The following is a 122,567-nucleotide window of genomic DNA, read 5'->3' on the forward strand; positions in this document are numbered from 1 at the left end:
TGATGAAGAGCCTAACAAACAGGCCAAGAGATTGTGAGCTCAATATTGGTGCAGTAATAACTGAAGCCTGTGCTATCTGTGCCAATCAGTGAGGAGAGCCAACATTGAATCACATGCGGAAAAATACAGCAGTATGGTGTTTCTCATTATTTTGAGAAATGGTGCAGGTTCTAGCACACAGTGCAAACATATCTCCATCAACTTTACTGAACTTTCTTCTTTATTTTCTAGGTGACACAAGGGATTCTTTAGTTAAATCCATACACTGTACAGTACTCTCATGCATCTGATTTTTCTCTCCTTGACACCTTTCATAGATATTTATTTTAATAGTTATCAGTGTGTCATCATGCCTAACCATACATACTATGAATTCATATGTTAAAACTGCCACTTTTATGAGATTTCTTTCTGGTAAAATATTTTAAGGCATTTCCCCTCGCTGGGGAAAGTACCAAGGTTTTACCTATTTGATTTATGCACTTATTACACGCACATATTTTAAAATAAAATTAATATGAGCATTATTTAACCATGCCATTGGTGCCAGCATTAGAGCGTACTGTAGTGTGTACTTCATGTGGCAAGTTTATAGGATACGACGCTGCTCTCTCGTGAGTGTAGCGTGGTATGGCATATTTCTATTCATTTAATTTTAGAAAACTCCGTCTGTCACGATTCGGTTCCACAGTTTAGCATATGCCACCCTAAAAAAACGTTTGGGAAGGACTCAGTTCCAGCTGCTGTGCCGTTTTCCCTTCATATTCTTCACAGAACCTACTGCTGAAGGTCAACCATCAAAAAGCTAAAAATCTTTACTATGAAACCTGGAGGCCTTTGTGTGACAACCACTCAATGAAAGGTGACACAATGTATAAACATTTTATATGCGCAACAATCTTTATTAGTCCTTCCAGTTTTTGATGTGAAAAGAGGCAGAATTTTCTTTAATTAAATATATTTTTAATGAAGCAAAAACAACTATTTACACAATTAGCTAAACTGCAATCAATTACTATACTTGGATCTGATAATTACAAGCACCTTCGGCCAGCTGAGGAGAGAAATAAATAGAGAGGTAAACTTCCCCTTTGTTTTTAAAGAAAGGAAAAATATATTTGCATTCTCTGGGGGGGACAGGACAAAAAAAAACTATGATGTATATACAGAACATTCCTGAAAGCAGTTTCTACTCATGGAAGCAAAAAGGCCTACGGATTTGTCTCGTTGAATATTAAAAAAAAATATATATATATTTTCATAACGTGGAGTTTCAAATATGTAACTTTTCAAGTTTCAAAAACAGTATCATATTAAAATCCAAGCATGGTAGCTAGGCTTGGCCACGTCCTCATTCTTGCTCTCTTCAGGTTCAGGAAAAAGTAACACAGATCCAGCAGAGGGTGTAAGTTAAGTGGGGTGGCAACTGATCATTGCCCCCAGCAGCAAAATTGTCAATGTCAAATTGTCATAGTGACTCTCCTCAGTGACGCTGTCTTTGTGAAGTCTGCGTTTAGTCTTCAGAAGTCCACAACTGGTATGACTCATGTCTCAAATGTCCATCTTCATCTATATTTATCCTTTTATTATATATATATATAAAAAAAAAAACACACACACACTCCAATCATTCAATATCAAAAAATCAAAAAGCCAAGTATCTACATAGGCATGTAGATCAACCAAATGCAACATGTCACTGTTGCACAAAGGATGAAGTCATCAAAAATATATAGCCTCTTACATGTTTATATATTTAACAGCATAGTGTTGCTAAGATGAGGGAAAGCGGTTTCAAAATAAGATTCAAACTTCAAAGCAAACGGTCTTAAAAATACTGATGTGAAATGCTATGTAGCCCCCGCTTCGCCACCGTTTCACTACAGTGGTGCCTTGAGATACGAGTTTAATTTGTTCCGTGGCCATGCTCTTATCTCAAAACACCCATCTCAAAAATAATACTTTAAATGAGCCATCTTTCTCTCTCTCTCTCTCTCTCCCACACTCGCTTGACCCCCACCCTGTGTCTCTCTCAGTGTCATTCTCTTTGTTTAGTTAGCTTTCAAGTAAACTTCAACTGGTAGTGGCAATGTACAGCTTGAAGCCTCTGTTTTAAAGAATATTTACTAAATTTCTATCAGCTAAAATGCTGCTTGTTGTCAAGTTAGTGGAGCCTCCTGCCACACAGCACTCGTTTCTCAAGTTTGGGCTCGCAGGTCAAAGCAAAAACTCAGCCAATCGACGGCTCGTATCTAAAAAAAAAAAACTGGTAAGTCGGGTCACTCGTATCTCGAGGCACTACTATATCTGTATTCTCGCCACATAAATTCATTAGAATTAGGACATTCAATTGCACAGCATAAAAAAAAAAAAGAAAATGGCATGATCGAACGCTCGATCGATAATACAATCTCTCCAATTGAAGATTGTTTTATTGCTTTTTTTCTGTTTCAGCAGAAGGATTTTGTCGATTCAGGCTCATCTGAATCCTCCTCCTAACTAACGTCCCTTCTCCCGGAGGACCTCAATAAAAAATCCCACCAGTTTAACTGTCAGACCTCAGAGACCCTAACTGTTGTCAGATTCGTCGGCCTGGCGCAACCATGTGAAGAAGCCGGTGACCGACTTGAGAGCCACGCCCTTGCCCTGCTGCTCAGCGGGGTCCTTGCACGATTCCCACTTGAAGAAGGCGTCATCTTTGATTACGTCCTCATCGTAAAGAGTGTCAAAGAACATTCGCAGCAGATCTGATAGTGGGACAAGAGAAGAAGAAGAATCACCTTTATTGTCATTACATGAATTAATCACAGCACAGATATTCATGGCAGTTTAAAGCAGCAATCAAATACCTTGATGAACAACGGAGCAAATAATAACCTATGCAAATGTTCCATTAGTTTCTACTCAGTCACTCACTGGCTGGCTGCTCCATGTGCACCATCAGAGCCTGTAAGGCGTAGAGAGCTTGTAACTCCTTCTGCTCATCCTTGAGGAATTTCTGCAGCAACTTGGCCCTGTGATTGATCATCTCCTCATTCACCTTGTAGGGATTCTCACCTGCAAGTCATTTTCAAAAAACCTAAGCCAGCAGGACATTATGGCTCGTATATAGTGTTGATTGCATGCAGCAGTTTAACTGGAAGTCTTTTGAGTCTTTTACACAAAAGGACTTTAAGGACTTTACTGAGCTCAGGAAACAGGAATATATATTATTGTTTTTTTTTTCCAAATCAACCCTTTTTAAATAAGCAACAATAATAATTTTAGGTGGTAAATGTTATTTACTAGAGAGGGAAAGAATATAAAAACAGTTATGTACAGCAATTTAGGCTGTCAGATAACTGGAACAGGTTTAAAAGCAGGACAAAGTGGCCTAAATGACAGTACTCACCCTTTGTCAAAAACTAAAGTACAATACTTTAGCTTGCAGCTAGCCAGCTAATGAGCTAGCTGCAGGATGATTATTGGCACTTCAAACGTACCTCGCGGTGATATGCTTAATTTTGGTGCAGACCTGGGTGCTCCGGGCTGCACATAGACAGGCTTTCCCAGCCTGTAGCACTAGCTTTACCGATCAATTGCGAGGGCTCGTGAGTCGTAGCTACTCGGCTCCCCGCATGTGAAAGCTGGTGAGTCTCTCTGCTGAGACCAAAGTGAGCACTGGCACTACGCCGGAGTACTTTAAGCTAGGGGTGTCCCGATCTGATCTGAAAATCAATATTCATTATTTTTTAGAGATAAGTGCAGCAAATTCAATGTTCTCTCTCAAAATAATGAATATTGGTACACAAACGCTGTTTGTATAGGCAATATAAAAATACTCTTTGGCATATATTCATCAAACTCGCTGAAAAACGAGTCGTCATAACAATATTCGATCATGACTTCTACTTTGTTACTGCAGGTGTATATTTCATTGCGTGTATCACGCTGCCCCTCAGAGGCCAAGACGTGCACAGCAGGAACAACGATTGTCAATAAAACTAAACCCCAAGTTCAAGTGTATTGCCGTGTGGAGAAAGCAAATTATGTTTCCGGTATATACTGACAGTAAAAAGGAAACAAATACAAAAAAAGACTTGAACTTTAATAGTTATTTTGCACTTTAAAAGTATAACTTGTATTATTTATTGAGATTATTTTTCATGGTTTTCCAATTCATTTTTTATTTAATCTATTTAAATGGAGAATATTCTTATGTTTAAATTAGGCAGTGGCTCTGTTGCAATTTAAAAAAATGTTTTGTTCTTGGTTTTATTGAAGTTATTTTTCAGGATTTACTAATATAATTAAATACATAATTTATCTTATTCAATTGTAGTACATTCTTATTTTCAAAGTTACCTTATGTAACCCATTAGTTAATAATAAATGGGTCAGTTTTTCTCATACCTACTGTTGCTGATTATTGTTCTTTGAGTAAAATCAATTCATTAAGCCTTTCTAACATTCCACAGCACAAAATAAGTAAAGTATGTATGATTATTGCTGATATTGGATCGGACTGATATCGGTACTGGCCTGAATTCAAGGCTGCAATATCGGTATTGGATAGGAAGTGATCGGGACATCCCTACTTTAAGCCATGCACTATGGTAGCCATGACTACTGTCTACAGCTGCGCTTCAACTAGTGAGTGTGGATTAAACATGCTGGCTTCATGTGAACACACAAAACGTTTTTTTTTTTTTTTTTTTATATACCCCACACCAACCAATCCGCAGACCATGGTGTGCCGAACCGTGACGAGTAATCTGTACGGATCAAAAATTGCCACTAGTTTACAGGGTATGAACAGCTAATTATCCCAACATGCAAATTTGTTTGGAATATGGGCCGACGCTAGACTACCCGGAAAAATCCCACGCAAGCACAGGAAGAACATGCAAACTCCACACAGGAAGCCAAGATTTGAACACTGGACCTAAGAGCAATGACGCAGACATGCTAACCACTGGGTTACTGTGCTGCTTTAATTTATTCTAATACTGCCTTGTCCAATTTACCACTGCGAAGCATCCTATACATTTAATTTGGTAGGAATATTTTCTGTTCCAGTAAGACTGCCACAATGCACAAAGGTCAATAAATGCATGATAAGATAAGTTATGTGTGGAAGAAATTGACTGAACTGCACAATGCCTTGATAATAACCCCATCAAACACTTTTGGGATGAACTAGAATGGAGATCGTGAACCAGATCCAGATTTGTAACCTCATAAAACATTTGTCTTGATAAGTGGGCAAAAATTCCCTTAGACCCTCCAAGGTTTTGCAGGAAATCTTGTCATAAAAAGTGTAGATTCTGTTATGGCAGCACAATGGAGACCAGCTTGATATTTTCTTAAGTTTTCACTTCCTGTATTTGAAGGCCATGTGTCCCTACATGTTTGTCCAAATAGAGTATATTGCTTTTTTTCCATGTTACAAACCAAGACCCGTCTGTCTCATTGCCATATAATTCAATGTTCAATAATTATTTATAGTTTTGAATGGAGAAGGTGACGAAAGCAACTCACAGATGATTGCTGATTGGCAGACACAGGTCATCAGTACTCTGACAAACATGTTGGAGGTTATCTGCTGCTCATCCAGGTTGGCCTAAAAGACAAACATTGGTATGCTTACATGCTTAACACAAGTGCCATTTCGGCAGCATCAGTAACAAACCACGAAATGAAAACAATGTTAGACCTACCCGAGTAGTCGTCTAATCAAAGACAAGCATGACGACTACAACATTTCTCTCAAACAAATATTTTGCTTTGATGATCTTAGAATGTTAAAATAACAACCCTGGGTGCGAGCCACCTTCGCTAATAAAGAAGAATCTGCTTTTACTATAGATACATTAAAGATATGAAACATGTTGGTTAGTAACATTGCATTGCCGCATTGAGAGGAGCCAGCCTCATCTGGCTCCTCTCAATACGGAGGAGCAGCGGCTCTACTCTGAGATCCTCCCGGATGACCGAGCTTCTCACCCTATCTCTAAGGGAGAGCCCGGACACCCTGCGGAGGAAACTCATTTCGGCCGCTTGTATCCGGGATCGCGTTCTTTCGGTCACGACCCACGGCTCATGACCATAGGTGAGGGTAGGAACGAAGATCGACCGGTAAATTGAGAGCTTCGCCTTTCGGCTTAGCTCCTTCTTTACCACAACGGACCGATACAAAGTCCGCATCACTGCAGACGCTGCACCGATCCGCCTATCGATCTCCCGTTCCATTCTTCCCTCACTCGTGAACAAGACCCCAAGATACTTGAACTCCTCCACTTGGGGCAGGATCTCGTCCCCGACCTGGAGAGGGCATGCCACCCTTTTCCGACTGAGGACCATGGTCTCTGATTTGGAGGTGCTGATTCTCATCCCAGCCACTTCACACTGGGCTGCGAACTGCTCCAGTGAGAGTTGGAGCTCACGGCTTGATGAAGCCAACAGAACCACATCATCAGCAAAAAGCAGAGATGCAATACTGAGGCCACCAAACCGGACCCCCTCTATGCCTTGGCTGCGCCTAGAAATTCTTTCCATAAAAGTTATGAACAGAATCGGCGACAAAGGGCAGCCTTGGCAGAGTCCAACCCTCACCGGGAACGAGTCCGACTTACTGCCGGATATGCGGACCAAACTCTGACTCCTGTCGTACAGGGACTGAACAGCCCGTATCAGGGGGTTCGGCACCCCATACTCCCGAAGCACCCTCCACAGGACTCCCCGAGGGACACGGTCGAACGCCTTCTCCAAGTCCACAAAACACATGAAGACTGGTTGGGCGAACTCCCATGCACCCTTGAGGACCCTGCCGAGGGTGTAGAGCTGGTCCACTGTTCCACGGCCAGGACGAAAACCACACTGCTCCTCCTAAATCTGAGATTTGACTTCCCGACGGACCCTCCTCTCCAGCACCCCTGAATAGAGCTTACCAGGGAGGCTTAGGAGTGGGATCCCCCTGTAGTTGGAGCACACCCTCCGGTCCCCCTTCTTAAAAAGGGGGACCACCACCCCAGTCTGCCAATCCAGAGGCACTGTCCCCGATGTCCACGCGATGTTGCAGAGGCGTGTCAACCAGGACAGCCCCACAACATCCAGAGCCTTTTGGAACTCCGGACGAATCTCATTCACCCCCGGGGCCCTGCCACCGAGGAGCTTTTTAACTACCTCGGTGACCTCAAACCCAGAGATAGGAGAGCCCGTCTCAGAGAACCCACACTCTGCTTCCTCATGGGAAGGCGTGTCGGTGGAATTGAGGAGGTCTTCGAAGTATTCTCCCCACCGACTCACAACGTCCCGAGTCGAGGTCAGCAGCGCCCCATCCCCACTATACACAGTGTTGGTGGTGCACTGCGTCAGTTGGTGGACCAGAATTTCCTCGAAGACGTCCGGAAGTCTTTCTCCATGGCCTCACCGAACTCCTCCCATGCCCAAGTTTTTGCTTCAGCGACCACCAGACCTGCATTCCGCTTGGCCAGCCGGTACCCATCAGCTGCCTCAGGAGTCCCACAGGCCAAAAAGGCCCAATAGGACTCCTTCTTCAGCTTGACGGCATCCCTCACTGTTGATGTCCACCAACGGGTTCGGGGATTGCCGCCACGACAGGCACCGACCACCTTACGGCCACAGCTCCGGTCGGCCGCCTCAGCAATGGAGGCGTGGAACATGGTCCACTCGGACTCGATGTCCCCCGCCTCCCCCGGAACATGAGCAAAGTTCTGTCGGAGGTGGGAGTTGAAACTCCTTCTGACGGGATTCTGCCAGACGTTCCCAGCAGACCCTCACAATACGTTTGGGCCTGCCACGTCGGACCGGCATCTTCCCCCACCATCGGAGCCAACTCACCACCAGGTGGTGATCAGTTGACAGCTCCGCCCCTCTCTTCACCAGAGTCTCCCAAGACATGCGGCCGCAAGTCCGATGACATGACGACAAAGTCGATCATCGAACTGCGACCTAGGGTGTCCTGGTGCCAAGTGCACATGTGGACACCCTTATGCTTGAACATGGTGTTCGTTATGGACAATCCGTGACAAGCACAGAAGTCCAATAACAGAACACCGCTCGGTTTCTGATCGGGGGGGCCGTTCCTCCCAATCACGCCCTTACAGGTCTCACTGTCATTGCCCATGTGAGCATTGAAGTCCCCCAACAGAACAATGGAGTCCCCAGCGGGGGCGCTCTCCAGCACCCCCTCCAAGGACTCCAAAAAGGGTGGGTACTCTGAACTACTGTTTGGTGCATAGGCACAAACAACAGTCAGGACCCATCCCCCTCCCACCCGAAGGCGGAGGGAGGCTACCCTCTCGTCCACCGGGGTGAACCCCAACGTACAGGCGCCGAGCCGGGGGGCAATAAGTATACCCACACCTGCTCGGCGCCTCTCACCGTGGGCAACTCCAGAGTGGAAGAGAGTCCAACCACTCTCGAGAGGACTGGTACCAGAGCCCAAGCTGTGTGTGGAGGAGAGTTCGACTATATCTAGTCGGAACTTCTCGACCTCACACACCAGCTCGGGCTTCTTCCCTGCCAGAGAGGTGACATTCCACGTCCCTAGAGCCAGCTTCTGTAGCCGGGGATTGGATCGCCAAGGTCCCCGCCTTCGGCCACCGCCCAGATCACACTGCACCCGACCCCTATGGCCCCTCCCACAGGTGGTGAGCCCATGGGAAGGGGGACCCACGTTACCCTTTCGGGCTGTGCCCGGCCGGGCCCCATGGGTGCAGGCCCGGCCACCAGGCGCTCGCCTTCGAGCCCCACCACCAGGCCTGCCTCCAGTGGGGGGCCCCGGTGACCCGCGTCCGGGCAAGGGAAAACGAAGTCCATTGTTTGTCGTCATCATTAGGGGTCTTTGCCAGTAAACAACAACAGCCAATTCTGGAACAACAGACTTCCTCAATGGCATTTTAAGTGACAAAAATGGAAACTATTTTTGGATAGATTGTTCAGTCCGACGGTCCGTTTTATCCGATATCCATTATATCGGGGTCCATTTTATAGAGGTTCCACTGTATATTGTATATTGATTTGGGGAGTTAAATAAAGTGCTAGTTACATGGTCAACAATGACAACCAAAGAGTAGAAACACACCTGAGTACCAAACTAGACGATAGGATTTGTCATATAATTTCTCAGTACAAGCAGGGCATGATATCTTTAACATGTATTAAGTGGGGGGGAAAAAAAAAACATGAACTCCAAAAAGAATACGGTTCAAAGGCTGTCATTTCCAGAACCACGAATAAATGGACTTCAAATGTTAATAAAATCCCAATAAAAAAAGAATACAAACCTGAATCCAGTCAATGAGTCTTTTGTTATCAGCCTTGTCCTGGATCAGTCTCTCAAGCTGTCTGGTCAGCTCTGCAGAGCTCATCTTCTTGGTTTTGCTCTTTTCAGAATCTTCAGCCAGTGTGAACACTACATTCTTCAAGAAAATAGAAATGTTTGCCTGGTTTGGCACTAATTCATGAAGTCATTTCAACTGAACAGTAATACATTTCATTTTTAAACTAGGTCTCCATTGCAATAGATACTGTACTTCAAAGAGGCACAACAAAGTAGGTAGAAGATGAGGAGGTAGGTGTTTGTGGTCATGCCTTACCTTTTCCGTCACAAACTTGTTGACGTCTACATCTTCAGGGAGGAAGTCTTTCCACTGGAGTTCTGCCTCCCTCCACATTGTGCCCACCTTGTTATGGCTCTGGATGTGGGATATACACATTTACAATCATCATTTAAAAACACATCTTATCAATAACCGGTCTCTTAAAAGAAAAGGCACAAGAGTGCCATAAGCACCACCTCCTCATGAAATAAAGACACCCACAGTCAAAGTATGGTATTCTCACAATTTTAATACAAGTTTCACAATTGTGAGGCTTTGATTTGACCGAAGAGAACTGTCTCCAGAATCACTTACAAATGTGTGATGTGTGAACAGGAGACGTAAAGTATCTGCGTTTAAAAAAAAAAAAAAAATTAAAAAATAAATATAAATCACCATATTCATGTCCAAAGAATACCCACTTTTTATGTTTTATGTTCCATTCCTATGTTTTTGCTCTATACATAGACCCCCTTAAATTTTTCACTCTTTTGTTACATTGCAGCCATTTGCTAAAATCATTGTTCTTTTTTCCCCTCATTAATGTACACACAGCACCCCATATTGACAGAAAAAAATGGAATTGTTGAAATTTTTGTAGATTTAGTAAAAAAAAAAAAAAAAAAAAAAAACCATAACAAAAAAAAAAAATTAAATATCACACAGACATAAGTATTCAGACCCTTTGCTGAGTATTTATGGTAGTAGAAGCACCCTTTTGAGCTAATACAGCCATGAGTCTTTTTAGGAATGATGCAACAAGTTATTTTACACCTGGATTCGGGGATCATCTGCCATTATTCCTTGCAGATCTTGTCCAGGTCTGTCAGGTCGGATGATGAACGTTGGTGCACAGCCATTTTCAGGTCTCTCCAGAGATGCTCAATTGGGTTTAAGTCAGGGCTCTCTGTGGGCCATTCAAGGACACTCAAGGAGTTGTTCTGAAGCCACTCCTTCGTTATTTTAGCTGTGTGCTTAGTGTCATTGTCTTGTTGGAAGGTCAACCTTCGGCCCAGTCTGAGGTCCTGAGCACTCTGGATAAGGTTTTCATCCAGGATATCCCTGTACTTGGCCGCATTCATCTTTTCTTCGATTGCAACCACTCTCCCTTCCCTGCAGCTGAAAAACACCCCCACAGCATGATGCTGCCACCACAATGCTTCACTGCTGGGACTGTATTGGACAGGTAGGAGCAGTGTCTGGTTTTCTCCTCACATACCGCTCAGCATTAAGGCCAAAAAGTCTTGGTCTCATCAGACCAGAAAATCTTATTTCTCACCATCTTGGAGTCTTGCAGGTGTTTTTTTAGCAAACTCCATGCGGGCTTTCATGTGTCTTGTACTGAGGAGAGGCTTCCGTCTGGTGGAGGGCTGCAGTGATGGTTGACTTTGTAGAACTTTCTCCCGACTGCATCTCTGGAGCTCAGCCACAGTGATCTTTGGGGTTTTCTTTACCTCTGTCACCAAGGCTCTTCTCCCCCGATCGCTCAGTTTGGCCGGACGGCCAGCTCTCAGAAGGGATCTGGTCTTCTGAAACGTCTTCCATTTAAGGATTATGGAGGCCACTGCGCTCTTAGGAACCTTAAGTGCAGCAGAAAGTTTTTTGTAACTTTTGCCAGATCTGTGCCTTGCCACAATTCTGTCTTATATAGACAGGTGTGTGGCGTTCCTAATCAAGTCAAATCAGTATAATCAAACACAGCTGGACTCCAATGAAGGTGTAGAACCATCTCAAGGAGGATCAGAAGAAATGGACAGCACCCGAGTTAAATATATGAGTGTCACAGCAAAGGGTCTGAATACTTATGGCTGTGTGATTTCAGTTTTTCTTTTTTAATAAAGCTGCAAAAATGTCAACAATTCCGTTTTTTTTCTGTCAATATGGGGTGCTTTGTACATTTATGAGGAAAATAATTTATTTAAATGATTTTAATAAATGGCTGCAATATAACAAAGAGTGAAAATTTTAAGGGGGTCTGAATACTTTCCGTACCCACTGTATCTTCATATAACGAATATTCACACACAAAGGCTCTAGGAACACATAGATAATAATAATAATAATAATATGTTATATAATAATAACAATACTCACAGACACATATTCTTCAATCTAATATAGGAAAAACAAGTTATTCTCAAAAAGGTCAATCGCAACTTTCTCTTTCTACTCTTTTTATCGAAAGGCAAGTGTGTATCTCTATGCATGCACCACACTGTCCCTAAGAGGCTGTGCTTTGGCCTCTTAGGGACAGTATGGTGCATGCACGTTGCCCAGCAGTAATGGCATTTATTGTTTTTTATTGCTATTTTTAAAATGTATCATTATTTTACTTTTTATTTTGTGGTTGTTCTTTTAAGTTATATTTACAGTTGAGTTATGGTAACTAAATAAATACTAAGTTTTGAAATCAATGTTTATTAATCATGATTTCAATATCAATCAAAAATAATTGTGTTTATTATTTTTCCATAATCGCCCAGCCCTACCTTAAACCAAACTGTTAATTGACTCGTGAATAACAATATCAAGAAGAAAACAAAAATCAGTTTTGAAAAAACTGTATCCCTCAGGTTCACCGTGTTTGGTGCAATTGAGAGTGACATTAATATCCCAATCTCGACATGATGTGTGAAGTCAAACTTATGAGCTCACCATCTCTTTGCAGAGTAAACTGAGGATACGGACAAGCAGGTCTCCTGCTTTGCCCAGAGGGATCAAAGGCTTTGAAATCTCCCTATAAAATGCAACAGTTAACATTCATATTAGAAATAATTTTCCAATGTGTCTGAACATTCAAGAGGTACAGAAGTCTGACACTAACTTGAAAAGGTGTCCCATGGGGATGCCTCCCTCATGGAGCATGGGAGTGATCAGTTCCGACAGGTAGAGCCAGATGTGCGGGATGTCTATCGCCATTTCTTCAGCTATCTCCAGGATTTCATGAAGCCTATGTAAAATGAAGAGAATGCCCTGACTTAAATAGGGAGTTTACAATTTAATTTGGTCATTGAATACTTTGGTCATATTTGGTAAATCTCTCAGAATGATCTGACAGTTAGATGAGCTAAAATGATTTTTGGAAGAAAAACAAAAACTGCAATCACTGTCCCCATCTTGTACATCTAATTTGACTTTTTAAGTAGTAACTACGCCTGAGGAAAAAGAACCAATCAGAGACAGAAGGCGTGACTGACGTGCCATGCACTCGCAGGCACACACATAGCTGCTGAAACCCCCCCAGCCTCACGCTGACCTAATACCTTGTACCTTGCTGACACTAGGGCTCTATATCCCCATTCAACATGAACGTCTAGCGAATCAGATTTTAATTGTTAGCCTTTGTGCTATTAAAAAATAAACAGATGCATCATGTCATTGAATGAAAAATGCAAAGTGTGTCATGATCTGCGCCCTGAAATTCCTCTGCGGAGCGTGGGTGGCCCACAGTTAGCAATAATTGACGACGTCCCCTAATCTAAACGTTCATGTTAGCGAGAGGCATGGCTTTGGTCAGAGACTGGCAGAGTGGGGGAGCAGACGGTCAGTGAAATGAAACTACATAAACATTCTTAACATAAACATGTTTCTAGCAGTTTTAAAGCTGCAAACTCCCACTTGAAAAGCACACAAAAGGAAGGAACCAGTTTAACACAAAATGTTAGTTTAACATGCATGATAAGAACTTTTGTGGTTTCATACTGACCCTTTATAGTACTGTTCTGTTGGGAGGATGCTTGTCTTAATGAGCTGGTGCAGCAGCCGCCCGAGGTTCTCTCTGGCCTCGGTCCTGCGCTCCAGTGTCGACTCCAGCCCAAATTGTACAAACACAGACAATACCTGAGGGCAGTTTATCTCCTGCACACATTGCAGGGCCTCCTGTGGGGACAGAGAAAAATATCCTTCTGTCAGTGCATGCTGAAACATTTCTCTTTTTATTTCTTTTTATATGACTAAATTGTCCCGCAATTGAATAAACAACAACAAAAAAAGAATCAAAATGTTTAATGCACATGGTTGTCTTGAGAATTTGACTTTACTACTTTACTTTAAAGACATTTATATTTGAGCATATTTCTCCTGAATGCCAGTTACACCATATTCAAATTTAAATGTTAAAGTGCAAGGTAACCTGTCACAACTGCATTGTCCACATCCTAGACCTACAGCTTATCCATAAAGTATGCACAGCGCTTCACTTTTTCCACATTGTTATGCTATAGTCTGTCGATAAAATGGATTCAATTCATTTACGCAAGAATGTCTTTTTTTTTTTTTTTTTTTTTTAAATCATTTTTTCCTTTTCAACCATTCCTTTTGGAGGCGTGCTTTGGGTCTTTGTCTTGCTGGAGGACCCATGATCTTTGCATCAAACCAGGTTTTCTTACACTGGGGAAGACATTTCGCTCTAAAATTTCGATAATTTTCTGATTTCATGATGCGTGTGATACAGTCAAGGCCTCCAGTACCAGATGGAGCAAAACAGCCCACAGCATTATGAATCCTCCACCATACTTGACTGTTGGCAGTGTGTTTCATTGCGCCATCTCTCAACATGCTGTTTATGTGCATTTCCAAACAGCTCTATTGTTTCATCTGTTCATAAAATGTTATCACTTGCTCTTTTGTAACAAACGTTATTAATAGAAAAATGCTGTTTCATTCTATTCATTTTCTTCAGGAGACAGTCCACATTTAGTAAAACTTCATGGGTGCCAATAATACTGAGCAGGACTGCACATTGTAGCCCGCCTGGAGTTCGCTCAAACGCACCTCTTTGTCTCATTAGACAACGAGAAACTTTTACAAAAACATTTCTGACATATGTATATGTACAAAAACAGAAAGGATGTTCTTATTATTGCCCTGCAATTGGCAGGCAACAAATCCAGGGTGTACCTGCCTCTCGCCCCAAGTCACCTGGGATAGAAAACATCTTCTGCTTTATGGGCAAGTGAAATATACAAATTCAAGTAAAAAAAGGGGTGATTTGTTACCTCGATATTAAGAATATGGAGGTATTCTTCGATGATGGCTTTGGATTTTTTTGTTAGCTCTTCCACAGTCAAGGCCGGCTTGGTAGCAGTTTGGAGAGGTGGAGGAGTTGCAGCTGTTTCCCTCCTCACTGTTTATGTAAACAAAACAAGACCAAAATGTAATGACCCTGCGCAGACCTAAATTCGTACTGGCTCAAACGGTGATAGCGTGAAATGAGTATTAACACAGGAGTTAAAGTCTGGTCAGATAGATACCATTGTCTCGGCTCAGAGCTCTCTCTTTGCTGCCCCGATCCCTGTCATCTGCCATATTTGCAACTTTGCGGACTGGATCTGCTGATCCACGTTGCTCCCTCTCCCGACTCCGCTCCTCCTTTTCCCGACTGAAGCTGCGTGTAGCAGTAACATGTAGGCGATTTCGATCACGGTCATCACGGCGGTCAAATCCACGATCAGCGCGGACAGAATGGTCAAAGCGCTCGCCTCGCTCTCGACTTGAGCTGTTTCTGTACAGGTGAGATTGTTAGCAAACATTATTGGACTAGGTGGATGTGAAAAGCTTAAACCAGTTGTGAAGTGGTTATAATTAGGTTGCAGACCCAGCAATTGTGGGAAAATTAATCATCAATTAATGGCTGTGTGAAATTAAGGAAAAATAACTATTTTCTTGAAAATTAACGGAACATTAAAAAAAACAATTTTAAAAGAATGCAAGAAATTCATGAATACCTTTGCCGCCATGTCATAACATTACCTAAAAGTTGCCAAGATGTGCGCATGATTTCAGTATTGTGGTATTTATATTGATAAAAAAAAAATACAAAAAATAAATCCCAGGTCTGCAAGGACCACTACATTGCAACTTTGTTTTATCCACTATACAACTGTTCCTACCGCTGAGGAACCCGCCTGTCTGACTCTGCTGAAGATCCTGACAAGGCCTGTTGTAGAGGTGAAAACCTGTTTAGAGTGTTGGTAGCTGTACGGCAGCCAGATTCTGGGCCTGGGGAGAGAAATACACTCAAAGATTGTATCTTATCTTATCATAGCTCATAATTAAAGCTACAGGGATATTCAAAAGGTAGACCTACCAGAATCTGTAAGCTTGTTGACACTACCACCGCTGCTGCCCCTACCCCAGCTCAAAGCACCTTTGCCTCCTGGAGCAAGACACTGAGTGTGGATATCAAAAGCAGGTGTCTGAAAAGAAGAGTTTCTTGATTAAAACCAATCTTCAAGCTGAAAATAAGAAAGATGGATCAAAGGTGCTTCAGCATTTAGCTCAATCTTGAAATGACATGCGATTAGATGGCATGACTGGATGTGTACTAAGGGGTTTTTCATTTTCTGAATTCCACCATTTCAATTTTATATTTGTTTTTGTATTATTGAGGCACATTTTATTAGTGATATTGTGGATTTTAAAAAGTGAATGGGAAGATTGCAGTTTGAGTCCTGCTGTGGACAAAAATACATTTCAACTAGTTGTTGAAGAGATGCTAGCTTACATCCTGACTACTGCTCAGTGCCCCAGAGCAAGGCCTTAAAAATACTTTAAAATCAAGCTTTGAATTCAAGTTCATTTGGACTGTTGCATTCCATGATTGTGCTTAATTCATGGTGGAAAGCAAATACTGTATATGCATACAACAGACAAGAACTACCTTTGGGAATTTGAATTTTGCATCATAAGTTCGGTTCTTGGATATGGGAACTGTGTTCCAGCCATCATCTTGTGGGGAAACACCACGACTAGATGCGTGAGGTCCCCCACGAGTCCCTGATCCTGCTCCACCCATCCTGGTTCCCGGACCGCCAAAAGATTCTTTCTTGGAGATGAGGGCATGCTGCACTTTCATCTGCTCTCTGTGCTCCTCCAGCTCAGCTTCTTTGTGGATCTGGTCAATCGTCTTTGGGCCTTGGTCGCGTCGTCTGGACATCCAATTATTCTGAGATGGCACGAGAGAATTAATGTACAATAAATGTTAGGTCACCTAAACAGAGAAGTATAGTCAAAAACAGTTACACACAAAATTTGACAAACTGTAATTTATGTTTACCCGTCGAAGGTCCATCACATCTTGCAACATAAAGCGGATCCTGGAGCTGGTCTTCTTTTCCTTTATTACTTTCTCCATCTGATTGAAATACTGGTCCATGAAATGCTAAAGACCATTCCAAAACATTGGTCAGTGTTTTAGTGTAATTTTGTTTTGTACATTCCCATCTTTGCAAGTTGATGTATTGAACTACAAGTGTAGGCTATACCTTGGCCTTTTCAAAGTCTAGATCCTTTCCAATAGTGGATAATAGTCTGCACAGGCACTCCAGGGACTCCTCATCATGGTTTTTTAGTAGCTTTACAATGCAGTCATGCATGATGACTTCTGTGAGCATCTTAAGTTTGAATAGTTCACCGATGAATTTAATATTACCAAGTGAGCGCCTCCTAGCCTTGTTTTTAGACACTTCAAGATCCTCAATTAACCTTTGCTTCTCCTCATCCTGTTATGGGGAAAAAGTAGTTTAGTTGATGAAGATGTATTAATTAAAACAAGAAGGTTAGTTTATAGTGTACAGAATTACAATAAAAAATACACAAAAATACTTGGTATTATACCCCTTCAGCAGCCTCCAGCTCTCTCTGCTTCTTCTCAAAGATCTCATTGTCATTTTTATCCTTCTCAAACTCATTCTGGCATCGATTCAGTAGCAGCTTCCGGAAATTCACAGTGTCTCCTGGCTTATTTGTAGCTTGGACTTTTAGCTAAAAGGTTCAAAGATTTTATAGCCATTTATTGTAAAAATCATCCAGCATTAAATTGTCTACATAGGGAGCAAACATTAGTAAGCTATTGATACATACCCCCATAACGCAGCGGCACATGTTGGCATAGGCCACGGAAAAGTCTGGCTCAGAGATGGCCTTTTCAAAGGTGAGGTCTATGACACCTTTTAACCTCTCCTCCGTGTCAATAGTAAGTTCTGAAACTTGTTTCATTAGCTGTTGGAACTTTTGAGGGGTTAGTTTGTTGAGGATACTGCGGACCTTTTTAAACAATTCCTGTGTCTTGAGTTGATCTGGATCATTCTCCACAGCCTTTTCTCCTGCAAAACCATACACTGCTTTTTTCACTGAAGGCTTCCATGCTTTCTCTGCCTTGTTCAGCTTCACATCCTCATTGAGTGACATGCTGGTAATGATTTTCCTTGGTTCTTTCCTTTGCATCTGCTGAGAACGACGTGGGCCGCCTATGCCTACTCCCATAGCAGGAGGCTAAGAAAAGATGGGACAGAGGGAAAATTAGAAGACAAAATAACAGAGGACAACTACCGTATTTTCCGGAGTAAAAGTCGCTCCGGAGTAAAAGTCGCACTAGCCAAAAATGCATAATAAAGAAGGAAAAAAACATAAGTCACATTGGAGTATAAGTCGCATTTTTTGGGGGGAAATTTATTTGATAAAATCCAACACCAAGAACAGACATTTCATCTTGAAAGGCAATTTAAAATAAAAGGCTGAATAGGTGTACGGTATCCTAATGTAACATATTCAGCTAACGTTTCATGACGCATAAACAACGAACTGAGAATGTGCCTGGTATGTTAACGTAACAACAGTTATTCAGATAACTAAAGCATAAAGAACAGTGTCACTCCAAATCACTAAATCCAATGAAATCTTCATCCTCTGTGTCACTTCTAAACAATTCCGCCAACTCCGGAGGTAGACGACGCACCGCTTCCTCTTCTACGTCACTTTTGTCAGACTCATTGTCAGTTGCAGGTACAGATACACAGGCCTAGAGCGCCCTCTTGCGGTTGTCAGTGTGAAAATAACGTGAAATTATATAATAATGTGTTATTAATTTCACATATAAATCGCTCCGCAGTATAAGTCGCACCTCCGGCCAAATGAAAAAAACTGCAACTTAATAGTCCGAAAAATACAGAAAATTGCTGGTCCGTGACCTTCAAAAGTAAAAAATAAAAATAAAAATAAATTACTTACTGGTCCTCTACTTCCTCCTCCCATACCTGGCCTGCCAAGGTTGGCAAAGGAAGGTGTGAAGTCAGGACCACAGTTCATTCCAGGAAGCCGACTGGGGTCAAGTTGGCGAAGAGGAGTCTTGTTGGCCTAAACAGTGTGAAAAAAACAAAAAAAAAAAATGTAAAAAAAAAAAAAAATCTAAAAATGTGCGGATCATAAATAGCGTACTCACAAAGATTTTGCACTGGCATTTTTTTTTCTGTTTTCAGTTACAAGCCTCTAATACGTGATACTGTATAGGCCCCGTTCTTTATTTATTCTTTGTCTTTACCACTTAACTTTATAACGGGTCAATCTCAATTAAAAATGCCACTCACAGGAAATTTAGTCTTCACTTAACCTAACATGCATGTACTTGTAGATGAACACCAAAAGAACCAACACTAGCACAGTTAAAACAGGAAAAACTTTTAAAAAATAAAATTAAATTAAATTTAAAAAAAAAAGATTTGATCCCTCACCCCATTTGCTTCCTGTCGGAGACAGTAATACTCCCCATTCTTCCGCCAATGGTTCTCACAATTAGAGAAGTGATAACTGTTACATAAAAACTGGTGAATCCTGGCTAACATATTTCACGTGTTTTCTTATGCACATACCATGGGCTCCAATCTGTTAAGCAGTTCTTTTAGTTATACTGGTGGATATAAAAAGGCTACACACTATTGTTCAAATGCCAGGTTTTTGTGATTTAAAAAAAAATTTAATTAAAAAAAAAATAAAAATTTCATAACTTTTCCCAGCATTAACGTGACCTATAATTTAAGACTTAATTGAACAAAATATATATTTTAAAGGGGTAAGTAAAAATAAACAGATAATATGGCTGCACAAGAAAACACACCCTTCTTATAACTGGGGATGTGGCTTTGCTCAAAATTCTCCATTCAACGTCAAACCCGTGTTAAATGGGAGTCAGCACACCCCTACCACCACTTAAAGTGTTCATGATTAACCCCAAATAAAGTTCAGATGTTCTAGTAGTATTTTCCTGACATGTTTGCAGTCACATGTTATAGCACTAGCCATGGTCCTCAGATAGCTTCCACAGCATCAGAGGGATTTCATTGTTCAAAGGCATCAGTCAGGAAAAGGGTGCAAAAGAATTTCCAAGACAACAACTCAGTCTGTGAGGACATGGGCTTGGGAGTTGGATGACACGGGTTCAAGTCTGACTACAGACAAAAAAAATATAAAAATGTCAACTAGCTGTCGGAGAGATGGTAGTCTATTTGCTGCCTACTGTCGAGGTGCCCTTTAGCAAGGTATCATCCCCACGCTCCCAACACAAGTGGTGCGGCGCTCTTTGCCCACTTCTTTCACTCAATCTCTCCTTGCATGTCTGCATGAGTGCGATCTGGTTCCGTTTGTGGTGTGCAAAACAAAAGTATACATCAAAGTGAGTTGAATTTCCTCTGGAGGGACACAAATAAGTACAATAAATTTAAATAAAAAATGTAATACATCATGGAACACAGTGAAGACAATCACTAACAAGTGAAGAAAATACAGCACAACAGCGACATTACCAAAAACGGGACCTCCCCCCAAAATGAATAAAACAATAAGGAAAACTAGTCTGGGAGGGTGCTAAGAGGCCAACAGCAACACTGAAGGAGCTGTAATAATTTCTGGCAAGTACTGGCTATTTAGTACACGTAACAACAATCTCCCATCTTCTTCATATGTCAGGGCTGTGGGGTAGGGTGGCAAGACAGAAGTCTTATCTTACAAAGAAAAACATCCAAGCCCAGCAACATTTTGCAAAAACAAATCCACTAAATGTGTAAAAATGTGTCATGGTCCTATGAAACCAAGGTTGAACTTTTTGGCCATAATTCCAAGTTATGTTTGGCGCAAACGCAACAATGCTCATCACCAAAAGAACACCATATTAACAGTGAAGCATTGTGGTGGCAGCATCATGCTTTTGGGCTGTTTTCTAGAGCAAGAAGTGGGGCCTTACTCAAGGTGGAGGGAATTAGAAACAGTTCCCTTGAATATCTGTGGGGTAAACAATCTACCAACTCCACCATTGTGCTTCACATCTCATGACAAATTATGTACAGTATCTGCATGACAAATACAGTTCAAAACTCATATTCAAAGGGTGAAAAAGGAAGGCGAATATTTTTCAAATAATGAGGAAATATCTATTGCAAGAATGGTGTTTCATACTTCTATGGTAAGACCCATTCTGAAGTTTTATTTAAAGACACATGATCACCTCTTTAAAAAAAACTATCAGTACAAAGGTAGTAATGTGTAAGATTTTTGGTATGTTATTAGAGTCAGTGGGTATACCTTGTCGAGGACGACATCATTAATAGCAGGAAGACCCTCAGGCTTATTCATGCTGGCTGAGATAAATTGGAATCCCAGAAGAAAACCCCGGTCATACTTTTTCTTCTCCTCTGGATTGATTGGTTTCCATTGTTCTGAAAATAAAATACTTAATTGCATCCCTTTGCTGGAATTTTAAAAACATTTCATTTCAAATACAGTAAATTCTATTTTAAATAAACATCTTCAGACACTTAAGTTTAAGGATAACTTATGTTGTTATGTGTCATCCACCTAAGCACAAAATGAAACTGCAACCTTTTATTTAAAATTTCTTTAGTGAGGATAAGCAGTATAAAAAAAAATGGATGGATCGTGGTTTTGAGGCAGTTGACCGTTTATTATAATACTGCTAAACGTGGCACACAAGTGTGCTGTGAGAGCAGATCAAGGGTGTCGTGTAACTGATCCAATTTCACCTAATTTGCCTGAAAATTATTCTCAATTACAAATATGTTTTTGTTCATCTCTCCATGCCAGCGACATACAGTGACAGGCAGAACAATTAAAATGCTCTCCTATTAAATGCCAGAATGTAAATAAATCTGTGTATCCACCCGTTGCTATTGTAACAAATGTAAAATAGGTGCATTAGCTCAAGAAATGTTGGGAAACATAATTACACTATCATTAATTTCGGCCACCTAGGAACAATAGCTATACTGTAACAATACAACCATCCTTCCAGGAGCGAAGTACCTCTACATTATGAGTGAACACTTGCACACCTCCTCCAATTTAAATTGTGCTTTGAAATGACCTCTGCTTTCTATTAGTGTGCTAAAATTAAAATCACCACTTTTCCACTAAATTCATTTCAACCAATGGTTATATATACTATATCACACATCTTTATTTTTAGGAAAAATAAAAAAAAATTGTTTAAAATGTGCACGTAAGAGAGAGAGTTATTTGTCAAAACTGGACTGTCAGTAAAAGCCAGTGACTGGTGACTGGTGACTGGTATAATGGACCCACCCTCTTTATACCGATATTCCTTGTCAGTTGTGGTCTGCTCGGAAGGGTTTGGCTGAATGTTCTCAGCATCCAGCTTGTCTTCCTTGTCCTCCCAGGTTAAGTCTGTGTCCTCTAGTGCAGGAGACGGAGGAGGAAGTTGCGCTTCAGATGATGTTGCCGAGACAACTTTAGGTTCTGGTGGTACAACTACTTTTTCCTGAAACAGTGGGGGACAAACGTGAATGGTTCCACATTACAACATTACGTACCACTGAATTTCTTTGTATATTATGAGCAGGGACTTTAATTACACATCCTGGTTGTAACAGTTGAAGGATTGAAATCACATACACACACCTCTTTAAATGCATCCAGTAGATCTCCCACTGCCTCCTTTTTGTTCAAATCCTTCATTTTCCTCTTTTTCTTTGGCACAGATACAGCAGCTACAGAAAAACGGATAAAAGTCATTAAATAATAAAAAATACTGAGCACAGTTTTTGCCAAAATTTGCTGTAACACTGACAAAATATAATCATTTACAAAGTGAGAAAACTAGAGCTATAACTTGGAAATGTAATGCACATTATAAATAAGTGGTAAGTAACACACCTTGCATCGAAGTTTCCACAAGGGTATTGGGGACTATCTGGGGAGGACTTGTCACCGTTTCTAGGTCATGGTCATCTTTTGAGCCTGTCACCAGTAAAGATGTCATTGCTGCTGTGGCATTGGATTGAGGCATCGGGGAAACAGGAGGACCTGTTCCTTCAATCTCAGCCTGCGAGGATGCTGCCTGGGCAATTGTTTCAGCAGGAACCTTTGGACTGATGGCAGAAATGGACTCGGCAACAGGTACCGTGGTTGATTCAATAACTGATGGAGGCACTGCCTGAGTGACGGCTTTGGAGGATTTAAGGAGAGGCTGCCGACAAATGTCAGGCTCTGCAATGGGGCTGTCTTCACACTCTTCTGCGCTCGTAACAAGGGCCTCTGGATCTTGGGGGGATGGAAGTGGTAAACCATTAGAAAGGCAGAGCTCCTCAGGCTGAGCAATGGGAGACTCGAGAACAGACTCCTGGCGACTAGATGGGAACATGAGCGAGGGACTTTCTGACACAACCTCAACCACACCATTTGTGGAGGAGGAGAGTGTAAGAGAATTTTCCATAAAAGAAGCATCCTTTGATTGTACCTCCTCCTCTCTAATCACCACATCTACCGCATCACGATTTGTGGCTGTGCTTTCTGGGTTTTCCTGAAGTGCAGATGAAGGCATAGGATCAGGAAGGGGTGCAGGGTAGGCAGGCACCTCAGGTGCACATTGGGGCTCTGGGGGTAGTTCTCTGGGAGGTTTGGTGGTGTACATTATGTTTGTAATGGGAACAATTGGCGCAGGGGGAGAAATAGAAATGGTGCTCACAGGGGTTTCAAGTGCTTCTGATATTAGAGATAGTATTGTTGGCTTATTGTTCATGTCAGAGGAGGTAGCCTCTGCAGGGGTCGGGTCATCCTTAACAATATCAGGCGGCTGTGACAGAGGAGGCAGCAAAGGTTTTTCTCTATCATCTGGAATGTTAAAAAAAAAAATAAATGCAAGACCATGTTTTCATTTTATGTACAATAGGGTAAATTTTAGGCGCTGGTGATCTTGGACATTCAGACATCCCCCACCTACCAAAACTTAAAATTTATTCTGGTTTGGTTTTATTTATATTTTTTTGTATAATTTGAGTTCTTGACAAACTGAAAGGTTAACATCATCTTTTTGAAGGTTTGACAATACTGATAATTCCAACCACTGTCACTTTCCAAAGAATGATACTGCAGTCAGTCACTACACTTCACTATAGTTATGATGATTTGCAGTACTGTTAAAGTTCAACCTTGGTGTCAAACCACAACACATTTTCATTATGTGTTTGAAAACTTAGGTTAAATTGCCTCTGCAGATCTGCGTGCAAAAATACTGTTGCATTACAGGACTAGTGTCTCTCATTTTTTGGAACCGTATTTACATGTATTTTTAAGTTGCTCATATCAGACATCTACACACACACACACACACACACATCATACCAAATCGCACACATGCAGGCATGCAAGTAGCGAAAGTGGGGTGCAAGCAGTGCTGCACCTCTTGACCTTTGAGGTGGGCTTGTTGCTTTGTTCAAGAGCACCTCGACAGTAACCAGGAAGCAGACTAGCATCTCTACAAACACTAGTTGCCATTTTTACATTTTGTCTGTAGCAGGACTTGAAGTGACCCTCTATTCCAAAGCACAAGTCCTTACAGATGAGTTACTGCCATTATTTGTTTGCATCTAATTCTTTGACTTAATCAATGTATTTTGAAGTTACCAATATCCACTCAATGGTTTTTACCGAACAGCTGAAAAAATAAGAATTGTATTATTGAAGAAAAATGTTTGTACACATTATGGCCTGGCTCAGAAGTTTTATTTTGAATCAAAATTATTATTTTTTGGATGTGGTGGGTGTGTCTGCTAAGTACGTTGAAAACACACCCCACTCAGTTTTCCGCTCTCAATCAAATAGGATCGTACATGATGTGCTCAAATGTCTTTAGTTCGCTGTAAACTGAATAACCTGTGTTACTGTGTTTAATAAAAAGTTAACGTTCCCTGAAGTTTCTGTTATGTGCACCCACACAAAACAACTATTAGATGACCCCATCGCAAGTCTAGCGAGCTCGCAAACCAGCAGTGGAGCCGTCCAGCTCGCCATCACCTCACTCCATGCCCCCCCTCGCTTGGCATAACACTTCAGGGAAGATACTCTTTTTCGGGTTGTAGGCATAGCTTGATGGCTAACTGCACGCTGTAGTGGTAGAAATGTACCAAATTATTAATACTAAATAACTCCCAATTGCGGTGAATAGCCGCTGATGAAATGAGGCTCAGTATTTATAATAGTGCGAGAGGGCCAACTCATGCCAGAAAGCCCAAGTGCATACTTCGGCTTGGTTTTAGCCATGCCCAAAAAATACAGAAAACTGAAATTGTGAAAAAGAGTTTACTTAATGCTGTTTTCAGTCTTTGCATGTTTTTATCACTTCAAACATATTTAATTCAGTTAGAAACAAAACACAGAACATACTTTACAGGGTCTCTAATGTTGCTGTAAACGTTTTGGTACCCGCCATGACCAATTTTCCATTAAGCCTGGATTGTCAGTTTTAGAGGGATTGACAGTTTGTGGTAATGTCACGATTGTGAAAATGATCTTGACTGTGGACCATGGCATATTAAATCACTTGATGCTTCTTATGCTCTTAATGGACTATGATTTCTGCTGTGAGATACAGTTCAGTAAATCATAGTAAATCCTGCTAGATCATCTGAACTAAATTCGGGGGTTATTTTGAGTCTGATGTCGTTTCATGACACTCTCCTGAAAAGGTCTCTCTTCAGGTAGTAGCCAGTTTTCTTTAAAGTCTTTATATGCTTTTTAGTTTTGTATAGTACAAATTAGGATTTCAGCAGGGGTGCTAAATCAGTGCAATTTGAGGAGATTATTTGGATTTCAATCCTCCAGGGATTATAATACACCAAAGTGTCTTCATATGGAACTCACCTGCTCTAACCTGTAATGGAGCAATAGCAGCTGGGGTGCTCTCACCATTGGCTTGGACCACTCCTGTATCTGAGCCAGATATGTCAGTCTGTAAAAATATAGAAGTCACAATTTTGATGAATGTAAAGAATCTAAAGTAATCCAAACCATATCCCATACCTTAATCATCCTGGAGATGATTAAGGTATCATCCTGGAGATGATTAATGATTAAGGTATTAATGATTAAGGTATTAAGGTATGTATGTCTATTTAGAAAAAAATATGATGAGCTTTGAATAAAAGGCTAATTAATAAAATCAACTTTAAAAATAAAAAATAGTGAAGTCAAACTAAATCAACAAATTTACCTGTGGTGGGGTTGGGGTAGAGCCACTATGGCCCCCTGACATAATCTCCTCTGTGATGTCCCGACCACCTTGGTTTGGGTCTCTTATTCTGATCTATGGGAGTTATGGAGAGTCAACAGGAAGAAGTAAGGACATTTACATATGTTGTATACTTGAGTGGGGTTGTCAAGAAGAGTATAATAGATATTAGCCATATATACAATATTTTAGGGGTAGTACAATCGTAATTGAGACAAGAATCACTCATCATGCATGGCTATAAATGAACTTTTCCTGCCGAGAAGCGTATCCTATGACTCTTGCTTTTATCACTCTTGTAATGTTACAAATTCTAATTGCAGGACACCAAACCAACCACCATACAAATTCCTATCACTTTTAAGTGAAATATCAAACAAAAGTCCTTTGTAGCCTTGGGTGGCTGTGAAAATGTTTGTCGTTCAGGAAGAAGAGATGCAATCTGACTTGAAAATAGTTTTGCATGGAAACACTCTTGCTCTGCTGCTAGGAAGAGGAAAAACATGGAAGTTTAATCACTCTCACATTAAGTGCCACACGCACAGTAGTGAAACACTCCCTCTCTCTCACTCACACACTACATGCTTTTTCTAGCAAGTCAGCGCTGCCATGAAACTGGTATGAGGCCAGAATGGTACGAAATAAAGTGACACACAGTCATGGGACTAAAATGTCAAACTGAATCTTAAGCTAAAATAGGCACAACAAAGACTCTTCCCTCTCAATGTTTTACTCAAAAAAACAAAATGGTTGTTGACCATTACTAACCTTTGCCAGGCCCCGTCCATTGGTAGCTATTCCCAACAGAGTATTCTCAACCTGGAGTGGAGTGACCGCTTCAGGCAGTTGCAGGCGTGACATTAAACACCATAAAGCAGACGCGTGGTGGAACGTTTTAGCTAATCTTAACTGTCCCAGGCTGAGTACAGAACAGAGGTGGGCTGGGCTCTGTTGCAAGCTAGACTAGCTAGCAACTTCACTCCCTCTCTCCTTCACTCATTTGATGAACAGAACAGGGAGGAGAAAAAAGGATGGCCACTGGCCTTCTAAAGCTATGGCATTGGAATGTGCAACTCCCGCCCACAGGACTAACACAGTTAAAGGGGCCCACGAGGGAAGTAGGGGAGACAGCAGTATAAGGAATATGAACATTTAAAGGGAGGGAAGGTTAAAATCAAATGAGATCGTATTAGCAAAATAAACTTCTTTGCTCATTCTTCCACACTCTTGAGTCAACATGCTGCAAATTTGCTAGAGAACAGAGGAAACCAGCAGAAGAGGAAGCGGGAGTGCCACAGAACTCAGTAGGGGAGAGGGATAGTTGGCCACGTGGAACTGAGCAATGTGCTGACATGTCCCACAGCCCCTCCCCCTCTAGTTTTTCCACTTTGACATGAAGTGAGCGTAAGAGAGATGAACACTAGGTTAAGAAAACAATTAAAAAGCTAATGATTTTACTTGCAATCAGTGCACCTGACAACAAAATGGGGCAAGGGTTGTCATAAATCAAAAATACACTGTACAACACACACACTATTTACATTTAACGCAAAAATAATTTTGGTTCTTTGCACACACACACACTTGTAAATATTTTTACATCTCTTAAAGTGTCCATGGCACAGAATTTAAATCACCACACACTTTAAGACTGCAATGCACATAACCCTATGGCTGAAAGACAGTCACACACTCAAGCAAATGTGTGACGTTATTTCCCAAATGCCCCTTTCCCATGGTTGTCCCTTGAAAAAGTCAAAGTCCAATCACTGATAAGCAGCCAAAAGGAACCCAGTAAAAGTACCAAGGGAAAAGAACGAAGCTTAACGCAGATAATCAGGTACGACAGGCTGTCTGTAAAACTGATTCATCCAACATAGGTTAGGCATTTCAAAAATAGTTTTATTTTTATTTTGACCTAAACAAATCTAATATTTTCAAAACCTTTACTAAAAGAAAAATACACCACAGACTAGTCTTTTAAAACATTTATAAATGTTTTTTTTTTGTCACTGATAACTGCAACGTGTGACTTAAATTTGACCAGCGCTGACGAGACAAAAAAAAATGCATTTACATAAGATTAGGGTGTAGTAGTGTCGAGCAGCCATCTTCAGAGGAAAGTAAAACCTAGCGACTCTAGAAATGGGACACTTGCGGCATAATTTTACAGCAACACATTATAAAGGTTCACCACTATTTCAATGGCATATATAGATCCCGATGTCCGCCAAAAGCAGATTTAGAACATATGAGAGCTTGCATGATTCAACTGAAAAAAAGTTATCCCGTAGGCCTTTCACAATAAGAAATTCATGGTAATGAAAACCTTTCAAGAAAAATATTAATTCCTTAGTTCTGTCGGTCAGATTATAACAATGACGAAATAGAGAAAAATCTACAGTCACTTTATTGCTAACATTGGCAATGATCAATTGAATAGAAATGTCATTTTTATCCTAATATTGCCAGTTTTTTGCTGGGACATGTGGCACAAAAGACTAAGAAAGTTGAGGAAAGTTCATCAAACACCTGTTTGGAACACCACACAGGTGAACAGGCTAATTGGGAACAGGGGGTGCCATGATTGGGTATAAAATGAGCTTCCCTGAATTGCTCAGTCATTCACAAGCAAAGATGGGGCAAGGTTCACCTCTTTCTCAAGTGCGTGAGAAAATAGTCAAACAGTTTAATGACAATGTTCCTCAACATACAATTTCAAGGAATTTAAGGATTTCATCATCTACGGTCCATAATATCATCAAAAAGTTCAGAGAATCTGGAGAAATTTCTGCATGTAAGCGGCAAGGCCGAAAACCAACATTGAATGCCCGTGACCTTCGATCCTTCAGGTGGAACTGCATCAAAAACCGGCATCAGTGTGTAAAGGATATCACCACATGGGCACAGGAACACTTCAGAAAACCAATGTCAGTAAATACAGTTCGGCGCTACATCCGTAAATGCAACTTGAAACTCTACTATGCAAAGTGAAAGCCATTTATCAAAAACACCCAGAAACGCCGCCGGCTTCTCTGGGCCCGAGCTCATCTACGATGGACTGATGCAAAGTGGAAAAGTGTTCTGTGGTCTGATGAGTCCACATTTCAAATTGTTTTTGGAAATTGTGGAAGTCGTGTCCTCCAGGCCAAAGAGGAAAAGAACCATCCGGACTGTTATGGACGCAAAGTTCAAAAGCCAGCATCTGTGATGTACGGGGCTGTGTTCGTGCCAATGGCATGGGTAACTTACACACCTGTGAAGGCACCATTAATGCTGAAAGGTACATACAGGTTTTGGAGAAACATATGCTGCCATCCAAGCAACGTCTTTTTCATGGACGCCCCTGCTTATTTCAGCAAGACAATGCCAAACCACATTCTGCACGTGTTACAACAGTGTGTCTTCGTAGTAAAAGAGTGCGGGTATTAGACTGGCCTGCCTGCAGTCCAGACCCGTCTCCCATTGAAAATGAGCCGCGCATTATGAAGCATAAAATACGACAACGGGGACCCCGGCCTGTTGAACAGCTGAAGCTGTACATCAAGCAAGAATGGGAAAGAATTCCATCTACAAAGCTTCAACAATTAGTGTCCTCAGTTCCCAAACGTTTATTGAATGTTAAAAGAAAAAGTGATGTAACACAGTGATAAACATGACCCTGTCCCAGCTTTTTTGGAAGGTGTTGCAGTCATAAAATTCCAAGTTAATGATTATTTGCTAAAAACAATACAGTTTATCAGTTTGGACATTAAATATCTTGCCTTTGAAGTGTATTCAATTAAATATAGGTTGAACATGATTTGCAAATCATTGTATTCTGTTTTTATTTATGTTTAACACAACGTCCCAACTTCATTGGCATTGGGATTGTACATGGGCAGATCTGTAGATGAGATCGATCAATATCACCAGTAGAAAAAAGAAATTCTTTGCGAGTTCATTTTCTGAACCAAATAAAAAAACAAAAGCTGCTGACTATTTAGGGAAGACATTTCACAGTTAAATATTTACTTCATTTTTTAAAATCTTGTTTTATTGCATTGCACAGCATTTTGTGAATACAGTGGAACCTCGATAAAATGGACCCCGATATAACAGATATTGGGTAAAACCAACCGTTGGGACTGAACAATGTGTCCCAAAATAGTTTTCATCTGTCACTTAAAATGCCATAGACAAAGTGTGTTAGTTCCAGAATTGGCCGCTGTTGTTTGCTGGAGCTGTGGCGCAATGCAGGCAGACAATGAGAGTGACGTATTTCCAGGTCACAGCTATAAACTAATTACTAGATCTTCCCGTGCCTACGTGCCAGCCATGTCGAATGTGGGGCATTGACCTGGCGGCCATATGACAATGGTATATCTATTGTCTATTGTACATAGAGCAGAGAGAGAATGCCATGGCTGCAGCGTTAACTCTGAAGACTTCAAAAGTCTTTGGAGTCTGGAACATGCCATTTTTGGTACGGTAACAGTTTTTTGTCAAGCCATTCAACGCTGGTAAAAGATTTGGAACTAGGAAGCACACAGTTCCTCCCAGCTCATGAAAGTGACTCGCCTATGATGAGTACTGTACGTCAACAATGCCATCATGACCAAACACACCGGCGTGGTAAGTTTGAATAAAATGTGAAACTGTCAAACATTTTCAAGCTTTTTTTATATTTATTAACAATAACTATGTACTGTAATGGCCGTTTTTAGGCTGTTTTTGTACTGTACAGTAATAAGGGTGCATAAAGCCTCAAAAAAAGAAAAGTGCTTCAATTTAACAGACAATCGGCTATATCGGACGAGGCCCACCCACCCCTATTAATCCGTTCTATCGAGGTTCCAATGTTCATGGGTAAGCCACATTGTAGTGATGATTCCGATGCAACTTGCACTATTGTTGTCTGTTAAGACTTGCCCTGAGGTTTCTAGTTCAAATCCACTTGTCATCCAAAGATATAGAGACAAGGACTGGTTACAGTAAAAGTACCGGAACTCTTCCCAACTACTGCTGTAGTGTCTGTGAGTAAGGCACCAAATATTTCAAACCTGTTAGCATTGTGATGATAAAATACCAAGTTTAAGTGAATACCCAAAAAGGGGTCCATTTTTTAACAAAATATTTGAAATTGGTAGGACCTTACAAAACTGATTCTGTTAAAGTGTTCCTCATTACTAGAGGATTCATCCATCCATTTTCCGTACCGGTTATCCTTACTTTGGTCACGGGCGTGCTGGCGCTTCTCTCAGCTGACTCTGGGTGAGAGGCAGGGTACACCCTGAACTGGTCGCCAGCCAATCACAGGGCACACATAGACAAACAACTATTCGCACTCACATTCATACCAATGGACAATTGACACTGACCTGTTTACGTTCCCGTTTGGTGTGGACATGTTGGGGAGGCTGTGGTTGTGGTTGCTGCTGTTGAGGGGCAGGGTTCATGATAACAGGTGTTTGCTGCACTGGGGGTGGGAACTGAGGCTGGGCTGGATAGTAGGCTCCGGCTGTGGATCAGACAGAACAGTATTAATCAAAACATGCAAGCTTAATCCTACAATCGTGAAATGACACTAACATAAGCCTGACATTGAGGCACAAAAGAAGTACACAGAAACAGAGTCTACAGTATGCAGACAAAATCATTTATGTGAGGTGCAAAAACATTTTTGGGGAAGAGGACATTTGATCCTAATGATTAACAATACAACAGCGAAAGTTTATTATCCATTATTATTCACTTATCCACTGTAGATATATAATGCCATTACAGTGGAAAAGACAGCACTTTTTTTTTTTTTTTTAACTTAAGGTCTAAAGGCCCTTCATTGGCAGCCATGGTGAGTGTAACATTGCACTTTAGCTACAGAAATTCATCTGGAAATTACAAAAATAAAAAAATAAAAAAAAAATAACTTAATTTGGTGAAAACATTTGAATTTCACTTCAAGGATCCAACCGCAAGAGCTGGACGAATTGGCTGGGGAGAGGGAAGTCTGGTCTTCCCTGCTTGAGCTGCTGCCCCTGCGACCCGACCACGGATACGCGTTAGAAGATGGATTGGACAGGGGGAAATTTGGACTTTCCTATGCTGGCAATAAATATGTCAACAGAGGATCAAAAAATCTTAAAATTTCCAACTGGAAAAAAAACAATAGGAAGACAAAAGGGCAATTCCAGAATGCTGAGCAAAAAAACGACAATGGCCCATTTGTGCAGTGATTAATTTAAATCCACCTAGACTATTTTGAAAACACTTTTTCTGAGATCTCAGCAGGTAAAAAAAAAAAAAAATTCTCATATCATAACACCAGCAATAAACAGGCCCGCATCCCACATTTGTCATGGGAAATCCTCAAAATGATCAAAATCTGATACCATGCTCAGCACACAGATGCTTAGTAGGGGTTTGTCAAAGTACAAACCCGAGAAAAAAATTCCCACTGCCTGCTTCAAACCACAAAGGCCAACTTCTTGTTCAATTTCAGTCATGTGTTAATGAGACTTGTTTTGGCATCCTATTATGATAGACATGTCCAACCAATTTCATGTAGATCAATGAAACTGGTGTTGAGGGCTGTACTTTTAAACTTCCCAGAGCGCGCTATTGAATGCATTTTGTGAAGTTGTATTGGGAATCCATAAAATAGATGCATTTCCACCAGGATACACGCAGGCACAAAAATTGCTGAGTTTTGGAGAAGGTTGAGGCCCCCAAAAAGGAGGTACTTTCATTGCAAAAATATGTACAGCACTGATTAGTATGATCAGTGTTACTGGACTACTAAATTCTTAATATTGCCTAATGACTAACGTATTTTGTATATGTGTTTATGTCTGAAATGTATATTTAGTTTGGACACAAATTCCTTGTGTGTTTTAACATACTTGGCCAATAAAGATGATTCTGATTTTAAGTTGGGCTTTGCACCACCTGGTGCTCAGGTCGTAATAAACTGTATAGCCCAGCATATGAAAGTTAAGCGAACCAGTCCCAAATGTGCCATTTGCTGCTTTGGCTTTCACCAGAGAAACATAGTACACATCTTATTATAAACAACACATGCAATGATATGAAAGGTCTGCACACCCCTGTTCAAATACAAGGTTTTTGTGACAACAAAAAAAGACCAAGATAAATCATTTGTAAGTGCTCTGTCCTGGGTTGTTTAACACATCTAGATGTAAATACCATAAAATAAAAGCTGGAATTCTGAACTTTGGTCTCATATTCATCTTTTAAACTGAAACCCAAATGTCTTCAGTATACAAGAAAAACAAAGGTATTGACCTTGCTGTTCCAATAACTTTGGAAGGGACTGTACCATGGAACACAATAAAGACAGTCCTCATCAAGTGGAGAAAATATGATACAACAGTGACATTACCAAGACCTGGACATCTAAAACTAATCAGGGAGGCTACCTAGGGCTGAAAGCAACATTGAAGGAGCTGTGGGAATTTCTGGCCAAGTTTAGTATATTTGAATGTTAACAATCTCCCATCTTCTTCATACTGTATATCTGTGCTATGGGGTAGGGTGGCAAGATGGAAGCCTTATCTTACAAAGCAATGCATCCAAACCCAGCTACAATTTGCAAAAACACACCAAAAACCTCCCAAAAGCAAGTGGGAAAACGTGTTAATATTTGACGAAACCAAGGTTGTACTTTTTGGCCATAATTGAAGGTGTACGTGGCACATTCATAACACTGTAGATCACCAAAAGAACACCATACAAACTGTGAAGCATGGTTGTGGCAACATAATACTTTGTGGCTGTTTTTCTTTAGCTGAAATTGGGGCCATTGTCAAGGTGGGGGAATTCTGAACAGTTCCAAATACCAGGCAGTGTTAGCACAAAACATTTAGGCTGCTTCTATACCTTCCCATTTGTTATAGGTCACACCAATGGTGGAAAAAGAAAAAAGGAAAAATTATTAATCTTGGTTTTATTTATTTTTTAAATGCCATTTGAACAGGGGTGTACTGCCCTCTCAATGCTCTCTCAATTACTAATACAACCCCAATTCCAATGATGTTGGGACGTTGTGTTAAACATAAAAAAAAAAACAGAATACAATGACTTGAACGTCATGTTCAACCTATCTTTAATTGAATAGACCACAAAGACAAGATATGTAATGTTCAAACTAATCAACTTGATTGTTTTTAGCAAATAATCATAAACTTGGAAATTTATGGCTGCAACACGTTCCAAAAAAGATGGGATAGGTGGCAAGAAAGACTGAGAAAGTTGAGGAATGCTCATCAAACACCTGTTTGGAACAACCCACAGGTGAGCAGGCTAATTGGGAACAGGTGGGTGCCATGATTGAAAGAAGACGAGAAAGGCACCATTACGACACGTCATGCGCTGTTACAATTTAAATTTAGCAAAGGCGCTTATGTCCTACCGACATATCCTGCCACTATCGCATTAGTATTTTACCTGAAAACATCGCCAAATGTAATTGAACATTACCCACATATTACATCATCAAACAAAGATTATGCAATACTCACAGTCATTCCGTTTTGAAGGGACCACATAAACTGATGAAGACCAAGCACGCAGTCAACGTTCAAATTCTGTTAGTCTACTGTGCCACAGCTTTTATGCTTGCAACTTTCAAAGAGGCAACAATATAAAGACTGTTACAACACATGACACGTCAGTCACTTCAAAGGTGTCTCAACAATGATGGCAGAACAAGGGGAGGTGCAGACTTTTTATATCCCCTACAACCACAACTTATGTTTATCACTGACAAACTCCATAGCCAGTGTTCAATAATGCACACTTTGTTAATGCTAAATAGTATTCTTTTATTGTGTACACATGTACATAAGTGCACATTACTGCTACCTGCATCTTAAAATAAGCGCAACTGTTTTTTGAATCGCTGACATTAAAAATATTTCAGAACTTCAAATTTTAAGAGATACCTTTTAGAATAATATATCACAGTTTGTTATAACATTTGGGTCTGAAAACCAAAATGTGTTGTCCTTCCTCTTATAATTGCTAATTAGTGCTGTCTTAAGCATAATAAGAAGTAAAACTAAGCATGCTCATTTCATTGACAAGTTCTTAACTGTATCTGACTGCAATCTTGAAAAAGTCAGAGAGCAACCAGGAGGCCCATGGTAGGCTTCTAGACTATAACAACAGCCTCTTTCTCCACATAACCGTTTATTTCCACCAACTCTGCCGCCCTATTACTAGAGCGTGTGCATATTATGAATTAATTAAAGCATGAAGAAATGGAAAAGTTTTACTTTCATAAACCCATTCCAACATAAAAAACACACTATAAGTTCAAAGTACCTCTGTTGGCTCACTCGGTCAATAATGTCAACAAGACATTCTGTTCTTCATTGATCTTAGCTGGACTTGTAACTGTTCAGAGTCACCTCTTTGTCAAAGCAAAGGAAATAATGGTGTACAAAATGTTCGAATTCCAGCGGCGTCTCTTAGAGCTCAGCAGTAACTACAAACTGACTCTCCACCACTGTATTACAGTCCAACTCAGATTACTGAGAGTCTGCATTGTTGACCAAGAGCAACACAGCCTAAATATAGTCAAAACCCACATACGATAGTTTGCAAGAGGGAGGGAAGGACCAAGAGAGACAGAGAGCATGCTCACAACCAGAAAGCCAGAAGAAGGAATGTAACCTTTCTTGGACAGTTTCCCAATACTGTAAATAAGAGGAATGAGATATGAGTCACTAAGCACAGGCGTATGAGCAGCTAAGGGGTGGGGTGGGCTGCAAAGAGAGACCGTTAATCTCGACGACACCTACCATGAGAGTCGTCCCCCTCTTGAGACCCACGATTCCCCATGTTGAATGTCTACCCGAGTGCAAAATTGCGTATGCACAGCAAAATTGAGAGGGGGTGTTTTCAATGCCCCGTTTTACTTCTTCCTGCCCCCTCTACGGGTGTCCAGTCAAAATGATTTCTTTCAGTGTTGAATTTTTACTCCTCCCTCTGACCTGAGAAGCTCCTTCAGTGCCAGACTTTTACACCCGAAGTGAAGGAAGGAATGTGACTGAGGTCAATCCTGCCCATAGCAAAAAGACTGTTCCATTGCACTAAACTATACACCACACCTGCAAAATAAATAAATAAAACATCACAAATTTGACTACAATATTCTGTAGATTAAAAATACAAGGTGCAATAATGTTCACAATGTTGCTTTTATTTTACTTGATGTTTATAAATAACAGTTTTTTTCATCTCATATGGTTTATTTTGTTAATGGTTGTTCTTTTCCTTATATTATATATTAATGTTTGCTGATGTAACAAGTGGATTTCCCCTACAGTGGGATTTTCCCACCAACCTTTAATTTTTTTCGACCTCACTCTCTCCCACAAAAGTACATTGGCAGGAAAGGTGAACTGTTGGTGGGCATTACGACCACAGCAGCCCTATGGAAATGCAATGGCTTATATTCATGTGCATACAGTGGGAGAAAAAACAATTGTGCAAGTTCTCCTCCTTAAAAAGATGAGAGAGGCCTGTAATTTTCATCATAGGTATACCTCAGACATGCAAACAACAAAGGCGTGAAAAAAGGTGACCAAAAAAAAAAAAAACATTGTAGGGGGTGTCTGGAGGGATCCCCCGGGCTCCCGCAGAGAATGCTTTTGATTTTAACATAAATTAAGCAATCTAGAAGACTCTGAAGAGTACAATAAGGCAAAATAAATTTTCTTCACACAGAAAAACATTTACACCGCTCAAATACATATTGATGTACAAATTTAGGATTAAAATTAAATTTTCCTCATTTCATTGCTTTTTTGTTTTGTCCTCCAACTTGAGCCAGGCCCATATCCACCTGCACTTGATGCCAGCTTCAAGCTGTGCCACATGAATAGCATCCACCTCTTTAAGCGCTCTCATTCTGGAAAAGAAGACTACAATCAGTCTGTTTCACTTCATTTTTCACTATTACCAACTTCAAAGGCTAATCCCAAATGCATCCTCCAGGAAAATATTAAGTACAATATTTTTCTGTTTTTATTGGCCATTGCTAAATTTGAAGTTAGTTCATTCTGTGTTGTGACATAATCCCCAACATGGCTCCGTTGCTTAATACATTTAACTTTAACATCCGTAAACTAATTAGATAAATGAAGGCGCGTTTCCTAATTAAGACAAGTTGTACTAGCGGATCAACTCTTGTCGCCAATGTTACGTGTGCTTCACTGTTCCACTGGGACCACAACCAGGGTCACGACGCGCAGAACCTCAACACAAAAATACAAAAGACCAGTGCAACAAATACGACTGGCTGATCTGATGAGCAAAAATGTTGCTTAAACATAAGAGTAGCAATAGAGGATGTCCGCTCTCAGAGGTGGGTAGAGTAGCCAAATATTGTACTCAAGTAAGTACAATAACTTGACTTGACAATAATGTGAGTAAAAGTAAAAGTAAAAAGTAGTCCTCCAAAAAATTACTTTAGAGTAAAAAGTACAGAGTGAAATAGTTACTCAAATACTGAGTAAATAGTGACTAACTTTTGATTTTTTTTTAACCACAGCATGAACATCAAAAATTACAAAATAAAATGCAAATTCTGATGTTGCCGTGTGTGTATGCACAGTCAAAACTACAACAAAACATCTGCAATTTACTGCACGGCATTTTCCCAAGTTATAAGTGAGATGAAACATCCACATTTGGGCAGACAGTGCCAGACAAATACTACAATACATGAAAGCTGTCGTTTTTGTTCGGCTAAATGTAAACACGACGAGTTGCGGACCGTTGCCTTCATGGTAACGACGACCTTCCCAACATAGCAGTCACATAGGCACGACGATCAGCCGGCCTGGCTTATCTAGTTTTAATACTTATGCCCGGGAAGCCCAATAGAAGACGAAGCCCATGTGACTTTCTTGTGTCGTTTGATTGGTGAACGAGACTTAAACGTCACTAGCACTTAAACTGGATTGGAACAAACAGCGCCAATGCGGAAGTCTAAGTCGTAGTCTCGCTCACGAAATAGTTGATAAATAAGCAATAATTGATAAAAGTAGCGACCAACATTTAGATCATTGTAATGGAGTAAAAGTACCATTACTTCTTAACAGCAGAAGCGGTGGAAGTGTTTTTTCTGGTCTCGTCAACTCCTGTGATTTATCCAAAGCCAGTCCCGAGTGCACCGGCGGAACCTCAGGCCGATGCGCCAGCATATTAGTCCGCCAGAGAGTAATATTCACAATTACATCTGTGTGTGGATGGTGGATGTGTGGAATGCATGTAGCTGCCAGCGCTGAAGGAGTACAAAACAGTCTATGACGACAGCGACCCCACCCTCTCAGAAAAACTCATCGGATCTGTACGATTCACGGAAATGGCCTATTTTGAGTTCAAAACGGCGAATTTTGCCGAAAGGAGACCGATTTGCATGTACAACCCCAATTCCAATGAAGTTGGGACATTGGGTTCAACATAAATAAAAACAGAATACAATGATTTGCAAATCATGTTCAACCTATATTTCATTGAATACACTACAAAGACAAGATATTTCATATTCAAACTGATAAACTTTATTGTTTTTAGCAAATAATCATTAACTTTGAATTTTATGGCTGCAACATGCTCCAAAAAAGCTGGAACAATGTCATGATTACCACTGTGTTATATCACCTTTTATTTTAACAACATTCAATAAACGTTTGGGAACTGAGGACACTAATTGTTGAAGCTTTCCCATTCTTGCTTGATGTACAGCTTCAGCTGTTCAACATTCCGGGGTCTCCGTTGTCGTATTTTATGCTTCATAATGCGCCACACATTTTCAATGGGAGACAGGTCTGGACCACAGGCAGGCCAGTCTAGTATGTGCAACTCTTTTCCTACGAAGCCACGCTGTTGTAACACGTGCAGAATGTGGTTTGGCATTGTCTTGCTGAAATAAGCAGGGGCGTCCGTGAAAAAGACGTTGCTTGGATGGAATCATATTTTTCTCCATGTACCTTTTAGCATTAATGGTGCCTTCACAGATGTGTAAGTTACCCATGCCATTGGCACTAACACAACCCCATACCATCACAGATGCTGGCTTTTGAACTTTGCGTCCATAACAGTCCGGATGGTTCTTTTTCTCTTTGGCCCGGATGACACAACGTCCACAATTTCCAAAAACAATTTGAAATGTGGACTCATCAGACCACAGAACACTTTTCCACTTTGCATCAGTCCATCGTAGATGAGGTCAGGCCCAGAGAAGCCGGCAGCGTTTCTGGATGTTATTGATAAATACCTTTTGCTTTACATAGTAGAGTTTCAAGTTGCACTTACGTATGTCACGGGCATTCAATGGTGGTTTTCGGCCTTGCCGCTTACATGCAGTGATTTCTCCAGATTCTCTGAACTTTTTGATGGTATTATGGACCGTAGGTGATGAAATCCCCAAATTCCTTGCAATTCTACATTGAGGAACATTGTCCTTAAACTGTTCGACTATTTTCTCACGCACTTGTTCACAAAGAGGTGAACCTCGCCCCATCTTTGCTTGTGAATGACTGAGCAATTCAGGGAAGCTACTTTTATACCCAATCATGGCACCCACCTGTTCCCAATTAGCCTGTTCACCTGTGGGATGTTCCAAACAGGTGTTTGATGAGCATTCTTTCTCAGTCTTTTTTCCACATTGTCCCATCTTTTCTGGAACCTGTTGTAGCCATAAAATTCTAAGTTAATACGAATGTGTTAAAAACAAAGTGTATCAGTTTGAATGTCATATGGTCAGATGAAACCAAAATAGAACTTTTTGGTAAAAACACAACTTGCCGTGTTTGGAGGAGAGAGAATGCTGAGTTGCATCCAAAGAACACCATACCTTCTGTGCAGCATAGGGGTGGAAACATCATGCTTTGGGGCTGTTTTTCTGCAAAAGGGACCAAGACAACTGATCCATGTAAAGGAAAGAATGAATGGGGCCATGTATCGTGAGATTTTGAGTGAAAACCTCCTTCCATCAGCAAGGGCATTGAAGATGAAACGTGGCTGGGTCTTTCAGCATGACAATGATCCCAGACACACTGCCCGGGCAATGAAGGAGTGGCTTCTTAAGAAGCATTTCAAGGTCCTGGAGGGACATAGCCAGGCTTCAGATCACAATTCCATAGAAAATCTTTGGAGGGAGTTGAAATTCTGTGCTGCCCAGCGACATTCCCAAAACATCACTGCTCGAAAGGAGATCTGCACGGCGGAATGGGCCAAAATACCAGCAACAGTGTGTAAAAAAACTTGACTTAGAAAACGTTTGACCTCTGTCATTGCCAACAAAGGGTATAGAACAAAGAGATGAACTTTTGTTATTGAGAAAATACTTATTTCCCACCATAATTTGCTAATAAATTCTTTAAAAATCAGACAACGTGATTTTATGGATTTTTTCCCTTCATTTGCTCTCTCATAAGTGAGGTATACCTATGATGAAAATTACAGGCCTCTCTCATCTTTTTAAGTGGGAGGAGAAATAGGCCTGTTGTGTGACTTTAATGAGTGCTCCGCTTGACTGACTGGGAGCATTTCCTGCCGAGACGCTGCTTATATAGAGGAAAGGCGGACATGACTGAGGACAGCATGCGGACGTAAAGGGGAAGGGTGCGCGTGACAGAGGAAGCTAAAGACGCCCCCAGTAGGTATATAGTTCCGGTATGTGCATCGGTTTGGGTAAGGACCCCCGAAAATGGCACCTACGAAGAGACACGCTTATGAAGCACAGTTTAAACTGCAAGCTATTAGTTACACGGAGGAACATGGGAATCGAGCAGCCGCGAGAGAATTCAAGATCAACGAATCCATGGTTTGCAAGTGGAGGAAGCAGGAAAACGAGTTTCACCAAGTAAAGAAGAGATGAAGAAGAAGCTGAGTTTCCATGGAAACAAGACGAGGTGGACCGAGTTGGAAGACCAACTCGAGCAATGGATTAATGAGCAGAGAACAGCCGGGAGAAGCGGCTCTACAGTCACCATTCGACTGAGGGCAATAACGCTTGCAGAAGAAATTAAAATCGAACATTTTCAAGGAGGTCCGTCTTGGTGCTTTCGTTTTATGAAACGGCGCCATTTATCCATCAGGGAAAGGACTACTGTGGCGCAGCAAATTACGGCGGATTACAAGGAAAAACTGGCCATCTTCCGCACTAACTGCAGTAAAAAGATTGCCGACAAACACATCCAGCCCAACCACATCACCAACATGGACGAGGTGCCGCTCACTTTCAACATCCCGGTGAACCACACTGTAGAGAAGAACGGGACCACCACGGTAGCAATACGCACAACGGGGCACGAGAAGTTGGCTTTTACTGTTGTGCTTGGCTGCCATGGCAATGGACAGAAACTGCCTCCTATGGTGATTTTTAAGAGGAAGACCCTGCCTCAATAAAAGTTTCCAGCCGAAGTCATCGTTAAGGCCAATCAAAAGGGCTGAATGGACGAAGAGAAAATGAGACAGTGGCAGAGTGAGGTGTACTTAAACAGACCGGATGCTTTTTTCCACGCGTCACTGTCCCTGATGATATGTGACTCCATGCGCGCCCATCTCACAGCCACTGTGAAAAACCAAGTGCAACTAAGACTGGGAGGCAACGGTGGGCGAGTTACGCCACCATATGTGAATGGATTGTGGATGCCTGGGCTAAGGTATTTGCTTTGACTGTTGTCCGAGCTTTCGCGAAAGCCGGCGTCATTGCCGAACAGCCTCCCGGCAACGAGACTGACTCTGACAATGACGAGAGGGAACTCGGCGTGTTTGTTGGAGAACTTGCCCATCTGTTCATTTCGGATACAGAAGATGAGGACTTTGATTGATTTGTGGATGAAGATTGATCAAAACATAACGTGATTACATTGTTACCAATGTCACCAAAAAACATCAACAATATTGTTTTTTTTAACGTTTTGGGGAAAATACACTGTTCTAAAAAATTTGCTACTTTGGCAGGGCTAAACAATATTTTGAGATAGAGCTAGAGCAACGAATAACACAACAATATTCTACAAACAGTATAAAAGATGAAGATTAAAGAGTAACAACTGTAATGAAAATCTGGATTATAGCTCGACCATAAAGCAAGAACCGAGATCTAGCAGAGTATAAATGTATCTGTATTCCGTGATGATAAATTGCAGGGACTCATAGTTTTCATGACATGTGCAACCCAGGACTCGCATCGTCAAAAAGTGTAAAATTATCTATGCACAATGATGCTGGTTTTTAATGCAGTGCCACCTGTGGGGTCTAAAGTTACGGGCATTCAATGTTGGTTTTCAGGCTTGTCGCTTACATCAGAGGTTTCTCCTAATTCTCTGACTCGATATTATAGAAGGTAGATAATGAAGTCTTTGAATTCCTTGCAATTGTACGATAATAAATGTTCTCAAACCTTTGCTCACGCAGTTGTTCACAAAGTGGTGAATATCGCCCCATCCTTGCTTGTGAACAACTGAGGCCTTTCAGTGATGCTCCTTTTATACCCAATCATGGCACTCACCTGTTTCCAAGTAACCAGTTCACCTGTGGAACTTTCCAAACAGGTGTTTTTTGAGCATTCCTAAACTTTCCCAGTCCTTTGTTGGTCCTGTCCAATCTTTTTTGGAATGCGTTGCAAACATAAAATTCTAAATGACTGAATATTTGCCAAAAAACCAATAACGTTCATCAGTTTGAACATTACATTTCAATTGAATATGGGTTTAAAATGATTTGCAAATCATTGTGTTGTTTTTATTTATGTTTTACACAACGTCTGGGGGTGGAAACATTTATTTATTTTTTTATTTATTTTTAAAAACAGGCACGGTGGGCGACTGCTTAGCACATCCACCTCACAGTTCTGAGGTCCTGGGTTCAAATCTGGCCTTCCTGTGTGTTGAGTTTGCATGTTTTGTTCTCGGTCTGGACAAACCTATGCCTGCATGGGTTTGTTCCCACATTCCAAAATCATACATAGTAGGTTAATTTAAGACTAAATTGAGTGAACGTGAGTGCAAACGGTAGTTTTTTTTTTTATGTGTGCCCTGCGATTGGCTGGCGGATTTTCAGGGTGTATCCCGCCTCTCACCCAGAGTCAGTTGAGTTAGGTGCCAGCACACCCGTGACCCTTGTGAGGATAACCAGTTCAGAGAATGGATGGATGCACAATGTCTCAACTTCATTGGAACTGGGGTTTGTAATATTTGCTATGCACTGACACTCAATAACCTCTAGAGGCTGCCACCAAACCTAGCAGGAGGTGAGAGCAACTAAACAAACATTTAATATGCAATGTTTGATGCAGAACCTTAGCCATACGTTATTCAGTCTGTGAGTGGCTCGGATGAGGCTCTATCCACTTACCATAACTACCATATTCGGCTGGGCTTGTGGCTGGGTAGAAACTTGGGGTTCCAGCTAGTACTGGGTATTGGGGTGTGGCCACGTAGGTTGGTGAACGGTACTAAAACAAAAAACATGTATAACATAGGGTCAGGAGGAGAGTAATTGCAATTGGAAAGTGATAAAGCGATTTATGATTATATGCATCGATACCAGTATTGTATCGGCACTGATACTATACAGCTGTACTCATACTCGTAAAAATGGCCTTATACCACGACACCAGTACCACTTTGCCAGCCTGACATCCACCTTCCGGGCAGGTGGAGTAAGAGCCTTGCCAGCCTTGTGAAGATACTTTAAGGTACAACAATAATACACCAAAACAGTCACTCCTCTATCACGGGCCGTCCGGCAAACACCAAGTTTCTTGAGCCCCGTCACCTGCTCCGCTATGCGCTGCTTGGCCATGGTCGAGCTAGCCGCACTCCCGTCACGAAGCTGCAGCAGAGGAGGGCCGGGCGGGCAAGCGAGCACAGTGGAGGAGGACATGCCATGAGATGTTAAAATGTCAGTCATGTCAAAATAATTTGTCTCAAAAAGTGTTATATTTTAGTGTAAATTATGTCATTTTCAGGAAAAGTTTGGGTTTTTGAACAATATTTGATGAAAATTAAACATTCCCATCACAATTGCAAGACATTGTGGCATTATCAAGTAGCGATACTTGGGATCGGCGTGTACTCGTAAAATGTAAGTACCTGTATTTGTTCTCGGTCTGGACAAAAAAAAAAGTATCGGTGCAACCCGAGTGCTATTCAGCAGTGAGGAAATATCAATTGAAAAAGGAAACGCGGCGAGAGCTGACACAAGGGTGGCCCTAATTTTTGAACTTTTAAATGTTCATGCTTTTACCTCACCAATATGTTTGAATAAATAAAAAATAATTGGGACAAAATTGTACCAATATTAAAGGTTACTCAAGACTGTTGAAGTTTTACACATATACTATGATATGCATAGTACATAGCATAATTTCTCGTGTATAATGCTAATCCCCACCCCCCGCAAAAAAAAAATTCTAGTCAATGGTGTGCATTATACATAGGTATAAGGAAAATCTTTTTTTTTTTTTTTTTTTTTTAAAATAAAAAATCTTTCACATTGTATAAATGTATACTGCCACCAAGGGGTTGTCTAAAAGGTGCACACCAGGGGTCCCCAAACTTTTTCCTGTGAAGGCCACATAACTTCTCCCTTCTCTGAAGGGGGGCCGGGGTCAGTTTGTAACAGAAAAAGTGTGACGATCGCAGGGGTGCCTAAACATAAACATGTATTGCTTTCCAGAAAGCAACTCACAACCAAATATTAATAACCCTTTCCGGGATTTTCACAGAAAAAAAAAAGTCAGGCTATACGTACAAATGTATTCTGCTGAGCTAACAGTCCACCTTTTAGCTTTGAGAGTTTGTCTGCTCGCATTTGGCCTTGCAAGCTATCCTACTTGTCTTTGTGACGGGATTTATAGTGTCGCGCAGATTGTATTCTTTGAATACCGCCACCGCCTCTCGACAGATGAGACAAACAGCCTTTTCTTTGTATTGAACAAATAATAATAATTGTTTGTCCATTGCAGGTTAAATACCCTGCATTCTGAATCAATTTTTCTCTTTCCTAACGTTTTCGCCTTCGCCTTTTTGGGGGGGGGGGGTTCAGATAGGGGCACAGACTGCAGAAGGGTGGAATAGAATGTCACGTTCTATTCGTGTATTAGCCTCAATCGCGTGGCCAGACTGAAAAAAAATAATCAATGCGTCTCTGGTATTGTTCAGGGGACCGGGCCGAATGTGGAGGCGGGCCATATCCGGCCCACGGGCCGGGACCACTGGTGTACACTATGATTGACAGAGTGTATTACAGTAAATGGCCACTGCTCACCAGAGCATATTGCATATCGCCATATTGCTATTATTATCTGTTGCTACTGCACTAGACGGCATAAATGCTCCCTCCTGAGTTTGTTATACCGTCAACCTAAGGTAGGAAATGTCTATGAATAGGGCTAGTTACTCAGCTGCCTTTAAACAAAAACTAATCAATGTTGCTGAAGATGTAGGAAACCATTGAGTAGCACGGCAGTTCAATGTCCATCCATCCATTCACAACACGGCTTATCCTTCTCAGGGTCGCTGGAGCCTATCCCAGCTGACTTCGGGCGAAAGGCAGACTACATCCTAAACTGGTCGCCAGTCAGTTGCAGGGCACATATAGACACGGACTACCACTCACACTCACATTCACACAGTTACTAATTGTGAACTGAACCCACCTCTCACTTTGTTTGGAGAAATAGCCAAGATTTAGAACTGTGAAGAAACTCCCTAAATGTCTAAAACTTGGTGGAAAACTAACTGTTTGCCTTTCAAAACAGCCACAATAGCCATTGTCTAATGCCAATAAACTAGGTTATTAAATACTTATGCAGAGCAAAACATATTTGAAGATGGGCTGACAAATTTGACTTAAAACAAACAAAACAAAAAAACTTCAAATGTTTGAACTGTGTGCACACGTGTATTAATCATCTTTTGCCGAATAGCAATTACAATCAATAGTTTTTGTTTTATTAGCAATTTAGAGGTAAGAAATTTGATGTATTCATCATAAATCTTTCAGGGATTGTGATCTTCTCAATGTGGCCAAAGCAGCTGCTGTCAAAAAGTCTAAATAAGATGGTGTTTCTTTTTAGAGTTCAAAAAGTCACGATTTTCAACCCATCTATAGTCAAACAGTAAAATTCTATTGTGAACAGCCAGCACAACTACTTCAACACCCCAACTCCCCGGAGTTTTGACTCTACCTGTCCTGGTATAAAAAAGGCTGCCCCCTGTGGAGAGCTCGGAAAGGGCAATTGTTGTCCTGGGATCATCATCATTTGGGAACCAGGGGCCGGCTGGTAGACATGAGTGGGAGTTACAGGCCGAGGTGCACTGCTGGGTGGAACACCTCGAGGCCCACTGCTGAAAGGCAAACTTGTTCTGTTGGTATAGTAGGGCTAGAGGGTAGACAGGAGAAAATCCAAAAAGGAGGACCAGATGGGAAGGACAGAGGGAGAGAAAGCAAAGTGAGGCCACAGACCAACGAGACACTACAAAGCCATATTACGGGAGGCAGAGAAACATGGATAGAAATATGAGATGGTAAACCGAGACAAAAGAGAGATGTTTATTATAATTGGTCAACTTTCTGGAAAGCGAAAATAAAAATGTCCCATTCAATTGACTGTTACTTATTTGATATTAGCCCTAGGCCAAGCGGAGTGGCCTGACTAAGCCTGATGGCTGCATAGTTGGCTCATGAATCCATGGCTTAACTGCCTGAAGATAAAAAGATGCCTCACTGATATTCTGCTGCTGACCTGGGAAATGACTGCTCTAACCAGCAAAATGAAATCAAGCCAGAAAAGTCAAAAAATGACAGTCAAGGCACACCCCTCAAGACAGTGACAATGGGGAAAGAAAAAGGCAGAATAAATAGTTACCTGTAGAGATCTGAAGCTTCCCTTTAGCAGCACAAACAAAGATCACAGAGATGCATTAACTGGACGCAATAAGGTGGGACAGTTTGAGAGAAAAGCCCACCACAGTCAGTCAAAGCAAAGCAGCCAGAAACATTCTCCATTGTGATCAAGCTGTGACATAACAACCCTCATACAGCGAATGATTGACTGTAGTAGTACAGGTACCCAGTATAAAACTCAGAGGGAAGAAAAGTGATTTTTTTTTTATCTTCAAGTTAATTTTACACACATTTATTTTTGCTGTTTTATAGTTTGAGGTGTCACAAAAGAAAAAACAAATAAATATGCTAGCGTAAAAGTCACTGTACTGCTTTCACAAAAAGATTGTTTTCTCCTCTTTCTGCTGCTCTGTTTGTGGTGGAACCAACCCATATTCTAGTGCTGATTACTGAAGAATGAAAAAGGTAGAAAAACTTTTTTTACTGGTGAAGGAGGAGAGTCTACTCTTTTGGTAGGTTCGGTGCTTATATTGAATACAGTATTCTGTGGGTCTTGAAAGATCAGTCAAAATGCTCTAGCATGGCTGGCAATACGGGGAACTTTGTTTGGAAAATGGCTGGCAGTGAATTGGTTAACTAACTGGCTACGACCATGGCAATATTTTGTGTTGTGTTCATTAAAATGTTTACTGTTATCGGTCACTGGCAAAATATTAGTCAGCTACAATGGATATAAAAACTCCACACACCAGTGTGCAAATGCCAGGTTTCTGTGGAATTTCAAAAATGAGACCAAGATAAATAATTTCAAAACATTTTCCACCATTAATGTGACCCATAACATGTACATATCAAGTAATAAAAAAATTCAATGGGGGGAAAAAAATATAAAAACATAAAATAACCTGGTTACATAAACATGCTCAACCTCAAACTAATACTTTGTTGCAGCACCTTCGGCTTTTAATACAACACTCAGTCTTTTGGGGTAAGAGTCTATCAGTGTGGCACATCTATGATAATATGATGTACCCTCTTCTTTGCAAAAACACTCCCTCTCTCTAAGATTACGAGGTCATCTCCTATCCACAACGCTCTTCAACTCACAAATCAACTCACAAATGTTCGATCGGATTCGCGTGTGGAGGGAGTCGAGCTGAGGCATTCCAAACCCCTAATCTTCTTCTGGTGATAGCTGCAGATGTGTGCTTTGGGTCATTGTCATGCAGGAAGATGAAGTTCCTCTTCATCTTCAGCTTTCTAGCAGAAACCTCAAGGTTTTGTGCAAACATGTGATTTGGAACTGTTAATAATTCCCTCCACCTTGACTAAGGCGCCAGTTCCAGCTGAAGAAAAACAGCTTGAAATCATGATGCTGCCACCAACATGCATCACTAAGTATGGTCTTCTTTTGGTGATAAGGAGCGTTGTTTCTGCACCAAACGTATAATTTGGAATTACACAAGTACAACCTTGGTTTCACCTAACTATAACACATTTTCCCAATTGCGTTTGAGAGATTTTAAGTATGTTTTTGCAAAATGATTGGATGTTTTCTTTTGTAAGATAATGCTTCAGTCTTGGAATCGTACTCAATAGCCAAGAACAATAAAAAAGATGGGAGATTTCCATCACATGTACTAAACAGCTAGTACTTGCCAGAAATTCCTGCAACTCCTTCAGTGTTTTAATTTTCACCTCTTGGCAGTCTCCCTGACCAATTTTCATTTCATTTTTTCATCTATTATAGAGGGGTGTCCTGTTCTTGGTATTGTCACTGTTGTGCCATATGTTTTCCACTTGATGATTACTGTCTTCTCTGTGTTCCATGGCATATTTAATGCCTTGGAAAGTCTTTTGTACTGTTCTCCTGACTGAAACCTTTGAACAATGAGATTGCTCTGATGGCATGGAAGATCTCTGTGGAATGCTGTAAGATGTTACTACAAACATGTCAGGAAAATGAAATATCTGAACAATATTTGGGGTTAAGAGGCACTTTAAATGGTGGCCGGTGTGTGTTGACTTTTAACAAGACTAATCTGAATGCAGCCACATCCCCAGTTATAAGGTGTGCACACTTGAGAGACCACAGTTGTTTACTTTTCCTCCGCTTCTGGAAAATAGTTTTTCAAATAATTTGTACAGGTTATAGGTCGTATAAATGGTGGGAAAAGTTTTAAACTATGTATCTTGGGTTATGTTAACACTGCAGGTTAATTCCCTTTTCATTTTGCTCATGTATCTGATTTTTTCATGTCAATCTGTCCAGTAAAATTCAGATTTTTTTCCATTTCCCCATGCCTCTTTTGTATGGGGATATAAATTGGATATGTGTCTGATGCGGGTGCAGTCTGGATGTCCATGTCACACTAACCTATGTGTCAGCAAAATGCAACAAATGTCACAATTGTTCGAGAAAACAGACACACCACAAAAGCAATGCCGGACGAAGGAGCAGAAAACATCAATCCATCCATCCATTTTCTGAGCCGCTTATCCTCACAAGGGGCGCGGGAGTGCTGGAGCCTATCCCAGCAATCATCAGGCAGGAGGCGGGGTACACCCTGAACTGGTAGCCAGCCAATCGCAGGGCACATAGAAACAAACAACCATTCACACTCACATTCACACCTAAGGGGAATTTAGAGTCTTCAATTAACCTACCATGCATGTTTTTGGGATGTGGGAGGAAACCGGAAAACCCACGCAGGCACGGGGAGAACATGGAAACTCCACACAGGCGGGGCCGGGGATTGAGCACCGGTCCTCAGAACTGGGAGGCAGACACTCTAACCAGTCGTCCACCGTGTCGCCAAGCAGAAAACAGTCAGTGGCAAAAAGAAGAAGCTTTAGAACTGATAAGTATAAGAACATGTTGGCTACGGTTGCACAAAATTATTGAATTTGCCAAAAAATGCATCAGGACTGAGACGTACGCCCTGGGCCATATTTACTTCCATAAACTGACAGCGCCTGATGTTTGTGACATCCTGTTTTGTGCCCATTCGTGTCACTTTACAAATACATTCCTGTTCACATTAGAGGTCTCATTTGTTTTTGTCATGTGAACAACTATACAAAAAGATGAGATTTAACAACAAATCAGAATTGGGCATCATGCCCTGCAGTGGCCTCTGTCTAAACCTGCCATTTCACCAGGTGTGTGTAGACTTAATATCCACTGTATTTGAAATTCATATATTGTAAGTTTCCTTTCATTTAATGCATTTATATTTTCATCCAATCAAAGTTCAATCAATAAGAAGCATTACATTGAAAACATTTATCCTTTTTATCCTATATTGTCCAGATTACAATTATTGTACCTACGGTGAGATCATAATGCAAAACTTTCATTCATGTTAATGTATTTCTGGAACGTTTTCCTTTATCTCTATGAGGTTTTGAGAACTGTTGGAAAACGTTTTTTTCTTCCATCCCGTTAGGTTGGTCATTGTGTTCTCCTTTAAACGATGTAAATTTTTTTGCCATGGGCCTGGTTTGCACACGCCATACGGGTAGCTCTTAAATTAATCCACAAAATTTGAGCAATAGTGACACAATGAAGAAAACCATCTACCCCAGTTAGTGAGTCAGTGGTGCTGTTAGTACCTGTTGACGTAATGGCCTGGGACCTGATGCAAACTAGAGGAGGAGAGGCAGACAGGACAGACATTAAAGACTAAAGTACAAGACACATGCTTCACTCAAGCTGACAAAGCACATTACAGCTCTGAACTAAAAGTTGAACACGAAGGCCATCTGAGGTCTCGGAGCATACAGTTTTGAAAACAGCAAAATCTTGAATCATAGCGCAATGATTCCAAACCAGGGTGCTGTGGCACACTAAGTGTCCCGTGAGAGATGAAATGACACGAGAGGAACATAATTTTGGTACTCATACTTTTTGTTTGATGGTGTGCCGTGACATTTTTCGAATGTAAACTGGGAGTCTTGGTGCAATAAATATTGGTAATCACTGTCAGCTATTCACAAAGAGGTTTTGTATGACCTTGTAATGTCTTTTCGTGTATTACCCTGCCCACTTCCATTTTGACAGCATTTGCATCTATATTTGTGACAGTGATACAAATTTCCTAATTTTGCCTGGGCTCTATGCAATGACTTATTTTAAAAGGAAATCAGTAGGGATTTCAGGGATGAGCTTTAATTCAGATACATAAATATATTACCTTATTAACTATTTAAGAAATCAAAACATTTACAAGTTATACGGTACGTCTCCATTTTTGAAGGGTGAAAAGTGACTGGAAAATTTACTGAACAACCTGTTATAGATATGCCATGTCCCCTTGCTACAGTAAATAAATGAAATGTCTTTTGTTGGTTTCAAATAGGTGTGTCCCAAGCCGATCTTTGAGATCAGAAATCGGTCTGTAAGCAAAAAAATTTGTATCGGATCGGACTCGGATCTAAAATCTCAGATTTTACCACTCTTATACAAGCACCCCATTCCATGTTCGGCTCCAGCACTTCTACCCAGCAGGCGCCCGGACGCCATGTAGATCCAATGTGATCACAACAACAGGTTACTAAGGTGCTACCATATTAGCAGACCATTGAAAATGTATGGCGCATTATGAAGCGTAAAATACGACAACGGAGACTCCGGACTGTTGAACAGCTGAAGCTGTACATAAAGCAAGAATGGGAAAGAATTCCACCTACAAAGCTTCAACAATTAGTGTCCTCAGTTCCCAAATGTTTATTGAATGTTGTTAAAAGAAAAGTTGATGTAACACAGTAGAAAACATTACCCTTTCCCAGCTTTTTTGGAATGTGTTGCAGCCATAAAATTCGAAGTTAATGATTATTTGCGAAAAACAAAGTTTATCAGTTTGAACATTAAATATCTTGTCTTTGTAGTGTATTCAATTTAATACAGGTTGAAGATGATTTCCAAATCATCGTATCCTGTTTTTATTTATGTTTTACACAACGTCTCAACTTCATTGGAATTGGGGTTGTACATCTAGAACAATGACACATTAGATGTGAGGGTTGTATGGGGCAGTATTGCTACACCCTGTGAGTGAAGGACAGGACAAGGGTCGTGAACCCGGCTGTACAACTGACGTGTGGTGGGAGTGGCTATGTAAATTATCAACGTCTGTAGGAGCAGAGCGTGAGTGAGGGGATACCCAAGCAATTTGCACATTCATGAGTTATTTGACGCAATAAGTGAGTGGCCCCACACCCAGTGGAAAAAGTCCCAGGGGTGTGTGCCTGCGGACACATCCAAGTGAATTGACACCATTTTGTATGCACAATGATTGACAGAAATGTCCTGTAATTGCTGTGCCTGCACCGCGGTGGCTGAGGACCCCACCCAATCAACCAAGATGCGGGATCGGGACCAGGACTCCACCCGAGAGCAGCCCGGCGGACAGGACACGTCCCATACATGAGGGACCCAGGGTGGTCCCCCCACGCGCCACCCTACCCCCAGGAGGGTAAGACAACCCCCCAAACCGGCCCAGGATCCTGGGAGGCATTCAGGGCGGAGGGCGGAGGGGCAGGGCGCCTGGACGGGGAAACAGCATTGACGTAGCGAAACCCGGTCCGACACCCGCACTCTCCCAACCCCACACCAGTCCCCCAGGAAACCCTGGATATGTGTGTGTGCCCAGATATGACTAGTGAGAAAAATATTTACAGTGAATAGTGTGAGTGTGTGCTCGGTGAGTGATTAAGAGGCATTGCTCCTGCAGGTCGGGCCCATCAGGCAGGACAACTACGGACCAAGAGGGCCGCCTCACCCAGCCCCGCAGCACTGACCCCGGGATTCCCCCCACTACCCACCCCCGCGTGTGGGAGGTGGCCCCCCCAAACCAGGCAGGGACGAAAACCCCCAAAGCAGGCCCCAGAGCCCGCAGGGGACCACCCAGCCCCCCCACGAGAAGAGAAGGAGGCGACCGCAGCGGGACGCAAGGAACGGAGAGAAGAGGAGGAAGCACGCCCGAGGAGCGACAGGGGTGCCCCACCGCCCCCACAAGCAGCTAGAGCGGGGGACCCAGGCGGGTGCCAGCTGGCACCACCCCAGCACCCAAGGAACATGGGCGAGTCCACCATCACACCATCAATGCTCTCCGGGAGGTCAATCCAGTTGAGTATTAAGCGTCACAAAACACACTTTAAATCCACACATAATTTTTGTTGCGAATGAGAGTAAACCACTCATATTGTTGAGACTAGATTTAGTACTATATCTGTATGTGTTCTTTCATGTGATATTTAAGATACTCTGAAATACAGCTGAAGCCATCTATGTCGGTTTATGTCTGTGAGTTTGGCGGCACATGAACTACAGGGAAAAGAAAACATGAGTTTTCCTACCTGTCTGGGCTGTGGTGTTGGATTCATTTGTGGGGGCAGTGCGGTGGCAAACACAACAGAAGGGGGCTGCCCAGCTCGGAAAGAGGGCTGCAAATTTCAGGAGGCGATATCAATAGGAGCAAAGTGGAACACATTACAGGTGAAATAGGAAGTGTAAAAGGGGAGTATAGTTCGAAGAGGAGAAATCAACTCACACTAAATTGAAGCAAGGTGCAAGGACATGAACAACACAAGAGCGTCACTACACTGTCTTCCTATTTTGTGATTGCACGAGAGTACAACTTTTCAATATCACTCTTGTGAATGTCTATCACATCCCAACCTTTTTGAAGATTATTGCATGCTCATCTTCCTCAACAAGAAACAGTAAACTGGGTATTTTATTTTTTGTGGCTTATATGTTGAATGTGGGCGGCAAACAAACAACCATTTGTTGGGCGACTGGTTAGAGCATCTGCCTCACAGTTCTGAGGATTGGGGTTCAATCCCCGGCCCCGCCTGTGTGGAGTTTGCATGTTCTCCCCGTGCCTACGTGGGTTTTCTCAGGGCACTCCGGTTTCGTCCCACATCCCAAAAACATGCACGGTAGGTTAATTGAACACTCTAAATTGCCCGTAGGTGTGAATGTGAGTGTGAATGGTTGTTTGTTTCTATGTGCCCTGCGATTGGCTGGCTACCAGTTCAGGGTGTACCCCGCCTCCTGCCTGATGATTGCTGGGATAGGCTCCAGCACTCCTGCGCCCCTTGTGAGGATAAGCGGCTCAGAAAATGGATGGATGGATGTTTAATGTGAAGAGGATTAGTTGGGAGCCTCGGTCTCAAATGTCTTTCTCCCGATGTCCTTAGTGCTTTTTTCTCTTTTTTTTTCAACAGCATTCAATGTCAAATGATCAAGATGATAGGGTGAAACATTTTTCAAAGAGCTTTGTGAAAAAAATTTTTGTGTCATCTAATATAACAAACCATTTTAAAATGAAGATTAATCGATTAAATTTCAATTTTTCTTCCGTAGTTGATCAAGGAAATTCAGTCAAATGCCCTTCACCAATACATAGACAATTATCAACAGTTCCTTACCTGTGAAAGGCCACAGGACGGGGCGGGGTGGGGAGCGGAGGGGGGTCCTGTTATAGGCTGTGGTGCTTTATTCATTTCATGGAGTTCTGCATGGGGAGGGTTGTGTGCACCTTTGTACAAATCTTAAGGAATGAACAAAACAGACTCTCAAGGGTTGTTATGCATAACTGATGTTGCCTGGTCCAGCTCTGAATACTTACATATATGAATGTGTAAGGAGCTGTGATTTCAAGAATTTCTCCTAAAGACAGATAATGGCCTTGTTAGCTACGTCAATTGATTCACCTATAAATTGAGCATAATACAGATAGGCACTGATTATGAACATATTTTCTGTAAATTAATATTTGATGGTAAATACTGTAGTAGAGCATCCTTGCTTGCTAAGCATTTCTGTTTGTGAATGTAGTACCTTGATGGAATATAAATATAAAATAATAGAAATTGAATTTTGTTGTTTATGTTCACCTAGAGTGAATATAAAATGTCTGCAGAGCCCTGTTCACGTCAGGTTTTTGTGATTTAAAAAAAAATGAGACCACGATAAATTATCTAAAAAACGTTTTCCTCCATTAACGTGACCCAAGTATAACTTGTACAAAGAAATTCATTTTTTGTTGTCTTTTCAAGAGAGGAAGTAAAAATAACTAAGATAATTTGGTTGCACGTGTGCACACCCTCTTATACTGGGGATGTGTGTGTTGAGAATTAACTGATTACATTCAAACACATGGTAATGGGAGTCAGCACTCACCTGTCGCCATTTAAAGTGCCTCAGATTAACCCCAAATGAAGTTCAGATGTTCTAATAGGCTTTTTCCTGACATTTTGTTTTGCTTTCCAGCTGAAGCCTGAAGGTTTTGTGCTAACACTGACTGCTATTCGGAACTGTTCATAATTCCCTCCATGATGACGGAGGCTCCAGTTACAGATGAAGAAAAACAGAACTAAAGCATGATGCTGCCACCACCATTCTTCACTGTGGGTATGCTGTTCTTTTGGCGATGAGCAGTGTCGTGTTTACATCAAACATACCTTCTGGAATTATGGCCAAAACGTTCACTCTTGGTTTTATCAGACCATTAGACATTTACCCACGTGTTTGGGAGATGTATTTTTTTTAGTTTTATATGATTGAATGAAAGAAAAGTGGCACGGTGGGCGACTGGTGAAAACCCACACAGGCACAGGGAGAACATGCAAACTCCACAGGCGGGGTCGGGGAATGAACCCCGGACCTCAGAACTGTGAGGCAGACGCTCTAACCAGTCGTCCACCATGCCGCCTAATTATGTAATATGTATGTAATTATTTTTAGATTTAAATTTAACTTTAGATTTTACTTAAGTTTGTCAATCCTGTCCTTGTGCATGATTGAATAATTGATCTGTCATCCTGTTGCATCAACCTCAGTGGGGAGCCACCGGGCGGGCGTAGCCCTGACCCAGTCCCAACCAATTGCTTGTTCCTGTATGAGCTCTTCCGTGAGTTAGTAACCGAAAGTAATGGATTTAACGGTGAATACATAGGTATGTTTTATGCGCTTCATATGCAAGTTGATAACAGACATTCTAGACCTAGCAGAAAATGTAGATGCAGAAACAGGAGACCCTGAGCATATGGCTTGCGAAGCTGAGACTTATTGAAGTTGTTGGAGAGTTATATCCGCTCTCTCTGGCCAAGATATTAACTGTTTGCAAACCAGCGCTTCGCTCATACTAGACCACAACACATACACTGACCAGGGCACTTGGCTTTTGACAATACCCACAGTTGCGCTCATGTTTGATTACCCAGGCAGAATTTGTAAGATGGGTACAATTCTTTAAAGAAAACATGAAGGGCCAGGTGAAACCCATTTAATTTTATTTTAATGGGATTAAAATTCAACAGCCAAGCCTTTCAAAAAAGCATTATTAAACAAAACATAACCATAAAGAAATTAATGATAGTTTTTGTTCAGTCATATTTAAAAAAACAAAACAAAATTTCACAAATGTTGCCTTGGTATGTAAACTGATGAGCACAACTGTACATATATGCAGTCATATGTACCCCTGTCATATTAGAATGAAAGTTTCGGCTACACATTTTTCATAACCGCGAGGTGGCGGTTGCATACTAGAATGGAAGTGTACACCTTTTTCATAACATCTAGGGGGCGGTGGCATATTAGAATCAAAGTGTACAGCCTTTACATCACCTCTAGATAGCGGCATACATTTATAAAATGTGAAAGTTTTTTTTCATTTTCCACTATACCTTTGGGGGGGGGGGGGGGGTGCGTATTATACACAATAAATTACAGTATTTCTTCTTAGTTTTTGTTAAGTTACGTTTGATCATGGAAGATTTCTGTCTTGGAAAACTGGATTCTAGATCAGTGGTGGAACAGAATCTTGTGGTATTCTGTGTTGAGATTATCAGAGCACACCACAGAGTACAACCAAAACTGTCAAATGAGTTTTTCTTTTTTTATTGTTACTTTTGTGTGGGGTCTGGAATAGATATATATTTTAAAATTTGAAAAATCCTTGTGTAGCAAAAGTGAGTTTTTAGTGAAGCAACTCACCTCCCAACACAATCATAATTCCATAATTCCATTCGAAAAGTTAAACTTTCATAGATTATAGATTCAAAGCCCACAATTTCAAGTATTTGCTTATTTTTACATAACTTGGGCTTCCAGCTAATAAAACCCACGAGATCAGGAATTCAAAACATTTGAATACAGCGAAGAAATCACAATTTACTTAACGGTTTTTGTAGGGAAAAAAAAAAAAAAAAAGAAATTAGGGTCACATTGAATCAATCAAAATATAGTACTTTCAAAACGATGTTAATCTTCAATACTTGGTTGGAATCCCTTTGCTTTAATCATTGCCTTGATGCGCCGTGGCATTGAGGCAATCAGCCTGTGGCATTGCCTGGGAGTTATGTAAGCCCAGATTTCCTTGATGTTTGCTGTCAGTTCTACTTTGTTTTTGGGTCTGGTGCCCCTCATTTTCCTCTTGAAAATACCCCATGGGTATTTAAATCAAATAAATTTAAATTAATGGGGTTTAAATCTGGCGAGTTGGCTGGCCAGTCAAGTACTGTGATGGCGTGGGTATCAAACCAGGTTTTGGTGTTTCTGGCGGTATGGGCAGGGGGCCAGATCCTGCTGGAAGATGAAATCTGCATCTCCATACAGATCCTTAGCAGAAGGAATTATGAAGTCCTCTAACACATTCTGGTAGACTGCTGCGGTGACCTTGGATTTAAGAAAGAGTTTACCAACACCTGCACTGGACATTGCACCCCAAATCATGACTGACTGGATATTTCACACTGGACCTCAAGCAGCTTGGGTTCTGTTCTTCAGCCATCTTCCTCCAAACCCTTGGACCTTGATTCCCAAATGAAAGGCACACTTTACTTTCATCGGAAAAGAGGACCTCGGACCACTGGCCAAGAGTGCAGTCCTTCTCCTTGGCACAGTTGAGACGCTTCCAACGTTGGCTCAGGCTCAGAAGTGGCTTGGCCCAAGGAACCTGACAGTTGTAGCCCATCTCCCAGATGCGTCTGGATGTGGTGGTTTATGAAGCTGTGACTCCCGCCTCATTCCACTCTTTCTGGATCTCTGCTAGATTCTTGAATCTTCTCTGTTTGATAATTCACTGAAGCTCACGGTCATCTCTTTTGCTGGTCCATGTTCTCTTGCCATATTTTGTCCTTCCACTAGACTTTCCATTGATATGCTTGGACACAGCACTCTGTGAACATGCCAGGTTCATTAGCTATGAACTTTTGTGGCTTAACCCATCCTATGGAGGGTATCAATGATGGGCTTCTGGCCAGTTGTCAAGTCTGCAGTCTTCCCCATATTTAACACAACTGAGATAATTGAACCAAACTGAAGCAATTGAATGACATCTGGGAAAAACTGTGCAGGTGCTTTGAGTTTAGTGAATGATTATTGTGTTGTCACACAATCATAAGTTTAAAACATTTATGGCATGCAAAATTTGGTCTGATTTCTTCACAGTATTCAAATTTTTTGAATTCCTGATTTCATGGGTTTTATGAGCTGGAAGCCCAAATTATGTCCAAATAAACAAATAAATACTTGAAATTGTTTAAATTATGGACCCTGAATCTATAATTAACTTTTTGAATGCAATTTTGGAAATAAAAAAACCTTTCCATGATATTAACATTTTTGGGAAATCTAATAAATACCTTATGTATTTTTGAGCGATGGCGTGCCAACGACTGTATTTCTTGCTGAAAGGCAACTCTGCGGCATGACGTGCATTAACCACGTGCTTTTCCATTCGCTGTGCATGCCTGCTGTCGGCCGCTTGCTAGCACCACCTCGTTCTATTATTACTGGTACTTCTCACAAGAGCCAATATCGAACGAAACCACAACTTTAGCAGGTAGGATAATAGCAGCAATAAGAAAGCCATGCTGGCTCGGCGAAATGACAAGTTTATTTGGCTAGCTAGCAACCCATTGGATGTGATTGAGTAACCTGCTTGACAGCCTCTCGTTGGAACACCAACCGGTAAATGCTTATCTTGACGACCAAGAAGCTCTCTTACATTTCGTAGAAACACAACAAGACGACAACGTCACCATCGCGAAAGTCCATCTTGATATTTGTACATAAAGACGACTCTTTAGTCGACAGTTGTCTGGACATTATGTATTAGTACAACCCCCCCCCCCTCAAGGCACCAGACGTCATGAAATGGCAAAAAAAATGTCATTACAGACCCACTTGTTGGACGGGTCAACAAGTGTTTACTTTGTTACGTTTAACAGAAATGTATTCCCAAGTGATGAAAATGTGGCTCAAAGCGAAAGTCAACACCACGATGTGTTTATAAAGCTTACAAAAACTGTTCAACAACTATCTGCAGCGAGGCAAAATAAGACAGGCTCACAACAACGGTGACTTGCCATTCTGCTACAAAACCAACCTAACGTTCAGATTTCAAGCACGATTGAGCAGTAAACCACGTTAGAACACAACACCAGAAAGCAATTTTGCGTCACAATTTTGAAATATCCCAAAAGGATTCATTGTAATACTACGTCACATGAAATTAGGATATGTCTTTTTTTCTTCTTCTTCTTCAAGGCCACACTAAAGAGAGAACACCCACGTCGTTTTAGCATGGGATTCTAGCTGTGAGCTGCTAGCTATCCCTGACACACAGCAGCATTACTCATAATAAGCAATTAGAACACCCTCTAAACCTTGGAATATTTAAAGTATGCCCACGGGCATCTTTACGAATGACCTCGCTGTGTATCTGTCACAGTCACTGAATATGTTTGGTACAATGAGCATATAAATAAGAATTATTCGTAAAAGCGTTTTATTACCTCTCTCTCTTTGAGTCCGCAGAGCCGGACGGACGGAAAGTGTTCCCGGAAGCCGGTACCGTGGTAATTCCGGCCCAATCCCGTCACGTGCGTTCTCGGTCGGAAAAGGGCAAGTGGAACTGGAACGCCCCCCAAACTCCGATCACGGACAACACTGATCGTCTGAGGAACATCACAACAAACCTATTTTCTGTCCTAATTTCTGCACTATAACAGGGAACAGAGGTTGGAAATGCTTGTTTATTAAACTAAATGTGAGACATTAAATGAATCATGTCTACTAATGTAACTACCAGCTATATCAGTGGGCGCAACCGTGACATTTGTAACGTTTGTCGTCTGCGTGTTCTTACGTGAACCCTGTATTCATATTACAGTGTAGGTGTTATTGCCATTTACTGCTTATTTTAATCATATATTTGAAGTCTTTAACACGTGTTTTATGTACTCTTTAATTTTTCTTATTATAATGTAATCATTTTTGTGTCATGTTGCTTCTTTATGTAAACCACATTGGAATACCTGTGTATGAAATGGGCTATTGTCATATAAAGAGCTAGTAACAGAGAGATTTGAACTACCATCTAATTAATAAAGCTGTAAACTAACCACAATGCCAATGAGCTTGTTGGTTGTCATGGCAGCAGCAATAGTCACAGCTGGCCGGCCCACTCTGTGGCAATGCCTCACCCAATGTTTCCCATTGACTTTACTGCATTGACCATCTCTTGAGCTACACAGGGGTCCCATAAACATCCCAGAGGTGCCCTAATCTGGGAAGCCTCTCATGGGCAGGACATCGATTTTTGTTTGTAAACAAATCTGTATTGCATAAATATTGTCACTTCTTAATTGTTAAGATATGATAGATAACCAGACAGAATCGGTAATCACAATACCGAGCCTGGTTTCATCAAGTCTTTGGGGGGATTTAAATACAAAACATCTATTAGTCAAAGTCAATAACCCGGAAACGATTAAAAATAGACCACAACATATAAGAATATCCATCCATCCATTTTCTATATTGCTTATCCTCACTTTGATCACAGGTGAGCTGGAACCCAACTGACCCTTGATTGGTCACCAGCCGATTGCAGGAGAACATTTAAGAATAATTATTTTACAAGTCTGAACTATCAGTAATTGGCTGGCAACCAGTTCAGGGTGTACCCTGAGAAGTATAGAGAACAAAGAAAAATATTTTCACACATCTTTTGTTTCAACTATTGTTTGAAAAAGACTAAACAACACATTCAACCATTTTGACCAAAAAAAAAAAAGTCATAGCAAATTGATTCAATTTCACTTGGCACATCACTGCATCCTGCCAAAAGATATACGCTATACTGTGGTACAAGTCCTGTATGTAACTTGGAATCAATGCAGCACATGGAAATTAGTACATAAAAAATCTCCCATATCACCTGCCAACCTGTACCTCAAACAATATTAAATATGGCTATTTTTCTAAGGAAGTCATCGAAATAGTTTTTCATTAGCAGACAGACATGTTAGAGGTGGTATTTGAAAGAAAGGAATCACTAGCCTACTTCTGCTTCTTTATTAGAGCAGTTTTAGTACAGGTTCCCACTTATATGGGCAAACTTGCAGCAGTTCGTCATAAAATGTTTTCATGCGCAGACCTTCAACATCCTCTGCAAACTGTACATGACACTCCAGCAAGATGCCGGCACGATTGCAAAGTCTGTAAAACCCATCATTAGAAAATGATTTTTGTAGGTTGGAAGCCATTAATAGAGATGTTAAAGAATAAATACAATTGGTTGACATTAGAACTACTACAGTTCTAATGCCCAACACAGCTCATCTGTCAGCATTCCTGACAAATGCAACATCAAAAAATAATATTCATTTCACAATGTGGATCCACATTTTATTTTTGAACAAACCTTTTACAGTCGTGTAACAAAACTAAAAAAAGAACAACAAAAACGTTGGCAAAAAATAACTGTTTAATGGTTTATTTAGCCTAAAAATTGGATGTAAATAGTGGGGACAAAAACATCTGTTGCACTTAAAAGGCTGAGTGAATGTTCTGATAAACATTTACAGGAGGGCTGTGAATGGGTGTTGGATTGAAGATGTTTGAATTGTCAATAGCTGGTCCAGGGAAAACCTATGTTGAGTGGATTAGGTCAGAGTGAACCTCCACCTATGTCACTGCAATCCAATTATCCACAGCCCCAAAAATCCATCCATTTTTAAAGACAGCTCAGGCTGGCCACAGGCATCACACCATTGCTCTTTCCAGCAATGTAGTAAAACAAGTTATAACAATAGCAAAGAGCCATGGAGGGTCAACCTTGAAAATACAAGGAGAGCTGGAGGGCGGGGGAAGGGGGCTGAGAACAGTCTAGGTTTCATAGTTGGGGTTCTTGCGAAGGATAACAAAGCCCTCCAGGATGGGGGTAACAGGCAAGTACTCCTCTGTGGCCAACTCCGCTCTCTCACCATGCGCCAGCAAAACTGGTGTGGTGTGGGTCTGGAAACCTGTAATGGCCTTGGGTTTGCCTGCTTGGCCCACAACGTCCACGGCCTGTGGAGATATCAAAAACTAGACTTTACACCGATCTTATCGTCCTGGTCTGTAACGGTAATTCGCATTTTAGGCTGATCGGCTTTAATGTCATAATTCGCCATTGATCGGGTCCGCAAAAGACATTTACTCCGCGTCGCAATCATGTACGGTATATTTGAATCCAAAAGCTAGTTTATTTTTAGCCATGTCGCGTGTCTTTTGAAATAGTACTGTAAATATCTGACCGCAAATAAAGTTATTTTAAAAAAAAAACAAAAAAAAAAACAGCGGTGTGGGACAGACAACACGTGATGCGTGGATCAGACTACAAGACAAATTTGGCCTTTCACGATTGCACTGTCAAACTACTGCAATAAAATCTTGTATTCAGATAACACCGCATCCCGTTTTTTTACGATCACTGGGCTTTATCTTGTCAACAAAAAAGGCGACTCCATACACTCGTTACCATGGCCACGACAACAACAATGGATCACGTCGTGTGCAAAAGAACTAAATGGGGAAAAATGTGTGTTGGTGGTCACCGGTGCTTGGGAGAGGACTTTAATTCAAGGCTTGCTTGAGGTATGGTCACGTACTTTTCATACGATACAGCTCGCAAGCAGGTAACAAAACGTTATGGAGCCTAGCAAGCTAGTGCTAGCACTAACGATTGTGCGTAAACATGCTGCCGTTCTGTTGAATCATTCTCTAAAGTCCGGCGGGTGTAAAGTAATGTAATTACAATAAAGTAATTTAATTACAGTAAGTTAGCACCCATTATTTCTGTCATGTTGTAATGTTGGTTTGACCTGACTGATAAGAATACATGACCTGACTAGAGCAGTGATTTCCAGCCAAGGCACATATTTTACAACGGAAAAATCTCATGGCACACCAACAAACAAAAATGTCACAAAAAGTGGATACATTAATTACTGTATGTACTTCCTGCCATCTAATAGAAGAGCATTTATTTGTTCTCTCTGTCACTATGCCTCACTGGCATAAATAGACGAACAAATATATTATTTATTGTAAAAAAAAAAAATTTGAGCAGTTAAGTAAATAGACAAGTCATTTAAATAGACACATTGCTCCATCTTGTGATTGGATCAGTGATCGTTTTTTTAAACTCGCTGATCGGTCCCAAACATCCTGATCGTGTTAACTCCTAATAACTCCTGGTAACTTAATACATAATAATGTTGAACCAGAGAAATACCCTGGATCATTCAGTCTTGACATTTGTCATACACTCTAGGCTACATAAGACTTTACCTGACCAACTCTGACAGACACGGGCAGTGGTCGAAGTTCCTCATCAAAGGTGACGAGCATACGCGGCTGCATGGCTGCTACCAGGCCGTAAAGAATGTAGTGAGATTTCCCCAGGATTACTGCAATTCACACAGTCATACCCAGAATAAATTTTAATGCAAAGAAATCACTGAAGAATGATTATGAATGGTAAAGCGTCTGTGGGAGCAAAGGCAATAAGAACTCACTGTTCTTGACATCAAGGAAGGAGACAAGCACAGTGAGCAGCCCAGCCACAGCAACCTGACTCATTAGCTGCCTGTCGCTATGGTAGGGACAGAGTGTCAGTGTGCCTTTGCCCAGGTGAGTCAGACCCTGTAGAGACGCAAACAGCACAAAGTCAATACTTCTCTGTACACAAGCACACAACCCTCTTTGTGATGCCGCCACACACCTGAGCCAGTCGAACCATGAAGAGATTGTTGGGGTCTTTGGCATGATACTGTGCCAGTTGCCGCAGCATTGCAGCCAGGCGGGCATTATTTGTTCCTGAGAAAGAGGGGTCGGGGAAAATAAGTGTTATAAATGGGATAGGTACAGTGTATGAGAAGGATGGAAATTATTAATCGCTATAAAATATTTAGTTTGAAAACCTTGAGCACTGTTAAACACCTTAAGCACTGTCAAACATGAATATTTTAAAATCAATGTGTATGTAATGTTTGTGGACAAGAAACAGGAAGTTGAACATTTTATAAAGTAAGTTCCACATAGTTATAACTTAATATATTTAGTACATCCAGACTCACCACTGCCCACCATGCCCATGGCAAAGATTGAGTTGTGTGAGACCTCGGGGTCAGCATCATGGGAAAACTTGCTGAGGGTGTCCAAGATGTTCAAACGAGGGTTGGACACAGAGATGAGAGCCAGAGCAAGAGGCACCGCTCGTCTCAGAGTGGGCTCACCGTAACGCAGCTGATGTTAAGAAATAGCACAAAAAGGAAGCAGCAGTTAGATCAAATAGAGCTCCCACTGCAGGGGCAAATCTAGTGGTGCTTAGCCCCTAATAAGAATGTCAAGTATAAAATACAATTAGCATTTACTGTAAATAAAACTCTTAAAACAATATTTTTTAACAAAATGGTGGAATATGCTGCTTGCAATCCTCAGAAAACATTTGAGTCAGTTTTAAATTAAACCTTAGAGTTTTTTGTCATATTTGTTGTAATGTGCAAAATTAATTGAAAAACAAAAACAGCACACCTCATTAGAGTCCTTCAGTAAATAATAGGAGGTAGCGTTGGGCAATACGGCCTTCAAATAAAATAAAGATTTTTTTCATAAAAGTCAGATTTCTGTGTTCAATCAATATTTTGAAGAATTATGCCATCACATCGCATAATTTGAAGAATCATGCCATCACATCGATAAATATGATAACATAGAGTCCATAAAACTAAATAAATAAAATCCAATAATTAAAAGTAAAAAGCAAAGCGGAGACATCTGGGTGCCCAAATCAAGCACTCCTTTCTATTGAATACAACCAATCATAAACGTGCAAAAAGCTGAGTGGGAGTCGCAGTAAACGTGATCAAGCGTGTGGGATAGGAGGACATTTTGCTCGCTATCTGCAGCCAATGTTGTGCAAACATTCCGCGAGGAGGGAAACAATTAACAAGCTTCAACATCAAATCTTATCTGCCACTTAAAATGTTGTCATTGCTACGACGGTGTTTTGAAAGCCTACGAACATGCCTGCAATGCTACTGCCTCAAAGCCAGCCACGAAAAAAGTGCAAAAAAAAAAAAAATTAATTGCCAAAGATGGCTAAAACGATATGTGAGTTCATCATGGAAATGTTGGGACTTGCGACCAACTCTTTACCATCGTTGACGAAACTGGATTTTGTCGACTAATAAATGACTTGGAGCCATGGTTTGTATTTCCGAGCAGCCACTATCTTTCAGATGTATGTTTGCCAGCAAAATATGACGTGATTGCCACACTCTTGCGTACACTGACAGATGGAAATAAAGACATAAGCTTCACTAGTGATTTACAGACGTGAAGGTAGCCCTGTTAGCTTGCTAGGTCTGACCGCGCAGTGGCACATCTAGAAGGTGATCAATGCTATTGTCAATTTCACACACCTGTCTGTTCAGTCATAGGTCTATGTCTATTGTGTTCTCATTTGTATGGATGGACATGCCATGCAACATTCTTGTTCTATTATGCACTTAACTATGGCTGGTTTACATTTGAAAAGCCAATAAAAACAAAGTATTTTCTTAAAAAAAAAATAAACGTGCAATTCTTGAACCAGATGTGTTTTTGAAATTTGTTTTATAAGTAATTTCATATTTGGTTGGGTCAAATCTTTTGGGTATTTCTTTCCTCCAGGTGTGCACAAACTACAGTTAACTCTAAATAAAAAATATGAATAAGTTATTGTATTGGTATGGGTCTTGAGAACAAGGAAGTTATCTGTATCATCTTAAAAAATATATTGTGCATCCCGAATGAATGTAAACATATTTAAATTGTTTCCTCAATTGTTACAGGGTCAGAAAAATCCTGAAATATGTCAACCAATTTGCTAAATTGTCAACACTGACTGCAGCCATGTTGTACCAGACACGCTCAAATCTATTGACAAAATCTTATAATCGCCCAACCCTATTAGGATGCAAAGACTCATCGTCAGTATTACACATACCACACTGACTAACAGAACCTGTTACTGAGCACTCAAGAGGTTCGCCCGTCTTTGGAACTTTCCATTAGCTCACTACACAGCGGCTTCGCTCAGGCCACCTGGGTACCTCAACTGTCCAATCGAATAGCCATCGTTGCCCTGTTCTTTTCAATTTGTTGCACAATTAACTGTGTAGCTCATTAAACTATACAGCCAATTTTTTTGCAGGAAGCAACTGTATGTCTAATCTTCCAAATTTTAGGTATGCAAATGAGACTTCCTTAGTGCTGGTGAGCAGGAAATATTTTGACTTCACATCTGCACTTTAATGTCATCCGTTGCCCATGTACCACAATAACATTTGTGAGAGCAAGAGACAACGGTGGAAGCCAAAAGTGACAAGCAGTACTTACCAGATGTCCAAACGTCCGTAGTGCCATTTCAGAACCGATCTCCTCCCCCATCGCGATGAGGGCTATACCAAGAACAGCTACCCCCTAGGAAGAAAGTGATTACAATGAATATTGCTGATATTAGTGATCAACAATGAAATTGTTAATAATTTACCTGGTGTGAGCCCATGTCAGCTGTGTCCTTCTTATCTTTGTCCTTTTTATCTTTCTTGTCCTTGTCCTCCTCTTTTTCCTTCTCCTTGGCCTCATAGTGCTCACTGCAGATGTGGAGAAGCTGCTGCACCTTAAGCACATTGCCAGAACCTGCAACAGGCGACGCCATAAGAGATGATTCGCTTGACAAAACATAGGTATCTGCTTGTGCAAACAGCTAAAATAACTTAGTAGTTGCAGACTAACCTGCATAAGCACAGATATCGACTAGCGTGTTGGCAAAGCTGCGGAAAGGTTCAGGAACAACTTGGAGAGCTGCCAGAGTGGTCTCAATGGCCTCTCCTTTACCTATGATGGAAAATGAGTGTGAAAATAAGACGAAAGTAAGTAATTATTTAAAGGTCCACTTACATCACAGTTTTTCGATGTAATTTTGGTGATTGATGTCCTTTTATCTGGTTTGAAATATAATTTTGGTTGGAAATTTTACTCAAGCTATTCTAAGGTGGTCTTTCCTACCTGGCATTTGAGACGGTCAGATTTCTCATTATTATACGCCATGTAAATGAGCTTCGTTCTGATCGGATCACTCATCTTACCTAATTTTAATATGGAAAACAGCTGGGATCTGACTGGACCATATCACTCTCTCTGCTCAATAGATGTCACGTCTTTCGATGCCTCGTTTATTTATACACACGGAACGCACATTCAAATACAGTCTATAAGTATACATATTTTGTGTTTTAAAATACTTAACTATATTTGTCATTTTTAATTCAACCTTGGTGGATGAAATAGCGACGCTTGCATTCATTGTCGCCAGCAATAGTCGTTATTGCCAGTTCAATACACATGAATAGGAGAGGACGATAAGCTCAAAAGAGGAACACCACACCACCGGGCGCGGGACATGCCTCCACCACCTCGGTCCTCCCCAGTGGGCCGCTGGTGTCTGTGCGAGAGCGCTCCGAGTGGCCATGGCGACGCCTGTCCCCCACGGCTTCTCAGCACGGCTAGTGGTGGAGCACTCTCTCGAGCACTAACCGCCGCCGACCCACTGAAGATGACTACAGTCTCTTCATTTGCGGCAAACAGACTGTGTATAAATCATTGTGAAGCTCAATTCACCAAGCGTTGGATTGTTGGCTAACATAGAATGTGAGCTGGCTGAGATTGGGCTTGTCATCTGTTCCCATTCATGTATATTGAACTGACCATGATGACCATCGCTAGGACAATGAATGCAAGCTTCGCTATTACAGCCACCGTTACATTAAAAATTACAACTATAGTTACACACGGGCAAAATTGTCAGTATCCCTGTTAACGAAAGACAAACACACAAAGGTCACAGAAATAACTTGAATCTGACATAATACTAAATACAAATTAAACGATAACAGGTGAAAAGCAGACACTCCTTTTGAATTGTGGTTCAACAGAATAATTTTTAAAAATGAACTCATGAAACAGGTCTGGACAAAAAATGACGGCACCGCTAGAAAAGATTGAAAATAATTTGACTATAGGGACGCGTTCAAAGTCTGGAATGTCTTTTAATTAATCACAAGTGCCTTCAAACTTGTAATCAGTCAGTTGGCCCATTTAAAGGGGAACAATTAATCATTCTGCAGTTTGGTGACATGGTGTATACCACACTAAACTTGGACCAGAAGAAGGAGAGCGTTGTCTCAGGAGATTAGAAAAATCTTGGGGGTGAGGGGGAACCACTGGGGCGACCTCCTGGGGAGTACTGGTGGTGTGATGGTGACTCGTCCATGTTCCGTGGGTGCTGGGGCACTGCCAGCTGGCGCCCGCCTGGGTCCCCCGGTCTGGCGGCTGGTGGGGGCGTTGGGGCCCCCGTCGCTCCTCGGGCCTGCTACCTCCTCTTCTCTCCGTTCCTTGCGTCCCACTGCGGTCGCCTCTTCCTCTTCCCGTGGGGCGGTGGGTAGGGTGGGGATGTTGGCTGGGGGGGTGGTATTGGGTCCCTGCGGCACAACTGGGTGGCCAGTTGTCGGGGCGCCTCGGTGGGGCTGGCAGACTGCCCTGGGTCCCTCGCTGTGGGACGTGTCCCGTCCGCCAGGCTGCTCTCGGGTGGCCCCTTGATCCCGCCTCTCGATTGATTGGGTGGGGTCCTCAGCCTCCGCGGTGCAGCCACAGCAATTACAGGACACTTCTGTCAGTCTTTGGCATGTAAAACGGTGTCAATTCACTTGCATGTATCCGCAGGCACACCCCTTAGGACACTTTCACTGGGTGTGGGGTCACGCACTTCTGCGACAAATAACTCATGAATATACAAATCGCTTGTGTATCCCCTCACTTATACCCTCGTCCTGTAGACTTTTATAATTTACATAATTAATGCAACCACACTTCAGTTGTACAGCTGGGTTCACGACCCTTGTCCTGCATGCTTCTTCTCCTGTCCTTGTCGTGTTCCATCTTGTCATGTCCTTCCCTCACAGGGTGTAGCACTACAGCATCACTCATATTTAATGTTTCATTGTTGTAGATAATGTAATGATTTACTTCTCTCACCCTGTTAACAATTAGTGCTTTGTCTTTGCTTCTCTCTCCCCTCTAGAAACTTCGTTCTGTTCGACTGATCAAGTCTGATTCTCAATAAACCTCAATTATAATACTAAGAAACCACAGCGGAAGCTTAAAAACTCCACTGTGACACAGTAAAACTGTTCCGGCATTAAAGGAATACAGATTTTCCATTCTGCTTGACCTAACAGCCGAACAGGACAAAAAAAAAAAAAAAAAAAAAAAAGATTAGGAAGAAAATTAGACAAGCACATTAAATGTAAAGGCTATAAACCCATCTCCAAGTAGCTTGATGTTCCTGTGACTCCAGTTGCACATATTATTCAGAAATTTAAGTTCCGTGGGACTGTAGTCTAACTTCCTGCACATCTCCGCAGGTGGAAAATTGATGACAAATTGAAAAGACAGATAATACAAATCATAACAAATAGGGCTTCACAATTATGGCCAAAATAATAATCTGAATTACTTTGATCAATATTGTAATGACGATTATTCATCATCATTATTCCTCATTTTAGGGAAAAATATTTTTATCGCACTACTTTTCAACAAACATTATGTAACAGTTTTCAGTGCAAATTTAATCTTTAAATGAGAATAAATGAAAGATAAAAAATAAATAAATGTACCCCAAAAACATCTACTTTACCAAGGGCTAACTGAATAAATATGCAATTACAAAGTGCAATCACGAATTGCAACTTAATGGAAGCAAATACAGTTAATGCATAAAACATTAGGCTGTAAGCGCCGACTTCTCATTTGAAAATCCCAGGCAATATAGTGAATTTTCAAGGACAGGTCTGTTGTTCTGCTTGACCATAGGTCAGTCGTGCACGGTCACAAACTGCAAAGAACTTGACAGTTGTGATTTCCCTCTCTATTTACTTCCAGCGTTTTTTCATCACGGTTAGGCCAGCCAAAAAGTTGAAGTCTAGGCAGCCGCTAAAACGATTGTTAATCGTGTCTTACCATGACACGCCACCTCTCCGCCAAAGTGCTAAAACAAAGTTTTTTTTTAAATCACCGACAATCAGCCAAAAGTGTGATCACGATTAGAATTTGATTGTGTAGCCCTATAAACAAAAGAGTCCAGAACAACCTCCAAATAAATTAAAGCTGAACTCCAAGGTCAAGGCCAAGGTGTTAGATCACACCATCTGTCGTGGTTTGAGACAAAGTGGACTTCACGGGAGACAACCAAGGAGGACACCACTTAAAAATCATAAAAGCAACACTGGAATTTGCAAAACTGCCATGTTGACATGCCACAAAGCTTCTGTGAAAATGTCCTATGGGCAGATGAGACAAAATTGGAACCTTTTTGTAAAGCACATCAGCTCTGTGTTTACAGACACAAAAATGAAGCATACTAAGAACAGAACACTGTCCCTACTGTGAAACATGGAGGAGGCTCTGTTGTGTTCTGGGGCTGCTTTGCCACATCTGGCACAGGGTGTCTTGACTATGTGAAGGGTACAATCAAATTTCAAGACTATCAAGGTATTCTAGAGAGAAATGTGCTGTTCAATGTCAGAAAGCTTGGTCTCAGTCGCAGGTCATGGGTCTTGTGACAGGCTAATGACCCAAAACACCCAAGAATGGCTAAGAGCAAAATATTTGACTATTCTGAAGTGGCCTTCTATGAGCCCTGATCTAAATCCCATTGAACCTTTGTGGAAGGAGCTGAAACATACCATCTGGAGAAATCACCCTTCAAACTTGAGACAACTGGAACAGTTTGTTCATGAAGAGTGAGCCAAAATACCTGCTGAGAGGCACAAAACAACCCTACCTTTGGAGAGGGATCCTCATTAAAGTAAGCCATTTTAAACTAAAAAGAAAAACCTTTCCGGAGTGAGAAGCGGAAGCCAAAACATGCCAGCATAGGTTCCAGTTGAAAAGATAGTTTTCAAATCATCAAATTGGATTCTTCCTTTGTTGGGACTATTATTCCGGAATAGTACAAGGAGTAACAATTCAATTCTGATTCGGAAGTCATTCGCACCTGTCAAAACGAATACCAAATAGGGATGTAGATGGCGAGTCCGTGCCCTATTTGTGTGTGGTAAGAATGTGATGATCCTGGGGGGAATAATCATCACTATAAGCTTAATTAAAAACACTTATGTTTTTGCTGATAATTTAAATATACAAGTAATAGGGGTAGAACGATTCACAGTCGTGTCCATAAATATTGGGACATGGACACAATTCTCATCTTTCTGGCACTTTTGCTCAACTCGATACATTAGCAAGTTTTCACACCCTACCCCCAAAAATATTACCAGCTATCATTGAGTGTAATTTCAAAAATAGTTGCTAATTATTGTTACCCAAGTGGTTGAGTCCTAAACCAAGAGGGAGCCAGCGGGCATATGTGTCTTTCAGCTCCTGTTCGTTCTTCTCCATGATGGTCTGCACTATGGTGGAGGTCACGTCACCGTTACACGACCCCACAGCGATCATACCACATGCCAATGCAGTCACGCCAACCACCTGGGTGGAAAGTTAACCCAGAAGATTGTATAAACATTCTGCAGATTTAATCATGTGAAAAAATATCAACACATAAACCAATCATGCCCATAAAACATACCTCCATGCTGGATTTTGAGTCTCCCATGACTGGAAGAAGCAGAGACAGGACATCTTCTCTATTGGAGCCAGCATAAGCTAAACCCAATCTGTAAAGAAGATGATGGATAACAATTACAATGTATAGCTTTGTGTTCACAAAATCATCTAAAAAAAAAACATCTAAAAAATGATTAAACATTTACAGCAGTACAAGAAGGTGGCCCAAACTATAGGTAACAATGCATACACATACAAACGTTCAACGTTATAAAACACTTTTGTCGTCATCACCCAAAAATGGCGCCTATCCTCATGGTATTACTGTTGTGCAGGACATAGTCTGAGAGCAGGGCGAGGGCTGGGTCACATTCATTTCTCACACCTGAGTTTACGATGCCACAGGCAAGGAGAGCACCAGACTGCAAAAAAAGGATGACGTAAGGTGAAGAAGAATGAAGCAAGCTGACCTCATGTGCTGTGACCAATAGGACAGAAAATACATTATATTGTCTGTTGATTGTAAATTCATAGCTAGGGGTGTCCCGATCCGATCTTGGACATCAGAAATCGGTCCGATGTCAGCAAAAAAACGAGTATTGGATTGAATCAGCCTGGTTCTAAAATGTCCAATTTTACCACTCTTATACAAGCAGTCCATTCCTGCTCCCCTCCAGCACTTCTGTCTAGCAACGCCTGGACAGTATGCACAGCCCACGTGGTCACAACAACAGGTTGCTAAGCTGCTAACATAGTAGCAAAGAGTAACAGTGACTGTAGCTTGCTTCAAGTCATTTACTGACACTCCAGTTGAAATTCACTGTAAAACTAAACACATAAAGGAATTACACCTGTTGAATCTTTAAAAACATCAGACTTTGTGTCTGAGTTTTTTTTCAGAAAAATTGCTAGAGCAAACCTAATAAACAATGAATGAAAAACACCATTGACGAGCTTGCTAGATCAAACCTAATAAACAATGAATGAAAAACACCATTGACGAGCTAACGAAAATTAGCATTGAGCTCGCTGCACATATCTCTCAGAAGAATTAATATTGGTACACAAATGCTGTAAAAACACATACAAAAGGGGAATATAACACTCTCAGGTATATATTCTTCAAACTCGGTGAAAAACGAGTTATATTGATAATATTCAATCGTGACTTCTCCTTTCTTTGTTACTACAAGTGTGTCTCATTGCGTGCACCATACTGCTCCTCAGAGGTCAAGACAATGGACAGCAGGAGCAGTGAATAAAATTAGAACCAGACGCATTGCGTATATGTGGAGAGACCAAACACTGTACCCACCATTCACCAACAGTAAAAAAAAAAATAATAATAATAATAATAACTGAATTTAACTTTGTTATTTTGCACTTTAAAAGGGTAATTTATATTTATTATTCATTGAGGTCGTTTTTCATGGTTTTTAAATTTATTCAATCTATTCAAATGTAGAATATGTTTATGTTTAAGTTAAGCAGTGGTTATGTTGCAATTTAAATAAAGATTTTTGTTATTAATGGTTTTAAGTTATTTTCATGATTTTGTAATTTATTCTATTCAACTGTAGTGCAATCCCCTGTTTAAAAGTTACTTGATGTAAGCCATTGGTTAATAATAAATCCATCCATCCATCCATCCATTTTCTGAGCCGCTTCTCCTCACTAGGGTCGCGGGCGTGCTGGAGCCTATCCCAGCTGTCATCGGGCAGGAGGCGGGGTACACACTGAACTGGTTGCCAGCCAATCGCAGGGCACATACAAACAAACAACCATTTGCACTCACATTCACACCTACGGGCAATTTAGTCTCTCCAATTTAATTAATGCATGTTTTTTGGGATGTGGGAGGAAACCGGAGTGCCCGGAGAAAACCCACGAAGGCACGGGGAGAACATGCAAACTCCACACAGGTGGGGCCAGGGATTGAACCCGGGTCCTCAGAACTGTGAGGCTGACGCTCTAACCAGTCGGCGACCGTGCCGCCCTTCAGTTTTTTATTCTGTCCTATTGTCTTTCAGTCTTCTTAACAGTTTAAGTTTAAATCCAGTGTCTCCTCATGGGAGCCTCCATACTATAACATGTGTTCGGTCTCCCCAAGGGGATGTCATTTTGCAGTTTGGATTTTGCACAATGTGGGGAGTCCATCCCAGTCTTGCCGGGTCATGGTGGTCTTTGCAGCCGCATCCTCTGTGGCTGCGGGCGGTGGCACAGGTGTGGCTGACGCCCACTGGTTTGTCTTTCCTCACCTGGATCCTCAGTGCCTTACCATGTCTCCACACTATTAATCAATATGCGCTGTGTGCATGTGTATGTGCAGATTTGAGTGTTCATGTGGGTGTGTTTTGCATTTAAACATGGGATGGGAGGGGTGGGTATACTTATTGTATTGCGTACTTGTCATTTTTTGTCAGTTTTAATTTCTGTAAAGGACTTAGTGTTGCATTTTAATGTATGAGAAGTGCTATATAAATAAATTTGATTTGAAAAAAAAAATGTTGCAATGTCTAATTTACCTTTATGTAGTCCTCAGATGAGTAAAGATATTTATCAATCTGGGTGAGGCCGCCATCCACATCCCACAGCAAGATCATTCCGAGAGAGGCTGCAGCGCTCAACATACCTAAGTAGTTTCAAATTACACACACAGAAATTATCAATAATACAGCAATGTAAAAAAACAAAAAACGTTATTGTTATCATTATATATTTTGCAATCTGTACCATGGTCCTTGTTTTTGTACAACCATTTATTGCCATCATCTGTTAACAGCTTGTCCTGTCCAAATGCTGCATTAACAAAGCCATTCACAAAGGAAGAGGCCAGGTTCATGCGGGCTGAGTCCACTTGGGAACCGCTACCTCCAAACCCTTTAACATAGAAAAGAAACATTCAGTTGACACTGACAGCCATAGTACAAAAAAAAAAAAAAAAATCGTCATTGTGTAAAATGTAAACAAAACTAATCATTCAATTTGAAGCACATTACAGTATCTTGACTGGATATGTACAATTAATAAGCCAATTGTCACAAACCACTGTCTGACCACGAGGGCTAAACGATTTGGGAAAATAATCTAATTGGGAAGGGCAGCACGGTGGATGACTGGTTAGCACAACTGCCTCAGAATTCTGATGGCCTGTGTGGAGTTTGCATGTTCTCCCCGTGCTTGCATGGGTTTTCTCCGGGTACTCTGGTTTCCTTTCACATCCCAAAAATATGCATGGTAGGTTAATTGAAGACTAAATTTGCCCGTAAGTGTGAATGTGAGCGCGAATGGTTGTTTGTTTATATGTGCCCGGCGATTGGCTGGCGACCAGTTCAGGGTGTACCCCGCTTCTCGCCCGACGGTAACTGGGATAGACTCCAGCACGCCCGCAACCTGGGTGCGTACTGGTACGGAAAATGGATGGATGGCTCTAATTGGGATTTTTTTTTCCCCCAACCAATATTGCAACTGCTGTGATTGGCTGGCAACGAATTCAGGGTGTACCCCGCCTCCTGCCCGTGAATAGCTGGGATAGGCTCTAGCACTCCCGTGACCCTTGTGAGGATAAGCGGCTCAGAAAATGGATGGATGGATATTGCAACTGTGATGTCATCATCAGCTTTATTCACTAAACAGGAAATAAATCATTCGATAAAATGACCAACACGACATTGGCTACATTTAACATATAAACAACTATTTGCTTTAGGTCAGGCCTAAATAACATATCTTTATTCGAACATTGAATTGTAAAAAGAATAAAAACAATCATACTGGAATATTGACTGATTGACTTAACTTCAAGCCTTGTAAACGTAATGTGATGCATTTGCCAGTAGCAGTAGCACTGCTGGAAGGGTAAGCCAAAGTTGAAGTGGAGAGTGACACGAGTGATGCTTTTCATCACAAAGATGTGAGAATTAAAGCAGTCCAAATGTTAAACTACATTAAATGTTTATCAGTTACAGTAAAAGTGTCGCGATGACTCACTTGTTAGATAACTCTCAAAAACGACTATCAAACCCAAGAAATAGGAGAATGTTCTAAAATTTATAATTTTTAGTTAATAATAAACATGAATATTACAAATTTTGAGTGGTAAATATTATTCACTGGACAGGGGGGAGGATATAAAAAAGATTATGTACATTAACTAGTAACTTAAGCTGTCAGATCATTGTAACAAGATGTCAAACGCAGGACAAAGCGGCCTAAATGACGTAAAGTACTCACCCCTTAGTGCAAATTAAATTTAAGTACAATACTTGAGTTCACATGGATTAGGAGTGCGTGTGGGACTAGCTACGCCACTGTGCCCAGCCAGAGACCGCCTGCCCACATAACCAAACTGTGAGAGCGTAGCAGTGGATCAACTCTGCTTGTGAGTTGATGAAGAAGGGTGGATGCAGGATGGACGGTCATGATTCAAACGTACCTCGCGGTTCTACGCTTCAATTCGCCGCAGAGCAGGAGCTGCACATCGACAGACTCCCCCAGACTGCGGGCTTCTCTTTACCAATCGATTGCAAAGGACTCGTGGCTGCTCAGCTTCCCGCACGTGAAAGCCGGTGAGCCTGTTTGCCGAGCCCGCAGCAAGCAGCGGCACCTCCCGCTAAGAAGGATAACTCAATACCCCTCAGTAGCGGTGAGAGGAAAATTTAACCATACAATTTCAAAACATATGGTAGACGTTTTTACAGCATGTCACGTCAGCTTTTTTCTTTTTTAAATTACAGCCTTTGCGATTGATAATTGCATTCCATTACATACTGCACTGTCGGTATGAATTCGATTAATCGTTCAGCCCTACCAACTACCCTTTTCACATGCAGGTGCACATGCGCACACTTTCCCAGACTTACTATTATTTTCCAGGTGTGTTTTGTAGATGTCATCTGGTACTTTGGGTTCCATGATATCCAACTGTGGAAGTCGGGATGTGTGCGTTAGAAGAAGATTTTGATTAATGTTGAATGTTGATAGAACCAGTGGAGCAAGACTATCCGATGACGGTCTGACTTTACAATATGACCATAATGTAAACAATACATGCACTGAAGAATAAAAGCTTTAAAAACCTTAAAGGCAAGATGGAGAAATATATACTTCACAGAACTCTCCAGCAAAAAAGACTACACATAATTTGGTGTTTGTAGTTTTTCTTAGATAGTTCTTGTGACATAGCAGTACTGTGCTAATTACATGTCTATTAGTTAGTAATACCCAGGTCATGCTTTAATTACAGAAGTGCACGTCAGAGTTATACTGCATTCATTTCAAAAATGTATAATGTCAAGTGGTGCACATATAATCACTCAAAATGATTTATCACAATTAGAAGACTTTGACTCCAACATTCACTGTCCATTTGTATATGACATAATTCCTTATTACTCCCCTTCACTCATTTTCCTACCTCCCTGGCCAGGGCCAGGAAATTGCTGTTGAGCTGCACATTGGACATAATCTCTGTCAGGTCCTCATAATCTTCTACATCCTCATTAAGCTCCAAGAACATGCCATGGCGACCAAGCATGTAGGACATCTGCTTCTGAATAACTCTGCAAGGTAAATGCAATGGAGTTAGTTTTTACATTTATGTTTTTAAACATAAAATAGCTATATATATCGATAGAAACAATTACTAATGCAACGCAACCGAGCAATGCTATTAATCAAAAGCTATATAGTACTCACATGTCTTTGCAGGATGTGAAGATGTTTTCTACCAGCTCCACATCATTGAGCATTAGAGCCAATCGAAGAGCCTCGGGATACCGATTGAACTTCCTGAAGATTTTCAAGGCACATCGCAGCAGTGCAGAATTTTCTGGCTCCGGAACATAGCTTACACAACTGGGACAGTGCAGAACAAAAGTGTCAAATACTTTAGGAGGACCACATTAAAGAGACCAAAGTAGGTGAATATAGCAAGTTAAAAGCTGTACATACCTTGTGAGGTAGAGGCAAACCTTGCCGTAGGCATTCTCATCAATGTATTCTTCTACCATGTCCAGCCTCTCAATTTCCATCAATAGGTCACAAGCCTCGTGTTCAGCATTGTGTGCCATGTTGTAAGGTACGATTTCCTTCACCAGCTTCAGCAATGTCTCCTGCTGGGTCTTATCGTTCTCCTCTACCTCCTGCCACTCTTTAGCCACCTCACCAGCCAGGTGCCTGTGAAATAATGACAGCAGGGGGTTGACTTAATTGTTTTCCATTTTCTTCATGTAATTGTCTTTTGAAAGCCAACTTTCACTGCCAGCCATTTTCAAAGCAGAGTTCATCCATTAACAGCCGTTTTAGAGCACTTTGAACTGATCTTTCACCAGAAAAAAACTTTTGTTTGTACCCCTTTCCGTTATGTTGTAAACAACAGGAGAACAAGGTATAACCAAAAACACCGGTACAGCATGCATGCTAGCATATGTTTTAGCGTGCGTGCATGCATGCTACCGTATGTTTTAAGCTATCATATGTTTTACCATGCCTGCACCCAATAATACGGTGTGCCTTATGTATGTGTTAAATACAGAAATAGAGCCCTTAACTTAGACTGGGCCTTTTAATACGGTGCGCCTTATGGTCGCGAAAATACGGTAAATGTCCACAGCAGTGAATGAGTTAACAATGACTTATTTGAAATATATTTTGCTACAAAAAGTAATTATCAACATGAATTACCGAACATATTCATGTCCCCAGGAAGCCAGCTCTTCCTGGGAGCCCAGCAGGCGATACTTGAGACACTCCCTCTCCCCACTCATAGTCATGGCCAGCACCGATACCACATCGGCACAAAAATGCTGCAAATACAATAGTACGAACAAGTTAACATCAATTCCATTGGGCCAGTTAAGTATACTTTAAAGTCCTGCCCTGCCCCCACCAGAAATGTGTCTGAGCATTGGGGCAAAACAGTGGGGCAAAAAAGTATTTAGTCAGTCACCAATTGTGCAAGTTCTCCCACTTAAAAAGATGAGAGGCCTGTAATTTAAAGAATTTATTAGCAAATTATGGTGGAAAATAATTATTTGGTCACCTACAAACAAGCAAGATTTCTGGCTCTCAGACCTGTAACTTCTTCTTTGAGAGGCTCCTCTGTCCGCCACTCATTACCTGTATTAATGGCACCTGTTTGAACTCGTTATCAGTATAAAAGACAACTGTCCACAACCTCAACAGTCACACTCCAAACTCCACTATGGGCAAGACCAAAGAGCTGTCAAAGGACACCAGAAACAAAATTGTAGAACTGCACCAGGCTGGGAATACTGAATCTGCAGTAGGTATGCAGCTTGGTGAGAAGAAATCAACTGTGGGTGCAATTGTTAGAAAATCGAAGACATGCAAGACCACCGATAATTTCCCTTGATCTGGGGCTCCAACGCAAGATCTCACCCCGTGGGGTCAAAATGATCACAGGAACAGTGAGCAAAAATCCCAGAACCACACGGGAGGACCTAGTGAATGACCTGCAGAGAGCTGGGACCAAAGTCACACAGCACCACCAGGCACTCAAATCCTGCAGTGCCAGACGTGTCCCCCTGCTTAAGGCAGTACATGTCCAGGCCCGTCTGAAGTTTGCTCGAGAGCATTTGAATGATCCAGAAGAGGATTGGGAGAATGTCATATGGTCAGGTGAAACCAAAATCGAGCTTTTTGGTAAAAACTCAACTTGTCTTCTTTGGAGGAGAAAGAATGCTGAGTTGCATTCAAAGAACACCATATCTACTGTGAAGCATAGGGGTGGAAACATCATCTTTTGGGACTGTTTTTCTGCAAAGGGACCACGACGACTGATCCATGTAAAGGAAAAAAATTAATAGGGCCATGTATTGTGAGATTTTGAGTGAAAACCTCCTTCCATCAGCAAGGGCATTGAAGATGAAACGTGGCTGGGTCTTTCGGAATGACAATGATCCCAAAGACGAAGAAGTGGCTTCGTAAGAAGCATTTCAAGGTCCTGGAGTGTCTTTGCCAGTCTCCAGAATTCAGCCCCATAAAAAATCTTTGGAGGGAGTTGAAAGTCCGTGTTGCCAAGCCACAGCCCCAAAACATCACTGCTCAAGAGGAGCTCTGCATGGAGGAATGGGCCAAAACACCAGCAACAGTGTGTGAAAACCTTGTGAAGATGTTTGATTTTTGACCTCTGTCATTGCCAACAAAGGGTATATAACAAAGTTTTGAGATAAACTTTAGCTATTGACCAATTACTCATTTTCCACCATAATTTCCTAATAAATTCTTTAAAAATCCGACTGTGATTTTCTGTATTTTTTTTTCCATTTTGTCTCTCAATGGTGAGGTATACTTTTGATGAAAATTTTAGGCCTCTGTCATCTTTTTAAGTGGAAGAACTTGCACAATTGGTGGCTGACGAAATACTTTTTTGCTCCACTGTATCCAGCAGGTTTTAATCTGTATTTATCTCTTGTGTTTACTATCATACATTCATGCCATACCTTGTTTTCCCCTGCGGCCATGCCTTCATAGATCTCTTTAAGTTTGCCATAATGTGGGCGCAAAAATTTTAGAGGTTTGGGTACTGATGTCATGGAGGTGGTTGAAGAGCGAATTAGCCTGCGCAGCTCTTCCAATGCAGGACGGTACAAAGCTGTGTCCTTTTCCTGCAAATGCGTGAGTAAAGGTGAGATTAGTCAAGTTTTTTTCTCAAATGTACTGTATATAACGAGTATTCAAATAAGCAATACTCACGCCTAATCTCTCCACCATCATTTCCAAGTCCTCTTGTAACTGCTTATCTTCCTCAGACTAAAAAATAAATTAAGAACAGAATTTAAAAGTTATGTAATGTTAATGAAAATACTGCAAGTCAATAAATATGTTTTTGCGTTTTTAATCATGACACAAACATTGTGAAACAATATTACTCAAATACATTCGTAAAAAGGGTTTCAACTTGGTTCCGTTACCATACAAGGAGTACATTCACACACATTTACAAGATATAAGCTACCCGACAACTGCACAACTGTAAACATAAATGTATGTCTGCTAAATTATTTACACATAACATACAATAAAGAAAATAACATTTGTTATAGTAAAGTCCATACTAATTTGGTCTCTTATTTTTAATATTCCACCCCAAATGACTGGAGCACCCTTCAACAAATCATTCCCGTCTCATATTCATCCCAATATTATCGTTTAAAAAGTTAGTGAGCGATACGTAACAATCGCTGCACTTTTTTTTTGGCCCGTTATGTGCCTTTCACTCATCATATGCTATGATGTACTATGGAAATATGTAACTATATCACATAGTACTGTTTGTTATATATCTATTTATTTGTTTCTATTGTGTTTATTTGTGTTTGCTTTTATTTTGCGTCGCTTTACTCTGCTGTCAGCAGACAGGTCATCATTACAAATGAGAATCTTAAAGAACTAGCCATACTAATCATAACTATCCATCCCAACCCTCATCTCCTGACTTTGCTAAGTGCTAAACCGTCCACAACTACACTGAGCTGCTACCGATGAACTAACCAACTGAAAATGTTCCGACAACGCTCAGCACAGACAATATGACCCTAATACGGTATATTTACATTAATTGTATTTGTCTCCTGGCTCATATAGCACACAACCTACAACTGCTGTACCAAGCAAGATGACCGTTAGCATGATTTGCTCAAATTAGCTTGCCGGCTAGCTACGGTCGGAAGGGCAGTTAAATCGTTGATTTTTTTTTCTGCAAAACAATAAAGCGCCCAAACTAAACGTTACTGTGAGACTTTAACCTCTGACGACAAATGATAACAAATAACTATTTATAATGGTGGATTTAGAATGACAGTCACTCTGGCCTGCTGAGCCATGCCGTAAAAGTGGCAGTGACAAGGCAAAATAACCACGCAGGTTCCAGTATCTTTAATCAACAAGCACTGAGCAATATTCACCAATTCTTGCTCCTCTTTTTTCTCTTTATCCTTCCCCGGAGGCTGCGAGTCCTTTTCCTTGTTCTTTTCATTCCCATCGGATTTTTCAGCCGGCTTCTTCTCTTTGCTTTTTGAGTCCTCCATGACAAGCTCCGACAACGTACTACAAAACAGCAAAATGAAACAGGGGAAACCGGAAACGTTTCTTCTTCTTCTTTTGTAGTTTAACGGTGGTTTGCAAACTTAACTAGTGTATTACCGCCACCTATTGATTTGTTATGATGGTTGCATTGGTTTACAGGCTAAATTATTTAGCTATACTAATAGTAAGATATAGCCATGGGTGTCAAACTGATTTTTGTGACGGGCCACATTGTAGTTACGGTTTCCCTCAGAGGGCCGTCATGATTGTGGAAGCATATAAATGCGTAATCGCCTCATCATATCATTACATATACAGTGGAACCTAGGTTTTCATATGCTCTAGTTTTCATATGACTCCGTTTTTTACATTTTCTTCCATGAAAATTTGTCCAAGTTTTTTTTTTTTTTACACAACATTTCTCAATGTTATTAAAAGTGAAGACAATTTTGAAATTTGGTACAGAGTACACTCATATATATATATATATATATATATATATATCGATCCATCAATTTTCTACCGCTTATTCGAGGTCAGGTTGCGGGGGCAGTAATTTTAGTAGGGAAGCCCAGACTTGCCTTTCCCCAGCCACTTCATTCAGCTCTTCCAGGGGGATCCCAAGGTGTTCCCAGGCCAGCCGGGAGACAGCCTTTCCAGCGTGTCCTGTGTCGTCCCTGGGGTTTCCTCCCGGTGGGACGTGCCCGGAACACCTCACCAGGGAGGCGTCCAGTAGGCATTCTAATCAGAGGTCGGAGCCACCTCATCTGGCTCCTCACAATGTGGACGAGCAGCAATTGAGAGCTTCGCCTTTCGGCTTAGCTTCTTCTTCACCACAACGGACCAATACAAAGTGCACATCACTGGAGATGCTGCGCCGAGCCGCCTGTCGATCTCCCATTCCATTCTTCCCTCACTCATGAACAAGACTGCAAGATACTTGAACTCCTCCACTTGGGGCAGGATCTCATTCCCAACCTGCAGAGAGCACTCCACCCTTTTCCAACTGAGGACCATGGTCTCAGATTTGGAGGTGCTAATTTTAATCCTAGCCGCTTCACACTCGGCTGAGAACCGCTCCATTGAGAGTTGGAAATCACGGCTTGAAGCCAACAGAACCACATCATCTAGAAAAAGCAGAGATGCAATACTGAGGCCACCTAACCGGACCCCCTTTACGCCACAGCTGCAGCTAGAAATTCTGTACATAAAAGTTATGAAGAGAATCGGTGACAAAGGGCAGCCTTGGGGGAGTCCAACCCTCACCGGAAACGAGTCCGACTTACTGCCAAACTCTGACACCGGTTGTACAGGGACCGAACAGCCCATATCAGTTGGTACCCCATATTCCCGAAGCACTCCCCACAGGACTCCCCGAGGGACACGGTCGAACACCTTCTCCAAGTCCACAAAATACATGTAGACTGGTTGGGCAAACTCCCATGCACCCTTGAGGACCTTGCCGAGGGTATAGATTTGGTCCACTGTTCCACGGCCATGACGAAAACCACACTGCTCCTCCTGAATCTGAGATTCGACTTCCTGACGGACCCTCCTCTCCAGCTGAGGAGTGTGATCCCCCTGTATTTGGAACACGGTCCTCCTTCTGGTGGACCCTTTCTTAAAAAGGGGGACCACCACCCCAGTCTGCCAATCCAGAGGCACTGTCCCCGATGTCCATGTGATATTGCAGAGGCGTGTCAACCAGGACAGCCCAACAACATCCAGAGCCTTTTGGAACTAATCTCATCCACCCCCGGGGCCTTGCCATCAAGGAGCTTTTTAACCACATCGGTGACCTCAACCCCAGCGATAGGAGAGCCCGCCTCAGAGACCCCAGACTCTGCTTCCTCATGGGAAGGCGTGTCGGTGGAATTGAGGAGGTCATTGAAGTATTCTCCCCACCGACTTACAACGTCCTGAGTCGAGGTCAGCAACGCCCCATCCCCACTATACACAGTGTTCAGTGACCACTAAAGCCGCATTCCGCTTGGCCAGCCGGGACCCATCAGCTGCCTCAGGAGTCTCACAGGTCAAAAAGGCCCAATAGGACTCCTTCAGCTTGACAGCATCCCTCACCGCTGATGTCCACCAACGGGTTCGGGGATTGCCGCCACGACAGGCGCCGACCACCTTACGGCCACAGCTCTGTTCGGCCGCCTCAGCAATGGAGGCACGGAACATGGTCCACTCGGACTCAATGTAGCCCGCCTCCTCCGTGACGTGGGTGAAGTTCTGCTGGAGGTGGGAGTTGAAACTCCTTCTGACAGGGGATTCTGACAGACATTCCCAGCAGGCCCTCACGATACGTTTGGGCCTGCCAGGTCGGACCAGGATCTTCCCCCACCATCGGAGCCAACTCACCACCGGGTGGTGATCAGTTGACAGCTCCGCCCCTCTCTTCACCAGAGTGTCCAAGACATGCGGCCGCAAGTCCGATTACACGACCACAAAGTCGATCATCGAACTGCGACCTAGGGTGTCCTGGTGCCAAGCGCACGTATGGACACCCTTATGCTTGAACATGGTGTTCGTTATGGACAATCCGTGATGAGCACAGAAGTCCGATAACAGAACACCAATCGGATTCTTATCTGGGGGACCGTTCCTACCAATCACACCCTTCCATATCTCACTGTCATTGCCCACATGAGCATTGAAGTCCCCCAGCAGAACGATGGAGTCCCCAGCGGGAACGCTCTCTAGCAACCCTCCAAGGACTCCAAAAAGGGTCGGTACTCTGAACTGCTGTTTGGTGCATATGCACAAACAACAGTCAGGATCCGTCCCCCCACCCGAAGGTGGAGGGAGGCTACCCTCTCGTCCACCGGGCTGAACCCCAACGTACAGGCACCAAGCCGGGGCGCAATACGTATACCCACACCTGCTCGGCGCCTCTCACCGTGGGCAACTCCAGAGTGGAAGAGAGTCCAACCCCTCTCAAGGGGACAGGTACCAGAGCCAAAGTCATGTGTGGAGGCGAGCCCGACTATATCTAGTCGGAACTTCTCGACGTCACACACCAGCTCGGGTTCCTTCCCTGCCAGAGAGTTGGTCATTCCACGTCCTTAGAGATAGCTTTTGTAGCTGGGGATTGGATCGCCAAGGTCCCCGTCTCCGGCCATTGCCCAGCTCATATTGCACCCGACCACTATGGCCCCTCCCACAGGTGGTGAGCCCATGGGAAGGGGGACCCACGTTACCCTTTCGGGCTGTGCCGGGCCTCATGGGTGCAAGCCCGGCCACTAGGCACTCGCCTTCGAGTCCCACCTCCAGGCCTGGCTCCAGAAGGGGGCTCTGGTGACGTGCGTCCGGGCAAGGGAAAATGTTTTCCTGTATTTTTTGTATTTTCAATCTTCATAGGGGTCTTTTGGAGCTGTGCTTTGTCTGGTCCCTCACCCATGACCTGTTTCCCATGGGTGACCCTGCCAGGGGCATAAAGCCCCAGACAACTTTGCTCCGAGGATCATTGGGACACACAAACCCCTCCACCATGATAAGGTGACAGCTCAAGGAGTGTGTGTGTGTGTTTGTGTGTGTGTATATAGCTCTGGGGGAAAAGTAAGAGACCACTGCAAAATTATCAGCTTTTCCAATTTGTAGAAGAAAATAACATGATTTATTTATTTATTTAAATACACTCAAGTGTAAAATGATCTATGCACATGCGCCAAATATAACGCACAGAGTACCATATTGAGCTTTGAGATGGTATTTTTAAATTGCTGTGCTTCGATGAAAAGAGAGTTCAGCGCTCCACTATATGGAAATTACCTTTACAGTTTTTTCAATCGTTCCATCGGGATGACTTTTGAAGCAAAATATGCCGCAAAGCACACTAGTCGGAGTCTCTTCTTTTTGGTAACCAATTTTCGATTTCAATTTCTACACATTCTCTTCTCATTTCCTCTTACATTTGTTTCCCAGTTATCCATTTAATGCCAAGATGCCGTTCCGCACCTTTCACCTCTATAATCATTTTATCTGCTTTGTGGGTTACTTGACTTGTACAATTTATCATGTCAGCAATAAAATATAAACAATTTTCCTTCATTATCATGATCTTATCTTGTGCTTTATATTTTTATTCCACCTTCCTGCACTTGCAAGCAGCTTTACCTTCTACCTTGAACTAGCCAGAAGTAGCCTGTGCATTTGCAATTTTACTTCCAATTTTGACTTGTATTTCAACTACGTTTTCCCTTACCTCACAAACTAACTTTATACCATCCTTCAACTTTTTGACCCATGCAATTTTCACCTGACTGCCATTGCATATGATGAACATATATTTTGGGTATTTAACCGCGATTGAATTTACTCACGAATCACAAATGATTAACGTTTTCTTAAATTCCTCAGCGTTCTTTCTTCTTTATTTACAGCACTACAGAAATTCTTGAAGTTGTTTCTTGACCGCCCCTACTGGTGGATAATATTGCTACTGCTTTGCCGTGTTTACTTCAAGAACTGAAAAATGCGGGAACAACGGCAACCTTCAAATCTTGGAAGTTTTACGTTCGTAGAAATACAAGTATGTACCTGACAGAACACAGTACAAAATACATTTGATTCCCCTCGTATTTCCTACTTTTAGGTTTTGAGATTTTGTTGTAAAGCACCTAACCTTTACATATAAATGTTAGTTTAGTGTGCATCGTGGTTTTGTCGTAAAACGTTCTCAAATTGTGCGATTTTATCGAGTGCATGTTGCTATTTTTACGTTTTTATTAAAGTAAGACTAAGAATATGTATGAGTAATAGCACCACTTTTAAAATAATCGTCTGTGCCTTGTGTTGGTTTGAGAATGATTTAGTCCTACGTTAGTCGAATATCTTGAAGTAGCAAAAGAGGTCATATGACCATATAGGTCACATGCTCGGTTTTCCCGTTTACGTCAACATGGCTTTACAGACCTGTATATTTGTTGTTTTTAAATTCATTTTTCTCTGCGCCATCTTTGTGGTTGGAGAGGGACGACTCAAGGGTTTTGGTAGGTTTTATGAATTGCAGAGACATGCGTCCGACGAGCAATGGTTCATACAGAAACTAGATCACTTCAATGGAGCAGACGGCAGAGAGTGGAAGCAGGTATGTTCGAATGCTTTCCCTGTACTTCTCCCTACTTGTATTTAAATATATTTAGAAAAGGTGATCCCACCAGCTAATCGTTCCCCATAGATTGTACAGGTGTAGAATGAAATGATCGATAATTATTGATTGTGAAGTCTACCTATGCAAACTAGAAGAACAGTTCTACTACATTAGTCTAAGAAAGATGGATGTTTTCATGACCCTATCTCCCTTTCCTTCCGTCAGAGGTACTTTGTGAATGATGCCTTCTACAAGCCGGGTGGGCCGGTGTTTCTTATGATCGGTGGAGAGGGTCCAGCCAATCCAGCATGGATGCAACATGGAACCTGGCTCACATATGCAGAGAAACTGGGAGCCATTTGCTTCATGCTCGAGCATCGCTTCTATGGAAAGAGTCACCCAACAGTGTATGTTTGATTATTATTATTGTTATCTTTTATAAACTACGCACGCACAATGATTAGCAAATCCTGAGGGGGGGGGGCTTTATAATAATTTAATTTAAAAAATTTGGGGTTGTGGGGTGGGCCAGGTTGCAGTTACACCAATCGTGTACTCTATACAAAATGATACTGTCATGGTTTCATATTCTGCTTGTTTGTCACTTATCATTGTTAAATTATTGTCACTTTTGCTATTTCACATTGCTTATGTTGAATTTAAGCGCAGCACGGTGAAGTAATGGTTAATATGTGTGTCTCACAGTTCTGAGGTTTGGGCTTTGAATTTTGGCTGGGGCCTTTCTGTGTGGAGTTTGTGTATTTTCCCTGTGCTTGTATTCTCTGGGAAGCCCAGCTACCGCCAACGTTCCCCAAACATGCATCTTATCTTAAGTGAAGACAAAATTATCCATAGGTGTCAATATGAGTCTGAATCTCATTTGTTTATACGTGTCCAGCGGTTGGCTGGCGACCAGTACATGGTGTTCCCTGCATACCGCCCAAAGTCATAGGCTCCAGCTCGCCCACGACTCTATATGAGGACAAGTGGTGTAGCTAATGGATAGATGGATATCAATTAAATGAGCTATAACTGTAACACAGATTCCTGGCCTGTAAACTATTCTGATTCATCTGTCTGTACCTGTCATGCCACTAGATGGTAGCAATGCACTCAAATTAGGACAGCCTTTGTCTCCCTTGTTTACTTTTGTCTTAGAGATGCATATTGAAAACAATTGTGTTCTCTTCATTTAGTGACCTGAGCACGGAGAACCTACGGTTCCTCAGTAGCCGTCAGGCTTTGGCCGACCTGGCCCACTTTCACACAGTGATGGCTGAGAGCCAAGGACTGGTCAACAGGAAGTGGGTGGCATTCGGGGGTTCGTACCCGGGTTCTTTAGCAGCGTGGTTCAGGCTGAAGTATCCTCATCTGGTGCATGCTTCTGTGGCCACCAGCGCACCAATTCATGCTTCAGTCAACTTTCCAGGTAGAATGCATCATAGTAGTATATTAGAGCACACAGAAATATACACAATCAAAAACAATAAGCTGGCGCCCATAGAAGCGCGACCCATGCCAAGAACTTTGAGTTTTAAAGTTTTATTCATAGAGTAATGTTTTTTAAAATCTAGAATATTACAGCCCGTAAGGTCATAGACATGGGAGCTTTGAAATGTTCATGCAATCTTGAAGAGTCTTTCACCTTAGACTCAAGGGGCTCATTACTAACAGTGCATATAAATGTCTGCTTAAATCGAGCGTATACACGTTTGATGAACAAATGAGCGATTCATACTTGTTTTTGTTCGTACACTGAAAACAAATTTAGAACTTCCTCAGACCATGCAAGCTTTCCGATGGTGCAAATCTTTTGAAAATAGGATAAAGTTTTAAGAATCTTACTAAAGTTTTGGGGCCATCTCTTGTGACTTTATACCTCTGTGCATTGGCTGAGATGTGTCAAACAGATGCCCTTTTCAAGAGAAATAGCGACGCAGTTAATGCAGATAGCGGGCACAACTATTTAGTATGAATTCTGATTCACTAACATACGCACGGTGGTGTGAAGAATATTGGCGGGTATGCATGTGTCATGAATCAGACGGTGATTTCGCATATACAGTAAACTTGTGCGCAGAGGACGAACAATTCTACACATTTATTAGTGAATGAGGCCCCTTGAATGGGACAGTTTAAAACGTGTAACGTAAAAAAGGTTCACATTGCTTAATGTCCGAAAACTGCGATCAATGGTCACCAAAATTTATGTGGACATTTCTACTTATGTCCACTTCAACGTCTGAAAATATCAGAACGATGGGCCCAATATTTTGGATTTGACGGATGTTAAGCGTTTTCCTCTTCATATGCGCGCACTATAGCGAAAAAGCTTGATGTATCTTAATCTCCCAAAACTATCATCAGTCATCACCAAAATGTATTTGGACATATGTATGCCCACTTCAACCTCTGAAATTATCAGAACGATCGCCCCGATATTTGGGATTTTGTGGACGTTAAGTGTTTTCCTCCCAATAGAAAAAGCATTATGTAGCTTAATACCCCAAAACTGTCATCAATCATCACCAAAAGTTCTGCGGACATCTTTCCTTATGCCCACTTTAAAATCTGGAAATATTAGAATGATTGGGCCAATATTTTGGATTTTATGGATGTTAAGCATTTTCTTCTCCATAGATGCTCCCAGAAAAAACTTAAAGGGGACATATTTTCCCAATCCAACTTTTTCTCATATTTGGGATGTAATCCTGTCTCGATGGTGCCTGAGTAAACGTGAAATATGAATTAAAATCATCCACACATTCCTGAGTGCCAGATGTTTTTCTGCTGAGAGGCCTGAAATCAGGGAATTCGAATTTCTCAAGCTTATCAACCTCACGAGCAAAGATCTCCCCCTTTCCTTTCCACTCCCAAGCCAGAGCTGTAATCATAACAAACAAAAGTGTGCTCTAACAAGAGGGGCTTCTACACAGAGGCAACCAATCAGAGGAAAGGGTCCGGTCTTAGCCAAATATGGACAAAGCAGATACAATACAGGGTCAAACAGAAGTACCTTAATTTCTCGTGTATAATGTGCTTCCATGTGTAATACGCTCCCCCAAAGTTGACCTCAAAATTCTTGAAAATCCTTCTACCCATGTATATTGCATTTTTACAATGCATGATTTTGCTTCTACCCATATGATTAAAACATGAATTATTATCTGTATTTTGTTAGTTTTTTTCCAACAATTATTCTAAGCACTTTATTTGAACATGTAATTCTTTTTATTTACCTATTTTGAAATTCACAGCTTTTATTTAGTAAATGAGTAAACACAGTGGTCCTCATGTTTGATTACCCAGGCAGAATTTGTAAGATGGGTACAATTCTTTAAAGAAAACATGAAAGGCCAGGCAAAACACTTTTTTTTATTATTGTTTTTTTATTTGTTTAATGGGATTCAAATTAAACTCTCAAGCATTTCAGAAAAAAACATTATCATCAAACAAAACATAACCATAAAGAAATTAATGATGTCATGAGTCATCAGCCCTAGTTGTAAAAAAAAAAAAAAATTCTGCCAGGGTATGTAAACCTATGAGCACAACTGTACATATATGCAGTCATACATACCTCTGTCATATTGGAATGAAAGTGTCTGCTGCACCTTTTTCATAACCTCTAGGTGGCAGTGGTATATTAGAAGGAAAGTTTTGTTTTCATTTTCCCCTATACCTATATATAATGTGCACCATTGACTTTTGACATTTTTTGGGGGGTACAAATGAGCATTATACATGAAATTACGGTAGCTTTCAGAGGGACCTTTTCTGGACACTCGTATGACAAAACCAAGTTGTTGTTGTTGTTTTTTTTAAATAAAATTGACACTTTTATACAAAGTTTGTGTTAGAGAGTCACTTTCTGGAGGTTTAAATAGCCAAAATATGGGACCTTTAACATCGCTTAATGTGGAAAATGCTTAACATCCAGGTTGAATGGACTAATAGAGGTAAGGGGGTGGGCGTCGTCCGATGTAACCGCTTGTTTGCTACATTGAAGCATTTTTTTTAGGCCATATGCACCCATATTACTGTACAGTACAAAGTTATGTTTTTGTAGTTTTGTTTGTGGCCTAAAAGGCCCAGTACAGTATAAAGTTATTGTAAATAAATATACAAAAAGCTTGTATATATTTCAATGTATCACAAACTTACCAGGCCGGTGTGCTTGGTCATGGTGACATTGTTGATGTGGGAGGGGGAAAAAAGCCGCGAAGAGTTCGTGTGCTTCCTATTTCCAAAATCTGTTGCCAAAGGCAAAGGGCTTGATAGGAAAAAAACAGTTACTGTACTAATATAGCATATGCCAGACTCTTTGTATTTGTATTCCTGAGCGTTAACAATGCCTGAATGCCACGCTCTGTCTGTGCTGCAAGTTTATGTACAATATACAATACATATTTCCATCATGACCTGGCCGCCATGTCAATGCCTCACATCCAACATGGCCACCATGTAGGCACGGGGCGTTATTAGGATTCTCACATAGTTTCCAGGCAGGACACACCCTGTTCCAATATTACTGGCTCCATGAACTCGTGCCATTGCACAGTGATTGGCTGCTGTATCCTGGCAGAACACGCCCTACTGCTTCCAGAAGAGAAAAAAAGTATGTGACATAAGTGTGATGGTGTTAATGTTTCCCCACTAACCTTAACCCACCCTAATCCTAACCGTAACCAATCCTAAACCGCCTAAAGCCCCAACCCTTTTCCTAAACCTAACAATAACAAACTTCATTGTTTTTATTTCATACAAATGTGATACATTTTGAATGGTTATGTAATTCTATCTGCGTACCCTGCCCTTCCCGCGACACAGGAGGAAATCATGTTGAAGGAGTGCATGTCCTGCCTGGAAACTATGTGGGAATCCTAATAATGCAGGCACGGACAGCGCGTCTTTTAAAATCGTATCTTTTTTACATTTTTATTTTATTTTTTTTTATATCTGTGACCCGTAAATACGTCAGTCCCATTCTCTGCCCGCATTGCGCCACAGCACCAGTAAACAACAATGCCTAATTCTAGAACTAACAGACTTTGTAAATGTCAGTTTAAGTGACAAATGGAAACTATTTTTGTACACATTGTTCAGTCCCGACTGTCCGTTTTATCCAATAACTGTTATATCGAGGTCCGTTGTATTGAAGGTCCACTGTAAACATTATGGTGACGATTGAGTTGAGCTTTTTTTACACTTGCGTTAAACACTAATGTCAGTGAACTTGCATTAATGTCAGTGAACTTGCGTTAACTTGCGTTAAACACTTTAGACCAGACATGCCCAAAGTCCAGCCCCCGGGCCAAATACGGCCCGTGTTCATATTTCCACTGGCCCGAAGCCTCTGTCATAAAACCAATAATATGTGGCCCGGCAGTACAAAATACACGCGCAATTTTATATGTCACCACAGGATGGCAGTAAACTTGTGGCTGAACTCTCGCGGGGCCGTTTTGCACATGATCTGTTTTTTGCCCATTTCTAAAATGGCAACTGGAAGTAAGAAAAGGAAAGTTGATAGCGAGGGCCGACGTTTCCAGGACAAATGGAAGTCTGAATATTTTTTCACTGAGTTTAGAAACAACTGCGTCTGCCTAATTTGCTGTGTTCAAGGAGTTCAATATAAAGAGGCACTACCAGACGGAACATGCTAACTGGGAACGAACGCAGTGAAAAATTGAAGCAACTGGAAGCTGGTTTAACGGCACAGCAACACTTTTTCACAAGAGCCAGTGAGTCAAAGGAAAATACAACAAAGGCAAGCTATGAGGTGGCAACGCTGATTGCCAAGCACTGCAAACCTTTTACTGAGGGTGAATTTATTAAAGACTGTGTGATGAAAATGGTGGAGAACATTTGTCCTGAGAAAAAGCAACAGTTCGCCAATGTTTTCCTGGCTCGTAGCACTGTGTCACGAAGGATCGAAGAAGTTTCTTCTGATATTAAGAGACAGTTGGACGCAAAAGGAGTGGAGTTTGAATTTTCTTCGTTAGCCTGTGACGAAAGCACGGATGCATCCGACAGCGCTCAGTTACAGATTTTTTTTTTTTTTAGAGGAGTGGACAGTGAAATGAACGTGCGTGAAGAGCTACTTGACCTCCAGAGCCTTAAGGACCAAACAAGAGGAAAAGATTTATTTGCTTCTGTTGGTTCCGCCGTAGATGACATACAATTACAGTGGAATAAAATCACGGGGATTATTACGGATGGCGCACCTGCCATGGTTGGCGAGCACAGTGGATTATCAACTCTAGTGTGTAACAAAGTAAGCGAAGAAGGAGGTAACGCTATAAAACTCCATTGTATTATTCACCAACAAGTTCTATGTGCCAAACATCTGAAATATGATCACGTTATGAAACCGGTCATAAAGGCTATTAATTATATTGATAAGCCAACTGTATTCACATATTGAAGCCTTTCGGACCAAGCTGCTACTTTTCATAACCCACCTGTCACAAACGCTGCCCAATACCACACATTTCCAATCTCTGCAAGAAATAATGACCTGTTTTCCAGCGCACAATATCAGTGCGCAAATGAGGTGGTATGCCAGCAAACATCTCATCTCAGACTGAGGAGTTTCAACAGCGTTTCAGGGATTTTGCAACTATTGAAAAGGAGATCACGCTTTTTTCTTCTCCCGTTTCCGTGGATCTCAGTGACGTTCCAGCCCACCTGCAGTTGGAGCTCATTGAGCTGCAGTGTGACACGGAGTGTCGCAGCCGGTACCAACAACTCCCTCTTGTCAACTTTTACCAGCAGCTGGATAAAGACAGGTTCCAAGAGATTCGTACATTTGCTAAGAAAATGTTGAGCTTGTTTGGCTCGATATACTTGTGTGAGAAGACATTCTCAGTCATGAACATGAATAAGAACCGCGTGAGGACAAGACTAAGTGACTCCCACCTGCGTGACATCTTGCGCATTAAAACTACCGCTTTTGAGCCAGACCTTCCCCATTTACTGCAGTAGAGATCTGTGTCACCCTTCACATTAATGCAACCATGTTGTTTGTTGATTCTGATGAATAAAGGTTGAGTCAAATTTCATAAAAATACTTTATTTTGCATTTAATTTATTTTTATTTTAACCTTCATTTATCCAGGTCAGGCAGTTATCAGATCTACCTAGCAGCAGACAGCATAGTAAAACAAAGTAAAATAAAAATAAATATAAAAAAGCATTCCCCTCGTAGGTAGCATGTAAAATTAATGCTGGCCCGCATGACAATTTTTTTACGTCAATGTGGCCCCTGAGCCAAAAAATTTGGGCACCCCTGCTTTAGACTGTCCCCTCTGACCTCAAGAAAATATTAGAGACAAAACACAGAGAGTGTGCATTGTAAACAGGTCTTATCTCTTTTCCACCTATGTCAACAGCACCAAAATGTTTTGTTTGCTAAAACAACACTGAAGTTAGGCAGTATTATTTACAAAGATACAACTTACCAAATATTAGAACATTTGAGGGTTTCTTCTCTGAGTCTCAGCTTTTTGTGAGAGAGAAAAAGTCTAATTTTTTTTTATCCTTAAAAAAAATATTTAGCATACAATATATTGAAAAACTGAAATCATACTTCATGTGTGTATCTGTGGATTAATGTGTGGTTTTGTTGTTTGACTTCAATCGTACAGTTATCCTTTGCATTTCACTTCAGTTTTTTTTTTAGCACCCCTGCTTTGTTTTATTTCCACCTGTTTTCCCCCAGAGTACTTGGAGGTTGTGGGGCGTTCCCTGGCTTCAGAGAACACAGAGTGTCCTCTAGTGGTAAAAAAGGCTTCAGATACCCTAATAGAGCGACTCAGCGACCCAGCAACCTATGACAACATCACCAAAGATTTCAAGTATAGCGTCTACACTTTTTGCAATACTTTCTTTCTGGTAATGTCAGCAGCTTTTTTATATTGGACAGTTTGAATTATGTGAATCATCTTTCATAAAAGCATTACTAGATTTATCTATTCAAGGAAACTGATTTAAGTCCATAAATACAGTCAATTTCACACATATATTTCTGTGTACTTTTATCACATGCAAACATGCCATTGTTATTAGGTCCAACTCTACAAATGAATTTAAAAACATATGACCTATGTTTAAAAATGTGTTTTCTAAGGTAATAATGCTAAATTTTAAATGACATGGTTAATTTAAAAATAGCATATACAGCTAAACAATAAAATTGTCTTAGCTGATTGCAGCAAAGTACTGTAGTGAAATACAATATTTTGCCTCAGTTGCTTCAAGACGGGCGGCACGGTGGATGACTGGTTAGAGCGTCTACCTCACATTTCTGAGGACCGGGGTTCAATCCCCAGCCCCGCCTGTGTGGAGTTTGCATGTTCTCCCTGTGCCTGCGTGGGTTTTCTCCGGGCACTCCGGTTTCCTCCCACATCCCAAAAACATGCATGCTAGGTTAATTGAAGACTAAATTGCCCATAGGCGTCAATGTGAGTGCAAATGGTTGTTTGTTTGTGTGTGCCCTGCGAAAACATGTTATTGTTTTGAGCAATGATGAGTCACATAAATGACTGTCAATGTCAAAGGTCGGTCGAACCGAAATAATACTGGAGCCTTGTCTTTGTTTTAGTGCTGTCATGAACACAGTGAGTATCTTGGATTTTATTTTAGCCTTTTGTTGATTCTGTAGATGGTCAAAGGAGACATGTTCTCATGCAGACACACGTGTCCAGCTTCCAAACTATAACACAGCCGAAAAAGCAGTATGCTGCTGTTCAGTATAATGAAAGTGCATACATGTGTTGTTGTCATTCCAAAGTGTATTATTCTTTTGTCTAGTTGACTGGTTATTGTGGAACGCCAAACATTTGTAGTTACTCTAACCTTGTCCTTGTTTTTGGTATCCTTCCTTCCTTTTTCCATATAGCTTGTGTTCCAAACTGCAGATTCAGACAGAGACAGACTCTGCCTACTTCTTGGAAATGCTTGCTGGTAACTTCATGGATGTGGTCCAGTATAATGAAGACAACAGGGAGTTTGAGGTAGGCAATAATTGACACCTTTGATTGTAGGCCAAAATAGTGTCCATATAAAAAGTATTGTGTTCTCATAAACTTAAGTGAGCTTTCAAAGTATAAATATATGGAGTAAAAAATAAAATAAAAAAAAAACTATTCAAAATGTATGCTGCAGAATGCAAAAACCCTTTTACAGTTACTCCAAGCAACTTTTGTCCAGAGAATGAGTCTAATATGACTCCTTTAACTCAAGACCCAAATTACAAATGTCTTTTGTCCCTGGAAGCCAAACTTACAAAAATGTGTTGTAATATAGTTGACAATACATACACATGTACGTGAGTGATAAAACACAACAGACATGAATTTATTACAAATAACATGAATCAAATAATAAAATACATAAAATTGTTTACACTCATTTTAAATACAAACATACCTGTGATTACTGGTTATGTTAGCATTTAAGAAAGTGTTGAAATAGTAATGTTCATGGTCGTGCAAAATAATATAGGTATGGCACAGAAGTCTCCTGGTAATCGGTGCAGACAGGAAGTCAGCATCATAGATATCTTATGTGAAACCAGATGGAGCTTGGACTTTGAGAGTGAATTGGCGTAAGGTGCAGAGTGGCCTCCATTTTGAACCAAGAGTCCTACGATGATTCTTCCCCTCCACTCCATTCTGTCATGAACGGAACAGAGGATAGGACCCAAAAATGCACGACTCCAAAACAAATGGACAGTTTCCGAAAAGAGAGGTTTAATAGACGGGCATAGGTCGGTACACAGGCAGGCAATCCAAGAAAGGCAACAGTATCCAAAAACATGAAGCAAAGAGGCGAGGTCGATAATCGGAATAGGGTCAAGTCTTACTGTGAGTCTGTGACGTGGAAACAAGGAATGCTGGAACGCGACGACAAGGTACAACGAACTGGCAACGAGAGGGAATGAGACACGAGGTTAAATACAATAGGTAATTAGGGTGAACGAGGCACAGGTGGTGAAGATGCTCACAGGAGCAGGTGTGTGTGAAACAGGGGGGGAAGACAAAACACGGAACACACACCCATGACACCATTCATTTCTATTGAGACTTTGGGCATACCCACACAAAAGAAAATCATAACTCGTTGAAATTTTAAGCGATTTTCAGGTGGTTGTATTGTTCCAAACATCAGACATGTGGCTCCAAAAAAAAAAAATCAGTGTGCATTGAAAAGTTTTTTTTCCACTGAAACATTGGTACTTTTAAGGAGATAGTAAATTGACAAACAGTTCAGATAGATGTATGAGATCTACTTGTATCCAATATGGTTTTACTATAAATAAGAGTACAATATGGCACAGTATAGCATATTATTGAAAAGAAACTATTGGATTTATTTTACGTTTTCAAACATTGTTGCATTTCATAGTAATATGGCACTGAGCTCCATGAAATAGCATGGTTTTACTCAACTTTTGACGAGTGCTGCCACTTTAATTGTAGTGATGTTAGTTTTGAAATGATATTGCAACACCAGTTACATACTGGAGGACACTACACCACCCCAGGTCTCCATCAAAAGAGGTCCCATCCAAATCTGGTGTTGCGTTTCAAAATAAAAAGTCCCCTGAAATATGCATATTTCGCTATCATTGCCCCTGATTTAAAAACAATCATAATTTTTTTTATTTTTTTATTTTTATTTTTATTTTGTAAAATCTTTTCAGTATCACAACACCAGTCCAGTCCTGGAGGACCTTAGATTACCCCAGGTCTCCACCAAAAGAAGGTTTGAAAGGCAACTCCAGATTTAGATGGGACCGCTTTTGCTGGAGACCTGGGGTGGTCCAGTGTCCCCCAGAACTGGACTGTTGTTGCGATACCGATGAGATTTTATGTATTTATTATAAATCAGGAGTAATGCAGCCCTATGGATAAATGCAGAGGGTTGCGGATAAATGGATAAATGCAGAGGGTTGCGTCAGGAAGGGCATCCGGCTTAAAACCTTGCCAAACAAATATGAGCGTTCATCCAAAGAATTCCATACCGGATCGGTCGTGGCCCGGGTTAACAACGTCCGCCACCGGCGCCGTCAACCTGCGGGGCGCCGTTGGAAATTCAGCTACTGTGGGTCGAAGTCAAAGAAGAAGAGGAGGTGGAAAGCGGGTTCTTCGGCAGAAAGAGAAGAGGAAAACACAGAGCCTAGAACTGAATGTGGGGACTTTGAATGTTGGGACTATGACAGGAAAATCTCGGGAGTTGGTTGACATGATGATTAGGAGAAAGGTTGATATATTGTGAGACCAGGTGGAAAGGCAGTAAGGCTAGAAGTTTAGGGGCAGGGTTTAAATTATTTTACCATGGTGTAGATGGGAAGAGAAATGGAGTCGGGTTATTTTAAAAGAAGAGTTGGCTAAGAATGTCTTGGAGGTGAAAAGAGTATCAGATCGAGTGATGAGGCTGAAATTTGAAATTGAGGGTGTTATGTGTAATGTGATTAGTGGCTATGCCCCACAGGTAGGATGTGACCTAGAGGTGAAAGAGAAATTCTGGAAGGAGCTAGATGATGTAGTTCTGAGGATCCCAGACAGAGAGAGAGTCGTAATTGGTGCAGATTGTAATGGACATGTTGGTGAAGGTAATAGGGGTGATGAAGAAGTGATGGGTAAGTACGGCATCCAGGAAAGGAACTTGGAGGGACAGATGGTGGTAGACTTTGCAACAAGGATGCAAATGGCTGTAGTGAACACTTTTTTTCAGAAGAGGCACGAACATAGGGTGACCAACAAGAGCGGAGGTAGAAGCACACAGGTGGATTACATCTTGTGCAGACGATGTAATCTGAAGGAGGTTACCAACTGTAAGGTAGTGGTAGGGGAGAGTGTGGCTAGACAGCATAGGATGGTGGTGTGTAAGATGACTCTGGTGGTGGGGAGGACAATTAGGAAGACAAAGGCAGAGAAGAGAACCATGTGGTGGAAGCTGAGACAGGACGAGTGTTGTGCAGCTTTTCGGGAAGAGGTGATACAGGCTCTCGGTGGACGGCAGGAGCTTCCAGAAGACTGGACCACTGCAGCCAAGGTGATCAGAGAAGCAGGCAGGAGAGTACTTGGTGTATCTTCTGGCAGGAAAGGAGAGAAGGAGACTTGGTCGTGGAACCTCACAGTACAGGAAATCATACAAGGAAAAAGGTTAGCTAAGAAGAAGTGGGACACTGAGAGGACCGAGGAGAGGCGAAAGGAATACATTGAGATGCGACACAGGGCAAAGGTAGAGGTGGCAAAGGCGAAACAAGAGGCATATGATGACATGTATGGCAGGTTGGACACTAAAGAAGGAGAAAATGATCTATACAGGCTGGCCAGACAGAGGGATAGAGATGGGAAGGATGTGCAGCAGGTTAGGGTGATTAAGGATAGAGATGGAAATACGTTGACTGGTGCCAGCAGTGTGCTTGCTAGATGGAAAGAATACTTAGAGGAGTTGATGAATGAGGAAAATGATAGAGAAGGGAGAGTAGAAGAGGTAAGTGTGGTGGACCAGGAAGTGGCAATGATTAGTAAGGGGGAAGTTAGAAAGGCATTAAAGAGAATGGAAAATGGAAAGGCAGTTGGTCCTGATGACATTCCTGTGGAGGTATGGAAGCATCTAGGAGATGTGGCTGTGAAGTTTTTGACCAGCTTGTTCAATAGAATTCTAGTGCGTGAGAAGATGCCTGAGGAATGGAGGAAAAGTGTACTGGTGCCCATTTTTAAGAACAAAGGTGATGTGCAGAGCTGTGGCAACTATAGAGGAACAAAGTTGATGAGCCACACAATGAAGTTATGGGAAAGAGTAGTGGAGGCTAGACTCAGGACAGAAGTGAGTATTTGCGAGCAACAGTATGGTTTCATGCCTAGAACGAGTACCACAGATGCATTATTTGCCTTGGGGATGTTGATGGAAAAGTACAGAGAAGGTCAGAAGGAGCTACATTGTGTCTTTGTAGATCTAGAGAAAGCCTATGACAGAGTACCCAGAGAGGAACTGTGGCACTGCATGCGGACGTCTGGAGTGGCAGAGAAGTATGTTAGAATAATAATACAGGACACAATAATACGAGGGCAGCAGAACAGCGGTGAGGTGTGCTGTAGGTGTGACAGAAGAATTTAATTTAAGGTGGACGTGGGACTGCATCAGGGATCAGCCCTGAGCCCCTTCCTTTTTGCAGTGGTGATGGATAGGCTGACAGATGAGGTTAGACTGGAATCCCCGTGGACCATGATGTTTGCAGATGACATTGTGATCTGCAGTGAAAGCAGGGAGCAGCTGGAGGAACAGTTAGAAAGATGGAGGCATGCACTGGAAAGAAGAGGAATGAAGATTAGCCGAAGTAAAACAGAATATATGTGCATGAATGAGAGGGCTGGTGGGGGAAGAATGAGGCTACAGGGAGAAGCAATAGCAAGGGTGGAGGACTTTAAATACTTGGGGTCAACCGTCCAGAGCAATGGTGAGTGTGGTCAGGAAGTGAAGAAACGGGTCAAAGCAGGTTGGAACGGGTGGAGGAAGGTGTCAGGTGTGTTATGTGACAGAAGAGTCTCTGCTAGGATGAAGGGCAAAGTTTATAAAACAGTAGTGAGGCCAGCCATGATGTATGGATTAGAGACAGTGGCACTGAAGAGACAACAGGAAGCAGAGCTGGAGGTGGCGGAAATGAAGATGTTGAGGTTCGCTCTTGGAGTGACCAGGTTGGATAAAATTAGAAATGAGCTCATCAGAGCGACAGCCAAGGTTCGATGTTTTGGAGACAAAGTTGGAGAGCGCAGACTTCAATGGTTTGGACACGTCCAGAGGAGAAATAGTGAGTATATTGGAAGAAGGATGATGAGGATGGGGCTGCCAGGCAAGAGAGCTCGAGGAAGACCAAAAAGAAGGTTGTTGGATGTCGTGAGGGAAGACATGATGGCAGTTGGTGTTTGAGAGGAGGATGTAGGAGATAGGCTTACATGGAAAAGGATGACGCGCTGTGGCGACCCCTATCGGGACAAGCAGAAAGGAAAAGAAGATTATAAATCAGGAGTAATGACAGCGAAATATGCAGATAGCAGGGGACTTTTATATTGAATTGCAACATCAGATTTGGATGGGACCTTTTGTAGGCGACCCGAGGTGTTCTAATGTCCTTCAGGACTAGACTGGTGTTGCGATATTGAAAATATTTATTTATTTATTTTAATTCAGGGGTAATGACGGTAATATATGTGGATTTGAGGTTCTGTTTTATTTTGAAATACAACACCAGATTTGGATGGGACCTCTTATGGTGGAGGCCTTGGGTGTTCTTGTGTCCCCTCATAATGGACTGGTCTTGTGATACCTCAATGGTTATTTTTAATACTTTTTAAAAATCAGTATGCATTTATATCAATGTATTATTTGGAGGCTTTCATTTTAAAGGTGGCTTTCGCCTCCCCTTGGCAGTTTATGACACTAATCCCTCATATAAACAAAATTAGGGGCGGGTGGCTTGACTTCTTCTTTTCGAATGAAGCTGGTTTAACCACATTGGTCAATGGGAGTTTCTATTGACTGTTAGCATTAAGCTGGCAATTTCTAAAACGATCATGTGTGTCTTGTATTTACAGATACAATGTGTGTAATTCTTATTGTTGCGTGTTTAATTTAACAGGAAACTACACTTGAGGGGGCATGAAACAGTTTCACAGCACTTGCAATGTATTGTATACTTAAGACCTGCACGGTTTAACCTTTGACACACTCAACTCAACTTTGTTTATAGAGCACTGTAACAAACTTCTGTACATAAAGATTGAAAGGAAATAGAATCAAGGGCATTTATTGTCATTGAATGGTGCAGATGCAACAAACGTTGGGTTATGAAAACTTAAAACACAACCAAGAATAAAACATTAATAATGACAAGCATATACTACTGGTAGGATCAATGTTCTCACAGGGCGATTGTCTCTTGGTCCCCCGTGACAGGAACGGCTAGCAGTGGCTCACTCGGCCCGGAGTCAAGCAGCGCGCAGCGGGGAGGGAAAAGGAGAGGGGAACAGAACTTCACCCATCGTGACTCTTGTTGTGATAGCGAAATTGCCTCGGCGAATGTTGACTTCCCATCTCCTTTTTAGTAATGGGTCACTGTTAAACAAGTTAAAATAAAAAGTTGAATCACTGAACATAACGGCCAGCACACTACAGTATTGTCTGGAAGAGCTATCCCCTCATCTTTAAAAAGTAAAATGTTCTTATGAAACTCCGACGTTGAAAAGTACCAGCACTAAACTATTGAACCTGTAGCACAACTCCACATTATCACACATTTAAAGAATGAGGTTGTTTTTCTGTCCCAGGTCCTTAACACAGACAGACAGTCGAAACTGGTACGCTACCTAATCTTTTCACTGGAAATATTTGTGTTGCCTTGCATATGGTCCATTGCAAAGGTCATATAGACAAACCACTGACATGCTCATTCACACTCACTTTCATAGGTGCGGGTAATTTAAAGTCCTCAATTAGTCTGAGAAGCATGTTTTGGGGATGCTGGAGGAAACCGCAGTACCCAGAGAAAACCTATGCAAGCACAGGGACAACATGGAAAGTTCACATTGATTTTTCAACAGAGATTCAAACCCTGATCTCCTGACTGTGAGCTAGACGTGCTAACCACTATTCCATTTGCTTCCTGCGAATTCATCACCGGCCTGTTAAGGGCACAAACTATGACATTAAGAAAAATGTACTAGCACAAGATTTAATCCTTGGCTGCTTGTTTTTTGGGCCTATAGGGTTTAGTGGGCACCAACATCACCATCAAGGTGCTCTGTGGGGTGATGGCCGACACATCACTTGGAGAACCATATGCCCGATATGCTGCTGTGGCCCGCCTCCTGATGGACACCGTCTCAATGAAATGTCTGGATGTCAGCTTCAACAACAATTTGAGAGACATGACTAATACATCCTGGGATGGGCCAGCTGCAGGGGGAGGTGAGAATGAGTCTGTTTGTCCCAAGGGGAAAAAGTATTTTCACATCTGTAAATACAGGTCTTCTTTTTTAGGTGTGGTTTGTTCATAAATGAAACCTGTAATTTCTATTGACCTTTTTATATTTTTGGGTCTTTGGCTATTAGGTGAGGTGGCATGTTTTTGTCGACAGCAGAGGACTAGTGACGCAGACTAAATGATGTCATGCTAAAAGATTCCAAAGCCACCAAAAAAAGGCAGAAAGGCTGACAGAAATACCAGCATGAGGAGACCAGAAAATAAGATTCTGAAGCTGGTTTAGAATCATGCAGTGGGTCCTCATGGTCAAATACTAAAAAAAAATTAATGCCACCTCATTGTGCTGTATTTTTACTCAGTAAAAGATTCCAAAGCCACCAAAAAAAGGCAGAAAGGCTGACAGAAATACCAGCATGAGGAGACCAGAAAATAAGATTCTGAAGCTGGTATAGAACCATGCAGTGGGTCCTCATGGTCAGGTCCTAAAAAAAAATTAACGCCACCTCATTGTGCTGTATTTTTACCCACTTGAATACTACATTGTGCTCATCATTTTCAGTTTAGATACTGCTGCTTGATTTTTATCTGCCTCAGAAATGGAGACCAATGAAGAAAATTAAAGAGTTAAAAGAGGTATTTTTATGTATACTACGTTGAATCAAAAACCTTTGTTTGTCCTCTCTATAGCTGAACCAGTAATACTGTAACCAGGCAGTTGTTTTGATTCCCAGCCTCACTTAGATGAGTGGGAGGGCTGGGATCCTCACAACAGGAAGTGGTCTCTTAAAAAAACATTTATCAGCAAGTCCCCACACAAGCCTCATTTACTTGCAACTTGTACCGGCTTTAGGACTAAAAAACTCAATGTCACTACTTGTGTGGAAATAATTTATTTTTGACACGTCTTTAGCATGAGATACTCTGCTTTGCTGTCTGTGCTTCTGTTTCTATCAATCAAGTGCATGTGTTAGCTGTGAGTAAACTGTGTGTCACCAGGCAGACAGTGGGTCTACCAGACCTGTACTGAATTTGGATTTTATCAAAGCACTGATTCGCCCAACCAGCCATTTGCTGGCTTCCCTCTGGAGTGAGTAAATACAAAATTCAAAAGCCTGCTTTTTTTTTTTAAATTTATTTTCTCATTCTAATTTTGTCTTCCCATCCAGGTATCATGTGAAACAGTGTGCAGATTTCTACAACATCACTGGTGATAAACTTGCAGAGGCTGTGGCTGAGACCAACGAGTATTATGGCAGCTATGATATCCACTCTTCCAAAATTGTTTTCCCTAACGGGTCCATTGACCCCTGGCATGCATTGGGAATCACTCAAGACATCATGGCTGACCTTCCGGCTGTTTTCATCAAAGGTGGGTAACAGCTTGGGGCCATAGAAAATCCCACCAAAGTAAAAGATGGGGTTAGGTTTGGTTTGGTTGGGTTACGTACTGAATTGATCCTGAAGGAACCAGTGGCAGCAGTGATAGTAACAGAAGTATTGAAGTCGAGTATCATCTCAGTGATTAGAGGTAGATTAAAAAGCATCTCCAATGGCAACTCCTCAACAAAGCACACCTTCCTGCATATAATATGTGCCCTGCGATTGGCTGGTGACCTGACCAGTCTCGGGTGTATCCCACCTCTTGTCCCAAAGCCAGTTTTGATAGGCTCCAACTCACCCAAGACCCTAATGAGAACAAACGGTATAGAAAATGGATCGCTGGGTGTGGCAACAGATGCTTCACCATTGTATTGTGTCTTTTAATTACATTGACTCACACTAGTTTACTGATTTGTTTGCATTTATCATAACTTTACCAAAACTAAACAACCTTGTTATAGGGAATCCTGATTCTAATGACAAATACCTAAAATACAACCAATGACCTCTACTTTTGAAATACAGTGTTGCATATAGATATATTATTCTTTTAAGTTACAAAAAATACTTTTGGTTTGTGGTTGCCGTTTTTGTGTGCACAAAGCATTCTGGGATTGATGATGTATAATGTTTGCTGTGTCTGAATTCTTTTCAGAGTAAAAGTTTATTTATTTATTTTATTATTATTATTATTTATTTTTTTGGCCTGTTGGGTATTTTTGACTTGACTAAGTTGACTGCCACTGCTGTGTCCCTTACTGTTTTTATTTAATACAGGAACAGCCCACTGTGCCAACATGTACCCTGCCAGCTCCAGGGATCTCATCCAGCTAACACTGGCCAGAGATCAAATCTTCTTACATCTGCAGCAATGGTTGAAACAATAAATGCCATCATCGCCAAATTGCCTGTGACACTGCTTAAAGCTTTGGGATGAAGGTTCCAAAAAATGTTTTAAATTGTTTTGGAAGTGTAAAACAAAATTGAGCTGATGATTAAATATTTTTTATGCACTGTGTACGTATGTGTATGTTGTATATTTGCATGTCTGTAATGCTTCAAAGATTTTGCTGTCTTGCTATTAAACTTCGTATGAAAGTTGCTTTTTCTGATAAACAATGAATTTACAGGTTCTAATTACTATCCAGTTCTGGTATTGATTCAATGTCCCGTTTGCCTTTGTGCACTGGGAACTTAGAGGGGCCTTCTCCAAACTGTTTCCACAAAGTAAGGATTGAGCCTGATTATTAGGAAACAGGTGTAACTACTCATTGCAGAAGAGTTACTTTGTAAGTGGTAATGATAAGGAATTTCTATTAAAGTGTGTTTAATATTATCTGTAATGGTTTGTTAGATGGCGGACGAAGCACAGTGACAGTCACACTGATGTGAAATTAAGGAAGCAGGAGCCCCCCTCCCCCCCAAAAAAACTTTTTAAAAAAATAAAAGCACAAGGAGAACAAGAAAATGCAGCATTACGAGTGAATGCTTCCAAAAAAGATTTGGGCTTTTAGCTCCATGTGCAGATCTGATTTCATATTGCACAAGTTCAGTCTTGTTAGATTATCATGAAACTAAAATGTTTTCTTTGTAAAACAGGGGCATGATGATAGCTTCAGTGAGATGTTTTAAAGAGCATCAGTCACATCAGTTCTTTTCGGAAATGTGGGATTTAAGCAGCATGTTGCAAGTCTGTCATTCGAGTTCACGGCTGAGTTCCGGCAATATGCCCTTGAAACAGACACTGACAAAATACCCTGACCACTTCCTCCATTACTGTTTATTTTCACAACAGTCACATCTCATGATCCCAGCTGTACATGCAAACCCTATTGCATAACCATACACCCTCAAGGACCACCCAACACCACCACATCGAATCCAGTATATTGTAATATAGTACTGTATTGGCTGAGTTAGGCCTGTTCACAGTTATTTATGAAGACATTAAAATATGACAATTATAATAGCATGTCAACGTTGACAGAATACCACAATTTAAACACTGCCCAGCTACACACGATGCTGTGTTTTGGATTGAGGATATAAATCATTCAATCTTGGAAAAAGTAATATTTATGAAACAAGAAATTTATGTCATGGAGCCAGTGCTGTAAATTTAATAGACACCCCAAGCACTTCATGGAGATTTGTTTTCCATTCCGAGGGCCATGCAATTCCAATCCTGTTGTAAATTTTAACTTTAAAAGTGGCTGTCTAGTTCAAGTTGAATACAATTCCTCTGCTGTTTTACTTCTACTCTGCAACTTCTATTTTGTTCTTATTTTATTAAAGCAAAAAATGGGCGCGATCAATATACATACGTTTCTTTTGTGGTATTGATTTGCCTTTTATTTCGTATTATTTAATATTAAGTATTGGCAGAAGTTTATTTTGTAATCGTGGATGTAATGAATTCAATCTTAGAAAGATTGTTATTTTTTAAACAAGCTGTATATGTCCTAGACTAGAGCATGTGCACATGCATTTAGGAGATACTCGAACGATTTTGGGGTGATGTCCCCCCCGACCCGCCCATTTCCTTATTTTGAAAAACAAATTAGATGTGTTTTTCCGTCCTTGTTGTAAATGTTCATTTTAAAGGCGTCAGATTCAAGTTAAGCAGAATTTCTCTGTTGTTCTACTCTTCAAATCAATGTTTCCTTTTACTGGCAACACATATGCTAACTGTTTAGTGGTAAATAGTCGTGTTTTATTTTGAAGAATTAACGGAAGTCAATGTAACGTGTACTGTGTGTTCTCTAAACGTTCATACTGACGTTTGGTTTGGAGGAGGAGTTGAGTCCGTTAAAAGTCGTATTAAAACGGCGTTGTGCAGTTTCGACTCGATCCTTCCTGGAATGAAGAACATTTTAAATTTACTTCTCACACGTGTATGTGATATTTTGTTTGGTCGCCCGTCAGACGTTGAGAATTTGGCGGAGAAAGTTCTAGTTTCACCTGTGGTGCAAGAGGAGCACGCGTCACAGTAAGTGAAGGCCGTTTTTATATATATATTTTTTTTATTCTAAAAGCTTACACCTGTGGAAGCATTCAGTTTACACCGTTTGAAGCATTCACTTTCATTGCGCGTTTACCACGTTAGTAAATAGCAGACGAAACTGCAATACTGTCAGTTCGACCCGTGAATTCGAAACAGTTCAACAATAATTGAGTTTACTTTCGTTCGACTTTTAAGTTTTAAATTACCTGATGTGAGTTGGTGTTCATGAAAAATCGTTTTATATTGTCTTGGTGGCATATAACATCAAACAATATTAAAGAGGTGTAGTTATTTACTTGTATCCTCAAACCGTAAAATATTTGACTTTCTGCCTCTGAATCTGCCCACCTGCCTTCCCGAGAACCTTTATCGCATCCGCTTTCCTGGCTTCTCGAGGACCCAAATGAGTGGACTCAAAAAGATGAATAGAGTTTTAAAAGTCCCCATGCCTATTCAAAATGAAATGGAAATGGACTGAAATCGAAAGAGCCTGCATTAAAGCACTTTGGGTGGTCGGCGTTTTGATTTTCAACTTTGCAGCAAATTAATTTGTTAGCAAAAAAAAAAACTTTTTTTATGTGTGTGTATACACCGGCTGAAATGGGTGTTTCATACGTCACCATTTTTCTCACTATATATATATATATATATATATATATACATGTATACATATATACATACACACACATATATATATAGATAGATATATATATACATGTATACATATATACATACACACACATATATATATAGATAGATAGATAGATAGAGAAAAACTGAAATATCACAGCCATAGGTTTTCAGACACTTTGCTATGACACATATATTTAACTCTGGTACTGTCCATTTCTTCTGATCATCCTTGAGATTGTTCTACACCATCATTTGAGTCCAGGTGTGTTTGACTATACTGATTGGACTTGATTAGGAAAGCCACACACCTGTCTATATAAGACCGTGCACCTCACAGTGCATGTCAGAGCAAATAAGAATCATGAGTTCAAAGAAACTGCCTGAAGACATCAGAGACAGAATTGTGCAAGGCACAGATCTGGTCAAGGTTACAAAAAAAATTCTGCTGCTCTTAAGAGCACAGTGGCCTCCATAACCCTTAAATGGAAGATGTTGGGGACGACCAGAACCCTCCCTAGAACTGGCCATCCGGCCAAACTGAGCATTTGGGGGAGAAGAGCCTTGGTGAGAGAGGTAAAGAGGAACTCAAAGATCACTGTGGCTGAGCTCCAGAGATGCAGTTGGGAGATGGGAGAAAGTTCTAGAAAGTGAACCATCACTGCAGCCCTCCACCAGTCAGGGCATTATGGCAGAGTGGCCCTACGGAAGCCTCTCCTCAGTGCAAGACACAAAGACTGCATGGAGTTTGCTAAACAATACCTGAAGGACTCCAAGATGGTGAGAAATAAGACTACAATCGAAGGAAATATGAATGCGGCCAAGTACAGGGATATCCTGAACGAAAACCTTCTCCAGAGCGCTCAGGACCTCAGACTGGGCCGAAGGTTCTCCTTCCAACAAGACAATGACCTGAAGCACACAGCTAAAATAACGTAGTGGCTTCAGAACAACTCCGTGACTATTCTTGAATGGCCCAGCCAGAGCCCTGAATTAAACCCAATTGAGCATCTCTGGAGAGACCTGAAAATGGCTGTCCACCAACATTCACCATCCAATCTGACAGAACGAGAGAGGATCTGCAAGGAGTAATGGCAGAGATCCCCAAATCCAGGTGTGAAAAACTTGTTGCATCAATAATTCTGGCTGTATTAGCTCAAAAGGTTGCTTCTACGAAATACTGAGCAAAGTGTCGGAATACTTATGGCTGTGTGATATTTCAGTTTTTCTTTAAATCTGCAAAAAAATCTAAATTTTATTTTTTCTGTAACTATGGGGTGCTGTGTGTACATTTGATGAGGAAAAAAATTTACTTATTTGAATGATAAATGATCAAATGGCTACAATATAACAGAGTGGAAAATTTAAGGGGGTCTGAATACTTTACGTACCCACTGTGTGTGTGTATTTTATTTATATTTGTGATTGTGAATGCCGTTATTAATGGAACGCAATTGTTCCAAAATAAACGTTCAAACATACCGTTATTAAAAATTCAATTATAGCACATTTTGTACGAAAAAGTGAAATGCAACGGGAACTGTACTTAGGCAGTGAGCCTTTTGTATCGTGCCAGTGGGAGCCCAGGTACCACTAGTGGTACTAGTACCATACTTTGAGAATCACTGCTCTAAATGACAATATAAAAAAAAAAAAAACACATAATGATAAACATGCCAAAACCAGAGAAACTGATCATTTTGCGGCATAGAACATAGATCATGAATGGAATTGTTCAATGAACCAGTTTGAGTAGGACTTCGTATTCTCTGAATAAGTTAGTGGTAGTTGGTAAGGGCCTGGCTACAGCACTCCATTTAAGGTTATGTCATCGAAAGATCACGAGCAAAATGGTTATTGTGGTTCACTATCCTGCATCAAAAATAAAAGGCATAATCTGCCTTGCCTCTCCCAGATCTATTTTGAATGTCTCCATGCTGCTCATGTGTTGCTGTACCACGTATGTGATTCTGTCAAGGTGCTGTTAAAGTCAAAATGAGGTACCTGGTCTTGCTGGTTCTGTATGCTCTGGTGACCCTGTGCTGCCATACAAGTGCACTGTCCCAAACACCATCTTACGGCGAACGGGGATCAGATCTTGGTATTCAGGTGTTTCAGCAAGTCGTCCGCTCCAAGCCCCTGGAAAATGTGGTCCTTTCACCCCATGGAGTGGCCTCTGTCCTTGGCATGCTGATACCAGGATGTCATGGGGAAACCCGCAAGCAAGTCCTCAGTTCTCTCCGATACAAGAAAAATGGTGGGAATATGTGAAGTCTGTAATAATTTATAAACTAAGTTGTGAGAAAGGCTTGTAAAATTGTGTTCAGGACAAATTGATTTCCACTTTCTTGATTGACACAGGACCTTACAGAATGTTAAAAAAGTTGCACAAGACCTTGACCGCTAAGTCCAACCAGGATGTTGTTCTCATTGCCAACGGCATCTTCAGCCAAGAGGGCTTCCCCATGCAGAAGAGCTTTGTCGACGCCAACAAGGCAAACTTCCAGGCTGAGAGCAGGAGCATGGATTTCAGTGACCCCCAACGGGCAGCAGATAAGATCAATACCTGGGTCAGCAACAAAACCAGAGGTTGGTCATGTTATGAACTGTAGAAGTCAGATGTGCTTTTTAAAATGAGATGTACTATATCATGCTAATTTAAACCAGTTCCCAGGTATTTTAATAACATGTCTGTGACATGCTTGTCAAAGTCTCCCTAAGATAAAGAATTACAGTACACCTTCAACCCCCCCATTTCATGCCTTGATGAAATTAACCCATTTTTAGGGGCCAGTCTCATCTGATGCAAGTGAGCGACTGTAAACCCTGCCCCATATACTGAGAGTCTAACCTTTGTTTACATGACAACCAGGGGTACCACCTGAGCATTGGACGAGAGTTGCTTCTACTTTTGGTAGCAGGGACGAGTATTTTTTTTTGGGTGCCCATAAAGACACAAGGCCTTTTTACTTTGGGAGGCAACCCTTTAATACACTACCCTGGGCATGCAGTATGCAGCACATGGGCACGTCTCCAAACACAAATACCCTCAACAACTTCAGTGGGCAGCCAAGTATGTGCCGGTTATCAGACACTAACACTAATCTGTAAAATAAAACTCTGGGCATTGTACGTAGGGTGGTGGTAGTCCAAAATCCGGCCGTCGCTTGAAATTGACAGCCTAGCTAATCATGGGTGGAGAAACACCGTGTGGGAACAGTTATAGTGGGAGGAAAAAGTATGTGAACCCTTTTGGAATTTCTTACATTTCTGTATAAACATAAATTGGTCATAAAATGTAGTCTGATCTTCATCTAAAACACAAGAATAAACAGTTTGCTAGAAGTAATACCACACAATTGTATTTATTTTCATTCATTTATTTATTTTTAATGGAGAATAATGTACACATTCTCAGGACAGTGAGGGGGGGGAAAAAGTAAACCCTTGGATTTCAAAACTGGTTGAACCGCCATGGCAGCAATAACCTGAAACAAACATTTCCTGTAGTTGCAGATCAGATGTGCACAATGATCAGGATGAATTTTGGACCATTCCTCTTTACAAAACGTTTGCATTTCAGCAAGATTCCCTGGATATCTGGCATGAATAGCTACACTGAGGTCGTGCCACAGCATCTTTGACTGGACCACTCCAGAAAAACATATTTTCTTCTTCTGTTGTTGATTTGCGTCTGTGTTTTGGTCATTGTCCAGTTGCAATACCGTCCTCTTTTGAGCTTCAACTGTTGGAAAGATGGCCTCAAGTTCTTCTGCAAAATATCTTGATAAACATGGAAAGCACGCCCATGCCATGATGCTCCCTCCACCATGCTTTACACTTGAGATAAGATTTTGATGTACGTGTGCTATACCATTTTTCCTCCACACATGGTGTGTGCTCCTCCCAAACAATTCAACTTTGGTTTCATCTGTCCACAGAATATTTTGCATGTAGTGCTGTGGAACACTAAAGGGCTCTTTAGAAAACTTAAAATGTGCAGCACTGGTTGTTTTTTCACCTCAGTGAGCATTCAGCACTGTGCTCTTGCGGTCATCTTTACATGATGGCTACTACTAAGAAGAGATGCAACAGGGCTGAACTTTCTCATTTATAGACAATTTGTCTAACTGTAAAATGTTCAATATCAACTTTTATAGATACTTTTGTAACTTTTTCCAGCTCTATACAAGGCAACACTTCTTAATCATATGTATTCTGAGAGCTCTTTAGAGCGAGGCATGGTACACATCAATCAATGCTTGATGGGAGACAATGGTAACCTGGCGTGTGTTCTCTAGTGGCCAAAGTTGCTTTAAGACGCAGCTTCAATCTTGTCTCATTGGTTGGCTCACATGTGACTTGGTGAATCTGTAGCCTAGAGGTTCACTTACTTTTACCTCCCTGTCCTGTGAATATTTACATTTTCAATACAAAGATATGTTAAATTGTTTGTGTGGTATTAGTTTAAGCAGTTTGTTTATTAGACTGGATTTTATTGACCAATTTATGAAGTAATATAGGAAATTCCAAAAGTATATATATATATATATATATATATATATATATATATATATTTTTTTTTTTTTTTTGTTGTTGTTGGATTTATCTCACCAAACATTATAATGAATAAACACAAAAGGAATGAAGACGTTGGTCATTTTACTCATGAGGAGGGCGCATGGGAGATTGTTCAGGTTACAGCCTCTCAACACGCTCTAAACAATCTCTCCCGTCGCTCCTGCATTTATTTGAAAATAGGGAGGTTTCTAAGTTTACAAGACATAACGTACTAAGCTACAAGACACAACACACTAAGGGTAGGGTTTCAAGGTGAAAACATGGCACCTGCCACGTCCTTCTCTCAGATGATTCCTGCTGAGTCATCTTCTTGAAGGCGAGACATCTTTCTTTCTAAACATTGTCCATAATACTAATGCAAGCTAAGCAAATAAATGATAACTTCTACAATATATCTAACAATATTATATTATATATATTGCTTTATGTAAATTAGCCCACTGTTGCCTAACAGTGGGACTGATGTGCAGAATGACTTTTTGACACATTTTTAGAAATAGGCACATGACAGAAAATTGTTTGGGTTGTTTAAGTTTACATTTGATGGGTGGCAAGCACTTTAGAGGCCAAACTATTTGAAGACAAGCAATAAAAATATTTTTTTCCATGATTTATCATCCCCTTCAATATGTAGATTTTGTTTGGAAAGTTTTTTTTTTTTTTCTTTCCCTCTTTCCCCCACGCAGTTGATCTGACAATCCTCTCATGTTAAATATTCATCCAGGTCACATCACAAGCCTGATCAATGCAGATATGCTGGCTTCTGCCCTGGCCCGCTTGGTCATTATTAACTCAATCTACTTCAAAGGCTTATGGAAGTCCCGCTTCCAGCCTGAAAACACCAAGCTGAGGCCCTTCACTGGGGGCGATGGCAATGTATTTAAAGTTCCTATGATGTCCCAGCTATCAGTCTTCAACATAGGTAAGTCATAGTGAGCGTTTTTTCTAATCACTAAATCACATTTGTGATACTGCATCGACTTGTCAATAAGAGGCATCATTTACAACTGGAGTCAGCAATCTATTGAATTTGCTGCGGCTGTGTTCAATAATATGAAAGTCATTTGATGAAATAACCATGTTATATTTTAGTTTTTAAAGATTTTTAAAACAAATAACAGGGATTTTATTCATTTTTTTAAATACAGCAATCTGATCAACAAGGACTCATTGGCATTCAGCTGGAACAAATGCTTTTAGTGCTCTTTCCCACTTTAATTTTAATGTTCTGTTGAAACTCTCTTCAGGGAATTTCCATTCTCTACAGGCACATCTTGTTTTTGAGATATTCAAACTAGGGCACAACGATGTGGCCCAAAACCAGTATCTCTATTTGTGGGCAATGTCGCGATGCATGTATATCTCTATATTCTGATTTTGTACCTCTGTCATATTGGAATGAAAGTGTAGGGTACACCTTTTTTATAACCACTAGGTGGTGGTGGCATTTTGTAATGAAAGTGTACAGCTTTTTCATAACCACTAGATGGCGGCATACATTTATAAAATGTGAGTTTTTTTTTTTTTTTTGCCGAATACCCATGTATAATGCGCGCTATTGACTTTTGACAATTTTTTTTGGAGAGGGGAAAATGCGCGTTATACATGAAAAATTACAGTAGTCATTTTATGTATCTCACGTGCAACAACCCGCGATATATCAAGTCTATTCGATACAGCCCTCACCCCTAATCTAAACCACCACCAATTACTACAGTTTAAAGGATGCTTTCCTGGGGGTGGGGCATGTGGGGTGGGGCCCCCACTGTGTGGCCAGTTGTCGAGGTGCCTCGGTGGGGCTGGCCGACCGCCCTGGGTCCCTCAGTGTGGGACGTGTCCCGTTCGCCAGGCTGCTCTCGGGTGGATCCCTGGGACTGATCCCGTCTCTCGATTGATTGGGTGGGGTCCTCAACCGCCACGGTGCGGCCGCAGCAATTACAGGACACTTCAGTCAGTCTTTGTGTATGTAAAACGGTGTCAAATAACTTGCATGTATCCGCAGGAACACACCCCTATGACTCTTTCACTGGGTGTAGGGGTCACGCACTTACTGCGACAAATAACTCATAAACATGCAAATCGTTTGTGTATCCCCTCACTTATACACTTGTCCTGTAGACTTTTATAATTTACATAATTAATGCAACCAAACTTCAGTTGTACAGCCGGGTTCACAACCCTGGTCCTGCATGCTTCTTCTCCTGTCCTTGTCGTGTTCTATCTTGTCCTGTCCTTCCCTCACAAGGTGTAGCACTACAGCCCCATGCAACACTCATATTTGTTTCATTGTTGTAGATAATGTAATGGTTTACTTCTCTCATCCTGTTTACAATTGGTGCTTTGTCGTTGTTTCCCTCTCCCTTCTAGAAACTTTGTTCTGTTCGACTGATCAAGTCCGACTCTCAATAAACCTCAATTATAATATCACAGCGGAAGGTTAAAAACTCCACTGTGACACAGTAAAACTGTTCCGGCATAAAGGATACAGATGTTCCATTCTGCCTGACCTAACAGCCAAACAGGACAGAAATATCACAGGTTTAGAGTAATTGACAGTCACAGCTCATACTCTTGTTGACTGAGCAAGTCACCAGTTGTGTTTCACATTCCAACACAGAACCTGGGCCACAGTTGCTCCTTCATCTTCTTGAGATCCAGACTGATTGCAATCAAGTTGATTCATACTTAGTTTGGGCCTATACTGCCTCTTTGTTGCTAAAGATTCTGACACTTGCACAATGTTTCGGTGCCATTCATGCTGTAAAATTAGCATGGAGCAATCTAATAATTCCCCCGATAAGAGTTTAACCTACCTCTAATGCTCCCTTTTGACGATGCGACCAACTTCTGGCCAAATCCTGTATGCGTTCTACAGGAATTCCCCATCATTCCTGCACCTTTCCAAACCCATGTCTGTAGCTGTCTAGCTAGCCTACCTTCTGGTTAAGCCAAGATAAAAAAATAAAATAAAATATATATATATATATATATTGACTGATCAGTCAGTCAGATTTCCTGTTTTTTCTTTCTTCTCCACCAGTTTCTGCTAGTATCTGAATGTCTGACAGAATGTCTGCCTTGAAACCATGCTGATGCAGGATTTAGAACAAGTCAAACTTGTATAAATGTAAAGCTGCTGTCTACAACAACCTATCTAACCTTCTATCCTCATTCACAGATGTAACAAACTCCAAATTATGCCAGGTGTTTATCAATTCAGCCATCCCTTAATCTTCTGTACTGCTTAACCTCACTCGGGTTGAATCAATGTATTTTCTGTGAAAGATTACTGAATATAATGCACTCTGAAAAAGTCTTCAATCAAATTAGCTCCAAAATTCCAAAGCTTCTCCTGCACCAATATTTGATCACATTTTGTTCATGCATACTATTGTTTTTCGATGCATTGTGCGTTGATGTGTAATTAAAGCATAATACATTTTCTAATAAACTTTCTTCCACCAGGCATGGCCACCACTTCTCACGGGGTTAAATATAAGGTGATTGAGCTGCCCTATCATGGTAACACAATCAGCATGCTGATTGTTCTACCTACCGAAGAGGATGCACCTCTGTCCCACGTCATCCCACATATTAACACCGCCACAGTGCAGAGTTGGCGCAAACTGATGCACATGCGGAAAGTGCACCTACTCCTCCCCAGGTAAGATACACAATTATGGTACACTGAAACTGCAGTTCCATCTTGCGCAACTGAATGTGACAATTAACAATGTGTGAATGCTTGCGTATGTCTCTCTAGGTTTGCTGCTGATGTTGAGGTAGATTTAAAGGACCCCCTGTCAGCGCTGGGTATCACAGATATGTTCAGTCAGGACAAAGCTGACTTTAAGCACCTGAGTGAGTTAAAGTATAGTCAGTCCCTTTCCAAGTATAACGTGATGTCTTATGTACAGCAGATTTAATACGACATGAGCAAGGCTTGAAAATATGAAGGGAATGTTGGCTGTTTACTGCTGAGAGCCGGTCTGACCAATGTAATATGTCTAGATATCGAGTGTGAAAGTCAAACAAATCACTTCCCCTTTCAATGTATTGAAGGCACTTAAGTGCATTAGTGCCACCCTGTGGTGTAAAGTATTAAGAGATGGGACGGGAGTCTTGCGCTATACATTTCTTTAAAATTTAAACTTACATTTTCCCTTCATGTTGTTCTTAACTAAAAATTTACAAATTACATTTCGTAAATTACAGGAGCCTGTGTGTAGAGCATTTTAGTGAGTAAGTAATTAGTGAGTGAAAATGTGCGTGTTCTACCTTTTTAGGCTCAGAGCCTGTGTATGTCTCCAAGGCCCTCCAGAAAGCCAAAATTGTGGTAAATGAAGATGGAACAAAGGCAGCAGCTGCCACTGGTGAGTGTTTTGATTAAACGATGCATTTACTTGATAAAGATGCTCTACTGAACATTGACTTCTAATACTTTTTTTTTTCTTTCTCATGTTCAGCTGCAATTTTGATGGCTCGTTCCTCTCCTCCTTGGGTTTCAGTGGACAGACCTTTCCTCTTCCTCATTCGGCATAACACATCTGGTACTAAATCTTTATCTTCATCTGTTAATCCCCCTGTAGATACATTGCAATATAAGTGCTCATTGGGATTATAAGGAAAATTCACATGTACAGGTACATCTCAATAAATTAGAGTATAAAACTCTTCCTACATAATACTGCCGCGGCACAGAGGGCGACTGGTTAGTGCGTCTGCCTCACAGTTCTGGGGACCGGGATTCAATCCCCGCCCCGCCTGTGTGGAGTTTGCATGTTCTCCCCGTGCCTGCGTGGGTTTTCTCCGGGCGCTCCAGTTTCCTCCCACATCCCAAAAACATGCATTGTAGGTTCATTGAAGACTCTAAATTGCCCGTAGGTGTGAGTGTGAATGGTTGTTTGTTTATATGTGCCCTGTGATTGGCTGGCAACCAGTTCGGGGTGTACCCCGCCTCCTGCCCGAAGATAGCTGGGATAGGCTCCAGCACTTCCGCGACCCTTGTGAGGATAAGCGTCTCAGAAAATGGATGGATACATAATACCACCCTTGTCACTCTACCGCAGGAAATATTGATGTTCCCCTGCCTTTGTCCTCAGGTACACTCCTCTTTATGGGCCAAATCAACCAGCCCTGAAGCAGATGTCCACTGTGCCCCCCCCCCCCAGTGGTATCGTGGATGCACAGGAATTGCTTGTTTGCTTGCATGAAACTGGTGTAGATATGTTTTATTGCCTTTATTTTAGTCATATTCAGAAATGCATATGCCTTCAGTTTTGTCTGCTTTTTTCTTATTTTTTTTACGAATTGAATTTGTTTTTAATAGACTTTGAATGTCATTTTTGTATTTTATTAACTCTGTTTACTAAATGTTTACTAATCATTTGTATTGTTTTTTCCATTTCAATTATCACTCCAGTTGTTCTTAAGTTATGGCGCTGCATGTCCAATCTTGAGGTCTTGCACACAACTGTTTTAATAAGATTTTCCTTCATGGAGGAAGGTTTCTTTTGTAATTCTTGCATCATTTGAGAGCAATAAATACTCATAAACTCAGCTAACTGATCTTTTTAATTTGACACATTTTTGACAGTTAACCTGCTGGGAAAGTGGGAGCCATCCTTTTGTATGTGAATGTTAGACATGTTCAGTTTTAATTCCCTAATTCGGATTATTATTTTACATATTGTAATCTCCAGACAAGTTCCAAATTGTCGATCAGCGGTCCAATCCTTCTTGCCATATTAGCCACCTGATGTCAATCATGTTGGATTTCTTTGTAGATGTTTGTTTTGGTGGTCTGTTTCGACCTGGCAATGTGCTTGATTGCATTCTTTGATGCCAGGCATGGCCACACCAGTCCCTTGTCAACTTCCTCTGTGAAATAAAAACCTGGATGTCATCAAACGTTATAAAACTGGGTAGCAACAAGACTGAGATCATGGTTGTGGCCTACCACAGCACTGCTCCAGAAGGTTGGAGATCATCTCGACATTGACTGCTGTTCCAGCTCTCCATTGTCTGAAGTATGGTACCTGGATGTCATCATGGACTCCACTCACTCCATCATCAAATCTGCATTTTTCCACCAAAATGGTTCCAGTCTCTACCCTTCACTCTCTGATTGCAACACAGCGATCGTCATTCATGCCTTTTGGCACATCTCGCCTGGACTACTGCAACACTCATCTTTATGTGTAACAAAAGGAATTAGCAAAGACTAGAATGCTTTGGAGGCGGCACGGTGGACGACTGGTTACAGCGTCAGCCTCACAGTTCTGAGGTGCGGGGTTCAATCCCCGTCCCCGCCTATGTGGAGTTTGCATGTTCTCCCCGTGCCTGCGTGGGTTTTCTCCGGGCACTCCGGTTTCCTCCCACATCCCAAAAACATGCATTAATTGGAGACTCTAAATTGCCCGTAGGCATGACTGTGAGTGCGAATGGTTGTTTGTTTCTATGTGCCCTGCGATTGGCTGGCAACCAGTTCAGGGTGTACCCCGCCTCCTGCCCGATGACAGCTGGGATAGGCTCCAGCACGCCCGTGACCCTCATGAGAAGCGGCTCAGAAAATTGATGGATGGATGGATGGATGGATAGAATGCTTTGGTATTTCAGTCTGTTTTGTCACACAGCTGACACTGATTCTAATAACCAGGCTATACAGTCTGTTTCAGAACAGTTTTGTTCACCTGTTGATATTTTTGTTGTCAACATCCACCAACTCAAAATTCCACACCACCCCCAAATTGCTTAAACACTCATCGGTCATGGTACTTAAGGCAGTTTTGATTAACTTTAACATAGAAAAACTGTGCTCACCGGTAGTGCAAGTGAGGTTTTTCGCAGTTTAAACATCTGGTGGAAGACCTCCTTGTATGGCTCCAGAAATACTGTGAACTAACTTTATTTGGTGTTTACTGTATTGTCCCAGATGTCATTAAAGGGAGAGCCCTCTCTGTAACTCTCGAATGTGTCAACAGGTCTCACAGGTCTGCTCAAATTGAGTTGTGGGGACTAAAATATTTGATCTCACCAAGAGCAGTGGTAAATTTTACAAGGAAGCTAGCAAACTTTAGATCTGTTTGGGTTAATAAACCTCTTGCCTCAATAGCTCTGTCACCATTCTGCTCTTCTGATAGTTCTTTCAGTAAACTTATGGCTGGTGGTCTGTCTATCTCTTCTTGCAAGCATTGGACATGCAGGTATATCAGCCTTTGTCACTCTCTTGGGCCCCCCTGAAATGTCTTTGGTGCACATATGACCCTGACACAAAGAGATACTGTTTCTGCAAAAGACAAGCAGTTCACTACAAGGATACATTTCACACTGGCAACTAATACTAGATTGAAAAAAATAAACATAGCAAGTGCACACTGAAAGCTAATGGGCCCTCTAATTTAATGTGTGCTTGCACACCTGCATTATTTCCACTCATGACTGAGACTCTGTCATGGTTTTCCTACAAGGTTGTTTTTGTAGTCAAGAACATGAGTGCAAAATGTGTACTATTTTCTGTAAAAGTGCTGCAGCATTCAGATGTGCTGCCTCAAAGGTGAGGATGCTTTCATATACTGCCCCACTGTAACGTATCTGATTACAAAGAACAACTGTCCCTTCTTGCTTAGGTAGAAGGTTAGATAGGTTGTTGTAGACAGCAGATAGTAGCTTTACATTTATACAAGTTTGACTAGTTCTAAATCCTGCATCAGCATGGTTTCAACCAAAATGCTGCCTCACTTTGGGCAACTTCAGTAATTACTGAGGTGTGGACCATTTCAGCTAGACAGTCAATTGTTTTGATTTTGTGTATCATGCACAAGATATCTTGCACTTTGACTTGTCTTTTTTTTTTTTGGACCATGGGATTGTGTTTGGCTAGTAGTTCCCTAATAGAAAATTTCCTTTATTCTCACTTTCTGATTCTTTGTGCTCTCTGTGGCTTTCTCCAACAATTTTAATGTACTCTCTGTTTTCCTTCACTAATTTATTATAGTCTGCATTTAAAGAGGCTGAGAGAGAGGATGTGATTGCAGTGGACTTTTCATACTGTGCCCATGCTAAGATCGCATTAGTATGTGCTTCAGGCCTAAAAGTCCCCCATCTTTGAAGGTTGCCTTTTTTCAATTTTTGAATACCTCTTCAGATGTAAATATTCAATCACCTGAAGAGGGGAGACTGAAATGCTGGAGGCATAACAGTAATCAGAGTCTTTACTCTGAAAGTATTCCAGCCATTTATGTGTATTGCACCAGTCTTTACAGAGGCACGATCTTCTGTCCCCTTGTTAGGTTCAAGGGAAGATTTTTAGTTGCGGTTGTTTGGGTTTGCTCTGTTCTTGACTGGGAGATATCTATGATGAAACAAGGAAAAATCAGTTATTCTGACACGAAAATATTAATAATAACAATACTTAGCCCCTCTCCATTGCAATTATCAATTGTAGCTGTAATAATAGGCATTTATATTCAGACTAATCAAACTCAACTGTCAATAAAATGTTTATTGGTAGTTGGGTTCAAAAAGCTTTAACTGATATGTCATGTTTTGTTATTTATTGTAAACACACTATAAACATACATTTCTCCAAATTAAACCTGTGTCCTCTCCATTATTATCTAGAGTACTCATCAATTTCATTATTTGGGCCATATAGTCATAACCTCACCTGTTGGTCCAGAAACTTTGCTGAGTCCTGTCTCACATCTATGACCACTGCTGGTACTGTATGTCCCTGCTGTACTTATTCCTCACCTCCCTCCTCTTCCTCTGCCTGCTCCTTCTTCTCATCACCAGTAAGGCTCTGCTAGCCCCTTGTCATCTCTCTCCCTCCCTTTACAATTTTGTTCCTAAATATTAGAAGAGATGTCTGTGGACTTTTTCTTTATTGTCTGCAAATCGACATAATCAATATGTGCTTGGATGGCTGTGCATTTGGAATGAAATACATAATTGACACTATGATCTATATGACTTGTGAGTGGAGTGCCCAGCAAATGTATAAGTGACCCTGGTGACAGTACTGCACAAAAAAATAAATAATAGTAATTCATTTTATTTATAGGTGCTTTTAAGGGCATTCAGGATCACTGTACAAACATGTTGAAAAGATTGAATGATTATATCAGCATTCCAGGTGTTCTATAGTAGCCTCATCAAAACTGGGTTCAAGTTAAGTTCTGAAGCAAACATTTTGGAATATTTCATTTAGTGGACACTCAGTTATGCAACATTATTGGTCCTATTGACTGCATTCCTGCCTTTTCTAAGTGGGAATACATTAAAGAGCAGTTGATGCACGACCTATCGGACAAAAGAGGAACAAAAGGTTGAATGGAACATCTACAAGACATCCATCCATCCTCACTTGGGTTGCAGATGTGCTGGAACCTATATTCGCAAGACAATGAAATGAAAACACCACAAAGAAAAGTAAAGTTGAAATGTGCAAATAAAAACAATGTCTGGTTGATTTTAATTTAACTGTTTATACAATTTACTATGTCGTGGTTGTTTGTTTATATGTGTCCTGGGATTGGCAGCCGACCAGTTCAGGGTGTACCCCGCCTCTCGCCTGAAGATAGCTGGGATAGGCTCCAGCACGCCCGCGACCCAAGTGAGGATAAGCGGTACAGAAAATGGATGGATGGATATTTTCTGCAGTTGCAAAACCAGCCCCCCTCCCCATCATTTTGTTGGGCCCCAGTAAATCTTTGGCCCGATGAATCGCCATCACTTTACGGTGCCTGAATCAAAACCATAAAGGGAATAGTGGCAACTACATATAACGGGGATCTTAGTTTTTATAACGAGCAAAGTTATACCCAAAGTGTTTGTCATTAGTATGACATCTTGTCACAAACAATTCACAAAAAGTTAGTGATATTCGGCTTTCAGATGTTTTGATCCATGATCGACCAATACATTTCCTGGTTATATAAGAATTCTTATTTTAACAGTCCTCTTTACCATGGTGTTCAAATGTTGACAGCAGGTTGCATCTGAGATATAGACTGGAAGA

At 41.2% G+C, this 122,567-nt stretch overlaps 4 protein-coding genes across 14 annotated transcripts; 2 read left to right on the plus strand and 2 right to left on the minus strand.

Moving 5' to 3' along the window:
* Positions 1–894: 894 nt before the first annotated feature.
* On the minus strand, positions 895–59,696 carry LOC133404751 (eukaryotic translation initiation factor 4 gamma 1-like). Of its 11 annotated transcripts, XM_061680957.1 has the most exons (33): positions 59,605–59,696; positions 54,429–54,469; positions 54,229–54,350; positions 53,152–53,238; positions 50,407–50,439; positions 46,814–46,834; positions 46,133–46,327; positions 43,294–43,393; positions 31,278–31,417; positions 25,900–25,992; positions 25,551–25,638; positions 22,566–23,522; positions 22,311–22,399; positions 21,975–22,170; positions 20,958–21,091; positions 18,615–18,740; positions 17,469–17,879; positions 17,223–17,369; positions 16,871–17,107; positions 16,663–16,767; positions 16,267–16,551; positions 15,694–15,802; positions 15,497–15,605; positions 14,858–15,108; positions 14,603–14,730; positions 13,312–13,484; positions 12,430–12,555; positions 12,261–12,342; positions 9,603–9,701; positions 9,291–9,425; positions 5,521–5,602; positions 2,917–3,057; positions 895–2,747 (listed from the first exon to the last, which is right to left on the minus strand). In XM_061680957.1, the coding sequence occupies exons 3-33, from the start codon at positions 54,301–54,303 to the stop codon at positions 2,569–2,571; spliced, it is 5,133 nt and encodes a 1,710-aa protein (XP_061536941.1). In that variant the 5' UTR covers positions 54,304–54,350; positions 54,429–54,469; positions 59,605–59,696; the 3' UTR covers positions 895–2,568. The 11 variants fall into 11 exon arrangements, with proteins under 11 accessions (XP_061536941.1, XP_061536943.1, XP_061536945.1 ...); XM_061680959.1 differs by lacking the exon at positions 46,814–46,834; XM_061680961.1 differs by lacking the exon at positions 46,133–46,327.
* A 1,791-nt stretch (positions 59,697–61,487) lies between these two features.
* On the minus strand, positions 61,488–81,911 carry psmd2 (proteasome 26S subunit ubiquitin receptor, non-ATPase 2). Its single transcript, XM_061681333.1, has 21 exons — positions 81,739–81,911; positions 80,528–80,584; positions 80,275–80,439; positions 78,494–78,615; positions 77,762–77,986; positions 77,507–77,665; positions 77,226–77,370; positions 76,672–76,732; positions 74,543–74,689; positions 74,335–74,441; positions 72,104–72,231; positions 71,832–71,919; positions 71,569–71,731; positions 66,920–67,021; positions 66,675–66,823; positions 66,521–66,604; positions 64,216–64,384; positions 63,861–63,955; positions 63,655–63,781; positions 63,428–63,546; positions 61,488–62,164 (listed from the first exon to the last, which is right to left on the minus strand). Exons 1-21 carry the CDS (start codon positions 81,859–81,861, stop codon positions 61,982–61,984), a joined length of 2,718 nt encoding a protein of 905 aa, XP_061537317.1. The 5' UTR covers positions 81,862–81,911; the 3' UTR covers positions 61,488–61,981.
* A 4,812-nt stretch (positions 81,912–86,723) lies between these two features.
* Positions 86,724–105,433, plus strand: prss59 (serine protease 59, putative). The gene is made up of 9 exons (XM_061681824.1): positions 86,724–86,951; positions 87,180–87,361; positions 88,151–88,383; positions 94,678–94,813; positions 95,857–95,971; positions 102,734–102,935; positions 103,948–104,038; positions 104,118–104,320; positions 105,109–105,433. The coding sequence occupies exons 1-9, from the start codon at positions 86,736–86,738 to the stop codon at positions 105,216–105,218; spliced, it is 1,488 nt and encodes a 495-aa protein (XP_061537808.1). The 5' UTR covers positions 86,724–86,735; the 3' UTR covers positions 105,219–105,433.
* Positions 105,434–107,100: 1,667 nt separating this feature from the next.
* Positions 107,101–118,105, plus strand: serpine2 (serpin peptidase inhibitor, clade E (nexin, plasminogen activator inhibitor type 1), member 2). Its single transcript, XM_061682436.1, has 9 exons — positions 107,101–107,320; positions 109,944–110,222; positions 110,327–110,554; positions 113,271–113,468; positions 116,012–116,210; positions 116,310–116,407; positions 116,833–116,919; positions 117,013–117,096; positions 117,649–118,105. The coding sequence occupies exons 2-9, from the start codon at positions 109,961–109,963 to the stop codon at positions 117,684–117,686; spliced, it is 1,194 nt and encodes a 397-aa protein (XP_061538420.1). The 5' UTR covers positions 107,101–107,320; positions 109,944–109,960; the 3' UTR covers positions 117,687–118,105.
* The last annotated feature ends 4,462 nt before the right edge of the window (positions 118,106–122,567 follow it).

This window comes from Phycodurus eques, chromosome 7 (genome assembly GCF_024500275.1).
Source record: "Phycodurus eques isolate BA_2022a chromosome 7, UOR_Pequ_1.1, whole genome shotgun sequence".
Taxonomy (NCBI): Eukaryota; Metazoa; Chordata; class Actinopteri; order Syngnathiformes; family Syngnathidae; genus Phycodurus; species Phycodurus eques.

Coding starts and splice junctions, on each gene's coding strand:
- LOC133404751 (XM_061680957.1), bottom strand. CDS start 54,303: ATGAATAAAGCACCACAGCCTATAACAGGACCCCCCTCCGCTCCCCAC. Junction 18,741..20,957: donor ATGATGTCGTCCTCGACAAG/GTATACCCACTG, acceptor CACACTGTTTAG/GCCAACAAGACTCCTCTTCG. Junction 17,880..18,614: donor GAGGAGGAAGTAGAGGACCA/GTAAGTAATTTA, acceptor ATCTTTTCTTAG/CCTCCTGCTATGGGAGTAGG.
- psmd2 (XM_061681333.1), bottom strand. CDS start 81,861: ATGGAGGACTCAAAAAGCAAAGAGAAGAAGCCGGCTGAAAAATCCGAT. Junction 64,385..66,520: donor TACGGACGTTTGGACATCTG/GTAAGTACTGCT, acceptor TCTTAACATCAG/CTGCGTTACGGTGAGCCCAC. Junction 63,782..63,860: donor TCATGGTTCGACTGGCTCAG/GTGTGTGGCGGC, acceptor GCGTCTCTACAG/GGTCTGACTCACCTGGGCAA.
- prss59 (XM_061681824.1), top strand. CDS start 86,736: ATGCTCGGTTTTCCCGTTTACGTCAACATGGCTTTACAGACCTGTATA. Junction 87,362..88,150: donor GGAAAGAGTCACCCAACAGT/GTATGTTTGATT, acceptor CTCTTCATTTAG/TGACCTGAGCACGGAGAACC. Junction 104,039..104,117: donor TTTGCTGGCTTCCCTCTGGA/GTGAGTAAATAC, acceptor CTTCCCATCCAG/GTATCATGTGAAACAGTGTG.
- serpine2 (XM_061682436.1), top strand. CDS start 109,961: ATGAGGTACCTGGTCTTGCTGGTTCTGTATGCTCTGGTGACCCTGTGC. Junction 113,469..116,011: donor GCTATCAGTCTTCAACATAG/GTAAGTCATAGT, acceptor TTCTTCCACCAG/GCATGGCCACCACTTCTCAC. Junction 117,097..117,648: donor CATTCGGCATAACACATCTG/GTACTAAATCTT, acceptor CTTTGTCCTCAG/GTACACTCCTCTTTATGGGC.